We start from the raw sequence: 140,842 nt of genomic DNA on the forward strand, positions 1-140,842 counted from the left end.
CTCCGTGGACTCAGACTTAGGCCCACCACCTGATACTGCTATGGAGCATCATCTGTCATTGCGCCAACCTCACAGTGTGCACTCAGCCACTTCCTACTTCCTCTGGGCCTGTGATGATGACTTACCCTCCACTTTCCCGGAAATGTAATTGCTGCCTAACTTGTTCCTCCTGCCCTCTGGACTGCCCGCAAGGACAGGAGCCAGATCGTTCTTATCTTTCACTGTTTTCTAGTTTTATTTTGTTTTAGTTTGTGTGCGCGCTCAGTCGTGTCTGACTCTTTGTGACACCATGGACTCTAGCCCACCAGGCTCCTCTGTCCATGGGATTCTCCAGGTGGGAAAACGGGAGTGGGTGTCATGCCCTCCTCCAAGGGATCTTCCCCACCTGGGGATCAAACCCGCATCTCTTATGTCCCCTGCATTGGCAGGTGGATTCTCTACCCACTGAGCCACCTGGGAGGCCCTTGTTTTAGTTTGGAACTTGACATATAGTAAGTGCTTCGTAAATACTAATTGAATACATGAAATGAGTGAATGAATGAGTGAGAGCTTCAGCCCAGTCTCCCAGACATTCTTGGTTTTGCTTGGAGAGGCTGGGTGATTAGAAGGTGGGACCTTTAGCTGGGAGTCGGGACACCTGGCTTCTAATATCTAAGTGACAGAGTGACCTTGGGCAAGTCACTTCCCCTCGCTCGGCCTGGTACCCTCCTCTGTGATGTGGAGGAGAGCTGATGGCCAGGTGCTTCCTCACGTCTTTCCAGCTCTGCCACCAATTGTGGGCCATGCTGTCTGGGTGGCCTGGCTCTTGTTTTCTGGGAGGGGCAGGGACATGAGAGGAGAATCTGAATATCCTTTACTCTAAAGAATAAACTCTGACCCTGGATTAGCATTCAAGGCCTTCCACCATCCAGTCTCAGTCCCAACTTCTTCCTTATTTCATTCCCTTCCCTCACCCGATACAACACTCACTGTCTCTCTCTATCTCTCATGGACATTGGGCAAAACAACACACTCACAAGAAAAAGGAGCTTGGGCCTGTACCTGCTGTCAGCATCTCAGTGTGATGGAGGAAGTACCGGCCATCAAGTCAGATGATTTGAGTTCAGATCCAGGCTTGAGCACTCATGGGCAGAGCACTTAGCCTTTCTGTGCCTCAGTATCCTCATCAGAAAGTTGTAAACAGTAATATCTTCCCTGTGGGGACGCTTCTGATCCAAAGAAGCTAGTGTCTGTGAAGCATGCTGAATGTCGTGTGACCCTGAAGAAGGAATTATTAGAAATCTGCCTTGTGCTCAGTCCCCTGACAAAGAGCTGAGAGATTTGGGAAAGTTGTTGCCAATTTTGGGGGACTCATGATCTAACCAGAAGGATGGATGCATGGCCAGGAATCCCACGGGAAAAAATAATGTAATTGGAAGTAAAGGGCAAATGACAGGCTGGGGGAAATAGTTGCAATGGATATGACAAGCAAATAATGAATATTCTTGCCATCTATCAATCTCATACAACCTAAGGGGGAAACTCCCTACAGAGACCTCAATAGATTAACGGGATACGGATACAAAATTCACAGGACAGAATATAATACTGTATATCAACTATTACTCGATAAAATTTTTTTTAACTCACAGGAGAGAAATTGTAAATGTTTAGTGGTAGACATTTGTAAAATATATTCCGTCCATGTCAGTCATCAAAGAAATGCAAATTAAAGCAATGGTAACACTTCTGCCGATCAAATTAGCAAAGTTTTTTTTTTTTTTTTCCTTTAAAGAGAATACCCAGTGGAGGTAAAATCATAATGAGGAGAGCCTCAAACACAACCACCTTTCCTCTACTCATCATTCAACACTTCTCAGGCACACGTGGCATGCCGGGCACGGTTCTGGGTGCTGGAAAGCAGGCTGACAATATAAATGAAGGTCCTTCAAAGCAGGCGCACCAGCCGCGTGGTTAGAACTCGTGTGCACAGCACTGACTGACAGTTGAGCTGGGTGGCGAGTCACAGAGAGGTGGATGCAAATCTGGGTGTCTTTAGTGGCACCTGAGCAGAGCTGCCTGAGTGGCCAAGCCCTGTCCTTGTCTGTACAATGAAGATGGGCTTCCCTGGTGGCTCATTGGTAAAGAATCCACTTGCCAAGGCAGGAGACGTGGGTTCGATCCCTGGGTCAGGAAAATGCCCTGGAGAAGAAAATGACAACCCACTGCAGTATTCTTGCCTGGGAAATCCTACGGACAGAGGAGCCTCATGGACCATAGTCCACGGGGTCACAAAAGAGTTTGACGTGACTTAGTGACTAAACAACAACGAGGATGACCATATCCAGCCCACAGCATTGTTGAGCACTAAGAAAGCCAAGAGATCTATGACATCAGACCTCAAGTGCCTTCCCCACGGCTGGCAGAGCCTATGGACGTGTGATGTCCACTGTGCATCATTTATCTTGGGGGGAAATACCCACCCAAGTGTCTAAAAATGGAAGAGGGGCACATATATGTTGTTCCATTGACTACATCACCTATAGAAGCCATTCAAAATGGTGCAGCAAAAGATCTCTAATGACACAGCGCAATACTTGCAAAATGTAATTGATGGCACGTGACAAGTGACATAATTGCTGCAAAACAGCATCCCCAGAAGGTATGAGTTCTATCACAGTGAGGTGATTAGGGATGAGTCTACTCCTGCTTTGTTTTCTAAATGATCATAATTGCTCTTATAACCAGGAGCTAGTTATACATAATTAGTGTTACATACTATAATTCACAGTTGGTGTATTGCCAGAAGGACCTTGTCAGGCAGGGAGTCAAAAGGCCATCACAATGAGTAACGCCGAGCCATGGAGAAACTTCAGGCTTACTTAAAACAGGGATCATTTCCTGCTTATCTGTGTTTTCCTAGCACACTGCTGATCCTAATCAATCAGTCATTGAGAAACTGTGTATTTGCCTGCTTTACAAGCATCCTGTCATTTCTCCCAGCAACCCTGTGAGGGGGAAGCTATCATTACTTCCATTCTACACATGAGGAAACAGGAGTTGTCAACCTCCAGAGACTTGCCAAGGTCACAAAATTAACCAGGCAGAGTTGGGATTCGAACCCAGTTCAGTCTGGCTCCAAAGCTCTGGGTTTAGCCACTTTGCCCCGCCATGCTGTGAGAGAACAAACACTCATTAACTCTCTGGTGCTGGAGACCAGAGGTGCAGAGATGACGAACCACAGCAGGGAAAGTGCAGGAAGGCACACACTTCTTCCATAGGCCCAAGACACGGGAAAGGAGGCGCGGGGGTTCGGAGTCGGGCTTCCTGCAAGAGGGCGGCGGGTCAGAGACAGGGGCACTAGGGACATGAGCTTGTTTCTAGGGGAGGAGTGATCTGACTCTTTGTAGGTTGGATTTGAAGAGACGGTGGGTAGCTGGATGTATTGACTGATGTGAGGATAGGAGGACCAAGCTGGAGAGAGATATGTGGAGGAGACACAGGGCTCTGGGTTAGGAGGCCGGCAGGGCAGTTGGGGAAGGGAGAGTGTTTGTTGAGGATGTGCTATGTACTCTGTTTTATGTCAGCTGTGTTTTGGGGTGCTGGGTTGCCTGTCCAGTCACACCCCTTTAAGAATTGTCTTTTATTCACAATCCCTCCTGAAGCCACATGTGCCCCATAACCTCATCATCCAGCCCACAGGTGTTTGTACCAGGGGTCAATAATAGAGTCAACTGAGGGCCAGTGAACACCTATCCCTGGAATGGGTTGGGACCCTGGGAGATGGGAGTACAAACTGGGCAGCCACGCTATCAAGTCACAGAGTGGGAAATTGTACATATTTAGCCGTAGGCATTTGCAAAATATATTCCGTCCTATCAGTCATCAAAGAAAGACAAGTTGGCAAAGTTTGGAGAAGTCCCTGGTGGTCCAGTGGTTAGGGCTCAGTGCTTTCATTGCAGGAGAGTGGGTTCTGCCCCTGGTATCCTGCAAGCCAGATGGTTCAGCCAAAAGAAAATATTGAGGGTGGGTTGGGCCATGAGTGGCATTGTGCAAGCCAGTCTTCAGAAAGAAGACACAGCTGCCCAGACAGAAGTGGTAATAAGGGACCACGTGACCTCATAGAGGGACAGATGCAGAGTGATGACTGCCACCCTTCTGGTTCCCAGGAGTCATCCTGTCTCTCCTGCATTTTATTCCTCTCCTTGTATCCTCACGAGGTTATGGGAGGTAGCATTCCGATCAGCCTCCTTTCCCTTGTGCTGGCTTTAGAAGGTTTCTGTTCCTTGCCACCAAATGACATTGAACTAACACAAGAACATTCTGTCTTAAGTGCCTAGTGTAGTGCTTGGCTCATTATTGGCAACAACAAAAAATATAGTTATTATTATCTCATTTACTCCTCAAAGTAAACTGATGAAACAGAAGGTATTATTTTACCCATTGAAAAGGTGAGGAAGTTGAGGCTCACTAACGCTTACTCCTTGGAAGGAAAGTTATGACCAACCTAGACAGCATATTCAAAAGCAGAGACATTACTTTGTCAACAAAGGTCCATCTAGTCAAGGCTATGGTTTTTCCAGTGGTAATGTCTGGATGTGAGAGTTGGACTACAAAGAGGGCTGAGCACAGAAGAATTGATACTTTTGAACTGTGGTGTTGGAGAAGACTCTTGAGAGTCCCTTGGACTGCAAGGGGATCCAACCAGTCCATCCTAAAGGAGATCAATCCTGGGTGTTCATTGAAAGGACTGATGCTGAAGCTGAAACTCCTATACTTTGGCCACCTGATGCAAAGAGCTGACTCATTTGAAAAGACCCTGATGCTGGGAAAGATTAAGGGCAGGAGGAGAAGGGGACGGCAGAGGATGATATGGCTGGATGGCATGACGAACTCAATGGACATGGGTTTGGGTAGACTCTGGCAGTTGGTGATGGAAAGGGAGGCCTGGTGTGCTGCGGTTCATGGGGTCGCAAAGAGTCGGACGTGACTGAGCAACTGGACTGAACTGAACTGAATGCGTTCTACAAATACTAGTTGAGTTCCACTGCTGGGGATACTGGAGAGACAAAAGCTTGGCTTTGAAGATGCCTATATTCCCATGGGGGAGACAAACAACAAATAAATAAATGATAGATAGGAAACCATCAGGCAGAAATAAAATGCTATGCATCTGAGGTCCTAATTGTCTCAGAGCAATGTATGCATGGTAGATTGAGGCCATACCAGAAACTGGATGTCACAGACAGGTCACTGGGATCGTGAAGGGTTCACTGGGCAGTGCTGAGGACCCAGGAGAGGTTGGAGACCAGGAATACCCAGTGGCACCTGTCTCCAGGCTGGGTGACTTCCCCTGGTAATGCTCATCAACTTGGGTTTGGAGCAAACAAGGTTAACATCTGGACTGATGTGGGTTGTGATTTTGCTGAGCTGGTGCAGCAGAATGTCCAAGGGGTAAGGATGCTGAGAGCATAGGCAAGAGGTTGGGTGAAGTGATGTATCTGGGGATTCTAGCTGGTGGGCGGAAGGGAAGATAAGAGTTCTCTGGGGTCTGGGAGGGACTGGGTGGGAGAAAACGAAGCCTTAAAGGTCCTGGAAGGAGATCAAGCCAGTCAATCCTAAAGGAAATCAACTCTGAATAATCATTGGAAGGACTGATGCTGAAGCTGAAGCTCCAGTATCTTGGCCATCTGATGTGAAGAGCTGACTCATTGGAAGAGGAAAAAAGAGATATAGAGAGAGAGAAAATAAAGAAATAAACTGCTAAGAAAATGATACAAAATGGCCTTTCAGAGCTCCTTTAGGCAGGAGAAAGCCTCTCCAAGGAGGTGACATTTGAGCCGAGATAAATGACGAGAAGGGTCGGCCACGTGTGGACCTGCAAGAAGAACGTTCAAGGAAGAAGCAAAAGGAAGAGAAAGACTGTCCAGCAGGATCAGGCTTGGGGCTCTCAGAGGACAGCAAGAGGTCATCACGGGCAGAGTCAGCAAGCAGGGGCAGGCCACAAGGATTTTGGTGGAAATGTTTGACCTTAATTCTAAGTGCAGTGGGAAGATTTAAGAGTGCCATGGTACACAGCCCTCCCAGAGACGCTGACTTGCTAATCTCCCAAAACTGTGAATGTGTTACCTGACCTGGAAAAAGGGATTTCACAGCTATGATTAACATGGAGAGATAATCTCAAATCATCCAGGTGGGCCCTGTATAATCACAGGGATCCTTATAAAAGGAAAGCAGGAGGCTCAGAGCACAAAATGCGATGACAGCAACCAGAGGTCAAAGTGATGCAAGGAAGGGGCCATGAGCCAAGGAATGTGGGTGGCCTCTAGAAGATGAAAAGGCAAGGAAACAGAGCCTCCAGAAGGAAGGAAGCCCTAACCACTTATACTGGGCTTCTGATTCCTAGAACCGGAAGATACTGCATTCATGTTACTTTAAGCCACGAAGTTGTGCTACTTTGTTACAGCAGCAAGAGGAGACTCATACAAGGGCTATGATTTGATTTTTAAAAGGAAACATTTATATATTTGGCTGCACCAGGTCTTGGTTGCAGCACCCAGGATCTTCAGTCTTTGTTCTGGCATGAGAACTCTTTGCTACAGCATGTGGGATCCAGGTTCCTGACCAGGGATCGACCTCAGGACCCCTACACTGGGGGCGTGGAGTGTTAGCCAATGGACCACTAGGGAAGTCCCTGATTTGATTTGCATTTTTTTTAAAAAGTCACCCTCGCTGCTGTGGATTGTGGGGACAAAAGGGAAGCCGGGAGACCAGCATCACCAGGCAGGAGATGACAGTGCCTGGGCCAGGGTGATGGGAGGAGAGATAGAGCCCAGTGCCTGGATCCAGACACCCTCTGGAGGCGGAAGTGCAACAGCTTGTTGATGGATCAGATGGAGGGTGTAGGAGATGGCAGCCCAGGATGCCTTGGGTTTTAACTTTAACATTTGGGTGCTGGAGGTGCTGTTTATTGATATGGGAAAGGTCGTGGGAGAAATAAGTTTAGAAGTGTCAAGGGACTTGGATAAGGTCACCCAGCCAGCAAATGGGAGACCCGGAACTAGAACCTGGGTGCCCTGACCCTCAGGCCCAACATATTTGGACCTGTGAGGATGGTCTCACTAAGGAAAAGAGTTTGGGAGATGTTTTAGTTAACATTTCAGTTCAGTCAGTTCAGTCAGTCAGTCGTGTCCAACTCTTTGCAACTCCATGAATTGCAGCATGCCAGGCCTCCCTGTCCATCACCATCTCCCGGAGTTCACCCAAACTCATGTCCATTGAGTCAGTGATGCCATCCAGCCATCTCATCCTCTGTCCTCCCCTTCTCCTCCTGCCCCCAATCCCTCCCAGCATCAGAGTCTTTTCCAATGAGTCAACTCTTCGCATGAGGTGGCCAAAGTATTGGAGTTTCAGCTTTAGCATCATTCCTTCCAAAGAATACCCAGGTCTGATCTCCTTTAGAATGGACTGGTTGGATCTCCTTGCAGTCCAAGGGACTCTCAAGAGTCTTCTCCAACACCACAGTTCAAAAGCATCAATTCTTCGGTGCTCAGCTTTCTTCACAGTCCAACTCTCACATCCATACATGATCACTGGAAAAACCATAGCCTTGACTAGACAGACCTTTGTTGGCAAAGTAATGTCTCTGCTTTTGAATATGCTATCTAGGTTGGTCATAACTTTCCTTCCAAGGAGTATCTTTTAATTTCATGGCTGCAATCACCATCTGTAGTGATTTTGAAGTCCAAAAAAATAAAGTCAGCCACTCTTTCCACTGTTTCCACATCTATTTCCCATGAATTGATGGGACCGGATGCCATGATCTTAGTTTTCTGAATGTTGAGCTTTAAGCCAACTTTTTCACTCTCCTCTTTCACTTTCATCAAGAGGCTTTTTAGTTCCTCTTCACTTTCTGCCATAAGGGTGGTGTCATCTGGATATCTGAGGTTATTGATATTTCTCCCAGCAATCTTGATTCCAGCTTGTGCTTCTTCCAGCCCAGCGTTTCTCATGATGTACATTTAGTTAACACCATTAGTGGAGCTCTCCAGGGAAGCAGAACCAGTGTATTCTCTCTGTGTATAACGAACTGGCTCACATGATTGCAGAGACATGGCAAATCTAAAATCTTCAGGGTAAGCTGGAGGCAGACCTAGGAAAGAGCTGCTGTTGTAGTTCAATTCCAAAGGCTAGCAGAATTTCTTCTTGCTCAGTGGAGGTCAGTTTTTATTTTATTAAGTCCTTCAACTGATTGAATGAGACCCACCCACATTATGGCGGTAATCTGCTTTCCTCAAAGTCTTAAATGTTTATCTCATCTTAAAAATACCTTCATAAAAACCATTAGAATAATGTTTGCACCACGGCCTTCCCAAGTTAATGCACAAAATTAACCCTCACACTTACTTTTCTAACTATCACACACTGTGCTTTTTATCTATATGAGTTCCTAGTCAAAGAGAAGAACATAGGGCCAGGAATTACTTTTAAGGGCTGGGAAGAAAGGTTGGCAAAGGACAAAGAACAGGAACCAGGACCCTGGAGAGAAACCTTCTAAGAAAGAGGGGTAATGAGAGTAGCAGAAAGGGAAGTCCAGTGGGTGGGACTTTGAGCTCCCACTGCTGGGGGTACAGGTTTGATCCCTGGTCAGGAAACTAAGAGCCCACAAGCCACATGGTGAGGCCAAAAATAAATACATACATAAAGCTGCAGCAAGATAGAAAAGGAAGACAAAGGACTTACAGAATTGGGCAATTAGGAGGTTGCTGGTGACCTTAGCAATGGGTCATGCGGGGAAAGCAAGGACTACATAAGGAAGAAGGCTCTTCACATGTGAGCAATGGGAACTTGGGTCCCACAGGGGAGGCAGCGAGTGAATGATTACAAAATACAACGTCCACTAGAGATTGTCATACTGAGTGAAGTCAGTCAGAGAAAGACCAATATCATATGATACTGCTTACATGTGGAATCTAAAAACATGGCACAAATAAACTTACTTACAAAGCAGAAATAGTCACAGATGTAGAAAGACTTATGGTTACTAGGAGGGAAGGGTCAGTTCAGTTCAGTCGCTCAGTCGTGTCCGACTCTGTGACCCCATGAACTGCAGCACGCCAGGCCTCCCTGTCCATCACCAACTCCCAGAGTCAACCCAAACCCATGTCCATCGAGTCGGTGATGCCATCCAGCCATCTCATCCTCTGTCATCCCCTTCTCCTCCCGCCTACAATCTTTCCCAGCATCAGGATCTTTTCCAATGAGTCAACTCTTCTCATCAGGTGGCCAAAGTATTGAAGTTTCAGCTTCAACATCAGTCCTTCCAATGAGCACCCAGGAGGGAAGGGTAGGGAGGGATAAATTGGGAGATTGGGATTGACATACACACACTACTATATAAAATAGGTAACAAATAAGGACCTATTATATAGCACCGGGAAATCTTCTCAATACTCTGTAATGACCTAAAGGGGAATAGAATCTAAAAAAAGACTGGATGTATAACTGATCTACTTTACTGTATAGCAGAAATGAACACAGCATTGTAAATCAACTGTACTTCAATAAAAATGTTTTTAATTTATAATTTAAAATTTTTTTAATTAAAAAAATATACAGCGTCCACTAAAACAGAAAGAAAACTGTGATAGGGCATACCATTAAGGGAACCACTTGAATGGAGAGGTCAGGAAAGGCCCTTTGAACAAAACCATGTTTAAGTTGAGACTGGGAGGCAGAAAAGAAGCTGCCCACTTGAAGGGCTGTGGGAAGTGTGAGCTGACAAGGGATCTGTGCAAAGGCCCTGAGACAAGAAAGAGTTTGGAGTGATCAGAGAGCTGAAAGAAGCTTGGTAAGACTGAAGCCAAGAGAGAGGCGATAGATGAAGCTGGAGGGATGTGGCCTTATAAGGGATGGTGTTTGGATTTGATTCTAAGTGTGATGGAAAATCACTGGGAGGTTTAAGCAGGGTAGTGAGTGATGGAATCTGCTTTACAAATTTTAAAGTTTATTCTGGCTACTGTGTGAAGGCTGTGTTGGGGGGTGGGGACAGAGGGGAAGTTGTCAGAGATACTTACGGGTGGGCCAGGTAAGCTGCAAAGATTGCATAAAGGGTAGAGAGAGGTAAGCAGTGGATGGGTTTGGGAAATGGTCTGGAGGTAGAACCGACATAGTTTGCTGATGGAGTGAATGTGGGAGGTGAGAGAAGGAGAAGAATGAAAAACAACTCCCAGTTTCCTGTTTATCAGGTTCACTGCTATTTACCAAAGAGAAATCTACAGAGAAAGAGGTTCTAGGTAGGGGGTCACGAGTTTAGTTTTTTATGTGTGTGCTTTTAAAAAATATTTATTTTATTTGGCTGTGCTGGGTCTTAGTTGCGGCATGCAGGATCTTTCAGCTGCAGCATGCAAACTCTTAGTTGCAGTATATGGGATCTAATTCTCCGAACAGGGATCAAACCTGGGCCCCCTGCATTGGGAGCATGAAGTCTTAGCCACTGGACCACCAGGGAAGTCCCACGAGTTTAGTTTTAGGGACAGGAAATTAAAGGAATCACTCTTGGCTGTCTCAGATGTCTTGATGAGGCTGGGTGGCTTGAGGGGTGGATACCCATGGCTGTGAGCCCAGTGGAAGCTGGCAGGTTAGCTGGGAAGATTCTCCTCCAGAACTCAGTGGGAAGGGGTGGAGGGTTTGCAGGGCAGGGGAGATGTTGAGGCAAGGACAGGGCAGAAATCATGATCAAGTAGTTGAAATGTCAAGAATTTGAATTAGGGGGAAGGGGGTCTCATGGGGGCCTGATGGGGGCATCTAGGATCTCAGAGATGAAGCAGTTTGGGTGAGGCCAAGAAGGAGTGGTCCTGTGGACAGGAGGCTGAAGGGACTATTGACATTGGGAGGTCTGGGAGCGTTGAAAGTGGCATTGACATGGAGCATGAGGTCCCCAAGATGATGGTTATGCCTGTGATGGAAAAGAGCACCTTGAGATAGACATCAAAGTCCTGGGTAACCAAAGACATCACTGGAGGGCGGGAAACCCCAGTGAGGAGAGGAGGGAGGCAGAACAGCAAGAATGGAGAAGAACAGGAAGTTCCCAGGATGGTAGAGGGAGCACCACAAAGGGCGGGCAAGGGGAAGAAAGGAAGGAGTGGGTTTTCTAGACCCCAAGGGGTGAGAGCTGCGGCATCCCAAGGGGTTTGTTAGGGGAGCCCAAGCTCCCTACAAATCAGAGACTCTGGGAGGGTGGGCTTGTGGTGGGAGATGGCTTCCAGAGGACACACCGGCCCTCAGGCAGGGAGGACTGAGCAAGGGAAGAGGAGGAGTAGAGCCGTGTTCTTGGGAATTTCCCTCCTTACCGTCTCTCACTGGGGCTGCTAGCCCCCTCCAGGCTCTCTGCTTCAAATCCAGCCTTCACCAGAGCTGCCAGGGACTTCCCTGGTGATCCAGTGGCTAAGACTCCGTGCTTCCTATACAAGGGGCTCAGGTTCAATTCCTGGTCAGGAACTAGATCCCACACACTTCAATGAGGAATTTGAAAGTCACAACTATGGATCCTGTGCGCTGCAACTAAGACCCATGCAGCCAAAAAATAATTAAAAAATAAATATTTTTTTACAAAAGAGCTGCCAGGCACTTCTTCTAAAGCACAACTCCATCCTGCCTCTTATCCATGTCATAAGCCCCACTGCCCTTGAGGTGAAGTCCCTGCTCTTTAGGCTGGTACCCAAAGCCCTTCTGGAAGGATTTCACCTGCTGCCCTACTTCTCACCTCTCTCATCCTAAATCCCAACAAAGGAGGATAAGTTATGCCTCTAAGGGCACCATGATTCATCAGGCCTCTGGGCCTTTCCACACACCATTCTCTCTGCCTAGAACACCTTTTTAATCTCCCATTCTCACATGATTAGAAAATGCCAAGTCTTTTAAGCAAGACTTTCCTCTTTGGAGACGCTTCTCTGATGCCCTCAAGGAGTCACGATTGCCCCTTTCATTGTGCCATCATTCTTCCTCATCTACCTGGTCTTATAAATCTATCCCCCACTAGACCAGAAGCACCTGAGAAAGATAGTATAATATCCATTTCCCTCTCTCTTTTTGGTTGCACCATGCAGCTTGTGGGATCCTAGTTTTCTGACCAGGGATTGAACCCGGGGCCACTGTAGTGAAAGTGCTGAGTCCTAATCTCTGGACCACCAGGGAATTCCTTGATATCCATTTATCTATCCTCCATTCCAAGCCCAATGCCTGGGAAACAATAGCAGTTAATATTTATCAATGACAGGACAAAATTACAGCTAATTATAAAAACTAGCATTACTAAGTAGTCAGTATGATTCCTAGCCCTGCGTGAGTTTTGTATTTTATATATTTGGCTGCAGTCATGAAATTAAAAGACGCTTACTCCTTGGAAGGAAAGTTATGACCAACCTAGACAGCATATTAAAAAGCAGAGACATTACTTTGCCAACAAAGGTCCGTCTAGTCAAGTCTATGGTTTTTCCAGTGGTCATGTATGGATGTGAGAGTCGGACCATAAAGAAAGCTGAGTGCCGAAGAATTGATGCTTTTGAACTGTGATGTTGGAGAAGACTCTTGACAGTCCCTTGGACTGCAAGGGGATCCAACCAGTCCATCCTAAAGGAGATTAGTTCTGGGTGTTCATTGGAAGGAGTGATGTTGAAGCTGAAACTCCAATACTTTGGCCACCTGATGCGAAGAGCTGACTCATTTGAATGATGCTGGGAAAGATTGAGGGCAGGAGGAGAAGGGGACAACGGAGAATGAGATGGTTGGATGCCATCACCAACTCAACGGACGTGGGCTTGAGTGGACTCCGGGAGTTGGTGATGGACAGGGAGGCCTGGCGTGTTGCGGTCCGTGGGGTTGCAAAGAGTCGGACATGGCTGAGCGACTGAACTGAACTGAACTGATTTATTTATTTGGCTGTGCCATGTCTTAGTTGGGAGTGCAGAGTCTTAGCCACTGGGCCACCTGGGAAGTCCTGCCGTGAGCTCTTTATTTAAATGCATCACCTTATGTTAGGCCCGAAAGAGCTGTGGTGGGGCATAGTGTTTCTATACCCATTTTACAGATGAGGACATTGAGGGTCAGAGAGGTGAAGTGAGGCCCAAGGACATTGGGCTAGTTGGTGGTAGAGATAGGCTTTGAACTCCAATAAGGCTAATTCCAGTGTCTATGCACTTAAGCACTATCCTATATTGCCTCCATGAAAGAGAGACAGAAGACACGATCTCAGAGGACAATGGGATCACAGAGACTAAGGTTTGCAAGAAAGTCTACAATAAATTGACAATAACAAAGCCGTCTTTGCTTTGAGTCACAGTGTGATCACAAGCACTGTTGGTTGCCTACCCAGAAGCCTGTCTCCCCTTCTTCAGAGCTGTCAGTTTTTGCTTCTGTCTGTGAGCACTCTTCCCCTCATAGTTCAAGTAAATCCTGACTGGTCTAGGCTAATTTTAGTAGCAGCAACCCTCTTGTCTGTGGTTGGTTCAGTGGTGGGCATGTGATCCAGTTAGCTCCTTTAAAATGTTTTAAATTGGGATAAAACAACTCAAATGTTACCCTTTAAACCATTTTCAAATGCCACATAACTCTTTAAGTGATTGCTGGACTTGGTTGAAGATGCAGTGTCTGGAGCTGCTGCAGCCATCTTGGGATCATGAGGATAGTAGCCAAGATACTGAGGGTGGTGGAATGAGACTAGAGGACAGAATCTGATGTGTGTGGCTCCTCAACTGCTGGATCATTCCTACCTCAGCTCTTCCTGATACGTGAGATAACACACCACCCTGCTGCCTAACATTGTGAGTTGGTCTTCTGTTACTCGTAATAGAAGTATATTGACAATGACCCTGCAGGTGGTAGAACAGTTCTTGCCTGGCAGAGGATGACATGAATTATGAAGGACTTCACTGATCTCTAGGAGCCGCTGCCCTGACCTGAGCCCACTGACCTTAGGTCTTCTAATAAGAATGACGATCTTGGCCTGGGTTAATAGAAATAGTGACCTGGGACATCACCTGAATAAGCTTATAGGAACTACAAAAGATGCAGTCATGGCCATACCAAACATTAGTTAAGTATGCTTGTGGTGCTGGGATCATAAGGCTGAATCAGATGCAGCATCTGTCCTTAAGGGGCTCACACTGCAGTGGGAGAGATAATTGCAGGCCAATGACGAGTGACGAATAGCTCTGCATGAGGTCCAGAGGTGGACGTGCAAGGTGGCTGGGTGAAACTTCACGAAGGCATTTTGAAGGCTGGTAAGAGAAAGGTCAGAGACCAGCATACACAAACTCAGGGCAATATGACACTTTCAGGGAAATTACAAGTCATTTAACATAATGAAAACTGGACTGGCCACTTACAGGCTGTTTGAGCAAATTACTTGATGTCTCTGAGGCTTCGAATTCACATTTGTGAGAAAAAGAAAAAAGAAAGAAAGTAAAATGGTTGCAAAATTAGGTAACAGAATTTAGATGCAAAGCACAGTGCTTGGCATATATTAGGTGCACAAGAAATGGTCTTTATTATTCATCCATTTTTGTCACATGGTTCTAATTCATTATCTTCTCTGACCCAGGTGGCTTTCTTCCCTTTCTTGCTCATTCCTGAGCCTAGTAGCGAGCCACCCCCCCTCACCCAACTCCCACAGACTTTTCCTCAGGCAGGAAACCCGACCCACTGCCTGGCCTGGGACAGCTTCTAGGGCTGGGTGGTTTGTGTTATTCATTCTCTCTCTCTCTCTCTTTTTTTCCCCCTAAATGCAACAAAATAAAACCAAACAAAAAGCCCAACGCCTGGCGTGGCTTGTCAGGGAGTTATGCAAGTGTGTAAAAAAATAAAATAAAATAAACATTGAGTTTTCAGCATTTGGGGCTGTTTGATTAGGCACAGTGCAGAGCCAAGGGCCGGCGAGATGGAGGAGAGGCTGAGGGTAGAGGGGAGGGGATGAGGCTTGGGGTGGTGGTGGATGGGACCCAGGACCAAACTCAGAAATGGCTGTTTGCCCCCTGCAAACTTGGCAAGGATCTGATCAAATGATCCCAGACCCTGGTATTTAGGACCCAACTGCTCTGCTTTCTCTGGCCATCCATCCACCATCTCTGCTGCCTGCCCATCAAAATACACCAGAGGTCATTCCATCCATCCCCCTGTCACTGTAAATGACCCTATGCCCTTGTCTTCATAGTCAGTGCTCCCCCTTCCTCTCCGGAGAAGGAAAGTCCACAGCCTGTCTTGATTACTCACCACCCCTACCCGCCCCCAACATCGGTATAGCTTTTCTGCTCTAACTTAACTCCTGCTAACTACAGTTTTAGCCCAGTTCCCTTTACCCAATCTGAAGTGACGCTGAAGAACATCTGTTTGCCACCCCAAGAAGAGAGTCTCTCTCCTTTCCTTCAGGCTTGACTTCAACAGCATCTGGTCACTACAGGTGTCAGCAGCCCTTCAAGACCCATTCCACAAACATTAGCAGGGTCCCTACCATTCTACCCGGCATTTGCATCCTTCATTTCACTGCCTCTCAAAACAGATGAGAGCTCTGAAGCTCAGAGAGGTTAAGTAATTTAGGAATGGCCACATAGCTGGTAAGTGTTGGAGCAGGGATTTGGTATCTAGGCTTTGCTTCAAGATCTACCTGGCTATCCTGCACCAGCCGAGGGGCCTCACCTGGGTTCCCTGGAGGTTATAGCCAGTTCTCTGAACTGGGAAGATGGTCTGAAGAGTTGACTGCTGAGAAGAGGAGAGTGTGGGCGGGACCCCAGACTCCCTCGGAGCCTGTTCCTTGTCACTTTCCAGGTTCCTGATGGGAAAACTGAGATTTTGGTAGGCTCACGGGCCTGTTCTGACCCCAGGATGCCTGCAGCTGCGCCGGTGCTCTGGCTGCTTGGAATCGCCGGGGATGCAGGGTAGGGGAAGGAGAGGAAGCAGCACAGAGGTTCTGCGCCAGAGTCCAGACCAAGGGTGCAGTTGCCAGCCCTGCGCTCCGAGCGCAGCGCCCCAGCTGAGGGCAAGGGCGTGCGGGAGGGGGGCGACGAACTCCCAGGCCTGGCGCTCCAGTCCGTTTTTTGCTGCGGATCCCGGGAAGGGGGGCCGGCTCGGGGGTGGGACTGAAAAGGGGGGGATTCCCTCCCTCGTGCGCGCCGAGGACTAGCCCCTCTCCCGGCTGGGAGCTCCGGCGGAGCCGAAGCGCAACGGAGAGCCCCAGCGCGGGCGGAGAGCCCGGCGCGGATCGCCCGAGTGGGGACTGTGGAGAGGAGGGCCGAACCGGGCTGCCCCGGAGGACCGATGCGCCGGGTGGGGCGCTGGCCCCGGAGGGCGTGAGCCGCCCGCAGATTGAGCAACTTGGAAACCGGCGGGCGGAGCGCGGGCGCGCTGGGCGCCCAGGACAGTTCCGCGGCGGGCGGGTGAGCCGGCCGCGCCCTCACCCCTCCCGGGCCTGCGCCCGCCGTGGCTGGCAGCGCGGAGGTGAGTCCCCCCGGGAGCTGCCCCGTCCTCTTCCTTAGCGCCCCCTTCTCCAGGGACCGGGGGCTCCGTGGGCCCTCTCATCGGGGCTTGGCCGAGATGAGTGCCGGGGCGAGGGGAGACCGTGAGAGACAGGGGACTTCTGACTGCTCTCGAATCAGCGAGGGCGGAAGAGGGCACCTTTGGGGGCGCCTTCTGCAAGTCCTGCCGCCCCCACGCTTAGCATCCCTCAAGCCTGTAGGCAGCCTCCTGGCGATGCCGCCACCGGTTTGCCCTCAACCCCGCAACCCTCTTGGATCTTCCTAGCTCGGAGTTCCAAACTCCCTAAATCCACCAGACCTATTCCCCATCGCCCCCCAACCCAAGCCCCCGAAGCAGAAGCTCTTGATTCCTGGTGTCTTCGCCTTGGATTCCCCCGAATCCCACGGCTCCCGGTTACCATCCCCAGACCCCCAGTGCCGGAGCACGGGCCCGGGTCCGACGTGGCAGACGGTGTGTGCTGCGCCCCTCGGGGCGCTACGAGGCGGCGCGGTTCACTGCCCCGAGGGTTCGGGCGCCGAGGGACCGTCTTGCTTGGTTGGGGAGAGGTGGCCGCTGTGTGTTAAGCCAGGGCTCCCAGGAGGGCCAGGTCTTGCGCTTGGGGCAAGGGTTTTCTTGTGAAGCCCGCCTTTCAGACTTGGAGAGTTCTCTTGGATTTGGGGCGGGGGTGGGGGTGTCAGTCGGGGGACTTCAGGTCCACCTCCCCTCCCCCTGCACCTGCTGGACCTCTCTAGATGATAGGGAGGAAGACTTTGAGCGCTCAGAGTCGTGATGGAGGGACGTGAAGGAACCTTTCCGCGCTGCCTCTTGGTGTCGGGGGGCGGGGGTTGGGTCGACCCCCACACCTGGCCTGGCTCTGGCGGACACACGAATCCCGACAGGTCGGGCGGGCACGTACTTGGTCCCGCCCCCAGCCCAGCAATTCTGCCCCGCCGGCCAGTCCTCTCCACCAGTAGCTGGTCCGGGGGAAAGCTAATGAGAAATTATCGGAACGGTTTACATTTTTGGGTCTGTATCCGGCCCCGACCGAGTACCAATTTATCCAAATAGTGTTGCAGGGAAGAAGGTGAAAGTTATTGCAAACTTCTGGGGGCGCTGAGTCTCCGCCCTGCGCCCCACCCCTCGGCTGTGTCCCCCTCCCCAGCGTGTCCTCCCCTCCTGGACCACCTAGTGGGCGGGCCTCTCTCCCTGGCCCCAGCTCTGCCCCTGCCTCCCACTCCTGCCTCAAGCTGGGTCATGCTCTACACTTCTCAGCTCCCTGCCTCTTGCTCTGTCCTCCGGAGTCCCCGTCCTGAGCAGCAAACCCTGAGCAGCTCACTGACTGTGTTTGTCACCCCGAGACCCTAACCTCTCCCTGCCCATTAAGTGGGAATAACTACTTTCCTCCTAGCGTTGTGGTGAGGAGTCAGTGAGAACCTCCTGTGGCAGGTGGTGCAGGCATGCCATGCATGTGGATCCCTCACCCCAACCCTGGCAGAGACAAAGTGCCCTTCCTCACCCCCACGGATGCCTGAGACCGTGATCACTGCCAGCAGTTCCCATTGCTGGCTCTGCCCGTGTAGAGTGACGGGCTTCCCAAAAGAACCTGCCTGTGCCTTGTAGCCCAGGGGGGCAAAGGAAATCAGCCAGAGGAACCAATAGAAATGAGGCAGGCTGCTTAAAAGAAAGTCATTAGCTCCTATCCCCTCTCTCAGCTGTGGCCCCGCTGTGGGTGTCTATGAGTGCACTACTGCATGAGTGTGGGTGGGGGTGAAGAGGGCAGGAACCTCTTCTCTGGAGGGAAGTGGAGTCAGAGACCTGGGATCTTCTGAGGCTTGCTACTGTGATGTTTCTAGTCTGAGACCTGTCCTGCTTTTAAAATCAGATATCACATGCAATCCAGAGTTTTCAACTTAAAAAAAAAAAAACAAACAGAAGATGTAGTAATGTGGAGCCAGTCTTGGGGCCCATCAACAATCAGCTGGAATGGAATAGCAGATGCTCCCTTTAGATGGGGCATTTGTCTTCCAGTTCACCCCCTCCGCACTCTGCGTCCTTCCCATCTGTTGCTTGTATCCCTGACAGAGTGAACACAACTCCTTTGGAGGGTTGATTTTGTACTGAAACTCATCCCGTCCCATGATGGTCGAGGAAGGCCAGAGCCACCTTTCTAGCGGAATTCAGGTCTGGAGCCTCCTCCCCGCTTCCCTGCTGAGATTGGTGGGGATACAGGTGGGAGTGGGTCTGAAGATCCTCCCTGGCAAGGGTTGGGGTGAGCCTGGCAGGGGCCAGACTGAAAGCTAAGACCGGGGAGGACTGAGGGGGAATTCAGAGGGAAGTAGAGGGTAGGGGAGGAAGGCTGCTAGCCTTTGCTGAGCCCTGAAGCCTGGCGTGCTGCAGTCCATGGGGTTGCAAAGAGTCGGACATGACTGAGCGACTGAACTGAACTCGGAAGCGCTAGGCGCCTTGCCCTGCAGGCACATGGAGTGCAGAGATGCATAGATCTGTTCTGCCCCAGGACCCCAGGCATACAGTGAGACCAAAGCCTCACAGACCCAGGACTTAACACCAGCTTTGTCCGATGTGGTCTTCTTCAGTATTTGTCAGGTGGGAAGACTCAGGGCACCCTGAGAATGTATCTGCCAGGGGTCCTCAGACCTTAGTGTGAGAAAGGCCAGCACTAGAGGTTAACTGTATCACTCTGAGTGATCCCTGGGGCCAAGGCAATCAACCATAAAGATAAATGCAAATATGGACATTGCATCATAGTGCTCAGTGTTACGATTGGTATCCAGATGGTATGAAAACTGTCTTATTGCTTTTTAGATGACCACTGGAATGTAGACACAAAATATAGTCTTGGTCGAAGAAATTGCAACATTTATTGAGTCCTAGTGTGCCAGGCACCATTCTAAGCAGTTTCATATATTAACTCATTTAAGCTATAAAAACAACCACCACTCTCCTGTAGATAAAGAAACTGAGGCTCAAACCAGCTAAGCAAGTAGGATAAGGTAACAGCTAATAAGTAGCAGAGGCAACATTCAAAGCCAGGCAGCCTGACTCTGAAGTTTATGCCCTTAACCATCAAGGTCGATGGCCAGCCTCTGGGACTGGAGGCTGAAGACCCCAGTTTGATACACTCAGCCGGAGGTCTGTAATCTGTGGGTGATGGAAGAGTGTGGTGGGGGCTGGGGTAGATGGGAAAGTTCTGGCAGGTCACACAGGGAGTACTGGAGGGGCAGGTGGGGGCTGGCAGCTGACGGGGCACTTGGGGGTGGCTGGGGGCATCTCCACAGGCTCCGGCCACGGCTCCAGGTGGGATCCATCAGTTTCGTGTAAACACTTCTCACAGGCAGCTTAACCACTTGAGTGTGTCTGGCCTTCAAAGCCAGTGGGAGAGACCAAGGAGGGGTTGCTGAACTCCCTCGTGGGATAATGATTTATCTCCCATGCAGGTGGGCTCCCCTGGGGCCTCCCTGGAGGCGAAGGGGGAAAGACTGGGGCAGGGTTGGGAAGGGCACTTTCACTCAAGTGTTTCAACTCTCTCATTAGTTAGGCCGAAACGCAGACAACTCTCAGAGCAAACCTGTGAAGCAGGCGTATTTATCCCCATTTCATAGATGGGGAAACAGAGACTCTAAGGGATTCTTTCAAGGCATCTTAACCAGCCAGTGGGAGAGTGATGTTTCCCTGGCGTCTCCAAAGCTTCCTGAAGACTCACTGTTTCCTCCTGTCCCTGCCTGAGTACGGGTGTGTGTGCAGCAAGCGTGTGGGCCAGGGCGTGTGCAGGCCTCGTTGTGAAAGTGTGAAGCAAAGTGGGAGTGGGAAGGGGGCTTTCATCTCTTGACTCCCAGGTTGGGCTCCAACTTCCCTGACACATTTCACTGGGGAGGGCCGGTTCCCCCTGCCCCCATCACCCGGGCCAGCGGGCCCAGAGACCTGGCTCTCTCTGGGCTGGGGGATTATCCCCATTCTCTGTGTCTCTGGCCAGGGCGGGCATCGCTGCCTCTTTTATCCTCTCACAAAGGCCAGGCCCGCCGGGCCTGCTGTGTCAGAGTTTCTGTGGCTGGGGGAAGCCTTACTTCCTTTTCTCGCGCCAAGCCCGGAGGGCCACGCTGGGTCTGCCAGCTTGTCAGGGGCCACTGCTCTAGCTCCAGACAGGTGAAAGGCACAGGGGTGACTCAGCACCAGGGAGAGAAGGCTGAGGGGTCACTTGCCGAAGGACAGAGAGAGCTGCTTGTTAAGAGTCATGATATTACTGCAGCATGAAGTCTGTAGGCTAGACCTAATGAAGGACTTCCAGCTACAGCTGGCTCACTTTGGGCAGGGCAAAAGCCAGGCAGCTGGTTTCCAGTGATCCACAAGTTTGATTTGAGTGTCCACCATATTCCAACTACTTGGGTAGCCAACTCCCATCCCATGTCAGCGACTTTTGCAAGATAGGAAAAGGAGCCCATCTCTTCTACAGGGGTGCCAGGTGGGTAACTTGTAATGTTCAAACATTCTGAGTTGTCTCCTGGGTAATGCACCACATGGGTAGGGCAAGAGGCCCAGGTTGGGGGAGCCGGTGCTACCCCAGAATTAACCGTTCTCTCTCCTCCCCCGACAGGTTGGTGTTTGGAGGTGTCCTGACTGAAGTGACAAAGAGCTCTCCCCATGTGACACCCTGAGGCACCTTTGAGGAAAGCTCTCTGGGTCTCTTTATGGGCTGATGGAGAAGTAGGCTCCCCACACCCTCTCTGTCCCCAGCTGAGATTATGGTGGATTTGGAATACAGGGCAGATTTGGGATACAGTCCAGGCCTGGACATCCTGCTGCTGACCCAGCCCCGGAGGCGTTAGCAAGAGCCCTGCGCCATCCACCCCCGCAGAGACCACCCCTCCTACCAGGGGCCTGGAGCTGGCGAGTGACTATGCGGCTTGGACTGTGTGTGGTGGCCTTGGTTCTGAGCTGGATGCATCTGGCCGCTGGCAGCCGGGGGATCAAGGGGAAGAGACAGAGGCGGAGTGAGTAACGGATGGGGCTGGACCCTGGTGGTCCTTGGGAGTGGTGGTGGGGAGGGCACTGTCTGGGGACTGCGACCTTCGGCTGTTTCATTCTGTGATGACCATTGCAGATTTCTGCTTTGTCCATTACAGCTTTGTACGTCACTCAGTAGATTATCCAGTTTGTGGATTAATTTATTGAGATTACCCATCCTGTAGATAACTCACTTTGTCTGTTTTCCCCTTTGTAGATGCTCTTTTCTAGATTAACCCCTCTCCTGTGAGGATCCAGTTTGTGGATTATGCCCTTTGATATCACACAGGCTTTGTGTGGTATCCATGGAGATGCTTCCCAGCCCGGTCCCCCTGGGTGCTCAGTGTCCCCGCTTCACAGACAGAGGATTCAGGGTTCCTTTCATTTAGTGGTCTGAAATACAGCCCTCAACTCCTCAGGGGCCAGGAAACCCACAGGGACAGGGAATGGGCAACAGACTTCCCTGCCCAGGTCATGGGGAAGGGACAGTGGAGCAGGGTGTTCGTGGGACTGTCCACCACTGTGGTTTTTAACCCTGCCCAGTGGGATTCAGGAAGCTGCACTGAGGGGTGATGGGGAGGCAGTGGGCAGAAGGCTGGCCCCTCCACCCTTCAAACCAGAGCAGCTTCACTCTTCCTTGCTTTCGGGAAGGTTCCACATCAGGTGTCATTGGAAGAAAAGGGTTCTCACAGCCTAAAAAAAAAAAAATCCCATCATTGTACAAATAGGAAAACTGAAGCTAAGAAAAGGGAAGAGACGACAGTCTAAAAGACACACAGTCGGTGTTGGAACCCTGGTCTCCCGGTTCCTGTGAGCCCAGCCTTCTTGAAAACAGAGCCTGATGGAGTATTTAACTGTCCTCACCATTCTCGCCGTCTCTCCCAGGATCCTATCCTAGGCCGTCCTGGGAGCAGGTCCCCTATGCTTCCCTCGATGCCTTCAGGGATGGAGGTTCAGGACGTGCCATCATGTCATGGGAGTGGCCCCTGGGTATGTGGTGGAGGCCCGACCCAAGTCTGTCTGTCTCTCAGCATCCCCCGGAAGAGACGTCCTGCCCCCGGACGGGCAGCTCCTCTCAAGTCTAACCCCACCACCTCTTGCTTCACTTCCGAGGCCTTCAGACCAAGGCCCACCAGGAAGGGTTGAAAGGCAATGGAGTTCTGTCAGGTCTCCACGGGAGTGGCCAAGGCCAGAATCCAACCCAGAGAGAGAAGCTCAGAGAACTGGTGAAGCTGAAAATCCCTGGCTTAACAAACAATTAGAGACGGTTAGGTTTAATCAGCAGCGAGGCCTTGATTTTCCTCCCTTCTCATCTGTTGCGGCCAGTATTTTGGTCTCCACCGGCCAGATGCAGTTTAGCGATTTATAATCAGTCTCCTCTATTTCCGAGAGGAGAGAGAAAACGAGAGAGGCCACTCACCATCATGTGATGTGCGTTAATGGTCACACTTCCGCTGCTGAGCCACACACTCACCTACACCAGAGGGTCAGGAGACCTGGGTTCATCATCTTTTGTACTTAGGGAAAAAAAAAGTACTGGCCTGGCCAGCAGAATGGGCCGGTCCCAGCAGCAGCCAATCAAATGCAGCCATTTCGATGTTTCCACTTTTGATACAGCCACATCCCACAGCCTTGGTAGCACGTAGCCCAGTGTTTATCACCAAGTGGTGTGAGTGACAGACATCCTTAATGGTGAGATGCGAGGACAGGGAGAGAGGTGGGTAAGACTCAGGGTGCAATGAGGGTCCAAAATGGACAGAGGCTCAGAGAGAGGTGACTCTTCTCCCTTTTCTTTAAATTAACTTTTACTGGGGCATAGTCGATCTACAACGCTGTAAGCTTCCACTGCACAGCGAAGGGCACCAGCCACATGTATACACAGATCCACTCTCTTCCAGATTCTGTTCCATACGGGCCACTGCAGAGCACTGAGTGGAGTTCCCTGTGCCATAGAGTAGGTCATCATCAGTTATCTAGGCTATACATAGTAGTGTGTATATGTCAGTCCCAGTCTCCCAGTTTATCCCCCTCCCCACTGTCCCTCTTGGTAATCATATGTTTGTTTTCTACATCTGTGACTCTGTTTCTGTTTTGTAAATAAGTTCATCTGTACCATGTTTTTAGCTTCCACATATAAGCGATATCACATGATACTTGCCTTTCTCTGGACTCGCCTTTTTTGGCTCCTTCTCACTGCCCCGTCCTCCATCTGAAGCCTTCACGTCCTCCCCCAGAAAAGGGTCTGTAGAGTCTCTCTTCCTTGGCTGAAGCCTCATCCACTCCTCTCTTCATTAATTTCTATTGGATATAGTTGCTTTACAATGTTGTGTTAGTCTCTGCTACACAGCAAAGTGAATCGGTTATGTGAATACACGTATCCCCTCCTTTTTAGACTTCCTTCCCATCTGGGTCACCACAGAGCACCAAGTAGAGTTTCCTGTGGTATAAAGTAGGTTCTCATTAGTTATGCATTTTGTATGTAGTCACGTATGTGTCTTGGGCCCATCCTCATGCGTCCGTTTCGAACCCACAGACCCTGGTCCTGGGTGCAGAGATGGATCTTGAAGCACCCACAGGTGGTGGGAAGGAGACAATTTCAACCTAGTTTAGGGAATGCCGAGGGGAACCAGGAGGGCTTTGGGAGCCCCAAGAGTGACTCTTGAGATGTAATTTTAAAGATGAGATAGTAAGGAATCCGCCTGCAATGTGGGAGACCTGGGTTTGATCCCTGGGTTGGGAAGATCCCCTGAAGGAGGGCCTGCCAACCCACTCCAGTATTCTTGCCTGGAGAATCCCATGGACAGAGGAGCCCAGTGGGCTACAGTCCATAGGGTCGCAAAGAGCTGGACACGACCGAGTGACTAAGCACAGCACAGCCCAGCACAGGTGATCTGCAGGCCGGGGGGTGGGGGGAACCCAGGCAGGGGACCAGCATGTCCAAAGATGAGGAGCTAGGATGAGGTGCAGACTGTGCAGGAAATGGGGTGCAGCTGTGGGAGAGCTGGAGAAGTGGTTTCTGGGTGCAGTTCTCGGGAGCCCTGGGGTTTTCACTGGAACTGCTCTGCTCGTTTTGCTTTATACATGGAGGCTCTTTTCCATGGAAAAGAAGGGTTGTGCTCTTAAAACAAAAAGCCGAACACCCATGAGAGTAGAGCAATGAAAGCTTCCAGGAGCTGAGGGAGCGCTGGGGGCGATGCTGCATAAATGGGCAGAGGTCAGAGGTTGGAGCTCTTGGTACCTGCTAGGCTGGGAGTTGGCCCTTGACCCTGACTTGAGCTGCGGGTGATGAGGACATCCCCTTAGAGGTTTGAATCAGAGGAGTAGTGCTTGATCCAGCTGTAGTGGGGCATGAGGGGAGGGAGCTTGAGGTGGGAGACCAACAGAACAGTTAAAGGCTATCTGGACCCAGGTGAGAAAAAAGTGCAGGGAAACAGCTCACAGTTAAGTTGAAAAATGCCAATCTTCCCAGGGGGGTGTGCCCAGGGCACCAGGGCACCAGGAATGGAGAGCATGCTCTGCCTGCTCAGTGAGGCCCTGGGTCCTGTCAACCCTGACTTCACTTCACCTCCACCCACTTAACTCAAGGGTCTCTCAAGGAAACTAATTCCAGGTCAGGCCTCCTCTGTGTCATGGAGCCTTCCCCTCCCCTGCCATTGATCCTCACCCAACCCCCAACCACTCATTTCCTATCCCACTCCCCATACTCTCTTCATATAGCCCCTTCCCTGAGCCTCTGTGTCACTCACCACATCCTCAGCCCTACATTCTGGGAGAATCCTATCCTTTTGTGGAGCCTCACTCCTTACTGGGCTCCCATTTAGAAACAAGGCAGGCTCCGCTCTGCAAAAGCTCTTTCCAATGGGAGAAAAAGACATATTAGCTGATAATAATGATGCAAGGCAGTGTCTACTGTGATGGATTCAAATACTGGGGGCAGAGAACACATAGAAATACTCTATATCCAGATTTTACCAGAAGGCAAGATCAAGGGAAACTTCCTGGAGGAGGTGACTTTAGTTCTGAGGCTTGAAAGAGTTAGGCTTAGGAAGAGGCAGAGTGTGTTCCTGACAGAAGAACCAACTTGAGCAAGACACAGAGATGTGAAGTAGTGGGATGTATGCAGAGAAATAAAAATAGTTCCCTATTGCCTAGAGGTAGTTTTAAGAGATGAAGTGAGTGGGATCAGCTCATGGAAGTTTTTAGGCCAGGTGGAAGAGCTGAGTCTTAATTCTGCAGTAGATAGGGAGCTATTGATGGGTTGTGGGCTTCCCTTGTAGCTCTGTTGGTAGAGAATCTGCCTGCAATTCAGGAGACCCGGGTTTGATCCCTGGGTCAGGAAGATCTCCTGGAGAAGGAAATGGCAACCCACTCCAGTATTCTTGCCTGGAGAACCCCATGGAGAGAGGAGCCTAGCAGGCTACAGTCCATGAGCTCACAAAGAGCTGGACACGACTTAGCGACTAAACCACCAACCACCAAGAGGCAGGGGCATGACACCATGAATCTGAGTTTTGGAAAGATTCCAGGATGAGAAATCTGGGGACTTGGAACAAGTGAAGTCCATAGAGAAGAGGCACTGTGGCCAGAAGCCGCTCTTCAGGGGGCGGGGCTGAGGCACCCTGGGGCAATGCCTGACTACAGAAAGATCAGCTTCAGAGGGGTTTGCACAAGGATGAAGGAGGCAAGAAGCAGCAGGGAATGGAGGAGACACAGCCCTGACTTCCTGGCTCAGTGCAGTGGGCTCCACGGTGTGCTTCGGAGGCAGAGGGCAGGGTTGGGTAGTGAGGAGTGGAGAGTACAGTGCGGGTAGGAAGAGCAGAACCTTAATGAGGGAGTTTTGTGAAGAAGTTGGAAGAAGGCCCCATGAGCTCTTTGAGCACTGTCCCCATCACTGAGCCCACCCATCCTCAACCAGGCTCCAGCCCTACAAGGCAAGCCCTTTCCCATCATAGGCACAGAAGCCAGAGGGATTGTGTCAAATTGTGAACCAACCTTGCCCTTCTGAGGTCCTTTCCTTGCCAGTTAGAATAAAGCTCTATTTTCCATTTCACGGATGCACTACGATGGTCGGGGCCTCACAGCCTTTGCCCAGGCTGTTTCTTTGGTCTGCGCACCCTCTTCACCTAGCCTGCTTGGTAAGGGCGTGTCCTCCAGTGTTCTTCCATTCCCCAAAATGTGCAGCCAGACCTAGGTGGGCATCTATTGCTGTTCCTCCACGTCCCCAGCTCCTAGCAGTTCTGGACACACGTTAGGTGTGCAGTGAACGTCTGTGGAATGAACGAGCCTCGGTTTCTCCCTTTGAATCATTATGTAACCTCTGCCCACACCCAGCATCTCCTTGGACACCCCCTCTCTCCCAGCACACACAGCCCCCTGCCCTCTGGCTCTCCATCCCCTCACTGCTCATCTTTTTGCCTTGCTAAGCTGAGAACACTCTTTGATTCCCATCCCCCTGGATAAGTGTCCCTTTCCTCATTGAACTGCCCCTGCCCATCCTTGAGCCCCTCTCCTCCTTGCTCAGCACCCTTCTCCTTCCTGAACCCCCAAACCTCATGGAGCTCAGCTTCTAGACCCCTGTCCCTGACCCCAGTCTCAAGCCTCAAGGCTGGTCTTACCGGCTGAGTTCTGTCCTGACTCTCTCATATCCTTGGGTCTTCACTCCATCACTCCCTGCCTCTGTCCTGTGCTTATAGTCCCCGCTCCCAGCTGGTCTCTCCTTTCGGGCTCTTTCTGTGTTCTCTGATCTTCTCCTCACTTTATTCCTCACCTCCATCCCCTCCACTAACTGTTCAGCCCCCCGTGGTTGGGCCTGCATCCCACCACTCCACCAGAAATGCCCTTCTTGAGGTCACCCAATCACCTCTTGGTGCACGTGTTGTAGGTTTTCCCAGAGGTCCCAGCCCTGGTCCCTAAGATCTCACCCTCTCCCACTCGGTTTCCATCTCCCATCCCAATGTCCTCCCATCTCCCCAGCAATTCCTTCTCAGCTTCTTTCCAGGCCCTTCCTCTGCTTGTGTATTGAATGTGAGTATTGCCCAGGCCTCAGCTCTTGGTCCTCTTCTCAAGCTGCACCCCTTCTTCCCCAGGATGCTTTCCCCTCCCACGGATTTAATCCCAAACGACAGCTCCCAGCATAGATCCCTGAGTTCTCTCCCCCTTTCCACAGCCTGCCTCTTAAATGAGATGGTTCTCCATCTTCACCTTCCTTTACTCCTTAACCACTGACATCCACTCTCCACCTCAACCAGGGATGCCAACAGCCTGTTTGTGGCTGGGTCCTTACATGACATCTCAGTAGCACCTGGCATTGGGCTCCCCTCTCCTCCCTTGAGTGTCCTCTTCTCTTGACTTCCATGATGCAACAGGCTTCTGAGTGTCCCTACCTGTCTGAGTGCTCCTTCTTGGTCTCGTAGCTGACCCTTCTTCTTCTCTCCTTTTCTTCAGTGTCTAATGCCTCTCCTCGCTGTCTGCTCCCAGTTCCCTAGCCATCTCATAGACCTCCAGGCTTTTGATGACTGTTTGTATTAAGGACTCCACGTGTCAATCTCCAGCCAAAATATTTCTCTTGAATTCCAGAGCCACAGGTTCCGGTGCCTACAAGACACCTTCCCAGGGGTGTGCCACAAGAACCACAAACTCAACCCAACTCGTCATTTCCTCCACTCGAATCTGCTCCTCCTCCTGTGGGCCCTCTCATGGCGAAGGGCCAGGGGCTATCCCATCACCCAAGCCCGACGCCTGGGCATCATCCTTGACCTGTGCTCGCCCCGGCCCTCACCCCCATGTCCAGCCCGTCACCTAGACTCCTTGATTCTACCGCCTGAATATCTTACGTGCGTCTGTACCTTTCCACCTTTCCATCCTCCTGGTTCCACCTCCTCCGTCTCTTGGAACCTGGAAGTCCCCCTCCCTCCAGGTTTGCCATCTGTGCAATGCATTCTCCACACTGCAGAGGGATCTTTCTAAAATGGAGCCCTGGCCATGTCTCCTGTTTTAAGGCCCCCCGGGACTCCTTGTGGCCTTTGGAATAATGTCTGTGCTCCTTTTTTACGGGCTCAGGCCTTTCCTCCTCTGCCCCCTGTTTTCCTCTCCACTCACTCCATGCACCAGCCATGCTGAATGAATTTCAGATGCCCCATGGGCCGCACTTTCTCTTACTTGTCATTGAAGCCTCTGCAGAGAAATGCACACAGAGATTTGCTGTTGGTTAAGTGAGAGGCAGACAGCAGGACGCTTAGAAGGCCCTTTGCAAATGTGCCCTTCACTAAAGTGATAAGGAAGGAATATATGAGTTATGGGAATGGAACCATAGACGCCTACAAACGGGACACCTGGATGGCTTTGGTTCTTGCTGCTGTTGTTCACTTTCTCATTTGTGTCTGACTCTGTGACCCCGTGGACTGCAGCACGCCAGGCCTCCCTGTCCTCACCAACTCCTGGAGCTTGCTCAAACTCATGTCCACTGAGTTGGAGATGCCATCCAACCATCTCATCCTCTCTCGTCCCCTTCACCTCCTTCAATCTTTCCCAGGATCAGGGCAAGCCAAAAACCTAGAGGGAGCCTTCACTTCAGCCATGAATTGAATCAAATCCTTGAGTCATAAACAACATCGTTGGAGTGGAAGTGGTACCTAAATCTACAGTGACTTATTCATTTGGAATATAGCTGAATAACAGCCCAAAGTAGAAAGCCAGTGCCAAGCAGGCTCCCTCATAACTCTGATACCACAGTTGGAGTCCTTTCCTCTTACAATGACCCAACCAACAAGATTGATACTAAGTTTTAAATTTGTCGATTGGCTAAATGGTAACTTTGACTCTATATAAGTAAGTTCTCTATTTGAAAAACCAGTCTGGCCATATCTTCAGTTTCCCTGTCGCCCCTGGTTTTCATAAACTTTTCCCTCACTGCCTGGAACACATATTGGCTGGGAAGCCTTCTTCGAGTAATTCAACCTCTCTTATTTCTTCATTTGTGAAAAAGAGAGGGGAAAAAAAGAGTAGTATCACCCACTGCATGGGTTTTAAGGATCAAATGAGCTGATACTTGTAAAGCACTGAGAGCAGTGCCTGCCACATAAGTGTTCAGCCTTTAGGAGTAAGCTACGGAGGTTATGATTAAGATTTTGTTGTTGTTTATCATTATTGTGTTTGCTATTTCCCCCTTCTCCTCTGCTCACCTTTCTCTTACGCATTCTCCTGTTAGGAAATCAAGGATCATTCCTGAAGCCAGAGCTCTCCCCCACAGCCCTCCAGAGCGAGCATCCTCATCTCCCTTTTTAGGTGGGAAGGGAGGCCCACAGGATGCAGAGTTTCACCCAGGGTCACAGGCCAGGCATTTGACTTGAGGTCCAACCAGCGAAGTCTAAGCCATGAGTCCTGCACTGCTGCAAGATCTTCTGCGATCTCTGCTCTGATTTCCCAGGCTCTCTGCCTCCAGCCTGTACACAGCTCCTCACTGCCTTGTTCTGTTAATGACTGGTCCCACCCATCCCCTAAGCCAGAACCCTGGGAAGTAACCCAGCCTCTGATTGGTCACAATGGCCATACTGATTGTATTTCCTGAGTATCTCTCAAATCATTTTCTCTCCATCTCCACTGAACAAAACTTTGTTTAAGACTCTTCCATCTTTCTCACCTGGATGATCATGTCAGCTTCCTCCCAAATGGTCCTCCAGTCTCTGGTCTCTCCCCAGGCTGCAGAGGGTACTTCCCAACTTGTAAGTCAGACCAGACCTTGCTTCTGCTTAAAACTTGCTGAAGACTTTTTTATTTCATCAGTTCTGAGAAAGGTCCCCCTGAAACATTGTGAAACAAGGGTTCTGTGGCCAAAATGTCTTGGAAGTGCAGCTCACGCTGTCTCCCTCTTAGAAAGTTACTTAAAGTCACAGAAGCTCAATGAAATGAAATGAAACGTTAATCACTCCCAGTCATATTCGACTCTTTGTGATCCCATAGACCATAGACAGCCAGTGTCCTCTGATGGGATTCTCCAGGCAAGAATACTGGAGTGAGTTGCCATTCCCTTCTCCAGGGGATCCACAAAGACTGCAAAAAGCCCTGGAGTAGAAAATCCAGTTTAGACTTGTTGGACACGGTGGTTCTCAGATATATCTAACACAATGGCCTTTTCTCCACATCTTCCTATGAACATTTAGGGGAATCCTGTTCCAAGGAATATTCTTTGGAAAATGCTGCAAGATAGAATTCAAGTCCATCATCATGACATAAAAGGTGCTGAAAGATAGGACTACTTATCTTGCGCCACTCCCCTCCCCACCTCGCCTGTAACCCCAGTCTTCCTCAACTTCCTTCAGGTCGCTTTACACCTCTGTGGTCTTGCCCCTAGAGGGCCCTAGTCTCTATTTCCCAATGGACAAATCGTTATTCGTTCTTGAAGAGTTGACCCGAATGGCCCCTGTCTGTGACTCCTTCCCTCTTTCTGGATTCTCTTGATCCTCGTGGCTGCCAGCATGTGCCTGTTTGGAGGCACTGTCTGTACCCTGGAGAGCAGTTCAGGACAGCCAGGGGTCTTTGCTTCCGTGTCCCTGGCACTTGCACTGCTTGTGGTACCTGGGCAGGGCCAGGTGAGTGTTGGTTGAACAAGTGAAGGAGGAAACGAGATCGTAGGTCTGAAACTCAACCCTGGGGTTGGGGACCTCACTGGCTCAAAGGATGCTTCCAACCTCAGCACCTTTGACATCTTGGACCAGATTGCTGTTGTGGAGGCTGCCCCACACATTGTAGGGTGTTTAGCAGCATCCCTGCCTCTGTCCCCCAGAGGCCACAACCCCCTCCCCAGCGTGAGCATCAAAATGCCTCCAGACTTTGCCAAAAAGTCTGCTCCCCTGAGGAGCAGACTCATCTCTGGTTGAGACCACTGTTCTAGACATAGGTTATTCCAGTTGTCTCTCTGTCTCTGAGTAGGTGGCCTTTTTCTTATTATCCCTCTTGTCCTTAAAATTTTCTCAGGGCTGTGTAAATTCCAGGCTTCAGCACCTTCTCTGACGATGGTGGAGCGAGTCTGGGGGGTGAGCCTGCATTGCCCCTGGAGCTAAGGGGGCATTTAGGGTGGACGGCAGCTCTTGCTGTGCTAGTTCCCTTGAAAGCAGATGCTGGGAAGGTTTATAAAGGAGCCTTGCAGAGAGCTGCCAGCCTGGCCTGCACTTTCTGAGAAGCACATTCGTTCTGTAGGCTGAAACTCCTATCTACTCACTTTCCATCCTTGTGGGAGCCTGGGAAAGACGGAGGCCTCTCCCACAGCTGCCTCTCACCCTTGCTCCATCCTTGCAGTCAGCGCCGACGGAGGCCAGGCCTGTGCCAAAGGCTGTGAGCTCTGCTCGGAGGTCAACGGTTGCCTAAAGTGCTCGCCCAAGCTGTTCATCCTGCTGGAGAGGAACGACATCCGCCAAGTGGGCGTCTGCTTGCCGTCCTGCCCACCTGGATACTTTGATGCGCGCAACCCTGACATGAACAAGTGCATCAGTGAGTGTGGGCAGGGCTGGGGAAGGGTGCTGGAAACTCTGGATATGGGGCGGGCGTGCTTTGAACTGTTGATGGGCTGCAAGAGGGGTGGAGGAGATATTGAGGAGGGGAGCTCCTGATTCCAATATCCAACTGCTGGCCAGACATCTCCCCAGACATCCCACCCACATTTCCAGCCTGTAATGTAGCCACATCTCCTCCCTCCAAACCTGCACTGACTTGTGTTCCCACGGGTGACTCTCAGTGTCCCAACCCATCACCCAAGGCACAGACCTAAGAGCCAGCCTCTCATCTATGCCCCCACCTTAGCCATTCAATAACCAAACTGTGCCTCCTCCACCTCTTTTCCATCTTCACTGCCGTTGTCTCATCCAGGTTCCCATCCCCTCTCTCCTGGACCACTGCAATAACCTCCATCTGTCCCCCAACCCTCATCTGGTTCCCTTCGACCCTCCCTCTGCCCTGCAGCCAGAAAGATGCTTCTGAGACATATAACCTAAAAAAAAATCGCTGCTGGCTCCACTAACGGCAGGGAAATTCAAGCCCTGGTCAGCCCTCTCTCCCCATCCTCCCCACCTCCCGCACTGCTCTGCTCTCACCTACGTTCACGTGCTCTGCTCTCTCACACCAGCTACAGTTTCACGTGCTCCGAAGCACGTGCTGTCACACCTCCCTCTCAGCTGGGAGCCACGCGGTGAACCCTTTCCCGTAAACAATGCCAGTGACCCTCTGATTTTGTTTAGAGCCTTGGAGTTTAGCATGCATTTCCAGACCTTCTATCGGTTCAGCCACACAGGCACCTTGGGAGGGAGACAGACCTAAGTGATGGTACCCTTTTCATAGCTGATAACATCAAGGTCCCAGGGAAATGCCTGAGGGGAGTTCAGCCGACTTGGGTTCTAAATCCCAACTCTGCTGCTTATTCATTGTGTGACCTTGGGCAAGTCGCAGCCTCTCCAAACCTCATCTTCAAAATGTGGGTGTTCGTTTTTACCCCCAGGATTGTTGTGAGAGGCATATGTCAGCCCTCAGTGTCTGGCGCAAAACAAACGGAGCGGCTTTTCTTCTTATTTTTGTTTGTGTTTTGCCTGCCACCAAACCCAGGACTCAGAGGCCAGGAGGCACAGAGGAGGGTGGGGTGGGGTGGGGTGGGGAGCTTATGAGGATGGAGGTGGGACCCCAGGACTGCCCTCTCGCTCCGCTCCTCGGGGATCTGGGTAGGGCATTCCTCGCCATGCCTGCTCCTGGGAAACTGGCAGCCCGGACTTCAGGGGCGGGGACTGGTAGGAAGTCAGCTCCGCCCACAGTCCGGGAGGGGCGAGATTGTGAAAGACCCCTCTGGCTTCCAGCCTAGCCCAGCCGCCCTCTCCCCCTACCTCCCCGCAGGAGGATGAGCTGGCAGGAGGGCATCAGGGAGGGACCCAGGAGTCTGACCAAGGTGGTTCCTGGAACTCGACCTTGCAGAGGCAGAGGAATTTGCCCTGGGATGGCTCCCCATCCTCCAGGCAGATTCTTGCTTCCCTGGGCAGGAGGAGAACCAGGCTTTGGGGTGCTGTTAGTGCCCAGCAGTAGGGGAAGAGGAAACCACACAGCCACTCTCAGGGCGTCATTGTATCCCTCAGTTTGGCTCTGATTAGGTGGTCCTTGGGGTGCCCTGAGATGCTGGGACCCTCTTCTTGCCCCACCAATCTCCTGTGCTCTGAATCCAGCTCTCTTGGGCGTCCCCTTGGGTTCCCGGGCCTGGAGCGGGTGCTGGATTGGGCAGATGGTGGGTGGGGAGAGTCCCAGCGGGCTCTCAGGAGGGGCTTTGTTGGCCTCCTCTCTCCCCGCCCCTTGCTTTCATTTATTTCTCTTCCTCCCAAGACTCCACTGAGGTAGTGGCAGCTCCAGCCCACTGTCCTCCCCTGTGTGGGTGGGTTGGCACGGGAAGAGGGGAGGGGTCCGTCTGGGGCTGAGACAGAGCCCCCACCCCCGGTCTGGCCCTCCCCTCAGAATGCAAGATTGAGCACTGCGAGGCCTGCTTCAGCCACAACTTCTGCACCAAGTGTCAGGAGAGCCTGTACCTGCACAAAGGCCGCTGCTACCCCGCCTGTCCTGAGGGCTCTGCGCCTGCAGACGGCACCATGGAGTGCAGCAGCCCGGGTAAGCCGGCAGGGTCCGGGCGAGACAGGGCGGGACCCCTACGGAGAGCGTGGGCTGGGCTCCGTGCAGGGAAAGCTCATGACGACCACCCCCTGAGTTTCTCTGGGGACTTTTATGCTCTCTGGACTTTAAGGATGCCTCTGGCCTGGGGCTGAGGCCGAGACCAGGTGGGAGAGGCTCCCGGGGGCGCACGTGGGGCCAGGTGAGGAGCCGTGACCCCTTCCTCCCCTTGCTTCCCTCCCCTCCCGCCAGCACAATGTGAAATGAGTGAGTGGTCTCTGTGGGGGCCTTGCTCCAAGAAGAAGAAGCTCTGTGGCTTCCGGAGGGGCTTGGAGGAGCGGACGCGGAGGGTGCTCCATGCCCCCGGGGGAGACCACGCAGTCTGCTCAGACACCAAGGAGACGCGGAAGTGCACGGTGCGGAGGACGCCCTGCCCCGAGGGTGAGCTGCGGGGTCAGGGGTCAGCACGGCTGCGGGAGGTCTGATCACCTGTTTCCTACCTGTGACCCAGAAGAGGGGTCAGGCCAGGGCCAGATGGGGCATCCTCAACTCAGGACCCCATGCTGTGCAAACCCGTGCCAGGTAGACAGTGATCCACGCAGCTGCATGGGATGGCGGGAAGCCTCTGTGGTCCTATCCCTCCCCATTGCTTCTGATTCAGGGGATGCTGGCACTGGACGGGCCATTAGAAGGGGAGCTTGGAAGAGGAGTGCGAAGGCCCAGAGAGGGGCAGTGATTTGGCCAAGGTCACATAGCCCGCAGGGGGCAATGATGTGGCAGTGGTGTGGGATGGAGGAGTGGGGAGCCGTCCTGCCTGTCCCCAGAGCTGCAGTGCCCTGCTGGGAGATGCCCTCGGGCCACTGGGATCCAAGGTCTGAGGAAACGTGAGGAAAGAGGAGGCGGTTTGGTTCAGGTGGAGAGTGAAAAGGCTCATGGGACCCCCTCTCAGTACCCATGTTGCAGAGCCCTGACTGGAGGGCACCCCGACCACCTCTGGGCCTCCTCCCCACCCCCCTGCCCAGCTTCCTGACCACATCCCTCCTCCTGCTCTTGGCCATGCCCAGGGCCTCCTGCTGTGTCAGGACGCCCTTTGTTGACTCTTCCTGCTGTTGGGGTTCCAGGGCAGAAGAGGAGGAAGGGCAGCCAGGGCAGGCGGGAGAACGCCAACAGGAACCCCGGCCGCAAGGAGAGCAAGGAGGCGGGCACCGGCGCTCGAAGACGCAAGGGCCAGCAGCAGCAACAGCAAGGGACAGAGGGGCCGGTCACCTCCCTGGGGCCCACCTAGAGACCCTATTCAGCCTCCCGGTCCATGCGAAGGAGTCCAGTGCTGCTCTGTGTGATGAGAGCTTTACTGAACTTGAGCACTGGGGGCAATGCGTACACACCCTCTCCATACATACAGGAACACACAGACACATGCACACAGACCCCATGTCCAAACAAGTAACTGACATACGTGCAAACGTGTGCATGCATGCGCGCACGCACACACACACATCGAGGCTACTGGAAGACGCTTCTGTCCCTTGGACATCACTGTGTGAGCGGGGTGGGGAGGCAGAGGGGTTGTCTCTGCCCCTCAGAGGGCCAAGAGGTACACACTTGGTTTGTGATGCAACCAGTGGACGCATCAGAGAGAATGTTGACCAGCGTCCAAGCCCAGACTCTGCAGAGTGGAACCTTCTGGAGGAGTTCATAGGACCAGACTGCGTGGCAGACAGCAGCCAAAGCTTGAGAACTGTTCAGCATCTCCAGCTGTGTGACTTTATCCTTGGAGAGAACTGTTACACATTCATATCAGGGCTTTCCTGACTCTGAAAACTGCTTAAAGGTTTATTTCAAATTAAAAACAAAAACCAACTGACAAGAGTAGCCACAGGTACTATGCTTCTTTTCAGGGTACAGGGTTTGGTGGAGTATGTAGGAGAGCAAGAAGAGACAGGGCTGAATTTTAGGAGACCCCTGCTGGCCTCCTCCACGGGCCGGGGTGGGAGGGTGATATGTGGGGCGGGAACCAGATTCTCTACATGTCTGTTACTCAGAGGGTGGCCTGTGGACCAGCGTCAACATTATAAGCAGGCAGCTTGTTAGAAATGAGAATTTACAGGTCCCATCCCAGACCTGAGAACCAGAGGCTGCATTTTAACAAAGTTCCAGGTGACTGGCATGTACATTCAAACCTGAGAAGCACTGCTCTCATTCCCTCGAGGGATGGAATAGAGGTCTTGGCCAGCTTGCAGCGGGAAGGATCCTGGTCAGCTCTAAAGGAAGACTTCCCATCTGGGAGAGGTAGAATCTATATACTGAAGGGTTATCATGGCACTTTAGGGGGAGGGAGTGTCCAGGACCCTGAGATGGCTGGGGACCACTGGACCCCAGTGGTGGGGTAGATGGCAGAAGAGTGGATGGAATCCTTTCTTGTCATTCTGAAGTGTCCACTGGCAGCCATCTGGCCACCAAGCTCTGGAAGGATGTTTGGTTTCCAGCGGGGAGCCAGACAGGGGCCTTGCTCTCATGGAGCTTTGGGGATGGTGGGGGGACAGGCGTGAATCAAGTAATCCTTCCAATAAATGTGTAATTATCGATGGGTGTAGTTAAAGGCAGAAACCACTGAAACACACACATAGCTATGAAAGTAAATAAAACTAAATAAAAATAAAAGCTATCTCAGGGAAGTTTTTCAGAGGAGGTGACATTTGAACTAAGTTCTGAAGGATGAAGAGTTAACACAAAGACAAGGAAGGGCGTTTAGACCAGTGATGTCTAACAGAAATACAACGTGAGCCACTTACCTAATTTAATACTTTTTAGTAGCCACATTTAAAGAGTAAAAAGAAACAGGTGCAGTTCATTTTATCTTATAGTTAACCAAATGTATGCAAGCTGTTGTCTTTTTAACATGTAATCAATATAAACAAAATTATTAGTGAGCTTTTACGTTCTTTTTTTAAACTGTCTTCAACATTCTATGTATATATTTACCCTTTACAGCATATAAATTCAGACACTAAATTTTCACCAGAAATACTTGATATGTATTTAGGTTTAATAAAAATTCAAATTAAAGAGTAGATTCAGGACTTCCCTGGTTGTCCAGTGGTTGAGAAACTGCCTGCCAAAGCAGGGAATATGGTTTCAATCTCTGCTCCGGGAAGATCCCACGTGCCATGGAGCAACTGAGCCCATGCAGTGCAACTCCTGAAGCCCTCGCAACCTAGAGCCTGTGCTCCAAATTTTTTAATTTAACTAGTTGAATGTACATAAACAATTCCATTCTTCAGTTATGCTGGCCGTGTTTCAAGTGCTCACTAGCCGTATGTTACTGGTGGCTACTGTATTGGACAGCATAGTCCTATATTGAGGACCCAGAACATGCAAATGTCCTGTGGCAGAAAGGAGCTTGGTGTTCAATGAAATGAAAGAAAACCAATACAGCTGGGAGGCCTGGAGGGCAAGGGAAGTGCATTGTTTCCAGAAAGGTCCACCTAGAGTTGGGACTTTATTTTCAGAGCCAAAGGAGGCTGCTGAAGAGTTAAGCAGCAAGCCAGCATGATCAGATGTGAAGCTTTGCAAATTTTGAAAGACAGCATGTTGGCTGTGGTATAGAAGACAGATTATCAGGAAGCTGTTTAGGAGTCTGTCGTTGTCATCCAGGTGACACGTGTTGGTGGAGGTGACAGTGGTAATGGAGAGAGGAGGACAAAGTCACAGGTATTTGGAGAACAAAGTTGGCAGAGTTTGGTGATAAACTGGACATGGACGAGGGGAGAAAGAGGAAGGTGTCAAGGACAAAGTCCCCATTTCTGGCTCGAACATCCAGAGGATGATGCTGTGTTCTGAGATGGGGAATCCACGAGGAAGACCAGTTCGGGAAGAGAAAAAAGACTTTGGTTTTGATCAAGTTGAATTTGAGAAACCAATGAGATGTCCTGGTGACGGTGGTGGGTAGAGACTCAGTTCAGTTCAGTCACTCAGTCGTGTCAGACTCTTTGCAACACCATGGACTGCAGCACGCCAGGCCTCCCTATTCATCACCAATTCCCAGAGTTTACTCAAACTCATGTCCATTGAGTCGGTGATGCCATCCAGCCATCTCATCCTCTGTCGTCTCCTTCTCCTCCCACCTTCAATCTTTCCCAGCAAGGAAATTTCAAGGTAGACATTGCCTTGACACAAATGCAGGCCTAGAGCACACAGGGGACATCTGAGCTGGAATGCCAGCTGGTGGAGAGAAGATCCTTGGGGCTGTGGGTTGGGAAGCACCCTGGGTAAAGAGAAGTCTCAGGACCCAGCTCTGCAGCCCTCCGAGGATAAAGCTCAGATGACAGAAGATCAGTAGGCCAAGGAGTCAGAGAAGGAGCAGGCAAAGGGAAAACCAGGGGAGTGGCATATCCCAAAAGCCAGCAAGCAGGAGGAGAGATCAAGAGGACCAAAAGCTGCTAGAGACAGACGAACAGGCCCTGGAAGCTGACCCCTGGATTTGCAACACACACACCAACTGTGGCCTCCTCCAGAGCTTTTTGCAGAGGGTGATGGAGGCAGAATTCAGCACAAATACTTTCTGGAAGTTTAGCTCAGAAACAGAGAGAAATAAGACAGGGGCTAGAAAGAGATATGGTGTCAAGAAAGAGTGTTTTGTTTTGTTTTGTTTTAGATGGGGAAGACTTGACAATGTTTCAAACCTGCTGGGAAGGGTGTAGTTAAAAGGTAGAGGTTGAACACACAGGAGAGAGAAGGGGGAAATCAGTAGTGGAAGGCTCTGAGGGGGATAGTTCTACAGGGGCAAGGAGATGGCAGTGCCGGCGTGGGAAGGCTGGAAGGTTTGGAATATGGGGGTCTCAAATCTGTGCCCCTGACTCACTGTGGGGTTTGACCCACTCATGTCTCTTGAGTCCCTTCACTGCTTGTCAGGAGCCTGGGTGACCATGGCTGGCTGCAGCCTCTACCCAGTCCCATTACTCTGCCTTTCTCTCTGCCCCAACTCTGTCAGTCTCTCCGGCCCTCTGCCTCACCCATCTCTCATTTGGTTTCTCTCTTTTGCCCTTCCCTGTTTCTCTGACTCTGTCCTTTCTCTGTCCTACTTTTTGTCGCGTGTCTTTCTCTGTTCCCAGCCTCTAGGTCTACATGTGTGTACCATCATTTCCCTGTTTTTCTGTCTCTGGGCATCAGGCTCGTCTTGGCCATCTTTGGCACTGATTTGTCCTCATCTCCTAGAACCTAGGTCCTCGCTACTCAAAGGGTGGCCATGTATCAACAACGTCAGCCTCATCTGGGAGCTTGCTAAAAATGCAGACTCTCAAGCCCCTCCCAGACATAGAAATCAGAATCTGGCTCAAAACAGGTCCCCCAGGTAATTCACACACATGTTAAACACTTCAGAAGCATTGCCTTCAACTTTCCTCTAAAACATCAAAACCAAAACCTAAATCAAAGAAGGAGCTGGATCCTCCCATATCTCTGCATCACCTGGGTGATGCTGAGGCATTCTGCTCCCCTTCATCTCTTCTCAAGCCACTCCTGGTGCTCTGGGCAGTTAAAGGAGGGAACTTAATAGGGGCTCCAGGTGGTTCTGAGCTGCCACATCTATAGAATTACCCATAGGAGCAAATTCTGAGGCTGATAGGCTGGTGTGTCCAGGTGCAATTCCAGTGCGTCCTTACCCTGGTCTGTCTCTGTCCTTTCAAGACTAACAATGTGTTTTTGAGCTGGAGATAAAGTATGGGTTTCAAGGTGGAGAGTGGTTACCTGCGTGCAGCCTTGGAAGCAGCCCACCTGAGGCTGGAGACCGTTAGATGGATGGGAAGTCACACTTTGTGATTTTCAGAAGGATGGGGTGCTGAAGAGAGGAGTCAGGTCAAGATTGCAGACCCTACTCCCAGGTTTAGGTAACAACAGCATGGGATGTGTATACAGCTGTCATCTGGCTATGGTGTCATTTGGGAAATGTTAGCTCCTTCCTCTACAGGGTCCCAGAATCTCTCAGACTAACACATTTCTGTCCACCTTACCCAATGCCAGCTCTGGTATGTTTCAGACTGATTCTCCATGGAAAGCATTTGTCTTCCATTTCAATATTTTGGGTGATGGGATTGTGCATGCTGAATTTGTTGTTGTTTTTTAAGTAGGTTTCCCCCCCACCCCCTTCCCTGGTTTGTTTGGTTTGGTTCAGAAGGACAGAGAGAATTTAGGGAAAGGGTCAGCTTCCTGGGCCCTGATTCAAGTCCCTGACACAGGGCCAGGAATCCAGGTGCGGGCTTTTTTTGCTCCTGACTCCCCTCCAGCTGTGGTCCAGATTAGATTGAAACAGACAACAGGTGGAAAGCCTGGTGAAGGGTGGTAAGAAAGGAGAAAAACCACCAGAGAGAACAGATTCCATTTTGAAGGATTAGATGGATTTATTGCAATGGGGCTGGAGTGCTGCCTGGCTAGTAAAAGTGAGCCGGAACAAAAGTCTCATTACAGGGGAGTAGGGAAGATCTGGAGATTAGGTGCCCCAGGGTTGCTGAGACCAGCATACCTGAGCTGGGTGCACCTGCTTTGGTGTGGCGTCCCTCCTGGCTCTCCCGAGGGAAAGAGCCGACACAGGGGGAGGAATAAACAGGTTTTGTCTGAAGCCTCGCTTGGCTTCAGCATCAAATAGACCATGGATCAGCAGCCCTGATGGGGGAGGGTGGAAAGGTTGCTCAACATGGATCCACACCTGTCTCTCCTACCTCTAGCCTACAACGTTGGTGGTGAGAAGGAGGAGAGACCCTGCCAGTGGCTGGAGAAGGTGGCTTGGGTCCTACCCTAGAGCCTTCCAGAACTTAAGTAGGAAATTGCGAAACAGGGCTACATTTTGAAAGAGAAAGTATGTGAAATATGGTTCCTCCCTCGCCTGTTTGCTCTCCCGGAGCTTGGTGCAGGGTGGTGGGTGAGATGAATTCCTGGCTGGACTCAGTCCTGTGCAGGGAAGAGGGCAGAGCCAAGCCCACAAGGGCCCCTCAAGCCGGGCCACAGCAGCTGCCAGACTTTGGTTATTGATTATTGTTATTGGGAGGCACTTTTTCCATCTGCGGAGCATCAGCCTGGCCCATGGAGAAGGCCGGCTCCTTCCTCTGGCTGAGTTTCACCTCCTGAAAGGGCTGGCTTCTGAGGGCTCCCTCTGCAACCCAATATATACCATGGGCTGCTGATTAAATACTTGGAATGTCTTCAGGTCGATCCAGGCCCGTCCATAAAAATGGGAGGCATTTTGGCAGTTCCAAGGCCCCTGGCACCCCGTCTTGGCACTGGCCCTGCTATCTTCTTCTAGGAGCTGGGGTGGGCCTCCAGCCAGCATGCTTCCCTGGGAAACATCGAAGTGAGTTAAAGTCAACAATGAGTTCATCTCCAAAAGGAATAAGCCGGCAGCCTTCAGGGCAGGGGAACAGGAGGAGGGGGAACAGGGATTCAGGGGCAGTGGAGGGGGTTAAGTGATGCTGGAACAGCCAGACCAGATCCAAGCCTGTCAAACAAGCTGGCAGCTCAAGGAACAAAGAAAAGTGCTTTCCCAGGCCAGCCCTAGATGGCTTCCTTGGCAATGGTGGTGACAATGAGGGTGTCACAATCTCAGGGATCATGAGAAGAGTCCTCTCAAGGGAGCTGGAGCAAGACACTGACTTTGAAAGAGGCTGGGGCAGTTGAGATGGTGGCCCCAAGAGCTCTGGCTCTGCTGGCCCCAGGACTGCCAGGAGGGCACGTGCAGATGGCCATGTAGGTTGTCGAACCCACTGTCTCATCTCAGAGGATTCCAAAGGGGAGGACTCAGGTGTCAAGGCCCCGAGAAGAGCAGGCTCATCATTGTGGGACTCAGCATTGTCACCTGAACATCACTATCATTAGAGTCATCTTTGAGGGCTTTACATTTGGATAAAGTTCTGGTTTGGGCCAGCGTCCCTCTTCTGTGCTCTTCACCGCCTGGGGCATGAGGAAACCACATTCTGTAGGGCACAGACTGCTCTCCACTCATTCGATCTGATGCGCCATGGGGCTGGGGCGTCGAAGGCAGAGTAAAGTCCAAAGTAAGCCTTACTCTGGGACAGGCCTGAAGCTGGAACCACCTGTCTTTGGCCACCAAGTGGAATCCTGGCCTCTCGGGCCACCTCCCAAGGGCCGAGCTCCACAGAGAAAGAGGGGAGCAGACAGAAAAGCCTCACGGTGGCCCATCAGCTGCTTGTGCCAGTTGAGATTCACAGAAAACGCATCTGGTTCAGACTTGGGATCTGCCCCAGGGGCTGGGAGACTGACAGCAACTGCCTTCAATGTATACTTGGCCTGTCTCCCAAGGGCAGAGCCACGGCTGAAGACTGTGTTTGATTTCTCTCCTGCCTCACATCCATTCTTACAAGGTATTTTGTTGTATGAGGTATTTGCCGACCATGCATATTTACAATTCTTTTCCTGCCCCCAAACCAACAAAATGTCCACAGACATTGCATCTCAGTTTCTCACAAACACATTCTCTTTGCATTCCCATGGTTTCCCCCTCCCTACTTCCCTCGTTTTCTAAAAAACCTTCTTCCCTCTTTTGGTCCTTCTGATTCCTCTCCATTGACCAACTGTGACATTTCTGTTCCCCCCGCAGCTCTTCCAGCCCCCTCCCACCCCCATCCTGCATGCTTTCCCTTCCATGTGCTGCCCCACATTCTTCACACCCAGCCCTTGCTCAGCCCATATGTCCCCTGTATTTTCCACCAATAGCATGCGTCTTTTGTTATTGCATGCTAGATGTTTGTCGAAAGAATGAAAAAAAAAAAAGTGAATGAACCGAAAGGTCTCATTTGAATGCCTTTAGTCTCATGATATTCCTGGAGATGGTAGTTATCAATAGGGCTTTCTCCTTTTTCCTTCTGGGAGGAAAAATAAGACCAGCATCAAAGTTCATTAGGGCACTGGACCAGAGCAACCAGACCTTGATCTCTTTGTCATTGGCCACCACTGGTGTGACAACCCAGTTTTCCAGAGTCACTTCCCTTCACTCCCCTCCCCCCTCCCATCTTCTGTTCTACCCAGAACTATTCAGTGGTACCTAGTTCAAATGAATTTTCCAAAATGTAAGTGCCTTTGTCTGTGCTGTTCCCTCCCCCTAAAATGTGATCCCTGTGCTGTCCTCTGTGGGTCTACTCATATGTCATCTTTAGATTTAATTTGCATGTGAAGGTGCTCCCCATCCTCTGTGTTTCCTATGGACTGTCTATAAACCTTTATGACATCTAAGTGTCCCCAGCCCAATGTCAGCTCTGAGAGCAGAGATTGTGGGATTCGTTCTTGCATTTCCCAAGTCTCACAAAGCTGTGGGTACAGTTGGAAGACATACTCAAAATAACAATGGCTAACATTTATATAGCACATAGACTATCTTAAGTCCTTTGCTTGCATTGCCTTACTTCATCCTCAGCACAGCCCTGTGGCTTGGGTACCTTTATTATGCCCATTTTACAGATGAGAAAACTGAGCATGAAGAGGTCAAGGGAAGTGAGCAGGGGCACACAGCTAATAGTGGAGCCAAGACTTGAACTCAAGGAGTTTGACTGCACTGCTGCTGAGCCGTATGAAAACTCACGTTTTGCATTTTTGCGCTCACATTCGCACTTTTCCCCACCCAGCCTGTTCAGGTCTCACTTGTTTATCGAGGAGGGGGATCCAGGGCACAGATCCTATGTGACCACAAGCAATACCACAGGGTCCTCACAGGCATCCACCAGGCCCTGCCTCTCCCAGCCACACCCTCATCAGTCATTGCTGTGAAGCTGCTCAGGGCAGCCTTAAACCGCATGACTGCCAGCATGTGCACCAGCCTTGGGCCCCAGGGGGGCTTCCTCGGAATGCTCCTGAAACTGCCCACCCTAGCTGCAGACCTTGAAGACCCCAGAGTACCTAAATCTCGCTGGACAAAGCAGAGATTCTCTCTTCTCTACCTGTGTGGTAGTTGCCTCAAGATTGCTGAAACCAATCTCATAAAGACTCTGGACAAAGGGGCTGTTCATATTTGTGCCTGAAGCTGCTTCTCCTTTAGAGTGACAGAGACAGGCCAGCATCGCTCTTCCCAGACTCTGGTTTCACCTCCATGCAGGCTCCCTCTGCCCCCTCCCCTTGAAATATAAACCTCTGCAGAGAGCCCCCTGCTGGCCCACCAAAGCATCAGCTACACTCAGATGTGCAGGGAACCCCATCGTTTGAATTCCCAGGGCAGAAAAAAAATAACTATCTCCATGTTGAGACAGGCAACTTTCACTCTCGGAGGGTAATGGAAACTGTCAGCTCTAGTCAGCTGCATGCCTGTTCAATGCACAGAACACACACCAGAGACCAGGACAGAGTCGTGGGCAAGCTTTTTCTGTAAAGACCCAGGTGGTAAATATTTTAGGCTTTGCAGGACGGCTCTTCATCTCTGCTGATGTAGAGCAAAAGCAGTTGTAGACTGTTTAAAAAAAATTTTTTTTTTTTTGCCATACCGTGTAGCACCCAAGGTCCCTGACCAGGGATCAAACCTGCAGCCCCTGCAGTGGAAGCACAGAATCCCAACCACTGGGCCACCAGGAAAGTCCCCAGACCATTTTTTAAACAAACGGGGTGGCTGTGTTCCAATAAAACCTTATTAATGAACTCTGAAATTTGCATTTCTTAACAGCTTCATGTGTCACAACATATTATTCTTATTTTTTTTTTTTTTTGATCACTGCAAAATGTAAAGACCATTCTTAGCTTGTGAGCCCTATAAAAACAGGCACCTGGTGGATATGACAGGAGATCCCTGCCCTCAGAAATAAGCTACTTGGTTTATGCCTAGTGCACTGGGAGGCGAGGGACGGCGCAGCACAGTAGAAATCTGAGTCCCCAGGTGCTGGACACAGTAGCCAGGCATCTGGGGGATTTGTCCATCCCTGGCTGGAAGTGCAACTCACAGTTCTAAATTCTCTCTAATAGACATGGAAAGCATCTAGAAGATTCCTCCAACCTTGATACAGTGAGTTGGAAGGATCGATTTTTCCTGAAATGAGGAAGTTGGCAGATCTGTCTTTTTCTAATCAAGGTTCTAAAAAATTACATAAATCAAGGTTTTGACCACTTCTTCCTTCGCTGCTTGAGAAAGTATTTGTCCTAACTTTCTTCCATATCTCAGTCTGTGTCTCTCCTTTGGAAGTCAGATTTTGTTCCCAGTCTAGACTAGACTAGACAAAGGAGCAAGAGGGATGCAGGAGGCCAAGGAAAACCTCAGTATCTTGCTGAGCAGAAGCTTCCCCCAGGGCAAGGCTGACCTTCTGACAGACAGAGGTTCCCCTGACACATCTGCTTCAGAAGTAGAGTTCAGATGCTTCAATGTGACACTATTCTTCAGGAAACAATCTAAGGTACCTGGTTAACATTTTTAAAACGTGTTTTTCTAAGGAAAAGGAGGGAGGTGGGCAGGAGCAGGAGGAGAATTACACAAAGATTTAGTCTAACAGCTTAAAAATCAAAAGGATCATTGGACAGATAGATATCAAGTGTAATAGGAAACACACTGATCCTGGGGAGATGACTTAATATGGGCCCTCCAGCCTCCTTGGAGCTTAAACAACTATCTACGATTTGGAATTATCCTTCAGATTCCCACATCAGTGTGTGTTCTGAATCCACTTCTCAGGATGCAGCCAGCAATCTTGAGTTATCTAAACCCGGCTGCAAACTAGAGGCCATTAATAGCATCTCAAAAAATTGCTTCTCGGATTTTCTTCAGTGGAATATGCCGAGAACCACAGGGACTCACTGATAGGAAGGGGCAAAATGCTGCTAGTTATTTTTCCAAAGCTTAATCTAAGGATCTTTTTGAAGAGCTCCTTACCGAGTAATGAGATGAATGCCAAGAACAATATAGACTCTGTTTTTCCCACTTAGAAGTGGTGACCAGATACATCATCCATGAAGAGAATTTTCTTGGGGTTCCCAGGGGTGAATCTCTCAGCTTTTAATAGCTTTCCATAGCCACCCAGCTCATCAGCTGGCTATATGCTTGTCTAAAATCTCCCTGGAACTCGAAACTGAAAGTGGGGTTGGGGGACAGTTTGGTCCATAAAGCTCCAGTTGAACACACTTTATTTTTCTTATATTCCCTTGTAAACTGTTGAGGGTGTCTGAAGACTCTCTCTTTTTGCTTTCAGCAAATGTAACAAAACCCTAAACATTTATTTAGAGTGCTTCTCTATTCTTCCAGGGCCCCAGAGCCTCTCCGTGGGGTGGGGAGCTGGTAACTCTTTCAGAGTGAGGAGCAGCCACTTCAAGAGCCCAACTCTTGGCCCCACGTAGCAGGAGTCACTTCATCAGGACTTGCCAGAGAGACACGGGAGGCTGAGTAGAGAAGCCTCTGCTCTTAGTTCAGCTGGGAAGCCTACACCAACAAGCTGGCACTAATTAAGAGCTAATGGCCTTAAAATGGAGCATTGCCAAAGGATACCGACCCTCTGGCTGCAGCATAAATATCAAGGCATTTGGGGCAGAGCCAAGACATATATTTTCAGAGTGCAGGAGACACTGCTGCAGCCTTTCTCACCCTGCTCTGCTGAGAAAAAAGACAGGATTTAAGATAGGTGGGAAAGGAACTAGGTCTTACTTGGACTGGTCTTACCAGTTCCGGTCAGTTCATCAGAAAACCCCAGGGGGACTTTGGGGAAAGACTTTGCTTTTCAGATCTCAAACTTTTACGTACACAGGGATCATTACAGAAGTTTTTTAAGATATATGTTTCCTGGACCCCACCTCCAGAGGGTCTGGTTTCAGTAGTTCTTGGGTGAAACTCGAGAGTCTGCATATTTTAGAGTTGCCATATGATTCAGCAATTCCACTCCTGGGCTTCTATCTGGAGAAAACTATCATTCAAGAAGATATTTGTACTTCTGTGTTCATAGCACCACTATTCACAATAGCCAAGACATGAAAACAACTTAAATGTCCATCAGCAAGTGAATGGATAAAAGAAATGTGGTGTATATATATCTACACAATGGAATATTACTGAGCCTTAAAAAGAATGAAATAACGGCATTTGCAGCAACATGGAGGGGCCTAGAGAAGTGAAGTAAATCAGAGAGAGAAAGACAAATGCCATATGATATCAGTTATATGTGGAATCTGAAATATGACAGAAATGAACTTACACATGAAACAGAAACGGACTCAAAGACATAGAGAACAGATGTGCTGTTACCAAGGGGCTGGTCGGGGGAGGAGTGGGAGTTTGGGGTGAGCAGATGCAGCCTATGACATGTAGGATGGATAAACAACAAGGCCCCACTGTACAGCGCAGGGAACTATATTCAATATCCTGTGATAAGCCGTAATGGGCTTCCAGGCGGCTCGGTGGTAGAGAATCCGCATCCCAGTGCAGGAGGATCCCTGGAGGAGGAAATGGCAACCCCTCCACCATTCTTGCCTGGATAATCCCATGGACAAAGGAGCCTGGCGGACTGTAGTCCGTGGGGTCCCAAAGAGTCAGACATGCCTGAGCGACTGGCATATGCACACATGATAAACTATAATGGAAAAGAATATTTAAAAAGAATATGTGTGTGTGTGTGTGTATAAGCAAATCAGTTTGCTGTAGAGCAAAAACTAACACGACATTGTAAATCAACTGTACCTCAATTTAAAAAAAAGAGTCTGGGGACTGCCCTGGTCGTCCAGTGGCCAAAACTCCATGCTCTCAGTGCAGGGGGCCTGGGTTCGATCCCTGATCAGGGAACTAGACCCAACATGCCACAACTAAGAGTGTTCTTGCCTTAGCTAAAGATCCCTCCTGCCACAACTAAGACCCAGCACAGCCAAATAAATAAGCAAATAAATAAATACAATTTTTAAAAGTCTGCATTTTTCATCGACTCCCCCAAGTGTTTCTGATGCTGGTGGTCCTCAGATCACGCTTTGAAAAAAACACCTCTTGAAAAAGCTGCAGCTACTTGTCCATTAGATCCCAATGAAAAGGTTTTTACAGAATGAAGAAGGAAGTGAGATCGAGATTCTCTGCTTCCCGTAGCTTCCCCAGGGAGCTAAGGTCAGTGCTCTTTGATGACTGAGATGGGGTGGTATGAGGGGAAGGCTCAAGAGGGAGGGGAATTTGTATACGTATGCTGATCCATGTTGTTGTACAGCAGAAACTAACACAAAATTCTAAAGCAATTAAATGCCAATAAAAAAATTAAATGACAACAACCAAAAAAGATTCTCTGGTTCCCATGAAAACACTAGTCCATTTTTTCCTGTCAGCACTTGGCACAAAGCTTTATTTTGAACCACCTTCCTACTGTATTCCTGTTGGGATCTTCCCATTCACATAAACCTGTGCTTATTCGGAGCAAGACTCCAGGGAGTGAAGTGCTAACCCTGGGTCCGGAGGGAAAGAGAAAGCTTCCATCTACATGGCATGTGCTGGGTATACAATGCTTTCACGTATTACAATTCATATGATCACACTGCAGTCTTGCTGGGTAGTTAAATGAACATGTCAGTTTTAAAGCTGAGAAATTATAGGCCTGGAGGTATGCCTTGCCTCTTCTGGTCACCATGACATCAGGAAGGATGTATGTGAAAAATGTATTATACATGCAGTGAGCAAAGCAGGCACACCAAACCCATAACTTTAGCTTGACCTTCCTTGATGAGGCTTTTTATCTGCTGGTAGAACTGCAGTCGGTTGTCAGGATCAGCAAATACTGCTGTAAAAGAATTGATGGATCACATGATAAAAATAGATGGAAAGTTCATATGTTAAACGCAAGCAGAGTATGAGAACAGGAGAGAAACAACCCACCATATCATCTGGGAAAATGAAACTCCTTGGCAAGACTTCACAACAGCCTGATTCAAAATTTCATAATGAAATTATGTCTCTGATCAAAGCCTGAATGAGCTCATGGGCTGATTTTTGCCATTCGTGTTTATTCTGGTTTGAACCAAATTGAGGCATCAGAAACACATTATCCTAGTCTCGTCTCCGGAAGTGGGCTCTTGCCTCTCTGTTTGAGGGACCAAAGGGACAGGGTGAGGCAGATGGGGACACCTTTGGGTCTTCACTGGGTGTCAAGTTGCTTCTGACCCGCTTTGAGAGACTTTCCTCAAACACCATGGCAGATGTAGGAATGTTCTAGCAAAGTTGTGTTTAAGCTCATGATACTTGCCCTGGGGGCAATAAAAGTGAGTCTCAAGGGAGGAGGTATTTCCCACTCTTGTCTAGGACATGGCCTGGTTTTCCTCTAGAAAGAATAGTTTGGGGTTTGTTTGTTCAGACTCAGAGAAATAAGGACTCAATCATCCATCCCACAATGAGAGAACCTTGCTTTATACCAAGTTGTTTTTACAGAATGAGCTACCCCACAGCCCAGGATCCACTTTCTTCCTGCCTAACCACCTCTTCACAGGTAATCCTCCTGTAAAGGCAGAGTGATGGACACTTCCGGACAACTTGTGGTGCCAAAAAAAGAGGGAGGCTTCTTGGTCACTGCACAGACATCTAGAGACTTTATTTTGACTAGTATGGGTCTTACTACCCTCATACCCCCTTAGGAATGAAGAGACATTTCCATCTGCTATTGACTAAATGTTTGTGTCCTCCTAAAACTCATGTCATTGAGATTCTAATCCCCAATGTGATGGTATTTGGAGGAGGAGGGGATGATTATGTCTAGATGACGTCATGAGGATGGAGCCCCCATGATGGAATTAGTGCCCTTATAAGAAGAGAAAGATGGGGGTCCAGTGGCTAAGACTCCACACTCCCAATGCAGGGGGCCCCAGGTTTCATCCCTGGTCAGCGAACTAGATCCCACATGCCGCAACTAAGGGTTTGCAAGCCACAACTAAGAGTTCGCATGCAGCAGCTGAAGAATGAAGATCCTGCATGCCTCAATTAAGACTTCATACAGTCAGATAAATAAATAAATGTTTTTCAAAAAATAAGAAGAGAAAGACACCAGAGTCCTCCTCCTTTCCCCAGCATGTGAGGTCACAGTGAGAAGACAGCTGTCTATAAGCCAGGAAGAGATTCTCACTAGGAAGGCAACCATATTGGCACTCTGACCTTAGACTTCCCAGCTGCCAGAATTGTGAGAAATGAATGTTTGTGGTTTAAGTCACTTAGTCTATGGTATTTTGCTACAGCAGCCCCAGCTAAGATGCCATTTATTCATTCCTTACTTCAGTGAATATTTATTTAGTCCTTGCTATGTTTCAAATGCCTTTCGAAGTCTTGAAGATACAGTGGTGAACAAATTTTCAAAGTCCCTGCTCTCAAGATGCATACATTCTAGTTTTGGGGAAGCAACTGATAAACTTGTAAATAAAATAATTTCAGCTAGTAATAAATGCCATGAAATAAACAAAACAGAATGCCACCCCAGAATAACTGCAGAAGAGTGAGAGATTGTGATTTAGACAGATTAGACCGGAAACTTACCCTAGGAGGAAGAGTTGCTGGATAAAATACAGGATACCCAATCATTCGCCATCACCTCATGGCAAATAGATGGGGAAACAATGGAAACAGTGACAGACTTTATTTTCTTGGGCTCCAGAATCACTGCAGATGGTGACTGCAGCCATGAAATTAAAAGATGCTTTCTCTTTGGAAGAAAAGCTATGACAAACCCAGACAGCATATTAAAAAGCAGAGACATTACTTTGCCGAAAAAGGTCTGTCTAGTCAAAGCTCTGGTTTTTCCAGTAGTCATGTATGGATGTGAGAGTTGGACCACAAAGAAAGCTAAACAGCTTCGATGCTTTTGAAGTGTGGTGTTGGAGAAGACTCTTGAGAGTCCCTTGGACTGCAAGGAGATCAAACCAATCAATCCGAAAGAAAGTCAATCCTGAATATTCACTGGGGGGACTGATGTTGAAGCTAAAGCTCCAATACTTTGGCCACCTGATGCAAAAAGCCAACTCATTGAAAAAGACCCTGATGCTGGGAAAGATTGAAGGCAGGAGGAGAAAGGGACAACAGAGGATGAGTTGGTTGGATGGCATCACTGACTCAATGAACACGAATTTGAGCAAGCTCTGGAAGATGGTGAAAGACAGGGAAGCCTGGTGTGCTGTAGTCCATGGGATCACAAAGAGTCAGACATGACTGAGCGACTGAACAACAACAACCCTATCATATTTTAAATTAAATCATGTAATGATTTTTTAAATTTAATTAATTAATTTATTTTTGGTTGCCCTGGGTCTTCATTCGGAGAAGGCAATGGCACCCCCACTCCAGCACTCTTGCCTGGAAAATCCCAAGGACGGAGGAGCCTGGTGGGCTGCAGTCCATGGGGTCGCTAAGAGTTGGACAAGACTCAGCGACTTCACTTTCACTTTTCATTTTCATGCATTGGAGAAGGAAATGGCAACTCACTCCAGTGTTCTTGCCTGCAGAATCCCAGGGACGGGGGAGCCTGGTGGGCCGCTGTCTATGGGGTCGAACAGAGTCGGACACGACTGAAGCGACTTAGCAGCAGCAGCAGCAGGGTCTTCATTGCTGCATGTGGGCTTTCTCTAGTTGCTGAGAGCAGGCTTCTCATTGCAGTGGCTTTTTTGGAGCATGGACTGTAGAGTGCAGGCTCAGTAGTTGTGGTATATGGGCTTAGTTGCCCCATAGCATGTGGAATCTTCCCAGACCAGGGCTTGAACCTGTGTCCCCTACGTTGGCAGGCGAATTCTTAACCACTGGGACCACCAAGGAAGTCTTCCCAATCACATCTGAATTTCACATAAAGAATGAATTTTTTTAGTACAGTTCAGTTCAGTCCAGTCGCTCAGTCGTGTCCGACTCTTTGAGACCCCATGAATTGCAGCACGCCAGGCCTCCCTGTCCATCACCAACTCCTGGAGTTCACTCAGACCCACGTCCATCGAGTCGGTGATGCCATCCAGCCATCTTATCCTCTGTCGTCCCCTTCTCCTCCTGCCCCCAATCCCTCCCAGCATCAGAGTCTTTTCCAATGAGTCAACTCTTTGCATGAGGTGGCCAAAGTACTGGAGTTTCAGCTTTAGCATCATTCCTTCCAAAGAAATCCCAGGGCTGATCTCCTTCGGAATGGACTGGTTGGATCTCCTTGCTGCTGCTGCTGCTAAGTCGCTTCAGTCGTGTCCGACTCTGTGCGACCTCATAGACGACAGCCCACCAGGCTCCCCCGTCCCTGCGATTCTCCTGGCAAGAACACTGGAATGGGTTGCCATTTCCTTCTCCAATGCATGAAAGTGAAAAGTGAAAGTGAAGTCGCTCAGTCCTGTCCGACTCTTAGCTACCCCATGGACTGCAGCCCACCAGGCTCCTCCATCCATGGGATTTTCCAGGCAAGAGTACTGGAGTGGGGTGCCATTGCCTTCTCTGGGATCTCCTTGCAGTATGTCCCAAATATTACATGGGACATATTTACACTAAAATGTATTATTGCATTGCTTGTCTGAAATTCAAATTTAATTAAGCATCCTGTATTTTTATTTGCTAAATCTTGCAACCTTACTTGTAGGTGACATTTGAGCTGAGACCTGAATGACCAGAAGGAAGTAGCCATGCAAAGGTTTAGGGAAATAATGATTCAGGCAGAAGGAACATTCAGCGAAAATGACCAGAGGGAGGAAGGTACAAATGAGGTAAAATAAATAGGCAGGGACCAGATCACTCAAAATTCTGTAGGGATAGCAAAGAGTTTGAGTTTCTCTTTCTCTCCTCTAACCCTGAGAGTGATGATACATAGTGGAGTTTTCTGAGGGATGACAAGTTCTGATTGGTATTTGGCTATTGGGTAGTCGGCCACTTTTGGAAGGGCTTAGAGGACAAATCCAGAAGATAATTAAACTTAAGCTTGCGTCATTGGCTTAGGAAGCGGCATCTACGTTTGCGGGCAGGACTCCTAAATCTAGGAGTTCTAGGCCGCAAGTCTAGGGTAACTGGGTGGTTGCTACGGAGGGCAGCTTGACGGTTGCTAGGGAGTGAGAAGGGCGGGGCTCGACGCTGGGAAATGTCTAAGCGGCGGGGTGGGGGCGGAGCTAAGAGTGCGGCGGCGCGCTCCTCGCGATCGCAGGAAGTCGCGCGGGGAAAGAAGGGTGCGAGCGGAAGTGACGTCGTCCCGCACACGCGGTCCAGCGTGGTTCGCGCGAGTTTCCACGGTCCGGTTCGGGAAGTTACGAGCTTTTGTACCCCACGCAGGCCGGGCCCAGCGGTCTGGTACCAGTCCTGTCGGCAAGATGGTGAAGCCCAAGTACAAAGGACGGAGCACTATCAACCCCTCTAATGCCAGCACAAATCCCGGTACGGGCGGCTGGGCTTGCGGAGGGTGGGGCTTTGAGGAAGCTTGGGGTTAGGGACTCCGAGTGGCCTTGCTTGGAGTGACTTCAAGCACTGTGGCCTTTGGGTATGAGAAGGGAGAAGGTGATTTCTTGTTCAGAGGCACTGAGGAGGGCTGAGTCTGGCGCGCCTGTTAAGGGTAGATGCCGGGCACCAGGTTTAAAGCCGGGAAAGGGAACTCTCAGGCCTGGCAGCCTTGGGGAGTCTCCAAGGTGAGACTGGGAAGCTCAGAGTTGGAAGGGGCACTTAAATTTGACCTTTTCTTGTTTTCCTGTGTGTCGGGTGTTGAAGCCCCTCCCCCAGTATAGGTCAGTCTTGAATGAGTACAGCTCAAGGAATTGCTAGAAGTAAGTTAGATAAAGTCAGATAAAAGTGATGTAGACCCGTCCAACTGGCCTTTTATACTTGGCCACACTTGCCTGCCACCTTACCTTTGGCGGTTTAAATGAGAAAAGGACTGTAGATTTAGCTTTTGGGGTCGTCCAAGTGCATAGAAAACGTTACAGATAAGTAAATATGGTTGTGTCAGGAAAGATGTTTTTGGAGATGTGTATGAATTTTGAGGTTCCACCACGGAGTGAACAAGATAGCCCTTGTGAGAGTCCTTGCCATTTGGGTTTAGTTAATCAAACATATTAAAATATGGCTTAAAGGTTTTGGTTTTAATTCATGTTTAATATTTTCCCTGGACTGCTGCTAAATTATTCAGTTTGTGTAGACTGGCATCTTACAGTATTAAGCCTGAAAAGGCCCTTAGAGATCATGATGTTATAGGTGAAGAGACTGAGCCAAAATAGGGGAAGTGGCTTCTCACAGTTGACACCTTAGTGAGCAGCAGAGCCGCCAGTCCTGTGGTTTCAGCCTGTTTTCTACCGCATGACTTAAGGAGTAGACAGGCGACTTGATGCTCAGTTGATAGTCACGTCTGACTCTGCAACCCTGTGGACTGTAGCCCACCAGGGAAGGCATCCCCAAATGTGAAGCTAGTATTACTATGCTAGTTTGTCTTTCTCTTTCTCTCTGAGGTGTAAGGCAAAAATTACTGTCTATTTTTCTGTTGAGTAAACTAAGATCAAGCATTAAGAAATTAAGAACCTGGTACATTGGGAACACTTAGGTATCAGAATCGTACAGAACCTTCACGGTGCTTTTCCTGGAGCAGGTACTCAGTATTTGTTCAACTGAGACCCAGACGTAGGCATCTTAGTGGTTAAGAGCAGAGATGGTGATCCAGTGCTTTTGTTCAAATTCTGTCTGTGCCATCTTTGTCTTTGTACAGGATGGCTGCCCACTGTGCCTCAGTTTCTTAACCTGCACAGTGGGGATAATGTGTCCCTCCTTATAGGATTATTGTATGGATTATAAGACGATGCCTCTAACATGGATAGCACAGTGCCATAATAGTGCTCAGAAACATTACCTGTTATCATTTTCAAAACAGTCCTATGGAGGATTCAAGATCAGGTCAGCTTTGTCATACCGTGTAGCTTCCAGGAATGATTCTGTTGGAGCAACACATGGAGAAAGTGGAGATTTTGCACTGAGTTGGCAGCTTGCCTACTTGCAATGAACTGGTTGGTGTGCTTAAAGCAATGGCTATAGTTAGACTTGTTGGTTATCAAACAGTGTGCAGACTACTCTTGTGTTTCCTAGATCGAGTGCAGGGAGCAGGAGGTCACAACATGAGGGACCGGGCCACAATTCGACGCCTGAATATGTACAGACAGAAGGAGCGCAGGTGAGCCTGGACACTATTGTCCCCTCCCTCTTCCCTTCCTGCCCTGGACTTGTAGCTGCACCTGTGAAGCCCTTGATAGTCCCACCCCCACTTTCCCCAAATAGGCATCCCCAAATGTGATACCAAGCCAGCATTGCTATCCTAATTTGTCTTTCTCTTTCTCTCTGAGATGTAAAGCAAGAATTACTGTCTATTTTGCTGTTGATTAAACTAAGATCAAACATTAAGAAATTAAGAAACTGGTACATTAGGAACAGTTATGTGTCAGAATCATACAGAATCTTCCTGATGCTTTGCCTGGAGCAGGCACTCAACATTTGTTCAGCTGAGCGTGTTTTCAAATACTGTTTTATATGATCAACTGTGAATTTTGAGTTAGAGACATGGGTAGTGAGTGGTGAAATAGTGATCATGTCATAGTCCTTACCCTACAATAGCCCTGTTCCTCACAGCTTTGGCCTCCACAAATCGTGTGTTACATCTCAGGGTAAATGTCCATCAGATAGAAACCTGCTTTTCTTGAACAAAGCATATAGGGCAGTGTCATGAAAGCAGCCAAAAAAGTTGTTTTTTAAGGCCAGACTTTAGATTACCACACTGTGGCACTTGAACACTCATCACAACTCTGACTTCTGCTGAGGCAGCCTCGACCACAGGGACTTGCTGACTCTGACATTTTGTGAGCTGGTCTTAATTTGTTTGGTGATTGGATTCTTCATCCGTTCTACAAGATGTGTCTAAAACACAAACGTCAATGAACTCAATCTGCTTTAGTCACCTACTCTGCAGTTTGTTTTAGAATTTTGAGTTCCAGCATAAATCACCCTCTACTCAAAATTCATTTAAACCAGCCTTTAAATGATTATCCTAAAAAGGCTCAAGTATGTGACTTTTTATTTAAAAGCAAACAGTAAACAGATTTTTAAACACGGGCATTAGTTGTTATTCATCGAGCAAAAACCATTACGTGCTCTGTTGCAAGAGGTTAAATGGCTTGGGGCAATCTGTTTTAAATGTCGAAGGACTTTTTGTTTACCAAAATCTGTATTTCATGATCACTTCAAACCAGGAAAGCGGGGCGGGGGGACGTCCTTTTGTTGGAAAGGGTATTCTGTAAACCGAAATTTGCCCTTGTCTGTCTTCTGTCCTCAACCCAAATCTTTTGTTTCCTTCATTTAGGAACAGCCGTGGTAAAGTGATTAAGCCTCTGCAGTATCAGTCAACGGTGGCTTCTGGCACAGTGGCAAGAGTGGAGCCAAACATTAAGTGGTTTGGTGAGTGTGACCCTCTGCTACTTTTGCCCTAGAAGATGTGCACTGTGTGGGAAAGGGTAGAATGTTCAGATGTCTAAAAGGTGTTGGGGTTTTGGGAAACTGTCAAGGACAGTGTGAGAAAGCAATGAGATAAGAAGCCCCTGCCATGGGAAAAATGCAGAGAAAAGTGGTACCGGTGGCTTTCATAAATGGCTTCCTCTTTTGAAAAGAGCTCATCATTGTTCACTGAGAGTGAACCTCTTAGACAGACGAGATCGTCCTTAATGACTAGCATTCACAGACCTCGGAGCGCTCCTGTGTTCCTCTTCTAATTTCTGATCGCCTGGAGACATGACTGTTTGAGAGGTGCCTTGAGGTGTGTTTGTGCCTTTAGCCTGGAGTTCCTCTGAAACCCTTTATCTCAGTGCAGTTGTATTTGGACTGAGTGACAATGAAAGGACCTCTCGTTAGTCCTTCCCGGGAGCGAGTGGCTGTCTCCAGAGGCAGTGGGGAGGCAGGATTTCTTCCTTTGGAAACCCCACGTTCATCTCCGTTGGGGCTCTCAGCCTTTCCCTCAGATCTGCCAGCTGTGTGGACATGTCAGGTGGCCAGGCCCCATTGTTTGCCTGCTGTTTGAACTATCCTTGACCATCTCATAACATCTCTGGGTGGGACGGGTATCCTCTAGAAAACTGCAGCACAGGGAAGTGTCCCAGAGAAGAGGCCTTTAGCACGGTGGCAAGGTCCTGTGACTCTAGATCCAGACCTCCTGGTGCAAGTCCTCGTTCTACCCTGTCTGGGGCCGTGAGCAAGTTCTTAAGGGTGCTTGTCAGTTTTCCATCTGCAAAATGAAGACAGAAATAGCTCCTGTTTTGTAGGTCTGCTGTGGTAATTGAGTGAGTTAACAGGTGATGTATAAGTGTCTAGAATAGTGCCCAGTAAGTCGTACAGTAGAAGCATTAACTGCTGTCACTGCCGCCACCCCTGCCGGCGTGGTCTTCCCCTGGAGTTTGGCATGTGTGCCGCAATGTGCCTTTTAGTCTCACATTTCCAAGTCTCTCACTTCCAAGGTGTGCTCCGGGAGGTGTTACATAGTTTTATTTTGTTTCCTTGCAGGGCTTGGTTGGTTATTGTAACAGTTCCTTCAAGCTTTCTTAATCAAAACAGGAGCGATGACTCTTAGGAGGTGCTGTGCTGGGATTCTCTGTGTATACTACCTGATCAGCTGTGATTGGCTCCAAATTTCTTTGCCACGTCTAGCCGGAAGTGGGGTATCTGTCAAATCTCAGTTCCATTCAGTGATGTTAATTTTTCAGTTTTGTCCAGTCTGGAAATTGGACTTGGAAAACCACTGAAACCCTTTGTGTGTCTGGGTTGGTGATTTAGTTCGTTGTGTATGAGTGCAAGAGAGGCAGTTTTTGTGTTTTTTGGTTTTTTCCTTTTAAGTTTGAAAATGGCTTTAGGGTAGATGTGTCAGGCGTTTGGGTAAGTGAGGGCAATTTAAAAATCTTGCCTTTCACTGTGTCATTGGGAAGATGGAGGCAAAAGCAATAAGGAGCAATTTATTAAACAGCAACATTCTTTTGTAAAACAGGAAATACACGTGTGATTAAGCAGTCATCATTACAAAAATTTCAAGAGGAAATGGACACAGTCTTGAAGGATCCATACAAAGTTGTCATGAAGCAAAGCAAGTTACCCATGTCTCTTCTCCATGATCGAATCCGGCCTCATGTAAGACAGAGGGTGTCCCTGGCAGATGACACAGATCCCTCTCTACCATATTTAGCTCTTGCTTTTTCTATAGAGAATAGTGCCTGATGCAGTACTGATGCGCTTTCTGAGACTTCTGCTTTCGCTGTTATTAAAGGTCTCACCTTCAGCATGAACCGAATTCTGTCAGAGAGGTTCGATAGCATGGTGGACCAGAGTACAGGCCTGACTTTTAACCTTTTTACTGTGGCCCTTTCTGTGGCCTTGGGTGTCTCTGTGAGCTTTCACTTCCCTAGGTGATTGGATGCAGATGAAAAATCCATTAAGGCTCTTGGCACAAAGCAAGTACTTAGGCCGCCACTTAATTAGAGCTAAATAGATCATGGCTCGGAGAAGGCAATGGCACCCCACTCCAGTACTCTTGCCGGGAAAATCCCATGGATGGAGGAGCCTGGTAAGCTGCAGTCCATGGGGTTGCGAAGAGTCGGACACGACTGAAGTGACTTAGTAGCAGCAGCAGCAGCAGATCATGGCTATCACCAATACCATTTTTAAAAGTTTTTGCAGGCAAACTAGTTTAAGTGGTAATTGCATCAAACTTTGGGGAAATGTAGAATTAGGACTGGGTTGGTAGGAAAGGAGACTTTGGTGTTGAGTACTTTCAGCTTCAGTGAGTTCCTTGAAGAGTCTCGTCCCCGGAAGGAAAGGGTACTTGTCAGATTGGTTGTTAAAATCGATGAAGTTCAAAGTGCAGTAAGGACTGAATCTGGCTCGAGTGGAGTGAGTTTCACAGGGAACCAGAGAAGTGGCCTAAAGCTTGCCTGCACGTTTTTACATGAACTGAATAGTAATTTCCCCAAATATCCATCAGTTACAGCACAGAGCTTCGGTTCCAGCATCAGGAGGGGAAGAAAACATTGACATACATACAAGAATTAAACAGTTCAAAGAGAAGTGTTTACTTGCAGAACAGAATAAAACCCAGGGCCTGGTTATTGCCTCGGGTTTTGTCAATTACGCTTTGTTCTGTGACGGACTAGAAGAATGGCACCTATTAGCGGAGTGACTGTTTTCTGTCAGGGAAACACATGGGTGTAATTCGTGAAACACAGACGAGTTGCCATTTCTCTTGTTCTCTCCGTCTGTTCTCCCTAAAGCCATCTTTTAACAAACTGTTGAGTCCTGCTCATGAGAAGAACAGAGAAGCTCTATTGTGGATTTACTGCTTTGTTGCACATGCCAGTTGTTCGGTGTTTTTAAAATGCAGTGTGTAAAGATCTGATGGTGTAGATCGGAGGGCCCGTGGCTGCAGCGGCCAGCTTGCATTTTGGTGCAGGTACTCAGAGTAACTGGCGAGTTTCCTGCTCTGGCCTTGACAAACCTTGCGTGTGTTTGTGTGTGCTCAGTCGCTCAGTCATGTCTGACTCTGAGACCCCGTGGACTACAGCCCTCCAGGCTCCTCTGTCCATGGGATTTCCCAGGCAAGAATACTGGAGTGGGTTACCATTTCCTTCTACAGGGGATCTTCCCAGCCCAGGGATCAAACTCAAGTCTGTTGCATCTCCTGCATTGGCAAGTGGCTTCTTTGCCCCTGCGCCACCACAGTGTCCACTGCTCAGTATAGAATCTGATTCTGAGATGTGCTGCACAGTGCGGTCAAGGTCCGTGGACAGGGGAGCCTGGCGGACTGGAGTCCATGGAATTGCACAGAGTTGAGCGTGACTGAGCTCACACCCGCACGCACATACGTAGTCAAATCAGATGTACTTTTAACTTTTGCACGTTCACCTGTATGTGCATAATAATTACTGTGTTTCTATAGCACTACTACAGTCAAAATACTGCAGCGTACTTTGTGTATTTTCTTGTACCCTGCATATCACTACATTGTACTTCCTGAGGTATAGGTTTACAGACACAGATCCAGGTATACTGTATTTTATAGGCTAAGAGATTTTCAAGGATAATTTTGGTCATAATTTTCCCAGTGACTTTAGAACCTAGTTTTCATGTGAAATGTGACTGTTTTGTGTGGGGATGTTCCCTTGTTGGAGTGTAGTGAGTAAAAGTAAACTAAGAGATGGGTTAGAGACTCTGAGAAAATGATAATATCTGAAGGATCTTTAGGAGTTGGAGGGGATTCTGTTTAGAAGCCATGGGGTTGTTCTGTCTTCTGAATTTCGTAGCTGGTGCTTACAGAGGAGCCTATACTGAGGACAGAAGGTGATTTTGTTTTTTTAAACTTAGAATATTCTCTGCTGGCTATTAACAACATACTGTTATGTGATAGATCCTAACTCGGACTGTGACTTTCATCCTGCTTCAAAAATTCCTCTGCTCGTAGCTCCTTTATAGGCACATCAAATTCTAGTTAGGATCAGGTTCCTCTTATCGCATCTAAACTATTATTTTGGAGTTTTGCTAGATTTTTTCATCTGAAGACTTTCCATGTGCATTTAATAAAAACGTTACCTAAATTAGGGAAAATGTTATCTGAAACTAAAACGCATCTTACAAAACAAGCAGTTCCTTTTAGCCATGAAAGAAATTAACTTCCAGGAAAAAGTTGGCATTTACAGTTGGTTTAAAAAAAAAACACAAATTTGAGTATGATTGTCCTTGACAAAATCTGTGAATTTGGCGAATTTTATGCACTTGTTTGAAAACTTTAAGAGGAAAAGGGGGTTAGAAAAGAGAAGCTAATTTTCAGTATTGTAGCCTTAATTACATTTGACTAAAAGTTTATGATAAATGAAATAAAGCTGAGTTTTGGCAAGTCTTACACACAGCTATTCATATTTGCTTTGATTATTTGTATTTTGTATTTCTCCAAGGAAGCTTACAGAACTTGAAGAAGAGGGGAACAAGTGTGTTTGCTATTTAAGCATTTCTGATGAGAAGTCAGGCTGTATTCATGTTACATATTTTGGTATGGGTTGAGCTTTGTGAAAATGAGAGCAGAAAGCCTTTCCTGGGTAGGTTTTGAACTTTTTGCTTTTTCTCTGTGCTTTGTTTAGCATTACCTATAATTCTCCTTTCTCTTTAGAATGCAAAGGTGCACATCCTTGATACTGAAAGCTTCGAAACAACATTTGGCCCCAAAGCGCAGAGGAAGCGGCCAAATTTATTTGCAAGTGATATGCAGTCACTTATAGAAAATGCAGAAACATCCACTGAGAGCTATGACCAGGGCAAGGATCGTGACTTGGTAGCTGAAGACACTGGTGTGAGGTACTGTTTTGAAGTTGGTGCACATGTCAGCATTTGCTCTTTTGTAAAACAGACATCTTCTATACAGTTATTTACCTGCAAGAAGCTCAGTGACTTATCTCATAGATGGAGTTAGCCTCTTCCCTTATACTAGAAAAATTAGTGAACTTGGTTGGGGCCAGATGGAAGATAATTTAAGGTAGATGATTTACTATTGGCCTCTTAATCCCCCCAAATAAAAATAAGTGACACTTTCTTCGTAATAATAGCAGTATATTCTGTCACAGCCAATTTTTAAAAATATAGTTAAATTGGAAATGCAGTAGAAAGAAAAGAAGAACTCCTAATTCCACCACCTCTGTTGTTATTAATATTTTGGTGACTATCAGGATTTCCTTAATCAGAGTCTCTGGGTCACTGAGCGGGGTTCATGGATGGCCTTTGAGGTTTCTGTGACCCTCTGAAGATAATATGGAGAACTTTTATGCATACATAAAAGTAGTGAGGTTTTGTTGTTTTTAGGGAAGAGGAGGGAGAGGAAAAGGATCCATAACTTTCATCATACTTTCATTGGGGTTCATACCCAAAAGGAGATCAAGAATCATTCAAGGATATGTGTGTGTGTGTGTGTGTGTGTGTGTATGTGTATGTATGCGTGCATGCTAAGTTGTGTCTCTGTCCACGGGGATTCTCCAGGCAAGAATACTGGAGTGGGTTGCCATGCCCTTCTCCAGGGGTTCTTCCCAACTCAGGAATTGAACCCACGTCTCTTATGTCTCCAGCACTGGCAGTCAGGTTCTTTACCAGCAGTGCCACCTGGGAAGCATATAAATATATATATATTTATATATATATATACACACACATATATACATATATATACACATACACACACACACATTAGACGTTTCTAATGTGGAGTTTTTACTTATAAATGCAATACTTTAAGACTGTATTTTAACTTGCTTTTAATGTATTTTTCTCAATTAAGAATATATTTCCATGTCAGTACTTAGTCAACAGCAGTATAATGTTTCACGTCAGAGCAGGTTTTTGTTGTGGCCAGTTCCACATTTGGAGATTTATACTATTCAAAGTTTTCCCCTGTGGTAGATGATTGTAGGGTAAAATGTCAGTGTGACTAATTCTCTCTCATCCTGAATTGCCCCCCAAGGATAAATTCTTAGGGGAAAGGACAGTGTCCAAGAGTAGGCAGGGTTTTGATCAGTGGCTGCCCCATTGCCCTCCGGAAAGGGTCTTCCAGTCTGGTGCTCCCGGTGCCCCCTCCCACGTCCCTCAGGCACACTGGTGGAAACGTGCTGTCCCTGCATCAGCGCCACCGCCTCGGTGCTGTCCTCCGCCCATCGCTAACCCTGGACTCCTGGAGGTAAAGTCGAGCCACTTGAGACCAAGCAGGAAGACGCAACGAGTTCATTTTTTCCTAGAGCTTTTTGAACTTCGTATGTTTCTGCTGATTTGAATTTTTTCCACCTCAAAAAGGTACAGTCAGCAATAATGTTAGTTCTCAATCATATCCGACTCTTTGCAACCCCATGGACTGTAGCCCACCAGGCTCCTCTGTCCATGGAATTCTCTAGGCAAAAATACTGGAGTGGATGGCCATTCCCTTCTCCAGGGGGGTCTTCCCCACTCAGGAATTGAACCTGGGTCTCCAGCATTGCAGGCAGATTCTTTACTATCTGAGCCACCAGGGAAGCCCTCAGTCAGCAGTAGGGGAAACATAAAACTATTTTTTTGTGTCAGAGACACTGGGTAAATATCTTTGAGGCTAGTAAACAGATTCTCAACCTTACCAGCAAAGTTTCACTCTCTTTTGGAGCTGTGGCATGTGAATTACATTTCACGTACTGCTGATTTCCTTTTCATAATTCTCTGTGACAGACTGCCTAAATTGTAGCTGCCTCTTTAAATTTATATATATATATATATTTATCATTTATGTTTGCTGCACGGGGTCTTTGTTGCTGCACTTGGCCTTTCTCTGGTGTGGCGAGCGGAGGTGTCTCTGGCTGCGGTGTGCAGGCTTCTCACTGGGGGCTTCTCTCACTGTGGAGAATGGACTAGGGCACGCAGGCTTCAGTAGCTACAGCTCGTGGGCTCAGTAACTGTCACCTGGGCTTAGTTGCCCACAGCATATGGGATCTTAGTTCCCCGATCAGGGGTTAAACTCACACCCCGTGCTTTGCAGGGCCGATTTGTAACCACTGGACCCCGGGAAGCCCCACCACAGAGCTTTGAGTAGAGCCCCTGTGCTGTACGGAGGAGGTCCTCGTGCAGCTATCTGTCTTATACATAGTAGTGCACACACGTCTCTCCCAATCCCCCAGTTCATCCCACCCCCCTTTCCCCACTTGGTAACCATAAGTTTGTTTTCTGCATCTGTGACTCTGTTTCTGCTTTGCAAATAAATTCATGTGTACCATTTTTCTAGATTCTACACACAAGCAATACTACACAATATTTATCTCTTTCTATCTTACTTCATTCAGTCTGTATGACAGTCTCTGGGTACATCCACATCTCTGCATATGGCACTATTGTGTTCCTTTTTATGGCTGAGTAGTAGTCCATTGTATATATGTACTACATCTTCTTTATCTGTTTCTCTGTCAGTGGACATGGAGGTTGCTTCCACATCCTGGCTATTGTGGATAGTGCTGCATTGAATACTGAGGTTCATCCCTCCTTTTGAATTACGATTTTCTCTAGACATATATTTTCTCTGTTTTTAGTTTTTTACGGAACCCACATACTGTTCTCCATAGTGGCTGTATCAATTTACATTTCCATGAACAGTGTCGGAGAGGTCCTTTTTCTCAAACCCTCTCCAGCATTTATTTTTTGTAAACTTGATGATGGCCATTCTGACTGGTGTGAGATATACCTCATTGTAGTTAGGATTTGCATTTCTCTAGTCATTACCAATGTTGATAACAACTAGTCTTGATACCCTATTGCCTGAGCACATGATTGATTTTTCCTTAAAATATCCTTTTAATCGTTATAGTGCATCAGTTGCTCACTTTGGTTGCTTTCTTATTTAGAAATGAAGCCCAAGAAGAGATATTTAAAAAGGGACAGTCTAAAAGAATATGGGGTGAGCTCTACAAGGTAAGACTTTAAATTTTCTCTCATTGAGTGGTTCCTTTGGCCTTCATGATCTTATGTGAGAAAACAGACTTGGCCCTACTGATGCTCTGTCCATCCATCCATCCTCTCACCATGGAGAAACCAGGATGGATATGGCTTTGCACATACTACTGTTGTTCTAGATAACTGCGTTTTTCTTTATTACTAACATAATAGTAACAGCCCAAATTACATGGATTCATATATTCTCTGTTCATATTGATATTTCTTTGGATTGCCTGCTAAAATGATATTCCTACTGAGATTTATTATACATGTTAGAGCTGCATGAAAATTTTTAAATTCCTTAGTCCAGCCCTCTTGTTTTGCAGACGAGAACGCAGGTCTGGAAAGCTTGAGTACCTTCCCCAGCTCACCCGGGTAGTTAGTGCAGGGGGCTTTGTGTCTCCTGAGTCCTGGTCCAGTGCTGTTCAACTAGCTGAGCTGAATTTGAATAATGTTCTCAGTAAAAAAATCTTTCAAGTAGAGTCACGTAATTAAACGGTAACATAATGAAACTAGTACCATGAAGGCAAAGGCAATTTTTTAGTTTTTTGGTAAAATACGTAACACTTATAACATGGAAACTTAGAGGTTTAAGAAGTAAATGATTCTACTCACTGTTGCATAGCAGTCGTGAAATAGACTGGTTTCATCCAAGCCAGTTCTGCTTGAAATTTTGACAAGTTTCAGATACCCACAGGATGAAAAACACTTTTTAGAATACTGACTACTGGGTTTTGCGATTGGCTACAACCTGCCCTCCTCGTAAGACTGTTGAGAGGTTATCCGTGTTGTTGCTTAATTTTTCCCAGGCTCCCTTAAATGCCTTCTGGCTTTCATTGTGCCTTTGTACTACTGTAGCAAATCACTTTTGCTTCTTTGAATTTGCAGGTGATAGATTCATCAGATGTTGTGGTTCAAGTTCTTGATGCTAGAGATCCAATGGGTACACGTTCCCCTCACATTGAGACTTACCTGAAAAAAGAGAAACCCTGGAAACATCTCATTTTTGTTCTTAACAAATGTGACCTTGTTCCAACCTGGGCAACGGTAAGTACAGCTGCTAATGCGGAACAGATAACCAAGGCCACGTGGCTCGTTATCCATGAATAAGTAGGCAGCGTGATCAGTAGGATTTGGGGCAGCAGATAAAGTGTTGCACTGTTGAGGTGGTAGTCACTGAGGTGTCTTCACTGAGAGCAAAGCTCAAATGGGCTTCATTGATGATGGGCAGTTACCTTTGATCCCTGATGGTTGGCAGTGGCACAGCTGCAGTGCCCACAGGAGGACTGGTGTGGGCCCTTTAGAAGGTGCGGCAGCTGCAGCCCCTGGCCCGTTTCACATTATGTTAGGTTAATTGCATTTAGTAACAGTGAAGGCATTTTGGGAATACTGTTTTGTGTTTATAAGGCAAAAAACAGCATCAACTGTCATACTTGAAAAAATATTTCAAAGAAGTACAGCTAGCATTTTCCTTGGACAGCTGTGTATGTGAAGCACCGTCCTGCCATTCGCTCTCTGGTTCTTCCTGTGCTGTAAATAAACAACTTCCAATTTACCAGCTTCTTTTCTTGTCTCCCTTTAGAAACGATGGGTTGCCGTCCTCTCCCAGGATTACCCGACGCTTGCTTTCCACGCGAGTCTTACTAACCCCTTTGGCAAAGGAGCGTTTATTCAGCTTCTGCGGCAGTTTGGAAAGGTATCGAAACCTGGCCTGCCCCTCCTGGAGTTGGAAGGCTGTGGGTTAGTGTGAGAATTTCTCTTCCCAGAGTGCATCTCACCTCCCACATCTTCTCGGTAGTGAGAATGGTGTGTTCTGGAGATGTAAACACTCACAGAGCCTCAGGGGATCCTCAGATGCTCTCTAGCTCAGCCTGTACCCCCTTCCCCGACGAACATCGCTTTGCTTTCTGCCATGTCCCTGGAGTCGAATGGTCCACCCTCTGCTCGGGTTGATGACCTGCCCCCTCCTAACACTCTCTCCACTCTGGGCTCCTGGGCCATGCATTCTCTCCCCTCTGCCTAGAAGGGACCCTGCTGGACTCCAGCCTCTGATCCCTGGTCAGATACTAGTTCCTCAGGGAGGCCCTGAAAGCAGACCTTCTCGAAATTTCCTGTTCTGCACCTGTGACTCTGTATTCATGAGTTCAGTTCATCTTATCTGGCTTCTAACAAGGATACATGACCTCTGTCCTACCCTTCCCTGCTTCCCAGAAGAAATTCATGGCTGTTACTTCTGGCATTTTCTTCCATGTTTTTGTACACGCTTATGAGTTTGTTTCTTCATTCCCCACCCTGCTCAGTTTTACGAGTTTGTTAAGCTCCTGCTATGGAAAGTGAGAGTAAGGTTTCTTACCCCGTCCTCTCTCCCCACTTCCTGTGTCCTTGTACGGCATTTGGTTAAACTACTATTTGCTCAGTGTTTACAGTATTATGACCGAAGTGTCAGTCCCTGCTGATCCACAATGCTATGATTATAATTCCTTTCTAATAGGACCTTCAGTTTTATCTGGTGTTAAGTAGCTCCGCTTTCTCACTGACGTGTCACCAAATCCTTGATAGCGTGGGAACTTTCAGAGTGTCCAGCACCTCCCGTCCAGGTGGGGCCACATCCCAAACTGCTGCCGGGTCTTCCTGGGGTCTTTCACCATCATCAGAATTCATATGGCTGTTTCCTGTGTTGACTCCCTTGTTCATTGAATCTCTTTTCTTTCTTGGTTTACTCCTTCCTTTTGATGGAATGTGTTTTCCAAAAGCTTTCTGAGGAAGAGTACTTCGGGGAACATTTTTTTGAGACCTTGCCTTCTGCAAATTTCTTCATTCTACCCTCACACCATTTGTTCTTAGAATGTTGAAGGTACCACATTGAATCTTCTTTGTTTTTTTTTTTTTGGCCTTGCCACGTGGCTTGTGGGGTTTTAGTTCCCCGACCAGGGAGCGAACCCATGCCCCCTGCAGTGGACGTGCAGAGTTATAACCACTGCACTGCCAGGGAAGTCCCAATTGTTGAATTTTCTTTGCTTCAGTACATTTATGACATTTTGTCCAATTTTCTGGGCAGTTACCTTGATTCGGTCATTTAGCTGTTCTATCATGAAATGTTTTGCCTCTCACTTTTAATGTTTAACTTCCGAAAGCTCTTATTTAACTCCGAGTTGCCCTCCCCACTTTAACAGCCTGTTTTTGTTTCACGGGTTCACTGGCTTCTCTGTCTGAGGACGATGAGTATAGTGGTGTTGGGGAATTGTCCTCCACATTTTCCTACATTGATGCTGTCTCTTCCAGGTTGCTGTTTTCCTGTCTTTTCTACTAGAGTCACACGTGCAGTGTCTGCTTATTCTTGGTTCTCCATTCATGTTTAAGAGTGAGCCACCAAAAAAAAAAGGCTATAGAAGCTTTATGCAGGGGGTAGGCTTGTTGAGAGGCTTTACCGTAGGGTGACTGGGAAGAAACCGGAATTTCGTTGGAGGACACTCTAGATGTTGCTCTCTGTAGGTCTATTCTTATTATTTTAGCTGCCCCATGCAGCATGCAGAATCTTAGATCCCTGACCAGGGATCAGACCTGTGCCCCTTGCAGTGGAAGTGCTGAGCCCTAACCACTGACTCATCAGGGAAGTCCCCGTCTGTAGATCTTACTCCTGGACCTGTGAGTTTCCCTAGAAGGGAGTCTTCCTGTCTCCAGCTCGGGGGTGTGTGGACTTGGTTGCCAGGATTCTAGGAGTGCAGTGGGAGTAGGGGCCTGGAGTTGCCCTATTCAGTATTTAGACGTTGAACACTTGCTTTCAGCAACTGTCATGTCTAAATCTAGGGTCCTTGTCAGGCCTGGAAATTAGGAATATTTTCAGACATACAGGGTTCCAAAACAGTTATTGTCTCCTAAGCCTCCGGGGCAGAGAAGTTGGGACGCCTGTGCTGGGCAGGGGAAGGAGAGGTGTGACTATCTGTACAGACAGTCCACTGGTCAGTCCTCTGGATTTGAGTCCCAGCCTTAGAGAGGACTGTACTGCCCGTTCCCAAGGCCTGTATTCCTGCATTTTGCAGTGTATTTGATGCATTTTTAGTTTTTCTACCTTTGCAGCCACGTAGCTTTCGTATTTTGTAGTGGGTCAAGTTAGATACTGCTTTTTAACTGGTAATATTCTGTTAACATCACACATTAGTTTGTTTTGTCTCATCTCTAGCTCATGCTTCCGTTTTATGTGTTTGGCTCTCTGGGGACCAGGCGTAGGGGTGGAGGGGATGTGAATTCACACTGCTGTTGGCTCTGTGGGTGTGAGGGTGTGTGTGTGAATTCTCACTGCTGTGGTTCCAGGGGGTTTGTGGAGGGAGTGAGGCAATCATGGATGTTCAGTCCTCTGTCTCTAGTCAGAAGCCCCCATTGATTTGTAGACTCTACTTGAGCTCTGCCTCCTTGAGGCTCTCACCCAGCTATCTAGCTTTTGAGACTGCCTTTCTTTTCTTTTGCCGTTTGTCTTTGGCAGTGAAAATGCAAAATGTGGTGTGCAGAGAAGAGGAGGGGTGGGTCGTGGGATTGGTACATCCGCTGAGGTTCTCCTCCCTTAAGACATGTATCAGTGGACAGCATTCTTCTACACTGATGGCTGACGAGCTGTTTCTTTCTTTGTTTCTCAGCCTACATACTTTCAACCTTAGAACATTCAAGAATGGTCTCACGTGAGTGACTGAGGCGCTGACTCACCTCTGATTTATTAATGAGGATGTGTATGCAGCCCACTCAGAATAGGCTGGTGGTGCATGTCTGGGCTTTAAATCAAGTCGCATCGGTAGTTTTGTACTGTATTCTTCATGGCAGCAAAGTAACACAACCTGTTTGTCTCAAGACACTCACACCAGGTGTGTGTGGTGTGTATTCTTTTCTTTGAACAGTTGCACACTGACAAGAAGCAGATCAGCGTGGGGTTCATTGGCTATCCAAACGTTGGCAAGAGCTCTGTGATAAACACACTGCGCTCCAAGAAGGTCTGCAACGTGGCCCCCATCGCAGGTGAAACAAAGGTACATCTGGCTCGAGGGGCCTTATTTACTCTGACTTATTTCCCACGGAGGGTGCTAATTCAGGACACGGAGATGTCTGTCTGCCTCTCTCGGATGAAGATTTCCCCTGGGAGTTTGGTCTCCTTGTCGCAGGTGGCGATGTCCTGGAGCTGTTTCTGCCCTTTTGAGAAGACTGAGGGTGCTCTGTGTGCCACTGCCTGCTTTGGGCATGGTTTGCTGTGTGCCACTTGAGTCCTGTTTTCTTGTCACTCCAACCTTTTGCTTTGATAAAGAAAACTAGAGAAAATTTGGTGTCTGGCTTAAGAAAGAAAATTCAAGTTTAAGATAGACTGTGTTGGGTAGGGGGCCTACCCTGGAACACGGAGTGTGGGGTGCAGCATGGTTCTGCTGAAAGGAACTGGGGCCAAGCAGCATGAAGCTTCCAGAAGCACTTTTAAGAGACGTCAGAGAAAGCTTTACTGGACGTCATTGCACAATCCTAGATGGAGAGCCTGCCTCTGCATTATTGTTAGACACTTAGCTGATGGAAACTATAGTTTATGCCTTGTGGAAGTGCCTCGTGCATGGCATACAGAGGAGGGGCTTTGGAGCTTCATTACCTAGTAGGCTGCTCCGCTATGACCGCCTCCATACCCGACCCCCAGCCCCAGCCCCAGCCCCCTCTCTCACTAGGTGAGCATCAGGGCTTCGTGAAACCCCTCCGGGACTGACCCGGAGCAGTCAGAAATGGAAGTCTCTGCTTTTAGGTCTGGCAGTACATTACCTTGATGCGTCGGATCTTCCTCATCGACTGTCCGGGTGTGGTTTACCCCTCCGAGGACTCAGAGACGGACATTGTGCTGAAGGGAGTCGTGAGTATTTTGGTCCCGGGAGGCTCTTTGTTTGCCTTCGAGGGGAGCGTGCTGTGGGGAGCTCTGGAGACCCCTGCTTTTTACTCATTCAGCAGGCAGCTTGGGGTCAGCCTGTCTGGCCAGACTGGAGGAACATGACACTGAACAGGGCGGCCTCTCTGTTCCACTTCAGCCTGTTTGAGGAGGCTGAAGGGCATATCTGGTCAACGTCATCCCACAAGAGCGTTTGTCGTTTACACACGGGATCCAGAGGGAAGCAGGGCCTGTTTATGTTTAGCAATAATTCATCTTCGTGGGTTTATGGATTGAGTCATTTTGGAACTCGGTCATTTCCTCACTTGTTCCTGAAGACAACCGAGAGCTTTAAATGATTCCACTTAACCTTTGCCAGTGTTTCTGGCTATACACATCCTGGACGGTTCCTCCCTCCTTCCTTAAACTATTTATCCCCTTCTCTTTGTGTCCTGGAATCGGCAGACTTTTAACCATTTCTGCAAGTCAGTAGCACAAAGCATTCTGAGTTTAAGGTGCTTGCGGGAGCCATGCCATCCGTTTGTGGTGAGCCGAATTAGAGCCAGATTAGAGCGGGGTTCTGGGTTCCCGGCTGCGGTTGGCTCTCCATGGTGCTCCTTCCAGCCGACCATGTCTCATCACCTCCGGGCTCGCTTGCTTTGAGGCATTGAAATCTATTTTCAGACACGATTACAAAGAACACTCGGAGCTTCACTCTCTCCATAGTCAAGTTTGTAAGCAGGAGCTTTCTTATCAACATTTAGGTTCAAGTTGAAAAAATTAAGACTCCTGAAGACCACATTGGTGCTGTACTTGAACGAGCAAAACCAGAGTATATCAGCAAGACGTACAAGATTAATTCTTGGGAGAACGCTGAGGACTTTCTGGAGAAGCTAGCTTTCCGGACAGGGAAGTTATTAAAGGTGAGCCAAGGTTTGTGAGAATTCAGACTGGGACCTGCTTCAGGCCTGTGTGCACAATGTGTGGTGTGGACCTTTTTTTTTTTTTTGGTACATGTGTGTGAGCAGTGTGAAGTATGAACCTTGGCAAGGTGGTGACGGACAGCTGGGACAGCGATGTGCCACCAAAGCGGGAGGCGGCTTGGTTGTTTGAATCGGGCATCTTTCTGCAATGTTTCAGGGTGGAGAGCCCAACCTGCGGACTGTGGGGAAGATGGTCCTCAATGACTGGCAGAGGGGCCGGATTCCTTTCTTTGTCAAGCCGCCCAATGCAGAACCCCCAGCAGCCCCCGAGGTAAGACAAGGGTGGACCCACCTCTCTGGAAGTGGGGTTACTGACCCGCATGTCTTTGGACTGCAGCCATCTTCCTTTGGGGTATAACTTTGAACTGTGGTGTCTCCCCAGGTGCCACTGGCTGTGACCTTGTGGGGGGTTACCTGGAAGTAGAGGTGTGATAGGAGACTGCGTGTAAATGCCAGTCTTCAGGGCTTTGAAAGAGGAGAGCTCATTACATGCGAGTGCTCGCTTACAGCTTCAGTGTCTCGTCTTCTGCTGGAAGAACAGAGACATTTCCAAGGTTTGTTTTGTTTCACAAGCCCAGCCAGGTGCTGGGCACTGGGAGCACGGGATTAGATAGCATGGTCCTTGCCCTCAGGAAGCTCGTGATCAGGCAGGAAAGGAGAGTGGTACAGTGGATGCTCAGGGAAAGTCTTAGGTCTGGGGGCTCTGAGCTACCCTGAGAAGCTTCCCAACCGTTCTGTGTCTCTCTCCTGGCAGTGGGCTGCACAAGACTCCAACTTGGGCACTTTGCTTTTCTATTTCTAGGGTCTTCTTCAGAGCTCAGCCAAGTCTCTTGAAGAGACGGCTTTAAGTTTTGCTTCATGCCAGTCTTTGGGGTCCATATTTCTCTGATATCCTCTCACCTGGCTCCAGTCCCAGAGTTTCCATTGTCAGCTAGAAATTTCCAGTTGAATATTTTCTCCAGCATTTCAAAATCAACATACCTGAAACTGATGTTACTCAACCTTTTCTCCTCTCCCCCTAAAACCACCAGACAACCAGTACTGCAGGACAAGGCCCTGCCCTCCTGTACACGCACGCACACACATGTCCATGTCCATGTGCCAGTGGAGGAGTACCTGGTGTTTTCTGATCCCAGATAGGCTTCATCTTTCTGTACCTGTTATGCAAGCTCCGGACACCAGCTGGGTAACTGCCAGAGTTAGTGCAGACCCCACAGGTTAAGGACTGAAATCCCACAAGACTGCCCCCACTTCACGTGCCAGGATAGATGGCATTCTAAGGCTACCCACACATCTGCCCAGCTCACTATGAATTCAGGGCTTCCCATGTGTGATCATATGCCGAAAGGACTTACAGAACTCAGGAAAGTGATTTGCTTGTGATTACTGGTTTGTTGTAAAAGATATAAGACAGGAATAGCCAAATGTCAGGTGCATAGGGCACCTATGGGGTGGAGGGTGGCATGGAGTGTCCACACCCTCTCCAGGCAGGCCACACTCTCAGCACGTCAGGGTGCTCACCAGCCTGGAGGCTTCCTTACACAGGTGCGGTTGACAGGCTCATTAGCCGTCAGTGATTGAACTCAATTTCCAGCCTTGTCAGCAGTTGCTTGGGCTCTTGGTGGCCAGCTCCTAGTCTGAAGCTGGGTCCTAGCACAGTCGTCTCACTAGCATTAACTGATTTGGGGCAGAGGGACTTACTAAGAATAACAAGAGACACCAAAGGTTTTAGGAGCTCTTGTGCCAGGAACTGGGGGTCAAAGGCCAAATGCATATTTTTATTACACTATTGGAAGACACGTAGTACACAGATAAATACGTGATGTCAGGATGTACCGATTGCCGTGAGGGAAACTAAAGCAGGTTGAGGGTTTGTGGGAGACAGGAGTGCTTTGTAAGTGAGGTGGTTAGGGATGGCCTCTGGGGAAGGGGCCTTTTAGGGGAGACCTTGGTAACCTGAAGCAGGAGCTCCATGGATGTCACAGGAGAGGTTCCAGGTGTCGGGAGCGGTACCCCCTAACACCTGAGGCAAGGGGAGCCCCATGTGCCCTGGTTCTGGAGGGCGGCCACGGGGTGGGCAGCACTATGGCTGGTGGGGCCGAGGCCTCTGGCCCAAGGAGACCATCTTTGCCCCCGTGTGACCCTGTGTGGAAACGGTGGGGTTTTCTGTAACTCTTCCTCCATGTCTAGCTGTTAAGTTGAGACAGTCAGTTTTCCCCACTCTGTGACTTGCCCTTCTCTCCTTTTGGTGGTGGCAGAAACTCCCTTGAGAATCCCAAAACTAAAAATCTACCTCAACAGAAAAACATATGAAAACATATGTAGGAATTTTGTATACTGTTTCCTGAATTTTATGGATTCCTGATGTATTTAGTGCTTTGTGCAGCCACCTCGCCTTTGGAAAATTGCACGGGTTCTTCCAGCCTCAGCTCTGAGTGCCCAGTGGCACTACATGAGGCCTCACACTGCCAGCCCACATTTCCCTCTGCCCCTTCCCCAGAACATGCCTGGCACCTGAGTGTCCACCACCTCAGGGCTGGTTCTGAACATTCCGTTTCCTCCCGCTCTTCTCGCGCAGCACTTCCTCGGTGCCTCTCCTCCACCTCAGCACTTTCTGAACCAGCGCCTCCTTGGCCCTCTGCATTCTGCTGGGCCTCCATTCTTCCCCCGGGTGTGTGCTCCCTGGGGACGTGCTTCCTCAGCAGCCCCTGATCCTTCAGTCCTCAGGGATGGTGTAGGCAGCCTCCTGTGTCTACAGTGTCTAGTGGTTTTGGTTTTGATGGCTGAGTACTCTGAGTTGGCGCGTAGCTGTATTCCTCTCATCCTCCATGCTGGGTTCAGGGCTTAGTGCATATTGACTAAACGCTACATTAACAACATGACTGAGACGTGCGTGTTTTTGACACTTTCCCTTGGTCCTGAGAAGAGGCCTGCCTTGTTTAAGAGCATGATATGTAAGTTCAGAAATTCAGCAGGGATTTCTGTGCAGTATTATAAATTGGGAAATTTTTTTTGAAAAAGAAGAGATACAAGTATATGTGTAACTGAATCACTCGGTTTTATACCTGAAACTAACACAACACCATTAATCAACTATACTCCAATGTAACAAAATAAAGAAATTGAGTTTTCATTTTCTGATTCCATTTCTCTTCCACCCCCACCCTTCTGTCCTGATTAGCTTCCATCCTCCTCATCTTTGGAAGTTGCCGCAGAAACAACCCAGAACAACCCAGGAGAGAAAGTCACGGAAACAGTAGGTGAGGAGTCGGAATCCATCCTCGAGAAGGAAAAAGAGGAGCCCCGGCACTGTGGCATCGATTCAGAAATGCAGCAGATTCTGGCGCGGGTCCGGCAGAACTTTGGCAAGATCAACGTTGCACCTCAGTTTTCTGGGGATGACCTGGTTCCTCTGGAGATGTCCGATATCGATGACGAGCTGGAGAGCCTTTCTGCGGAGAATGAGGAGGAGGAGGAACAGGAGTACCCAGGAGACGATGAGGACGAGTCTTATGCAGAGTCCCAGGAGGAACATGCGGGACGCACCACTAAGGCCGTTATTCAAGCCCTGGATGAAAAGATCGCCAAGTACCAGAGGTTTTTAAACAAAGCCAAAGCTAAGAAGTTTTCAGCAATCAGGTAGTGTCCTCTTGATCTCACAGATTGCTGTGTGCTTATTCATTTTCCCAGAAACTTGCCATAAGGAGTTTTTTATAGGGTAGGGGAAGGTGTTGCTATACATTTTTAAAATGTACAGCTGCCTGAACCTTGAGAAGCGTAGTGGTTGGGTCTTTTACAAATGTCCAGGGGCTGCAGAAATGGTGTTGGCTTCTACCAGTGGCATTAACCACATAAAGAGGAGCAGGTTTCTTTCATCTGGGAGCTTGTCACCATCCTCACGTTTGTGTGGGCTGTGGGCAGTGGAGGGGAATGTCAGATGGTTTCATTATCTGACTCTTCCCTTTTAGGATATCCAAGGGACTGAGTGAAATGGTTTTTGCAAAATCCGAAGGACGAAAAAAAGGAAAAGCTGAAGAAGATGTAGATGATACAGGTACAGTTAAATTACTGAAATCAGGTAGATGCGATATGCATTTTCAAAACTTTGGGAAATTTAAGTTTCATCTCGGGAATTATCTCTTGTACTGTCATCCTGATATTTATCATATTTGGCAAATTACCTTGGTTCCACTTACTATTTATCACACAAATTGTCTTTATCTTCTTTTAAAAACATCTTTTATGGCTGCCCTGGGTCTTCGTTGCTGCTCTTGGGCTCTCTCTAGTTGTGGCGAGTGGTGGCTCCTCACGTCGCAATGCGCAGGTTCTCATTTTGCTGGTTTCTGTTGTTGCGGAGCTCCAGCTCAGTAGTTGTGGGGCAAGGCTTAATTGCCGCGTGGCCGGTGGGATCCTCCCAGATCAGGGATTGAACCCTTCAACCCAGTCGTGTCCAACTCTGTGAACCCATGGACTATACCGTCCATGGAATTCTCCAGGACAGAATACTGGAGAGGGTAGCCTTTCCCTTCTCCAGGTGATCTTCCCAACCCAGGGATCATACTCAGGTCTCCCGCATTGCAGGCAGATTCTTTACCAGCTGAACCACAAGGGAAGCCCAACAGTACTGGAGTGGGTAGCTTATCCCTTCTCCAGTGGATCTTCCTGACCTAGGAATCCAACGGGTCTTGTCATTGCAGGCGGATTCTTTACCAACTGAGCTCTCAGGGGAGTCCTTATCGTGTTTTTTTTTGTTTTTTTTTTTCCTTATCGTGTTTTTATTCTGCACATTTCTTGGGGTTAAATTGGTAATTCAAGAAACTTTCTCTAAAAAGAATACATTATTAAACTTGGAATCTAAGGGTGGATCCAAAGACAGATTTTCTTCGGGCGGGCAGATGGTTCATATATTTATTCTTTATGCAGTCATTCTAATAACTTCTACATCGGGTATGTTTTCAAGATAAACTGGAGGCCTGGGAGCACACCCCCACCCCTGCCCCCGATCTGGCAGCCTCCTGGCCTCGTCCTGATTTTATCTGTGTTTCACACCACTCTGTGTTCACACCGGCCTTCTGCCTTCCTCCTCCAGCATATCAAGCTCATTCCCACCTTAGGATTCACGGGCACATTTTAAATTAAAAATTCCCATTTCTTTTCTGTGTGTGTTCGTGTTTCGTTTCCAGCACCTCCCAAAAAGGGAAAGAAGAGGAAGGCCCAGAGGGAAGAGGAGCAGCCAGACAAAACCCGCAGGACGCTTACGTCTAAGGAGGCATGTGTTCTGGTCCTCAGCATCACCCAGTTTAGAGTAGGGCGGGGAAGTCCATTTCTTACAACTCACACTTGATGAAATTAATGCTCTAGAGTTAAAGTCAAGGAACCCCAGTCCTAAGTGACCTGGTTGGGGTCAGTGAAATAGGATCAAGAGTTGACCTTGACTGCATGAAGGTCAGCTGAATGTATGTCTTGTTTCAAGAATGCCAATCGCTGTCCTCAAACTTGAGGACTGCTATTGGAAAGAATGCTGGGTTTATGTGGCCTCAGGGAAATGACACATGACGAGCTGAGTTGTGTAGGCAGACAGATTGCTGCTGTCTGTGAAGCTCAGCTCTGTAACCAGGCTCTCGAGAGCTAGAGGGTCCCCTTTGGGAGGTGGCGAGCTTGTAATGAGTGTCCAGCCTTAGAGCAGAGGACCACTTGGCAGGAGTGCAGAGAAAAGATTCGGGCATTGGCTGAGGGTTGGGCCACATCACAGCCTGTCACTCGGAGTGTCACAAGCTACAGAGGAGGTACACACTTGAGTCTGAGAGGTGAAGCCTCCCTCGTCAGTTCTGCCGCCAGTACTCATGGGAGCCGCGTGGGAATGGAGCACAGAGAAACAGGGGCCTCTTTATGACTTCCAGCGTTTGATTGGTTTTTTCCCCTCTTGGTGTGTGTGCCATTTTTTACAGAGGAGGCGAGAAGCACGGCAGCAGCGATCTAGAAAAGTCGGCATACGCTACTATGAAACACACAATGTGAAGAATAGGAACAGGAACAAAAAGAAGACCACCGACTCAGAAGGGCAGAAACACAGACACAAGAAAGCCAAACATAAGCAGTAATGTGTTAAAAGTTGTCTATTAAATTATACAAAAATATGCAACTAGAAACTGTTCATTTTCTTCATGACCAGTTGGCATTTCAAAGGCCATGATGCATCTGTTCTGAGATTGGACAGTTGAAACCACCCACCAGTACTAGTGAAAGTAAAGAGAACTCCTCACCCCCAAGGATTTCAGTGATGGAGTCCCCTCGAACTCCTGACAAATGAGTTAGTCCTCTGAGTTCCTAAGAGTATAACCCTGGCATGAAAGTGTCTGACAGAAACAGGGCCGAGGTCTAGAAAATACGGAGTGTGGTATTTATTTTGTACTAGCAATGAGCAGTTTAGTTTGGAATAGAACTGTTTTTGTTTTAATATTATGGATGTTGTGTCAGAGCCTAGACTTTAAAATACGAAGCAAAAGCCTCAGCAGTTCGCAGTGCTCCTCACTGGGTCTGTTAGGAGAACCCGTTTCCTCACTGGGTCTGTTAGGAGAACCCGTTAGGACATGGCTGCTTTACAGTCACGGAGTTGTGGGTCTGGAACATCTCTGTGACCACAGCTCTTCCCATGAAGATGACGGAGCACAGACAGGCTGTTTCAGTGGAATCTGGGGGCTGGTGCCTCAGGACACCTGGATGAGGGCAAAAGCTGTGACTTCAGATTTGAGATGAAAGTATAGGGGGCTTGTTGGACTCAGTGGAACACAGCTCTTCTTGTTGGCCTGCCGTTCTCTGAGGGAGCCTGGAAGCCCTCGCCAGACAGGCGTCAGGTCCGAGCACCTCTTCATGGGAGCACTGAGCACCTAGCACCTTCCAGCGAGGGGAGATGTTAGTGCCTTCTTAGTTATGCTACTTGGGAAGTTTGAATGATGGAACTTAGTCATTTTGCTAGTCTACCCTGAATCAGATTTATGTTGCTAATTTAGTCTTCGGGGTCTGTAAAACGAGAAGAGTTCTGAGCCTCCAAACTTTGAGTCTAGCTTATGAGGAAGAGTAAAATGCAGTTGTCTCCTCGCCATGGCCTGGTCACTAATAATAATGAGAACTGCATGTGAGGTGTGGGCTAGTCAGAGTTGTAGGGCTGAAGTTTGATTTTCTGCAGAGTAAGGTGAAAAGATCCAATCAGTGGGGGAGGAGCAAGGTCCACGCAGCTCACAGTGGACACCTCGACCTGTATTTCTTTCCAGCAGACACTCACTTTTTTGAAACTCGTGGGTGTGACTCCCTGCCATTGCCTCTTACCCAGCAGTACGCAGTGGCAGGGAGGAAAGGGCCCAGTGACTTGGTGAGCAGGGATAAGATGAAACGGTATCAACGGAAAACTCCAAAATGAGGTGTTAGAACTTCACTGGAGTATGGACGATGAAAAGACTTCAAATAAGGACAAGGTTAAGGGACAAGGTGAGCTGTGGACCAGAAACAGAGAAGCAGCTTCCTGTGACCGGAAATCAGTGATGGAGTGGAGAGACGACGAGAAAGCCGCCGCTCCACCTGAGACGGGTACGGCCAAGAGGGCTGAGTTCTAAGTCTCACTGTCGGAGTAGGCAAGTGCCAAGGTTGGCCACGTGCAGAGGCCACCTGGGCTGTACTGCCTTCATTGTCCAGCCTGGAGCCTGGCTGTCAGACCTGAGGTGCTGCACAACACGGGGGCAGTGGTGTGACTTCTGACAGATAAGTAGGTGGTGCTAAGGGGCGGGGGTGTGGCTTCCTTCACTCAGGAAACTAGCTTTTTATTACAAAGGGCTTATGATGGGGTCGTTAGTGCTTGCCGAGACCCACGTGGAAATTATCACTTCTTTGGCGCAATAATGCCTTCCAGTTGGGCCTGAAAACCAGAAACAAACTCCATTAATATTTGAAACATGCAGCCTAACACAAACAGCTGAGAGGTGACAAAAGTCTCCTGGAAGAATGATCCAGATGCTGCCACTCCAATGATTTTTTCCCTTCATTCCCAACTCCATGTTTTCTAGATTAGCTGGTTTCTGGCTTGGCATTCAGTCTTGCTGCATTAGGAGAAATCAGAGCTGGCCTGCTTTCCATACAATAGCTGCTCAGTGTATAAGGCATTGAAAAGGAAATTGAATAAAAGTTGTTGAAATAGTGGTTTTTTCACGGCTCACATTTCAGGCCTGAATACTTCTGCTAAGTTAAACATTTGGCTCTCTCATTTGGGAGCCTGGGAGCTCTGTGCTGGGACAAGAGGTTTGGGAAACAGCAAATTTTCAGCCACTGAGACAACTTGACACCCAATTAGAGAAAATTGCTACTGGTGAGTAGGGAGCTGTCCATCTTGTATGTAAAGCGTCAGACACTTGGGAGTTACTTACTCTGCTCCTGTGGCAGCCGGTAAAATAATTCACTATCATGGTGTGTGGACAGACCTTTAAGTAGGTCTGTCCTGGGGACTGCAAACAATGCTTTATTTGGAGTGCAGCTTTGAGCCAATAAAAATAACTCACTTCTAAAGAGTCCTTCGCCCGAGGGATAACAAGGTTGCTTGTAAATGTTAGAAAGATGCCAAGGTATGCTGCTTTGCTCTTGCCGCCAATACCATAGGAGGCACTGGGGAACTTGGGCTTATGATGAAAGAATATGGCAGATAAGGGAGGCAGCCCCAGAGACTGCTAAGTAAACAGATTCACATCTGGCTGCGAAAGTTTGTTTTGTTCAACTTGCCAAGGAGAAAATCTGTCATCCTCCACTAGCAATTAACACAAGCCCTTCTTTATCTCAAAGGCTTGGCCTTCTTGGCTTGTAGCACCCACAAGCCTGCCAATCATAAGAATGTAAGCTTCTGTGAAACTAGGGAGGAGAGGGAGATACATCCAGGGGCCCCTCCGAGCCAGGGCCATGGGAGACGGACACTGTACACCAATAGGCCGTATGTCTAGAGCAGTGGTTCTCAAACTTGAGCGAGGATCAGAATCGCCTGGAGACCCGGTTAGACTGGCTTGCTGGCCCCCAACCCCAAAGTTTCTGATTGGGCAGCTCTGGACCGGGCCCAGCGATTTGTATTTCTAAAAGCTGTGGTGATGAGGATGATGCTGTCTGGAGCCCAACTTCTGAGAACCTCTGGACCAGACAGACGGCCTGGAGTTTGAGAGGCCTGGCCCCCTGCCCAGCCCTTTTTACTAAGTCCCCCTCCCTCCCTTCAGCTCAGTCGGACTAAAGTATACTGTCAGCAAAAGGGCTTTGATGAAAAACACCTACAGCTGAGTTCCTCTGATCATGCACCAGAAGAAGTTTCCTCATTTGAATTGGTTCTTCCCTCTTAAAGGGCCTTCCCTTACCCCCCGCCCCCACAAATGCAGTGCCTCTTTCTAGGCAACTGCAATAGGAAAGCACACCCCGAAAGCCCACTGGAGAGACCTGGACCCCTCTGAGGAGGCTCCGAAATGCCAGCTGCCACAGAACAGAAGTCCCACCTTTGACGCACCAACCTCTCCCAGAAGATAGGCAACTTTTACCCAAAGGGAAACAAAAATCCACTGGAGAGCCAGGCTGAGGAGTCATGGGGGTTCAGAGTTGAGAACAGAACCTGTCTCCAAAACCAGGACAGAGAATCTGATCCCTCACCTCCCCCCGAAAGAGTCAGCTTCCTTGACTCCTTAGCAGTACTGAAAGTCAGTGTAGGACAAAATGCTTGGGCTGCTCTGCTTGGCTGGCAGGGCCTGGGCTGGGGCTGGGGCTGGGGGTGCCCACCTGGGCCGGCGCAGCGATTACCTTGAGCTGCTGATTCGTCCGCTTCAGGAACTGTATCTCCTCGTTGTGCTTCTTCTCCTCCACCTGTCTCCTCTCGCTCTCCCGCTTCTCAACGGCCTCACATTTTGCCTTCTGCTCGTTCACTTGCCTCTCCAGATCTCGCTTTTCCGTTTCTAACTCTGCAATCTGCGGACAGAAACCCCAGTCATCCTGCGACGTCGCCAAGCGGATGGGGCGGTGTGAGTCCCTGGGTGGAGGGGACTTGGGACTCAGCTGCCCGACCCAAGGCATTGCCAGGGTATGTACTGCCACCCAGTGGGAGGCCAGTGACTGGCAGGGCTTGTCCAAGGAGAGACAGTTCCGTCACCCCAGGACCGGCCATGACACTGAACTAAACAGTCCTCGCTGAGGTGATGGGAGAGCACCCTCGAAGGCCACAGTTGGGTGCTGGCGTGACAGGCTGTGGCCCTGAGGTGGACAGAAGACTCGCAGAGGCTTGGAGGCTCCTGGTGAACCCACTCACTTTCCTCTCCATGTCTGACTTCCCCTGCTCGGCCTGCAGTGCCTTCCTCATGCCGAACGCCACGCTGCTCTCATACAGGGTCTGGTAGGCGGCGATGGTCATGCGGATCTCGTCCCGCACCCGCAGCAGCAGCAGCCCCCGCTCTGCACAGTTGATGGTGACCTCGCGGATCAGCTCATCTGCCAAGGTGCACACAGCGAGGTCGAGGTCAGAGAAAGCAGGCGGGAGGGAAACCGCTTTCCTACCAGGAAGGGCAGTAGGGTGTGTCCTCCTCACTTGAAGGCAGGCAGGTCTCAGGGGCCCTGTCAGGACTTCTCTGAACTCGGCACTTGGGAGTACAGGCCATCAGCAAGCCTGGCTTAGCCAGGGCAAATGGAGACAAGAGCTTGGTGTGTCTACAGCCTGGGGGCCCTTCTGGTCCACTGTTAGGCAGAAACTGGGTGCTATTCAAAGCAATCTGACTTTTTCAATATAAAGATGGTGGCTGTTTTAAAGCAGCTGGGAAATCCTCTGTGCCCCCTTGGCTGGACTGGTTTGGGGCTGGAAACATCTCCTCCATAAATGCTGACAGGGAGCACAAGCCAGAATCACCCTCAAACTGAAGGGAACCTGCCAGCCCCTGGGCAGCAGCCAGTGGGCCCACTCACGTGGGCCAGTGAGACTGGACTGAGGGCCAGTCATCTGACACCAGCATCCAAGGAGGGAGATCTCAAATCCCTGGGTCTGGGGACTTCCCTGGTGGTCCAGTGGTTAAGACTCCATGCTCCCAATGCAGAGAGCCTGGGTTCGATCCTTGGTTGGGGAACTAAGATCCCACATGCCACAGGTATGGGCTATAAAAACAAAAAGGCCCTGTGTCTGTTGAGTCACAACAAATCACCCTGAAATACTTTTCTGGACCAAGGCCTGATGTTGATAGATGGATATAAATATAGAACATGAAGTTTTTCAGATTGAAAAATTAATCTATATTTATTATAGAAACCTTTGAAAAAAACCAAATGGAAGGGGTCCCATGGAGGTGGGAAGTTCTCATCTTACTCTAAGCAGCTGCTGAGGGGTGAGGAACCAAGTCATCAGGAACACGGTGACTGACAAGGTGGGGACTGGTAGGAGAGACGGGCGGAGGGGAAGACACAGTTAGCAGTTCCTGGGTGGGGTAGGTGGGGGGAGACAGGCGTTCCAGGATGGGATGGGCTCAGCTCAGGGGGACTCAGGGCCTGGGTTCTACTGAAGGGAAGGGGAAGGAGGCAGTAGAGGAGGCAGTAGCCTCCCTCTCTGACCACTCACCGAAACACTGCGAGTACAGCTCCCGGCGCACTGGGCAGATGCCGGTCTCCCGGGCCTGCCGCTGCTGCAGCTTCAGGTCCAGCTGCTCCTGGAGGTGCACCACGTCCATCCTGGTGCTGGGCGTGCTGGACACCTGCTGGATCCATAGCTGCGTGTCCTCCACCCACTCCCTGTGGGACGGACACAGCCAGGCTGAGCCAGCCCCATCCACCACACAAGGTCCTCAGGACCTGAGCAGAGGTGGCCCTTGGCACTCTCTGCCTGAGAGGAGGGAGGAGCAGCTCTGTCCCCGACCCACCAGAATCCCCCATCTCTCTCTTCCTTGAAGAGTGTGTGGCTGCAAAGCCACACCCACGGTGCCACCTCCATAGGGCCCCTACCTTGGGGCTGGGCAGTCTTCATTCTCCCACGATCCTCTGTGAAGTCATCACCCACATTCCAGATCACCCACTCCTAACATGCTGAGCACAGATTTATGGTGGATGTTGCTTGATCTGAATGGGAGGCCCAGCGGCAATACCCACTGACTTGGAGGGTAGGAGACACAGGAGACCATAAGCCTTGTGTCAACAGAAAGAGGTGAAGATATGTATTGGCGGCGGGGGAGTGTACCTATATGGATGCCCATAGTGAACCTTGTTTCAGAGACACAACGAGGTTCTGGAATCACAAGGGGCAGTCTGAGGGCAGAGCCACCTTGACGGAGAGGATTCCATGCGTTGTTGAGAGGGAAGCAAGTGAAAATCACCCTCAAAACTTCTATCACCTTATTACATAAAAATAGTTGAAAAGGATGTTAGTGATCAATGTGGCTGTGGAAGAAAGCATCAGGGTAAGAAGAAGGGAGCTCTCCTTTTCTAAAGGAGTCTGCAGAAGTTTCCTTGAGGAGAGGACATTTGAGCAAGATTTGACTGTGGTGTTGGAGAAGATTCTTAAGAGTCCCTTGGACTGCAGGGAAATCCAACCAGTCCATCCTAAAGGAGATGAGTCCTGGGTGTTCACTGGAAGGTCTGATGTTGAAGCTGAAACTCCAATACTTTGGCCACCTCACAAGAAGAGTTGACTCACTGGAAAAGATGCTGATGCTGGGAGGGATTGGGGGCAGGAGGAGAAGGGGACGACAGAGGATGAGATGTCTGGATGGCATCACCGACTCGATGGACATGAGTTTGGGTGGGCTCCGGGAGTTGGTGATGGACAGGGAGGTCTGGCGTGCTGCAGCTCATGGGGTTGCAAAGAGTCAGACATGACTGAGTGATTGAACTGAACTGAGTGAAGGAACAAGGGAATCGGGAGGATATCAGGGGAAGAGGATCCCTGGTGGTGAGAAGGTCCTATGGTGGCAAAGTCACTGATGTGCTTCAGATACAGCAAGCAGAGGCCCTCGTGGCATTAGCCCCGTGAACTAGGAAGAGAATAACCAGAGAGAAGATCCCGGATACCTCAGGGGCCAGGTCCTGCCACGTCTTCTGGGTTGTTGTAAGGACTTTGAATTTTAGTCTGAGCGAGATGGGATGCCATTAGAGTTTCTGTAAGAAGACTCGCACAATCTGACTTTGATTTGGGGGTTGTGTGGGGAATAGATTGTAGGAGCAGAGAGCGGAAGCAGAGTTTTCAGCTGGGAGGCCATCACAGTAGTGCGGTGACAGTCACTAGGAATAAGACAGTGGGAGCAGAGTGAAAAGCGGTGAGATTTGGAAAGTAATTTGAAGGCTGAGGCAAAAGGAGAAAGGGGTGGCAGAAGATAAGATGGTTAGATGGCATCACTGACTCAATGGACATGAATCTGAGCAAACTCTGGGAGACAGTGGAGGACAGAGGAGCCTGGTGTGCTACAGTCCATGAGGTTACAAAGAATCAGATACGACTTAGTGACTGAAAACAAGAACAATGGAGACAAGAGAATGTGAGCATTCCCAGACATGTGATGGGAGAGATCAAAGGGAATGAAAAGTGGCCTGAGACCCTAGTGGAAAGAAGACTGAGAATGAGCTGGTTAGGGGAAGAAAGACATTGTGATTTAATTTGAACATGTTGAGTTTGAGATGTTTCTTGGACATCTTCATGAAGGTAATGAGTAAGTAGTAGAATATATACCTTTGGAGTTTAGGGGAGAGGACAGGGGTGCAAAAAGACCCATGGCAACCATTAGTATACAGATATTTAAAGCCACGAAGGAGCCTGGGTGAGAGAGCACTCAGGAAATGATGGCGAATAGAGAACAGGTCTCCCTGGACCCTCCCAGGATCTAGCCTCTGCAAGTTCTAGAGAAACTCTGGGATGCTGGGAAGAAATCTCAGTCAGAAACAGAGTCAGGGTGCCTCCTCTCACATTCCCAAGTTCCGGGAAGCAAAAGCCTGGGCCTCCTCCTAGCCACTGCTTGTTTACCTTGGGGGCAGGATGGCATTCAAGATTTCTTCTGCTTGCTTTGTAGGATCTGGGACACAGGAAGTTGAGGGGAGCTTGGTCTTGGGTGGCTGTGGGACGGGACCTGAGGGTCCAGGCTGCTGGGGGCTGACTTTCAGCGGCCGAGCCTGAGAGGGAGGGACAAGTTGGGGCAGGAGGCGACTCAGACACTCAGCTCCACACTCCCTGGGCCCCTGGATTGCTCCAGGTTTCCCGCACATCCCTCCCCTATCCCCAACTCACTTTTCCCCATCTGTCCCCTCAGCAGAAGTTATGTTTCAGAACTGAAGGAGGCCATGTAGCATCTCTGGTTCCACCCAACCCAATGCTTGCATCTCCTTGAACAGATGTTTCTGGCCCAGCTGCTCAGGCCTCTACTCTAGTGATGGGGCATCACTATCAGATCTATTCTGGGACCCTGGGACCCTAAAAAGACTTGTCACATCGCCCTGTGACTTTCTTCCCCATACTGATCTGCTCTTTGGGATCACCCAGCATTTGGTCTTCTCTCTCTCTCCTCAGGTCCCAGTCCTTTACTCCCAGTGACTTCAGCCTCTGCCCTTGGGGACTCCCGACCTTCAGGGCAGCCCCTGTCTTACCCCAGCGGAGCTTCGTGCTCCCCCACCCTCTGAGACTCGTCCTTACTTTGGGGCTCCGTTTCTCAGTGTTCCGGCTCACCAACACCGGGGTGTCATACTTAAGCAGAGAGTCCGCTGGGGGAATCATGGTGGCGGCGGGAGAGGCAACCCAGCAGACGCCCTCCAGTCAGGGCCTTGTTTGCCGTCGCCATGGAAACCTCCGCTCCGCCCTCATGGCCTGGGCGGGGCTTCGGGGTGAGGCCAGCAGCGCGCGAGTTCAAACTCAGCCTTCGCAGGAAGTTTTCCAGTGCTTATCAGACCACCGCTCAACAGGTCGCCTCGGTACTCTTGGAAGCAGGGAGAAAAACATCAGTTCTGAATCCCTGTGCTGCGTCTAGCTCGCAATTTGAATTAGATGCTTGCCATCTTCGTTGACCCTCCATTTTGTCATCTGCAAAATGGGGAGTCTTCTGACTCCTTAGCGAAGGGTTGGGAAAGATTCTCAGTGGAAGGCATCTGAAGTTCCCACGTTTTAAAAGGTATTTGTTTTTAATTAAATGGAGAAATGACAACGTATCAGATAGTGGAGGAACAGAGGGGAAATGCTAATGATTTGCCCACGGGCTGCCATCTGTGATTGCATTTTCTTCCTTTTTCCTTGGTGTCTCCAAACGTAAATGTAATCACAATCCGTGTACAATTTCGTTTAACAAGTCAGGTTTTTTTTCCATTTGTCATATAGTTTGTAAATAGCAAACTGTAATTCAAATGGGCTTCCCTGGTGGCGGTAAAGAATCTTCCTGCCATGTCGGACACTTTCACTTTTCTTATAAATAGCATTGCGAATGGCGACAGAACATCTTTCCTACCGCTGGGAGTGCAGGTTGTCTCTGTTTAGTAATTACTAGTTAAACATCCTTGAAAGTGAGTGAAGTGAAAGTTGCTGAGTCGTGTATCCGGGCCAGGCTCCTCTGTCCATGGAATTCTCCAGGATACTAACTGGAGTATCCAGAATACTGGAGTGGGTAGCCGATCCCTTCTCCAGAGGATCTTCCCAACCCAGGCCTTCCGCATTGCAGGTGGATTCTTTACCGTCTGAGCCACCAGGGAAGCCATCCTTGATAGGAGCTTTTCCCTAAGTTTGCTTTTGAAACTTGAATCTCCCGCCTCTCGAGTCGGGTCACTAAGGCCCCGCCCACTTCGGAATCTTGTCACGTTATCTCCGCTGCAAGGGCTTCTGGGAGAGCGCGCAGCCGGAAGCGGAAGTCCCGGAGGCAAGTCCGTCATTTCCTTTGGGACAGGAGGGCAACGGACCTATTTTCCTTGGCTCCGCAGACCTCTCGGCATGAAGGAGGTGAAGAGCGAGCGGGAGCGGGGGAGCCGGCGAAGGCACAGGGACGGGGACATGGTGGGGATAGCGCCGGCGGTAGTGGTGAAGCAGGAGCGACTCAGCCCGGAGTCCGCGCCTCCGGTCCACCGCCGTCCGGATTCCTCCGGCGGTAGCCCGTCCCCACCGGCCGGCGAGTCGGGCCGCCCAAGTCACCGCGGGAACCGAGCCCGAGGAGGTAGCCGGTAGGTGGGAAGCATCCCGGGGTGGGTCTTAGATAGGGCTCGTTGAGAAGGGAGGACAGGGCTAGCGCCAGAAACGCACCTTGAACGAGGAACGCGACAGCTTGGACTTAATCCTAAAGCGATGGAAGTGACCAGTTGTGCTTGTGTGGAAGAATGTTTACTCCGGTACCTAACACTTGGGTTGCAGCTGGATGTTAAGCGCTCAATGCCTGTTGCGCAGTCTCTCGCCCCTTCATTTCTGTGTACCCAGCATTTCACCGAATATAGTCCAGTTGATAGCAGTGATAATTTAAATTTAAGATTTTCCCCATCTGCCTGCAAATGGAGTGCAGGCGTTATCTTTTCAATTATCTGTCCCAAGAAGTTTACATATCGAGGGCCTAGGCAATCTACCTGATATTCTTGCGGGGAGAGAATGTCTCTTGATAGACACCTTCATTTATTCATTCATTCGACGTAGTTTTCAGTTCAGTTCAGTCGCTCAGTCTTGTCCGACTCTTTGCGACCCCATGAACCGCAGCATGCCAGGCCTCCCTGTCTGTCACCAACTCCTGGAGTCCACCCAAACCCATGTCCATCGAGTCGATGATGCCATCCAATCATCTCATCCTCTGTCGTCCCCTTCTCTTCCCGCGCTCAATCTTTCTCAGCATCAGGGTCTTTTCCAATGAGTCCGCTCTTCGCATCAGGTGGCCAAAGTATTGGAGTTTCAGACTAAACATCAGTCCTTTCAATGAACACCCAGGATTGATCTCCTTTAGGATGGACTGGTTGGATTTCCCTACAGTCCAAGGGACTCTCAACACCACAGTTCAAAAGCATCAATTCTTTGGTGCTCAGCTTTGTTTATAGTCCAACTCTCACATCCAATCATGACCGCTGGAAAAACCATAGCCTTGACTAGACAGGCCTTTGTTGGCAAAGTAATGTCTCTGCTTTTTAATATGCTATCTAGGTTGGTCATAATTTTACTTCCAAGGAGTAAGCGTCTTTTAATTTCATTGCTGCAATTGCCATCTGCAGTGATTTTGGACTGAGTACCTATTATGTGCTAAAGACCATTCTAGGTTATAAAATAATGTGGGAAAATATGAAACATTAAAAAAAAATACATACAAACGTGTAATATGTGGAATTTGACTTAAAATAGTGTAGAATTATACGCAGATAAAATTGAAAATAGTGAAGGGTTGGGGAAGAAGAACGTCCTAGGTTCTGGGGCTGCAAGGGTGAACTTAGATGGTCTGCCTCTAGATGGTGCTCCTAGATGGTGCTCTAGCCCTGAGACAAAGTAACAAGCAAATTTGGAAAAGTAGTCTCAGTTAGTAACAAGTATTTGAGGGTAGGTTAATGTGGTAGTGAGAGAGTGGAGGGAGGTGGTTTTCCCTGAGCTGCTGTCTGAAAAGTCTGCTATTTGACCTAAGACCTGAATGATAGGAATAATCTGCCTTGTTGAAGATCTAGGCAGAGGGAACAACCCATACACAGAACCTGAAGTGGAATTAATTGTGTTCTTCTAGAAATGGGGGTGGGAGGAGAAATCCAGTGTAGTAATCAAGGAGAGTGGTAGGAATGACTTTGGAGAGCCAGGAGATAGAGCCAGAGACTTTGCTGATAAATTGTGATTGTGTAGGGAAGGAGCATGGGGGGCTGTTTGTCCAGGGGAGAAAAAGAATCGGGGTGACTTCTAGGTTTTTTGCCTGAGGAACAAGGTGGATGGTGGCACTAATTACCCAGCTGGCAGAAAACAGGAAAAGTGTCTTGGGTGGTTGGGAATCCAGAGTTGTCAGATATCTAAGTGAGAAGTTCCAGTAGGCAGTTACGTATGTGGAAGACATAGGACCAGAAAAGTGAAGCTCCTGATTCTTTTAGCGTGATCAGCAAAGACATGGTGTTTGTGTTAGTTGGGTACGCCTGACACTTGGAGCTGTTTTGTATGAGGGAATGAAAGTTGAGATAAATGTGTGTACCATTTTCTGAACAGGTCCCCAGCCAAAAAGAAAAACAAATCCTCAGGGAGAAGAAGCAAGTCTCCCCGGAGTAAGAGAAGCCGAAGTCCTCACCACTCAGCAATCAAAGTAAAGCAGGTAAGTGGACTGAGATGTTTGCCACTGGCTCCAAACCTAGCGCCTCTCCATCCTAGCTCAAGTGCTGTGGATGTGTCCTGTACCTGCAGTGGGCTTCTCCAAAAACTGGGCTTTCTTTCTTTCTTTTTTCTTCTTTCTTTGTTAAACTTTTTATTTTGAGATAATTGTTGATTCACATGCAGTTGTAAAGCAACAGTTTGTCCCAATAGTAACATCTTACAGAATTATAGAACAGTATCCCACCCAAAATGTTGACATCAGTTCTGTCAAGATACAAAAACATTTCCATCACCACAGGATTCCTCAAGTAGTTCTTTTATATCACACCCAGTTCCCTCCCACCCTTACCCCTCCAACTCCTGGCAGCTTCTAATCACTTCTCCATTTCTGTAATTTTGTTTCTTCAAGAATGCTATATAAATAGAATCACACAGTATGTAGCCTTTCTGGATTAGCTTTTTCCACTTGGCTAAATTCTTTTGGAATTCATTTATATTGTTGCTTTTGTCTGTAGTTGCTTCCTTTTTATTGCTGAATGGTATTCAGTGGTATGGATTTAACCATTTGCCCATTAAAGTATATCTGGGTTGTTAGCAGTTTTTGGCTATTAGACATAAGACTGCTGTGTACACATTTCTGTACAGGTTTTTGTGTGAACATAAGTTTTCGTTTCTCTGGGATAGATGCCCAGGAGTGCAGTTTCTAGATGGTGTGGTAGTCGCGTGTTTTTTTTTTTTTTCCCCCTGCTGCTGCTAAGTCACTTCAGTCGTGTCCAACTCTTTGTGATCCCATAGACAGCAGCCCACTAGGCTCCGCCGTCCCTGGGATTCTCCAGGCAAGAACAATGGAGTAGGTTGCCATTTTCTTCTCCAATGCATGAAGGTGAAAAGTGAAAGTGAAGTCGCTCAGTCGTGTCGAACTCTTCACGACCCCATGGACTGCAGCCTACCAGGCTCCTCTGTTCATGGGATTTTCCAGGCAAGAGTACTGGAGTGGGGTGCCATTGCCTTCTCCGTTTTTTCCCCTAAGAAATCAGTTGTTTTCCAGAATGCTATGTTAGTTTGCCAGGTCTTCCATAACAAAATACCATAGACTGATTGCCTTAAACAATGGAAACTATTAATTTTCACACAGTTCTAGAGGCTAGAAGTCAGAGATCAAAGTTTCAGCAGTTTGGTTTCTCCTGAGGCCTTTCTCCTTGGCTTGCCTTCTCTGTTGGGTCCTCACAGTCTTTCCCTCTGTGCGCTCCCATCTCTGACTCACATCTTCTTTAACCACATCAGCCATATTGGATTGGGGCCTTACTCATTTTAACTCAATCAGTTCTTCAAAGACCTTACCTGCAAAAAATCTGGTTACAGTCTGAGGTGTGGGGGTTGAGACTTCAGTATATAAATTTGGAGGGGGCACAATTCAGTCCCTACAGTGGCTATCCCTTTTTATAATGTGAGTGATCCAGCATTTGGTATTGTGACCATTTTGACCATTCTGACAAGTGATAGTGATACTGTGATTTTTAATTTGCGTGTCCCTGGTGGCTAACAATGTTGAGCATGTTTTCATGTGTTTATTTGCCATCTGTATTTCCTTTTAGGTAAAATGTCTCTTCAGATCTTTGGCCTATTTTCTAGTTGGATTGTTTTGGGTTTTTTTACTATCGAATTTTAAGAGTTGTTTTTTTTTTTTTTTTTTGGTAATATATTCTTAGGTACCAGGCCTTTTTGGAGTGAGAGGTTTTCCAATATTTTCTTTCCGTCTGTATCTTGTCTGTTCATTCTCTTAAAAGAGTTTTCCTCAGAGCAAAAGTTTTTGATTTGTTTGGAGTTCAGCTTGTCTGTTTTTCCTTTTACAGATTATACTTTTGGTGTTATGTCTAAGAACTTCCCTGACCCTAGAACCTGAAGATATGTTTTTTCTTTAATGTTCATTTAAAGTCCATGATCTGTCTTGAGTTTGTTTGAATGTAAGGCAGGAGCCTTAAACCAAACTTCCTTTCCACCCATGGGTCTCCATTTACTCCAGCGCTAGGTGTTGAAAGGCGATTCCCCTCCCTTTAATGGCTTTTGCTTTGTCAAAAATCGAAAGTGTGTGTGTGCCTTTATCTCTGGGTCCTCTGTTCTGTGCCATTGGTCTGTCATTCTGCCAGTACCACAGTCTTGATTACTGTAGCTATATAAGAAGTCTTAAAATCGGACAGACTGATTCTTTCACTTTCTTCTTTTTAAAAATTGTTGGGGCTTCCCTGGTAGGCCAGTGGTTAAGACTCTGAGGCATAGGTTTGACCCCTGGCTGGGCAGAACTAAGACGGCACATGCCGCAGGACATGGCCAAATAAATAAATAATTGTTTAGGAATTCTCGTTCCTTTGTCTTTCCATATATACATTTTAGAACAATCTTGTTTATATCTATAAAGAAAACTTGCTAGGATTTTGATTGAAATTGTATTAAACTTGTACTTTTTGAGAATTTTTAAAAAATTATAGAGTCTTCCAGTCTTTGAATATAGATGTGTCTCTGTTTATTTAGATCTTTGATTTCTTTTATCAGTGTTTCAGTGTACAAGTCCTGTATGCGTTTTGTTAGATTTGCACTTAAGTAATTTTTTTAAGTTACCATTAAGTGATATTTTGAATTTCAGTATTTACTTGTTCATTGCTAACACATAGAAATATGATCAATTTTTGTATGTTTATCTTATATCCTGTGACCTTACTGAACTCATTTATTTTGCCTAAATAAATCCCAACCTAAAACTTGGGATTTTCTACATAGATAGTCATGTCTGCACAGGGGCAGTTCTGTCTGTCTTCCTTTACAAAGCATGTTCATTTTATTTCCCCTTGCTGCATGGCTGGGACTCTGGCACTGAGTTGAGCAAGAACAGTCAGAGCAGGCACTCCTGCCCTGTCCTTAGTCCCCAGGGACAGGCGTTCAGTCATGTCTTGTGCTCTTTCCTATAAGTTTTATTAAATTTTTGACAGTGCTGGGTCTTCATTGCTGTGGGTCTTCATTGCTGTGTGTGGACTTTCTCTAGTTGTAGTGAGCAGAGGCTACACTCTTGTTGTGGTATGCAGGCTTAGTTGCCCTGTGGCATGTGGAGTCTTCCCGGACCAGGGATCAAACCCATGTTCCCTGCATTGGCAGGCAGATTCTTAACCACTGGACCACCAGGGAAGTCCTCAGTCTTCTCTTTAAAGAACCTCTGGGTTACAAAGTGCAAATAGAGACACTGGCATTAACAAAATGGATTTGCCTGTGAATTTGAGCCAACTTCCTGCTACCTAAAAAGATTCAAAGCCAGTCCTGATGATCTGTTGTATGAGTTGGTCAGCCATCACCTTCATTATCTCAGAATTCAGCCACTGGAACCACAATACCCAGATCAAACCTCTCAAACCACTTGTAGCTTTGTGTGTGTGTTTGTACAACTTGCCACGGTTATGATTTAATAATTTTGGCCTGTTAACATTTGTAGATTTAAAAGGTACAGTACGTAGCCTGTTAGTTGGATACATTTATAAATTGTAATATGATTGCTATGGAAGCAGTATTTACCAAGTTACATCATTATAGAGTAGTGTTACTGTCTATATTCATTTTTCTGGGCATTAGATCTCTATCTATGGCTTATTTACTATTCGTTAGTTAGTATCCTTAAATACCATCAGTCTTGTCCTCCTACCTCCCATCTCCTAGTGACCACCATTTTACTCCCTGATTGTTTTATTTTTATATATATATATATATGTATATATACACACACATAAAGGAGCTTCCCTGGTGGCTCAGACAGCAAACATATGCCTGCAGTGTAGGCGACCTAGGTTTTATCCCTGGGTCAGGAAGATCCCCTGGAGAAAGGTGTGTGTGTTACACTTTTTTCAGCTTGTGGTTTTTTACCTCTGGTTTCTAAATCAGCAACTTATAGTAAATCCTGGGGCCTACCACATGGAACTGTTTTGTGATTAATGTTACTTTGGAGTGTCTTAGTTTGCTTATCTATGCTAACTCCCCTTCTGACCTCAAATAATCTCTTAAAAAGCTGACTTTGTTTGTATCAGCTAGAAACTTGGAAATGGTTCTCAACAGAGGGAATTGAGGACTTGATAGGCAGTTGAAAATCAGTGACTTTCACCTGGATTGTAAGAGCACATACGGCCTCTGACTTGTACTTAGAGATATTCTTTTCTGCACTACTCAGCCACCATTAAAAAAAAAAAAGTTCAACACAGAGTTATATTCAATATAATTTAATAACCTAATATGGAAAAGAATTTGAAAAAGAATGTGTCTATGTGTGTAACAGAATACTTTGCATATGCCTGAAATGAATACAACATTGTAAATCAACTGTATTTTTTTTTTTTTTTTAAAGGAGGTGGGGGACAGGATTGTGGAAACCTGAGGAAAAAATTTGTCAATTGCTTATTCATCATCATAACATGGAAGTCTGTAAAATAAAAAGTGAGAGTATGGTTTACATAGTATATGGTTACTTCTGTCATTAGCCCCAGAATCACACCCCTCCCCATGAACAAAAAAAACCTCCTCAATCCCCAGAGGTCACCATTTTAATAGTTTGGTATTTATACTTCAACGTTCTATAATGCTTATGTTCTCTTCTTTTCCTTTATATTTTGGTGTGTGTGTGTATTCTGTGCAAAGATGTTAATTAACAAAAAGAATCATATTGTATCTGTTATCCTACTTGATTTATCAATAGTTGAGAGTGTATGTTGAAATGTTAATTATTTTGTGTTGTCTGGTTATGTAATTTGTCGTATTCTCTCCAAAGTTTCTACTGATTTTGCCTAGTATACATACATGTACTAGAAATGAAGACAGAATCGCCCATTGGATTTAGCAACATGTAGGTCATTGGTGACCTTGACCAGCAATTTTAGTGGAGTAGTAAGGATGAAGCCTAATTGGAGAATTAAAAAAAGATGGAAAAAGAATTGGGGACTGATTAACACCAAACTCTTCTAAGGAATTTTACTCAGAGAGTGAAGAAATAGAGTGGAAGCCAACATGGGAAATGGGCTTTGGAAAAGAGCAGACGCCTGTGCTGACAGGAGTGGTTCAGTGCAGATCAGGGAAGTAGATTGTGTACAGGAGAGGCAGGAATCACTGCAGAGATATTCTGGATGAGAGGGAGACTCCCAGGTGTGGGAATCAGCTTTAGATAGAAGCACAGATAGTTTCCTTACAGGCACAGGAAGGGAAAACAGTAAATGGGTGTAGATACTGGTAGGTGGGCAGACATAGAAAAGCCCTTCTGAGTAAATAAGAGATGTAGAGGGCTATGCAGGGAGAGAGGGAAGGGCTGAAACAGTCATCTGGGAGGAGGAATAGTTGAAGAAAATGTAGGATGTTTGCTGGGCATCATTAAGGAGCCTTGGGTCATGCTTCTGAGGTAGGACCAAGGTGGGACCCGTCAAGATGGCTTGTGCTTTTCTCTTGCCACTTCAGTGTGCTTGATGCTGGCTGTGGTTTTGCCAGGACAGTGCAGCATGAATGGCATGGGACAGGGGATTGAGGGAGTGATCATACTGCTTGACCCTGGAATTTCAGTTAGAGGGGAAGGGAAGAGAGCGCATCAAGAGAGTGAGGGACTTTGCAGAGGCGAGAGTATCAAAGGCTGGGATGAGTCTTACTGGGATGATTGTTAGAGTTGGGTAAAATGTGAGCTGGGAAGATGGGCAGAAAGAGGACTGCTTGAAAGTGAAATAATGGAGGGGCTACAGTTATTAGAAGTGAAAAGGTCTGTGTAACAATGAGGTGAGTGGCTGAGGAGAAAGGAGGTGACAGGTAAGATAATGGGAAGAGAGAAACGCGAAGAATGGAGAGGTCAGCATGGTACTGATATCAGCAAGGGTAACGCTGGAGAGAATGACTTGAGCTAGAAGTAAAACTGGTATAAAGTGAAGGGACATGATTTAGGATTAGTAAATGACAGCAACAGTGAGAGTAATGGGTGACAGTAGTCTTACATGAGATTCGCTGCCGCATCTTTTTTTTTTTTTTTGCTGCCGCATCTTTTTAGGGAAAAAGAAAAAGGTGGGGAATGTTTTAGAATTGGCAGTGAGAAGAAAGGGCAATGCCTGCCATATGTCCAGGCCTGAAGATGGCGGGAGCTGAGGGGAGGTCAGAAGGAGAAAACCAGCTCCTTTGAGAGAGCTGTGGGGGAACAGTGCTCAGGCAGAGTGAACAGAGACAGGAACTGTCTGAGAAGACGTGGAGGATGTAGGTTGGTTTTGCCAAGCTTCCCATTTCCAGAAGAAATAGAAAGTACAGTGGCTTTAGGAGTTGAAAAAGGGTGGAATTTGGGGGCAGAATCCATCATATACAGAGCCTTATGGGAATTAGAGTACAAGGGAGATGGAAGTGATGGCCCGGAGTCTGTGACTTCTTACGGTGACTCATTTAATCAGGGATAAAAGGGGTAATTCCATGAATCAAGGCAAGTTGGAAGTCAGATGACCATTATATCTACTACTGTAGGCAGGAATCCCTCAGAAGAAATGGAGTAGCCATCATGGTCAACAAAAGAGTCTGAAACGCAGTACTTGGATGCAGTCTCAAAAACGACAGAATGATCTCTGTTCGTTTCCAAGGCAAACCATTCAATATCACGGTAATCCAAGCCTGTGCCCCAACCAGTAACACTGAAGAAGCTGAAGTTGAATGGTTCTATGAAGACCTACAAGACCTTTTAGAACTAACACCCAGAAAAGAAGTCCTTTTCATTATAGGGGACCGGAATGCAAAAGTAGGAAGTCAAGAAACACCTGGGGTAACAGGCAAATTTGGCCTTGGAATACGGAATGAAGCAGGGCAAAGGCTAACATGGTTTTGCCAAGAGAACGCACTGGTCATAGCAAACACCCTCTTCCAACAACACAAGAGAAGACTCTACACATGGACATCACCAGATGGTCAACACTGAAGTCAGATTGATTATATTCTTTGCAGCCAAAGGTGGAGAAGCTCTATACAGTCAGCAAAAACAAGACCAGGAGCCGACTGTGGCTCAGACCATGAACTCCTTATTGTCAAATTCAGACTTAAATTGAAGAAAGTAGGGAAAACCACTAGGCCATTCAGGTATGACCTAAATCAAATCCCTTATGATTAGACAGTGGAAGTGAGAAATAGATTTAAGGGACTAGATCTGATAGAGTGCCTGATGAACTATGGATGGAGGTTCATGACATTGTACAGGAGACAGGGATCAAGACCATCCCCATGGAAAAGAAATGCAAAAAAGCAAAATGGCTGTCTGAGGAGGCCTTACAAATAGCTGTGAAAAGAAGAGAAGCAAAAAGCAAAGGAGGACAGGAAAGATATTAGCATCTGAATGCAGAGTTCCAAAGAATAGCAAGGAGAGATAAGAAGGCCTTCCTCAGAGATCAGTGCAAAGAAGTGGAGGAAAACAACAGAATGGGGAAGACTAGAGATCTCTTCAAGAAAATTAGAGATACCAAGGGAACATTTCATGCAAAGATGGGCTCGATAAAGGACAGAAATGATATGGACCTAACAGAAGCAGAAGATATTAAGAAGAGGTGGCAAGAATACACAGAAGAACTGTACAAAAAAGATCTTCATGACCAAGATAATCACGATGGTGTGATTACTCACCCAGAGCCAGACATCCTGGAATGTGAAGTCAAGTGGGCCTTAGAAAGCATCACTATGAACAAAGCTAGTGGAGGTGATGGAATTCCAGTTGAGCTATTTCAAATCCTAAAAGATGATGCTGTGCAAGTGCTGCACTCAGTATGCCAGCAAATTTGGAAAACTCAGCAGTGGCCACAGGACTGGAAAAGATCAGCTTTCATTCCAGTCCCAAAGAAAGGCAATGCCAAAGAATGCTCAAACTACCGCACAATTGCACTCATCTCACACGCTAGTAAAGTAATGCTTAAAATTCTCCAAGCCAGGCTTCAGCAATACGTGAACTGTGTATATCCAGATGTTCAAGCTGATTTTAGAAAAGGCAGAGGAACCAGAGATCAAATTGCCAACATCCACTGGATCATCGAAAAAGCAAGAGAGTTCCAGAAAAACATCTATTTCTGTTTTATTGACTATGCCAAAGCCTTTGTGTGGATCACAATAAACTGTGGAAAATTCTTCAAGAGATGGGAATACCAGACCACCTGACCTGCCTCTTGAGAAACCTATATGCAGGTCAGGAAGCAACAGTTAGAAGTGGACATGGAACAACAGACTGGTTCCAAATAGGAAAAGGAGTATGTCAAGGCTGTATATTGTCACCCTGCTTATTTAACTTCTATGCAGAGTACATCATGAGAAACGCTGGGCTGGAAGAAGCACAAGCTGGAATCGAGATTGCCGGGAGAAACATCAATCACCTCAGATATGCCCTTATGGCAGAAAGTGAAGAGGAACTAAAAAGCCTCTTGATGAAAGTGAAAGTGGAGAGTGAAAAAGTTGGCCTAAAGCTCAACATTCAGAAAACGAAGATCATGGCATCTGGTCCCACCACTTCATGGGAAATAGATGGGGAAACAATGGAAACAGTGTCAGACTTTATTTTTCTGGGCTCCCAAATCACTGCAGATGGTGACTGCAGCCATGAAATTAAAACACGCTTACTCCTTAGAAGGAAAGTTATGACCAACCTAGATAGCGTATTAAAAAGCAGAGCCAAAAAATAAAAAAATAAATGAAAAGCAGAGCCATTATTTTGTCAACAAAGGTCCATCTAGTCAAGGCTATGGTTTTTCCAGTGGTCATGTATGGATGTGAAAGTTGGACTGTGAAGAAAGCTGAGCACCGAAGAATTGATGTTTTTGAACTGTTGGAGAAGACTCTTGAGAGTCTATTGGACTGCAAGAAGATCCAACCAGTCCATTCTAAAGGAGATCAGTCCTGGGTATTCATTGGAAGGACTGATGCTGAAGCTGAAACTCCAATACTTTGGCCACCTCATGCGAAGAGTTGACTCATTGGAAAAGACCCTGATGCTGGGGGGGATTGGGGGCAGGAGAAGACGATAACAGAGGATGAGATGGCTGGATGGCATCACCGACTCCATGGACATGAGTTTGAGTAAACTCCGGGAGTTGATGGACAAGGAGGCCTTTGTGATTCATGGGGTCGCAAAGAGTCGGACATGACTGAGGGACTGAACGGAACTGAACTGAAAGGGGATAATGAGATTAATTCTGGTGAACTCAAGGCAGACGGTGGTGGCAAGCTTGTGAATGTCTTGGGGTAGGAGGGATGGGTGTCTGAGGCTCCCTCCCCCTTGGTACTTGTCTTTGGAGGTTAGGAGGTCTAGGAAAACGGGGTCTGGCTCTGAGCAAACAGACCCCTACTTGACCTCTATGGATGGTAGGGAGAAGGCCTTGAGGCAAGGGCTAGGGATGAGGGTTGGCGAGGAATTCGGGGCAAGGTCCCAGTCCCGATGCTTGGGATTTCCTCTCTACCCCTTCCCAGGAGGGGAGCCTCACTTCATAGTGGCAGGTCCCCCTCTTGAACTCTGATACTTTAGCTATAAACCTATTTTCATGTGTTCATTAGGTATTTATTAATACTTCTTTTGAAAATTGCTTATTACTATCATTTGCCCATTATCCTACTAGGCTGATTTTCAGTACTTTTTTAAAGAAGCCTTGGTATGTTTCTTCATTTCTTCAAATCTTTAAAAAATATATCTGTTACAATTGACCCTTGGACAACATGGGTTTGAGTTGCACTGGTCCACGTATATGCAGATTGTTTTCAGTAGTGGAGGCTGCAGTACACCGTGTCCTGAGTTGGTTGAATTTGCAGGTGTAGACCCTCAAATACAGAGGGACCACGTATAGGGAAACCGTATATACAGAGGGCTGACTGCAGCTGCCTGGAGGATTGGTTCCCCTGTGCCCCAGCCCCCTCATTGTTCAAGGGTCAGCTGCAGTAAATTTTTACAGGTTTCTTCTTATATAATTTTTAATTTTATTCCTAGGTATTGAGTAATATTTGTTACTGTTGAAATAAGATCTTTCAAAATTACTATTAATACATTTTCATTTCTGGCATAAGAGAAAGGTAGCTTTTTTCTTTATGTAATTATCTTGGACTGCAAGGAGATCCAGCCGGTCCATCCTAAAGGAAATCAGTCCTGAATGTTCATTGGAAGGACTGATGTTGAAGCTGAAACTCCAATACTTTGGTCACCTGATGCAAAGAGCAGACTCATTTGAAAAGACCGTGATGCTGGGAAAGATTGAAGGCAAGAGAAGAAGGGGACAACAGAGGATGAGATGGTTGGATGGCATCACTGACTCAATGGACATGAGTTTGAGTAAACTCCGGGAGTTGGTGATGGACAGGGAGGCCTGGCGTGCTGCAGTCCAAGGGGTCGCAAAGAGTTGGACACGACTAAGTGACCGAACTGAACTGCATTATCTTGTATGTGACTACTTAATTCTCTCTGTGAGTTGTTTTTTCCCTAAGTTTGCCTGTAGGTATTCTTGTTTCTCAGGCTCTGAACCTGGGCGTGTGCTGTTAGAGCTATATTTGGGCAGCAGCCTGGGATACCTTGGAGAAGGAGATGGCAACCCACTCCAGTATTCTTGGCTGGGAAATCTCATGGACAGAGGAGCCTGGCAGGCTACAGTCTGTGGGGTCGCAAAGAGTCAAACACAACTGAGCGGCTAACACTTTCACTGGGTGGTAGCCTTGCAAGCGAACATGACCACCACTGGTAACCTTATTTCTGTGGGACATTTTGCTCTGAACGCCAAATCAGAAATGACTTCTCGAATGCAGCTCTGTTTAGAGACCATGAACTGGCTTTACTTTCCTGAATCTGTTTGAATTTCAGGAACGTGAGGACCATCCTCGGAGAGGCCGGGAAGATCGGCCACACCGAGAACCCTCAGGACAGGAACACAAGCGAGCTCGGAACAGTGACCGAGACAGGCACCGCGGCCATTCCCACCAGAGGAGAAGCTCAGGCGAGAGGCCTGGCAGCGGGCAGCCTCAGGGACGTGATCGAGATGCTCAGAACCTTCAGGCTCAGGAAGCCGAGCGGGAGTTCCACAACACCCGGCGCCGCGAGCACCGCCAGAAGAACGAAGTTAGCGCCGGCAGTAACGCGTCTCAGGACGCGCTGCCTCGGCCTGGACCTGGAGGCAACAACAAGGACAGAGAGGTGCCTGTTAAAGAGAAGCCCAGCTTCGAACTTTCTGGGGCACTTCTTGAGGACACTAACACCTTTCGGGGTGTAGTTATTAAATACAGCGAGCCCCCGGAAGCACGTATCCCCAAAAAACGGTGGCGTCTCTACCCCTTTAAAAACGATGAAGTGCTTCCAGTGATGTACATCCACCGGCAGAGCGCTTACCTCCTGGGCCGGCACCGCCGCATCGCAGACATTCCCATCGATCACCCCTCCTGTTCAAAGCAGCATGCCGTCTTTCAGTACCGGTAAGTGTCCATCTGCGGAGGAAACCACGGTGCCAGCAGAAGCCCGACGTCTCGGCCAGTTAGGATTACTGAGATCTGTGTATGTGTGTGTGCACAGGAAGCCCATATCCCTCATACCTAATAGTAATTTTTTTTAATTTTTATTTTTTTGGCTGAACCTGCATGGTTTATGGGATTTTAGTTCCCCATCCTGGGATCAAACCCAAGTCCTTGTCCGTGAGAGCGTGGAGTCCTAACTCCTGGACCGTCAGGGAATTCCTTCTAATTTAAGGAGTATTATTCCTCTAATGTATAATCACTTTATATGAATAATTGCCAACACTTGTGTAAGAGGATAGATGTTGGTGTCTGAAATCCAGATTTTGAATCCTGCCAATGCCACTTACCTGGGGCCAGCCGCTCTTCTGGGCCTCAGTTTCTACGTCCCTCGCAGGGCTGTTATGATAGGTAAATGGAAGTAAAGCCGAGAATGAAAATAAAGCTGAGAAAGCCTGGCATATGTTAGCCGAATCTGTATCTTGGCAATTTCTGTAGTACATCTGTTGTTGTTGGATGCTCACAACAATCCTGTGGGGAGGTGAGGACTAGTCTTAATACCCCATTTAACAGATGAGCCGATGAAGCTCAGCAAAGCCAGGTGGCCTGCCTAATAAATAATCACTGAGGTAGCATACTGCCTCAAATTGGTTTTGATTTGAATAATTTTGGTCATCTTATCTGTTCCCTTGACTCTGAAGTCCATATATACTGGTTTATTCTTATCGGGACAGCATCTAAAATATGTTGAAATATAGGTAAAAGAAGCATTATGTTGATTATTAACAATACAAAAAGTGTCAAATTTTTAAAAATACAAAAAAAAAAAAAAAAGTATTTCTTAACCATGGCAAGAGGCCTTGGATTCTGCATTTTAAGCTATGATCTACCATGAATTCCTCTTTCCCAGTGACCAGTTCTCACTGATTGAACTTGCTCCCAATTTCGAAATCCATGACTGTGCCTTCCCATTGAGTTCTACAGTTTGAACTTGAACTGAGTCTCAGCCAGGTATTTACATTGTCCAGACTGTTAGCAAAGAGCTGGAGGCTCTGAGGCTGGATCTCGCTCACAGCTTTCTCTCCTTTACTCCGCTAGGCTTGTGGAGTATACCCGCGCTGATGGGACAGTTGGCCGCAGGGTGAAGCCCTACATCATTGACCTTGGCTCCGGCAACGGGACATTCCTGAACAACAAGCGAATTGAGCCACAGAGATACTATGAACTGAAGGAAAAGGATGTCCTTAAGTTTGGGTTCAGCAGTAGAGAGTATGTTCTGCTCCATGAGTCCTCTGACACCTCTGAAGTAGACAGGAAAGAAGACGAGGACGACGAGGAAGAGGAAGAGGTGTCTGACAGCTAGCAAACTGAAAATAGCCCAGGCTCTCGAGAGACCTTTTCTTTGTGCGAAGGCTTTGGGACTGACTCATGGGGCACCACGGTGCTCTCTGTAATGCCTCCTACTGCCTTAAGTCTTTCTTCTGTTGCTGACCAGCTTATGTCCAGTGTAAAAAAAATGACTTACGTTTGGTTCAACTTCTTTCTGTGACACGTTGGCCACATGCCTGTGGGCATTTATTTTCCTAACAGTCTCACTGACACATCATGTTTTAGTGGAAGCATCATGGCTTGAGTTGGTGCTTTCAGAACTGCTGCCTAGGAAACTATAAACCCTTGGTTAACGGGGAGTTGTGGCTTGTTTTCTTTGTACAGTTACCCTATTTATATAGTTGTTAAGCTTTGTGGACCGGGTTTGTTTTTATCTCGGGGGGCAAACCCCTGAACAGAGAATCTTACTAAGCTTTGGTTATCACCAAAATAGCCTCCAGAATATACCAAAGCTTTGACCTGGTTGAGCTCTTGAGTCATAGAAATTGATTTTGCACTTGGTTGGTTTGGGTGGGTGGGTGGGATTTACCACATGACCTCATTATTGACTGTTGGACTCAAACAGATGCTTTTTGGAGCCTGCTTCAGCTCACGACTGTACAGGAGGACCATGGCCGCTGCCAGCGTGTGCTGACTGCATGTCACAGGAGGCCGACATGGGTCGTGGATCTGTTTCCTGGGAGAGAACTCTAATTTCTCCACGGAACATGAACAATTTTGATCATCGTAGCTGTTCTTCAACTTCACATTTTTATTTAGAGGTTTTCTCCATTCTTTCTTCCTTGAGAGAAACAGTCATTTATGTAGCAGGGTCTTTGCTTTATCCTAACAACATATACATGTCAGAAGACGGTTGTGTGGTTTACATGTTTCATCTTTTTAAAACAACGTTCAGAAAAGTTGTATTTACCTTCCCAAGGCTGAAAAGTATGGGAATTGCCCGATTTTCTAATTTTCCACCAGAGGATTATGTGGAAGTAGAAAAGTCACAACTGCTTACATCTGTTGTGTGTATGTATATATGTACATATTTAAAAAATTGTGTGTGAAAGAGCCGCATACTGAGTTTCCTATGAGAATGTTTTGTGACGTAAATGTAATACAATATCATAGGCAAAGGCCTCCCTGCATTTGAGGAGCAGGTTTTCATTTATATGTATTTTTGGAATAAAAAATAATAAAATTTGTAAATATAGCCCCCTTTCAAAATGTACTTCTTTGCTAGCACAGAAGACCTTGTGTTCACAGGTATATTTTGGTGCTAAGGAAATCTTTGAATCAGTATTGCGGGAGTAGAAGTCGACAGTTGTGGAGGGTGTCGAGGGAATGGGAGTGATAGGGCCCACACCTGCCCTGGAACCAGATCTTCACATCTCAGTGACTTGAGTGGTGGTCCTGATGAAGCAGCAGTGCTTTCTGAGTTGGCAGTGGGGGGGTTTTTCTTCCCAGAAGAGTCAGAGTTGGGGCAGGTTATCCGTCGTGGGCCTCATACCAGCTGACACCTGTCCCTGCCTCCTCACCCTCAGGTGGTGATGGGGTGTGAGATGGGAAGGAGAGATGATGCAAGTCAGTCAGTGCTGCCACTAGCTGGTCCCCTTGGGTGGAAACTAATGAGATTATTGGGCTTCTCTGGTGGCTCAGTGGTAAAAGAATCCAACTGCCAATGCAGGAAACTCAGATTCCATCCCTGGGTTGGGAAGATCACCTGTAGAAGGACATGGCAACCCACTCAAGTATTCTTGCCTAGAAAATCCCATGGATAGAGGAGCCTGGCAGGCTATCAAGTCCATGGGGTTGCAAAAGAGTCGGGACACAAGTGACTTAGTGACTAGACAACATTAACGTTAGCTGATCTTGCTTACCATTGTATTTCCATTGAGGTCTCATATCTGTATGTACTCGACATTAAATGTTGACTAGTACCTAGTGTGGGGAGGAGCAGCTGACTAATTTTATTCAAAAGAAATGAAAAGATCCCCTCTGGGGACTTCTCTGGCAGTCCAGTGGTTAGGACTCTCCTGTCCACTACAGGGAGTATGTGTTCTATCCCTGGTGGGGGAACTAAGATCCTGCATTGTTCAGTCACCAAGTCGTGTCCAATTATTTGCAACCCCATGGAGTGCAGCACTGCAGGCTTCCCTGTCCCTCAGCATCTCCCGGAGTTTGCCCAAGTTCATGCCCATTGAATTGGTGATGCCGTCCAATCATTTCATCCTGTGTCTCCCTCTTCTGCCTTCAGTCTTTCTCAGCATCAGGGTCTTTCCCAATGAGTCGGCTCTTCACATCAGGTGGACAAAGTATTGGAGCTTCAGCCTCTGCCATCAGTCCCTCCTATTAATATTCAGAATTGATTTTCTTTCAGATTGGTTTGATCTCCTTGTAGCCCAAGGGACTCTCGAGAGTCTTCTCCAGCACCACAGTTCAAAAGCCTCAATTCTTTGGCACACTGCCTTCTTTATGGTCCAACTTTCACATCCATACATGACTACTGGAAAGACCATAGCCTTGACTATATGGACCTTTGTCAGCAAAGTGATGTCTTTGCTTTTTAAATATGCTGTCTAGGTTTGTCATAACTTTTCTTCTGAGAACCAATCATCTTCTAATTTCATGGCTGCAGTCACCATCGGCAGTGATTTTAGAGCTCAAGAAAATAAAATCTGTCACTGCTTCCACCTTTTCCCCTTTTAATTGCCATGAAGTCATGGGATTGAATGCTGTGATCTTAGTTTTTTTAATATTGAGTTTTAAGCCCGCTTTTTCACTCTTCTCTTTCACCCTCGTCAAGAGACTCTTTAGTTCCTCTTCACTTTCTGCCCTTAAAGTGTATCTGCATATCAGGTGGTTGATATTTCTCCCAGAAACCTTGATTCTAGCTTGTAACTCATCCAGCCTGGCATTTTGCATGACGCAGTCTGCATATAAGTTAAATAAACAGGGTGACAAATAAACCTTGTTCTTCTTTCTCAATTTTGAAACAGTCGGTTGTTCCGTATAAGGTTCTAACTGTTGCTTCTTGACCCGCATACAGGTTTCTCAGGAGACAGGTAAGATGATCTGGTATTCCCATCTCTTTAAGAGTTTTCCACAGTTTGTTATGATCCACACAGTCAAAGACTTTAGCGTAGTCAATGAAACAGATGTTTTTCTGGAATTCCCTTGCTTTCCGTATGATCCAGTGAATGTTGGCAATTTGATCTCTGGTTTCTCTGCCTTTTCTAAACCCAGCTTGGACGTCTAGAAGTTCTCGGTTCACATACTGCTAAAACCTAGCTTAAGGATTTTGAGCATCACCTTACTAGAATGGGAAGTGACTGCAACTGTCCAGTAGTTTGAACATTCTTTAGTACTGCCCTTCCTGGGAATTGGGATGAAGATTGACCTTTTCCTGTGGCCACTGCAGTCTCCAAATTTCCAGTCTAAATTTGCTGACCTTGAGTGCAGCACTTTAACAGAATCATCTTTGAGGATTTTAAATAGCTCTGCTAGAATTTCATTGCCTCCATTAGCTTTATTGGCAGCAGTACTTCCTAAGGCCACTTGACTTCACACTCCTGGATGTCTGACTCTAGGTGAGTGACCACACCACTGTCGTTATCAGGGTCATTAAGATCTTTTTTGTACAGTTCCTCTGTGTATTCTTGCTATCTCTTCTTGATCTCTTCTGCTTCTATTAGATTTTCACCATTTCTGTCCTTTATAAGTGCCCATCTTTGCATGAAATCTAGAGATCTCCAAGAAAATTGGAGATCTCAAAGCAACATTTCATGCAAAGATGGGCACAATAAAGATCTCACATGCCTTGGGGCAAAAACTAGAAAAAAAAAAATCCCCTTTGAAGAGTGAATACTTAAGGGTTAATTAGGTAGAAGCTTACCTGAGGGAAGAAACAATGTAAGCAATTAGCATCCTCACGCAAAGTGCTCTAATTTGGCCCGTGGATGTGCATATTATATACGTGCATGTCTAAAAGGTTATGTTTGGATGAGTTTTTCTCTTGATCCAGACACATGGTTTTCTCTTCCTGGAATTAGATACTTACCTGGCATCTCATTCCAGGGCCTCCTTGTTGAGTTTATGCAGCTACTCCTGCTTCCTGGCAGCTTTTGGCTTGACTTCATGCACCATTGTGGTGGACACTGATAGATGACCACTTTTCCTATATTTTTCAATTAGAGGTGCCAGTTACATAGTTAACTTTTGCTTCCTGGATTAAGAGATTTTTCATGCCAAATGTATGGGACAGTGTTTCCCGCCCACACTCACGTTTTTTTAAGAGAGTCAAAGACAAAAACTACTCATCTCTGAGGCCAGGCCAGGTATCACCAAGTAGACTTATCTGAAGTTGATGAGTTAATCCTAAAGGTTTCTTTAAAAAAAGAAAAAAACAGACAACTTGGTCTTGGCTGGGTCTTAGTTTTGGCACATGGGATTTTCACTGCAGTGCCAGGTTTCTAGTGTGAGCTCAGTAACTGAGGTGTAGCATTGTGGGATCTTAGTTCCCCGACCAGGGATGGACCGTCACCCCCACACTGGAGGATGGACCACCAGGGAGGTCCCAATTCTGAAGCTTTCGTCTTGAATTAATTCATTGCTTAGAGACTCATGTTCATTTTAGCTGTTTACAATTGCTTTACTCCCCACCCTTTCTCGACCCTGGCTGACTTGTCTGCAAGTCATAGCTGTCAAAATCGAGCCATCTGCAGAACAGCTCTGTGCTTCTGAGCCCCTCCCTCAAATCCTCTGTGGTTCATAGTTCTGTCAAGGTACGGGACAGAATCTTCAGATTTCCCCCATAAGCCCCATTCCAGTCATCTTCTAGTTTCCTCTTTCTGACCGCCGATAAAGGATAGCTCATTAAGTGTAACCAGTAATAGAACTTTTTCCCCCCACCGTGCAGCACAGCATGGGGGATCTTAGTTCCCTGACCAGAGATAGAACCTGTGCCCCCTACATTGGAAGGGCAGAGTCCTAACCACTGGACTGCCAGGGAATTCTCATATTGTATTTTTAGATACTTTTTTACTTATTTAAAAGTTTAAAAGTATTTAAATTTTAAATACTCTTATTGTATCCTGATGATAAGGGAAAACAGAGTAATCAATTCAGATAACTGGGAAACATTTTTTTAACTTTTTACTTTATTTTGGAGTATAGATGATTAATAATGTTGTGATCATTTCAGATGTACAGCAAAATGATTCAGTGACACATTGCGTGTATCTAAAAAAATTAAAAAAATTTTTTTTGTATTATTGTACTGAGGTGCCACAGTATAGCTTGGTTTTTAAAGGCTTAGAAGTTATATATATGTTCTTATATATAATTATGATTTTATATGGTACACACATGGTTATTTTTTTTAGTATTTTATTTACTTATTTTTAATTAATTTATTTTATTTGGAGGCTAATTACTTTACAATATTATAGTGGTTTTTGCCATACTTTGACATGAATCAGTCATGGGTGTACATGTGTCCCCCATCCTGAACCCCTCTCCCACCTCCCTCCGCATCCCATCCCTCAGGGTCATCCCAGTGCACCAGCCCTGAGCACCCTGTCTCATGCATCAAACCTGGACTGGCGATCTGTTTCACATATGATAATATACATGTCATGCTATTCTCTCAAATCATCCCACCCTTGCCTTCTCCCACGGAGTCCAAAAGTCTGTTCTTTACATCTGTGTCTCTTTTGCTGTCTTGCATATAGGGTCATCATTACCATCTTTCTAAATTCCATATGTATGGATGAATATACTGTATTGGTGCTTTTCTTTCTGACTTACCTCACTCTGTAGGCTCCAGTTTCATCCACCTCATTAGCACTGATTCAAATGTATTCTTTTTAATGGCCGAGTAATATTCCATTGTGTATATGTACCACAGCTTTCTTATCCATTCATCTGCCGATGGACATCTAGGTTGCTTCCATGTCCTGGCTATTGTAAACAGTGCTGTGATGAACATTGGGGTACACGTCTCTCTTTTAATTCTGGTTTCCTTGGTGTGTATGCCCAGCAGTGGGATTGGTGGGTCATATGGCAGTTCTATTTCCAGTTTTTTAAGGAATCTCCACACTGTTCTCCATAGTGGCTGTACTAGTTTGCATTCCCACCAACAGTGTAAGAGGGTTCCCTTTTCTCTGCACCCTCTCCAGCATTTATTGCTTGTAGACTTTTGGATAGTAGCCATTCTGACTGACGTGAAATGGTACCTCATTGTGGTTTTGATTTGCATTTCTCTGATAATGAGTGATGTTGAGCATCTTCTCATGTGTTTGTTAGCCATCTGTATGTCTTCTTTGGAGAAATGTCTGTTTAGTTCTTTGGCCCATTTTTTGATTGGGTTGTTTATTTTTCTGGAATTGAACTGCAGGAGCTGCTTGTATATTTTTGAGATTAGTTCTTTGTCAGTTGCTTCATTTGCTATTATTTTCTCCCACTCTGAAGGCTGTCTTTTTACTTTGCTTAGAGTTTCCTTTGTTGCGCAAAAGCTTTTAAGTTTAATTAGGTCCCATTTGTTTATTTTTGCTTTTATTTCCATTACTCTGGGAGGTGGGTCATAGAGGATCCTGCTGTGATTTGTGTTGGAGAGTGTTTTGCCTATGTTTTCCTCTAGGAGTTTTATAGTTTCTGGTCTTATGTTTAGATCTTTAATCCATTTTGAGTTTATTTTAGTATAACACACATGGTTATATTTGTTAATACCCTTCCATTTGTGGAAATTAGTAGTTGATGAAAGGAATAAAATGATGCTACATTAATCAGAATCTAAGTGTGACATGCACATAACACACCAGTAATGCCTACTTGTGAGAGAATGTTCTGGACCCTCAAGTTTCCTGGATGTGTGAGTTTATATCAGGTAAAAGGGCTACTTGATTTAAATCAAAGGTTTGGAATTTAAAGCTTCATTCAGTCTCCTGGGTCAACTTTCTAGTATATTTATCAAGTGGGAGACAATTTTAAAAGACAGTTGATTTGTTTATATTACTCTAAAGTTGGGGCTTCCCTGGCGGCTGCAGTGCAGGAAACGTGGGTTTGATTCCTGGACTGGGAAAATCCCATGGAGAAGGCAATGGCTACCCACTATAGTATTCTTGCCTGGAGAATTCCATGCATAGAGGAGCCTGGTGGGCTACAGTCTATGGGGTCAAAAAGAGTTGGACACTACTAAGTGACTAACACTTTCACACTTACACATTAAAGTGAATTAATCCAATCAATGATTGCATAAAATTACTATGCTAGTAATTGGTGTACAGCTGAATTAGAAATGGAGCAGTAATTTGGAGGTGCCCTGCACCTTGTACAAGAGATGGTATTTGTTTTTAGTTTTTATTTGGTTGAAGTGTATTTGATTTACAATGTTAGTTTCAGGTGTACAGCACAGTGATTCAATTGTACACACACATATAAAATAGGTAACCAACAGGGACCTACTGTATAGCACAGGGAACTATACTCCAATATTTTGTAATACCTTATAAGAGAAAATAATCTGAAAAAGATTATGTATATACTTGTGTGTGTGTATATATATATATTTGTGTGTGTGTTGTTGCTGTTCAGTCTCTCAGTTGTGTCCAACTCTTTGCTACCCCATGGACTACAACATGCCAAGCATCCCTGTCCTTCACAATCTCCTGGAGTTTGTCCAAATTCAGGTCCATTGAGCCGATGATGCCATCCAACCACCTTATCCTCTGTTGCTGCCTTCTCCTGCCTTCAATCTTTCCCAGCATCAGGGTCTTTTCCAATGAGTTGGCTCTTTGCATCAGGTGGCCAAAGTATTGAAGCTTCAGCTCTAGCATCAGTCCCTCCAGTGAATATTCAGGGTTGATTTCCTTTCGGATTGACTGGTTTGATCTCCTTGCTGTCCAAGGGACTCTCAAAAATCTTCTCCAACACCACAGTTCAAAATCATTAGTTCTTCAGTGCTCAGCCTTCTTTATAGTCCAGTTCTCACATCTATACATGACTACTGGAAAAACCAGAGCGTTGACTAGATGGAGCATTTAACATGTGCACAACAAGCACATACATTAACTCATTTCATCCACATAACCTTATGAGTGGGGCTTCTATTATCATTACATTTTGCAGACGCCAAAACAGGAAAATAATTTCTAGACTTGATGTGAAGAGCTGACTCACTGGAAAAGACTCTTATGGGAAAGACTGAAGGCAGGAGGCGAAGGGGGCAACAGAGGATGAGATGGTTGGATGGCATCATTGACTCAATGGGCATGAGTTTGAGCAAACTCTGGGAGATAGTGAAGGACAGGGAAGCCTGGCATACTTCAGTCCATGGGGATGCAAAGTGCCGGACATGACTGAACAACACCAACAATTTCTAGACAGAGACTAGCACTCAGAAATGCCTAAGGTGTTCAATGAGGCTTTGGAAGCACTTGAAGTTCAGTAGGGGAAAGAAGGTGATTGAGACTTCTGGCTTCTATTAATGACTGCCAAAGAATTGATGCTTTTGAACTGTGGTGTTGGAGAAGACTCTTGAGAGTCCCTTGGACTGCAAGGAGATCCAACCGGTCCATCCTAAAGGAGATCAGTCCTGGGTGTTCATTGGAAGGACTGATGTTGAAGCTGAAACTCCAATATTTTGGCCACCTGATGAGAAGAGCTGACTCATTTGAAGAGACCCTGATGCTGGGAAAGATTGAGGGCAGGAGGAAAAGGGGACAATAGAGGATGAGATGGTTGGATGGCATCACCGACTCAATGGACATGGGTTGGGGTGGACTCTGGGAGTTGGTGATGGACAGGGAGGCCTGGCGTGCTGCTGCGGTTCATGGGGTTGCAAAGAGTTGGACATGACTGAGCGACTGAACTGAACTGAAGTTATTTTTATGAATCCTCCTGCTGAAAACAGCTAAAATTTCTGAATAAAAGATAAATTTAAAAAATCTCTTGGGCTTCCCTTGTAGTCTAGCAGTTAGGAATCCGCCAGCCAATGCAGGGGACATAGGTTCAACCCCTGGTCTGGGAAGATCCAACGTACCAAGGTGTGACTACGCCCGAGGACATAACTACTGAGTCAGCGCTCTAGAGCCTGTGCTCTGTGACAAGAGAAGCCACCACAATTAGAAGCCCATGAACTGCAGGTAGAGCGTATGCCCTACTCACAACTAGAGGAATCCTGTGCACAGCCAAAGACCCAGTGCAGCCAAAAATTAAAAAAAAAAACAAAAAAAAAAACAATAAAAATTTAAAAAATGAATAAATAACAATAAAACTTAAAAAAAATTTCTTAAGGCATCCAGGAACTGACAAGTAGAGTTATCAAGCCCAAACTGAAGATAATCCAGAGAGAAATGGAGCACAGATACCTGGAAACCACTTCCAATATAAAGGCAAACCATATTTGGTTCTAGCATATCAAATATACTGGATTGAATGGGACAAAAATCAAAACCCAAAGCACACATACAATGAGTCTAACAGAACATCTTTCCAACAAAAAGCTTGGCACACCAAGGGCTATATCTTTCAGAATAAAAGAGTGGGTCAGAAATTGAATCCTCCCAGGGATTTGCAGGCTGGGAGCTCAGAAAACCTCAAGTCTTGAACTTGGTTTAAGATGACGCTGTACTAAATACAAAGGAAAAAAAGAAGAAAAGAAAACAACCCTGTACTATTCGTGCCTCCAGACGTCTGATACAAATAAATAAATGAAATTAGTCTTTGGAGGAAGAAACATTTTATCTCCCCTCCAGTATTTCCACATCTTATTCTGCAAAGAACCAATTATTTTTTAAAGTATACAAGTAAAGATTATTGCCAACAGAAATAATGGATAAAATAAACTGATTGTCAAAGGCTTCAGATACTTGAACTCAAGGTAATATATATAAAATGTTCATGGTTGCTGTTTTCCAAGAAATACATGACAAACTTAAAAATAGCCACAGAGAACAAGAAATGGCAATGAGTGAAATGAGAGTTATTCAAAAGACCAACCAGAACCTTTTTAGAAATGAAAAATATAGTAACTAAATCCATCAATGAACTCCTTTAACAGAAGCTTCAGGGAGAATTAGTGAACTGGAAGATAGGTCAAAAGAAATTATTTAACAATTATTTATTAACACATAAATTTAACACCTTAGAGAAAATGTATCAATTCCTCAAAACCCATAAAATACCAAAATTCACCTGATATGAAATAGATCATCTGAATAATCCTGTAACTATTTTTAAAATTGAATTTGTAATTAAAAACTTTAAAAAAATAATATCCAGGCCCAGTTGGTGATAGTTTCATTGAAGTATTCTACCAGTCATTACAAGAGGAATTAGCACCATTCTGTACAATCTCCAGAAATTAGAAAAGTAGGGAATACCTCTCAGCTCACTTTATAATGCCACTACTGTTTTCACTTTATAATGCCATTATTATTTTGATATGAAAACCAGACTGGACAGTACAAAACAAAAAGCTACAGCCAATATCCCATGAACTTAGCTACTAAAATCTTCAGTAAAATATTAGCCAATTGAATCTAGCAGTACATAATAAGAATTATGCAAGATGGCCACAGGGTTTATTCCAATATGTAAGGCTGGTTCAACATGTGGAAGTGAATTGATTTAACATTTGAAAATATATTGATGTAGTAATCCACTGTATCAAGAAGCTAAAGATAAATAAAAATCATATAATCATGTCAATTATTTTTGAGTAACAAAATTCAACATCCATTCTTTGGCTGCCCTGGGTTTTCATTGCTGTGCATGGGCTGTTTTGTTGTGGAACAAGGGTTTCTCTTGTGTGTGGCATGGGTTCTAGAGTATGCAGGCTCAGTAGTTGTGGGGCATGGGCTTAGTTCAGTTCAGTTCAGTTCAGTCGCTCAGTCATGTCCGACTCTTTGCGACCCCCTGAATCGCAGCACGCCAGGCCTCCCTGTCCATCACCAACTCCTGGAGTTCACTTAGACTCATGTCCATCGAGTCAGTGATGCCATCCAGCCATCTCATCCTCTGTCATCCCCTTCTCCTCCTGCCCCCAATCCCTCCCAGCATCAGAGTCTTTTCCAATGAGTCAACTCTTCGCATGAGTTGGCCAAAGTACTGGAGTTTCAGCTTTAGCATCATTCCTTCCAAAGAAATCCCAGGGCTGATCTCCTTCAGAATGGACTGGTTGGATCTCCTTGCAGCAGTCCAGGGGACTCTCAAGAGTCTTCTTGGAATCATCCCGGACCAGAGATCAAACCTGTGTTCCCTGCATTGGTAGGTGGATTCTTAGCTACTGGACCACCAGAAAAGTACCTCAACACCCATTTATGATAAAAAACTATCAGTAAACCAGAAATACAGGGGAACTTCCTCAACTTGATAAGACTGAATACCTTCCTCTTAAGGAAAAAGTCAAGGATATCTGCTCTGGCCATTCTTATTCAACAGAGTACTGAAAATCTAGCCAACGCAGTAAGACAAGAAAAGGAAATAGAAAGCACATAGATTGGAAAGGGAAAAAAGAAAACAAACTTCCCTATTTGCAGATAAAATGATTGTCTATTTAAAAAAGTCCCAATGAAGGATTTGAACACTGCTGCAGAGCAACTAAGCCCGTGTGCCACAACTACTGAGCCCGTGCTCTACAGCCTGTGAGCCCAAACTATGAAGCCCGTGCTCGGCAACAAAGAGAAGCCACTGCAATGAGAAGTCTGTGTACTGCGAGAGTAGCTCCCACTCACTGCAACTAGAGAAAACCCTCTGCAGCAACAAAAGACCCAGTGCAACCAAAAAGAAATAAATAGAGGCTTCCCTGGTGGCTCAGTGATAAAGAACCTGCCTGCCAATGCAGTGTTGAGTCCTGCCCACAAGGCCACATTAGCGGAGCGCAGAACCAAGGTCACCTCTGAAGCAGACTGAGCCCCTTTGTAACTGAGCCCCTTTTGTTTCCAAAAGCCCCCCTGACTTCGTGACTCCCAATCAGGCAAAGATGCCCACTTCAGCAAACACCCTATAGCACCCCAACCAATCACCTAACACCAACCTTCCAGCAGGCATTTTCTTTGGCTTGAGGCTATAAAAATTGGCCATTAACCCACAAAAACTGTCAACTCTCTCTGGTCTGTCAGGAGGTTGGCCCACTGCGCTCTCGGTGCCTACTTTATCTCTGCTCTTTGTTCTTAATATACTCGCTCCCTGCTGGAATGCTGTGTGTCTGGAAATTCTTTACCAACCTATGCTCAAACTGCTCAACATGCAGGAGATATGGGTTCGATCCCTGGTCCATGAAGATTTCACATGCTGCAGGACAACTAAGTCCGTGTTCTGCTGAGCCTGTGTTCTAGAGCGCAGCAGCCACAGCTTCTGAGCCCACGTGCAATAACTACTGAAACTTGAACTCTCTAGAGCCTGTGCTCCGCAGCAAGAGGAGCCACCACAAGGAGAAGCCTTAGCACCGCAGTTAGAGAGCAGTTTTGAATTATTGTTATAAAACCCTTCATCACATCCTCCCAGGGTGGAACACATAGTTTTTTGAGACAGAAGCCCAGTTTGTCTCCCTTTGGCTGGCAAAGTGATAGAGCTGTCCTTTTCTACTTCCCTCAAAACTCTGTCTCCAAGATTGGATTTGGCATTAGTGTACGGAGAGGCCAAGCTTTCCATAACATTAGACTTACAGCCATTGTGTTAGGTATGCACTGTTACCTCCATTATACAGATGAGGAAATTGAGACAAGTGAAATTTAGCTACCTGCTCAAGGTGGCACAGCCTCATCAATGGTAGAGGTAGGATTTTTTAAATTTTAATTTTTTATTGAAGTATTGTTGATTCACAATGTTGTATTACTTTCAAGTGTACAGAAAAGCGATTCACATATAGAGAATCTTTTTTCAGATTCTTTTCCTTTATAAGTTATTACAATATAATGAGTATAGTTTCCTGTGCTATAGAGTAGGTTCCTCATTGGTTATTTATATTATATATAGTAGTGCCTGTATATTAATCCTAGACTCCTAGTTTATTCCTTGCCCTCTGCTCCCTTTGGTAATCGTAAATTTGTTTTCTGTGTCTGAAAACACAGAATAATCATCTTCCAGACCTCAGCTTTGTTCCTCCTCCTCCGTTTCTACCGCCAGCCAGGTGTCTGTTCTGGCTCGTTTGTGCCCTTAATGCTTATCTGTCTAAAGGGCAATAGGGAGCCACTGAAAGGTTTTTACCCAGAAGGTGACACATTTGTTTTCTAAAAACAAATCATCCTGGCACCACCTTGGATAATGGATTAAATGGAGCTAAGGATAGAAACAGGAGGCTGTTGGAATGTCTCCAAAAATGAGAGCCTGGATGAATGAGGGAGGTGGCAGACAAAAGAAAACAGATTTGAGAGCTCTGCTTGAGTCAAGTCCACAGGACTTGGTTTTGGATCGGATTAAGGGGGTGAAGAAGGGTGAGGCCGGTACAAAGGTTTCTGACTCGAGTAATTCCGCGGACACTAAAAGTCATTCACTGATAAGACTTCTGAGAAGTCTTATTTTGGACACGGTGAATCTGCAGTGCAGAAATGCGGCCGGCACCTAGGGCAGAGGCCAGCCCTCGGGTCCTGCTGGCAGGGGCGCGCTGAGCCTGCTGGCAGGGGCGCGCTGAGCCCACTGGCGGGAGCTCTAGGGGTTGCCCAGCGCGCCTCCGGAAGCCGCGCGCGCAGGCGCAGTGTGGCGGCGGGCGCCCCCTGGCGGGCGGTGGCGCGAAGGGACCGCCCCCAGCCTAGCGCTGCTGCCGCCGCCGACCGCCTCAGCCCAACATGGCGATGCACAACAAGGCGGCGCCGCCACAGATCCCCGACACCCGGCGGGAGCTGGCGGAGCTTGTGAAGCGGAAGCAGGAGCTGGCGGTGAGGGCCGGCACAGGGGGTGCCGGGGTGGGGGCCCCCGCTCTTGCCCCCGTCTCCGGGTCCGGCCCAGCCGCTTCGGGCCGTTCGTTACTCCCCGGGCGCAGCGCGGCGGCTGGGAGTCCGCCGGCCTGAGGACGGCTGCGCGTTGCGCGGCCCGCCGGCGCCTCGGCTTCCCGGTCGGGCGGATCTGGAGCCGGGAGCCGGGGGCGGGGCGCGGAGCGGGGGAGGGGGAGGGAGGCTAGGCCGGCGGAGGCGTGGAGGGAGGGTGGCGCCGCGGGTGGGGGCTTCCGTGTGGGAGCCCTGCGGCGGCGAGGGTCCGCGAGCTCTGCGGGCTGGATGAGGGCCGGCGGCTCCGGGCTTTCGGAGCGATTGGGCAGCAAGCGTGCCGGCAGGGTGGAGGAGATCGGCTCGGGCTTGGCTGTGGGCTCTGGGGAGGTTGGGTAGGAGACGGATGTGGGAGGGGAGACCCACACATCCATTCTGACCTTTCGAGGATGGAGGGGCGTTAATGTCTTTGCGGGGAATAGGAGTAGATCAGTTGGATGGGGCTTTTGATAGGCAGGCGTGGGATGTATTCGGGGACTTCTTAGATGACAGGTGAGGGGGAGCAGACTCAGTCTAGGAAATTAGGAATTGTGACACGCGCCTGGGGCCCCTTGCTTTCTGGTGGCTAAGCCCTCCCTCCCCTTGCGTTTTTGGCTTGAGCACCGGGAGGCGCATCTTACCTGAAGCTGCCCTTCCAGGTTTCCATAGCAACCGGCAGCCCAGTGCAGGCAGCCTTTCGGAGCTTACAGGGAGGGGAAGCTGGAAGGCTGCTCACCCTTCCCTCTCCCGTAGCGGTATCTTCTATGCGTGGGAGTGGCGACTGCTTACCCTCTTTCTCCGCGGAGTTTCTTGACAGCTGGGTTTCCACGAAGCCTCTGAGTATATGCAGACTTTTGCCTGGGTGTACATTTTTCTGGGGACAGAGTCTATTTCATTTTATTCTTAAAGGCACCCAGCAAGACAGGTCTAGACCGTCTTGTCTGAAACAGCCTGCCCCTGCTCATGTCATCCCTCTCTCCAGAAGGCTGACGTGGTGTCGTTTAACTTGAATTTCTAAGCCTGTTACCAGGATGTCAGGTTGGTCCGACTTAATGCTTGCATGTAAAAGGCATCAACTGCTTCCTTGTCTTTCACCCCAGGAAACACTGGCAAACTTGGAGAGACAGATCTATGCTTTTGAAGGAAGCTACCTAGAAGACACGCAGATGTATGGCAACATTATTCGTGGCTGGGATCGGTATCTGACCAACCAAAAGTGAGTGACAGAGGCCTGTAGTGTTGCTTTGTGCCCTAGTAATGTTTGCATATGGGGCTTCCCTGGTGGCTCAATGGTAAAGACCCTGCCTGCCAGTGCAGGAGATGTGGGTTTCTTCCCTGGGTCAGGAGGATTCCCTGCAGGAGGATTCCCTGCAGAAGGAAATGCCAACCCACTCTAGTATTCTTGCCTGGAAAATCCCATGGACAGAGGAGCCTGGTGGGCTGCAGTCCATGGGGTCTCAAAGTATCTGACACGACTTGCGACTAAACAACAACAACTATATTTGTGATTGGGACTATGATGTCCTTGGTAGTAGCTTTGGAGGGAAGCAGTAGTAAGGTGGCGGGGGACAGAGGTCTGCATTTGAGCTTGGTCTCTGGTTCAGCCCCTGCCTCACTGAGTAACCCTGGACAAATCCTACACAGTAGGGGAAGTCTGGCCGATGGTACAGGGTTGTGTGAGGCTTAAATGGAATACAGCATATAATATTTTATATACCAGCATGCCTCTTGCTATTTTGTATATTTTAATCAGTCAAGAGTTCCACCTTCACAGGATTTGCCCTACCTATATGCCAACTGTGCCATGGTTTATTTAGTAATGTTATTCTTAAAAATGTTCTAATTTTTTTTGAAAATTTTCAAATTTAGAGAAAAATTGAAAGACTAGTTCATGATCTCTTGATACCCTTCACCGATCACCAGTTGTTAGCTTGCTGCCACATTTGCTTTCTCTCCTCTTTCTGTAATTTATAAGCACACACCTCTATGCAGGCATGCCTGTTAGTCGCTCAGTGGTGTCCAACTCTTTGTGACCCCATGGACTATAGCCTGCCAGACTCCTCTGTCCACGGGATTCTTCAGGCAAGAATACTAGAATAGGTAGTCATTACCTTCTCCAGGGGATCTTCCTGACCCAGGGATCAAACCCGGGTCTCCTGAATTGCAGGCAGATTCTTTACCATCTGAGCCAAAAGGGAAGCCCATACATCCCCATATCTATACTTAAAATTAAAAAAAAAATTTTTTTTTTGAAACAATTATAGATACATAGGCAAAAAACAATACACAGAGGTTCCATATAGCCTTCACTCAGTTTTCCCCAGTGGTTGGGTTTTATGTAACCATATAGTACGATGGTAAAGCCAGGAAACTGACATTGGTACAATGTGTATGTTTAGTTCTGTCGTTTTATCACGTGGGTCGCTTCCTGTAACCACCACTGCAGTCAAGATACAGAACTGTTCTGTCACCACAAAGATCTCCCTCACGCCACCCCTCTGTAATTGTATCTCCCCTTTCTTCCACATAGGTGTATATATACTTTTTGCTAAACCATTCAAAAGTTAAAAGCAGATCTTGGACACTTTGTCCCTAATTGTGTCAGCAGATACCTCCTAAGAATAAGAACATCTTTCTTAACCACAATTAGGCCTAGAAAATTAGCGCTATGTTAATAGTATTATCTAATATACAGTCTTTACTCATACTTCCCCTAATGGCCCCCAAAATGCACTGCTAGCTTGTTTTCAACCAGGTGGTGCTTGTGCATTGCATTTGGCTGTTATGTGTCTTTAGTCTCTTAATTTAAGATCTTCCCAACCTTTTCACGGAGAAGGCGATGGCACCCCACTCCAGTACTCGTGCCTGGAAAATCCCGTGGACGGAGGAGCCTGGTGGGCTGCAGCCATGGGGTCGCTGAGGGTCAGACACGACTGAGCGACTTCACTTTCACTTTTCACTTTCATGCATTGGAGAAGGAAATGGCAACCCACTCCAGTGTTCTTGCCTGGAGAATCCCAGGGATGGGGGAGCCTGGTGGGCTGCCATCTGTGGGGTCGCACAGAGTTGGACACGACTGAAGCGACTTAACAGCACCAGCAGCAACATTTTCATTGGTGAGCTTGTTTATGACATTATCTTGTAGAACGTACAAATTCTAGGTTTTTCTTGTTGTGCCTTCATGAGGGATCCTTTAAATATTTTTGGCAAAAGTGTTGCATTACTGATTGTGTACCTCTTGTTTACCTCCAAGTTGTTTTTTCTTTTTTTGACTGCCCCATGGCATATGTCGGATCTTAGTTCCCTGACCAGGGATCGAACCTGGGCCCCTGCAGTGGAAGCGTGGAGTTTTAACCACTGGACCACCAAGGGAGTCCTTGCTTACCTTTGTGTTATCAGACAGCTCAAAACGACAGATTGCCCCATTGTTGGTGCTGCTAAGTTTGATTCTGTAATTTCACAATTGCAGTAATTTTTTTCTCCTCATAATTAACAATTTCAGAGGTTGTACTTTTTTAGAAGTGTGAATATGCTACTCCCCCGATTTTTGTCACTGGTTTTAATGTCCATTGTTGATTCTTATCTAACCAGTTATTATAATGGAGATTGCAAAATGATGATTCTAATTTTACTGTTCCTTTTACATTTGTTGCTAGCATTCCGAAAGAAGAGTTGTCCCTTTTTATCTTCTTTCCCTTTCATTCTGTCTCTCTCTGTTTAGAATCCTTGTAGATGCATGGATTTAAAAACAAAACAAAACCCAAAAAACCCCCAGTGTATTGGGGTCTAGTAACTGTCACTTTTTTACGCCAGAGGTTTATTTTGTTATTTAGTATAAATTCATTTATTGAAATCTATACAAAGAAGTACATAAATCATGAATTTACAACCCACTGACCTCACACCCCAGCACACCCATCATCGTTGTTTTTGATGCTTGTTAGTCACTCAGTGGTGTTCAACTCTGCGACTCTATGGACTGTCGCCTGCCAGGCGCCTCTGTCCATGGGATTCTCCAGGCAGCAGTGCTAGAGTGGGTGGCCATTCCCTTCTCCAGGGGATCTTCCCGACCCAGGGATCGAACCCCGGTCTCCCACATTGCAGGTAGATTCTTTACCAGCCGAGCCACCAGGAAAGCTTAAATTGTCCCAGAAGTGGCCGGAGGGAGCCCCCCAGCTGATTGCTTTGACATGACCCTGCGTTCTGAGCACTTGGTTGTTTGCTGTCCCTTTGTACTCTTCTTGTCCCAGGCCTGGCATCAGTCATTTCTCTGAGGACCCCTGGTTCTTTCCTTAAATTTTTTAAATTCAGGTTATTAAACAGAGATACTTCATAGCACTAGTCTGTGCTAGATGTTTTTAATAATAGGCATTAAAATAAATACATATTAAATACGTGAAAATGACTCTGAACCTAAAGCTAAAGTAATCCCATGTGTCACAGTGGATCACATATCATACATTGGAAAACACTGCTATGTATGTAGGCATTCAGAATGAATGTCATTTTGGTCAATCCAAGTGGTGTGGAGGTGTTTCCGTAATGAACTCCATAATTAAAACAAAAAAAGACTTCCTTGTATTTGTCCTGGGGCGTCCTCAGCTTGAGCCATAGGAGTAGCTTGGTGCTTACAATGAGTTTCTTGTGTGTGTTTTAGAAACTCCAATAGCAAGAACGATAGAAGGAACCGGAAGTTTAAGGAAGCAGAGCGGCTCTTCAGTAAATCCTCAGTTACTTCAGCAGCTGTAAGTGAGGTGGGGTAGGGGGAAGGATCTTTCTGTGGCCCATTGTTAAGGGAGCCCTCAGTTAAATTTCTGTGAGTTTTCCCTTTCCCGTCCGTCTGTGAGTAGGGTGTCTCTTTCCTTTCTGTCTGTGAGTGCTCTCCTGAGACCTGTAATAATTTTTTTGGTAACTGGTAGTTTTTTCTTTTAGGCAGTGAGTGCTTTGGCAGGAGTTCAGGACCAGCTCATTGAAAAGAGTAAGTTTATTTATTTATTTATTTTTTTACTTTTTCATCAATTTATATTTGAGCCTCCATCACTCCTATATTTAACTTCTGTCCAACTGTGTATCTGAAGACTGCATGTCTTTCTCTTGCCTCTTTCTGGAAGTTAGGAGCCCTTTTGGATATCCTTAATCATGTCTTTCTCTGGTGGAAGAAACTACCGTATCCTTCCTGCCTTTTCAGTCACATGAAGATTGACTTTAGCTGCTCAAAGACACAGAAATGTGTTTTCACTCCTGTTAAGTTTTAGGAAATTTTTTTTCTTAGTTAAAAATAACCCTTTTATCATCCAACATTTCAGACATATCTAATAAATCCCCATGTACCCAATTTAATCATTCTTAGGAAATTCTGATACTATGACAGGAATGTACCTGTGTGTTCTTAAATTTAAAATGGAGAGCAGATTGTATTTACTTTGTAGAGAAATGTATCGTTCTGTGTACTTAAGCCATACAGTCTGACCCCTTTCTAATTTCTCGTAATGAGACTAGGAGCTGCAGGTTTGCCTTTCTGCACCAGACTCTAGGTAGCTGGACTGGATGCTCTCCCTGTGGGTCGGGTCACTCTGAAACTCACCCTGCTTTCTGTACTGGGGCTGGGTACTTTGCCATGGCATGTCTTGTTGTGGGATCCAGTTGTTTTGTTTGCATTAGGGCAGTGGTTTGAGGAAAATGGATTTTGGTAGTTTGGGAATTAGAACTACTCAGTGACTTCTGTTATTATTTCTGTATACAGATTTCTGAGTTTTTAGCCTCGTCCCTAACTCATTTCCCTGAGCTTTAGTCTTGCATTTCTAGAAAATTCTAGAAAATGTCTTCTAGATATTTCCACACAGTCAGATTCATTTTGTCTAAAACTGAGCTGTGCCGTTTTCTTCAAAGTGTGTCTGCCCAATTATTTTGTTAGAGTATTCTGTTCTCCCGCCTTCAAAACTTGGTATGTGGCTTTGACTCCTTTCTACCAACGTCATCAGTTGGACTAAGTCCTTTTTTTTCTTTTCCCTTTACTATGACTGTCAGAATGGTTTGCTTTGCCCTTCAGTCTTTTTTTCCATGGTATAAAATCTCTCCCTTGTCCCCAAATTTTTGTATAACAGATTCTGTGGAATGACTCCTGTGTTCTTGATCTTTGGTCAATGGAGGAAACAACCTTTTCTCTTAGAATTTGTACTTTTATGTCTTCATATCTCAAGGATTTTGGAGTTTTATATTTTGGGCATTTGTTTTTAAACTGTTTTGAAATTTTTCCTCAAGCATGCATTGCTTTTGTTTCCTTTGGCTTCTTATGTACCTGCACTAGGAAGAGAATGGATTAGCATAGTCCCAAAGGGGAATTGTGTCCTAATTAGTGAAGCATTGTATATTTTTGTTAAAAGAATAAAGTAAAACAATAATGAAAAACAAAACAGGCAGATTTTATCTAGTTCTCCTGTAAAAGGATCAGCAGTCTCCCTTGTCTGTTTTCCTGGGCTTCTCTGAAGCTTTCATCACAGCAAACCCCTCCGGCATCCACGTCATTGCGCAGGTAAGTGATGCTTGAGCACGGTTCTCCGTGTCTTCCTTTCTGCCTTTTAACGTTTCATGTTGTTCTGAAGCCACTGCCTCAGACTGTTCAATAGCTAGTCCGTTAAGTAGAGTGTCTCATTTGTAGATTTATTAAACTTAAAGTCTGATGTTACTTGCTCTAAGAATGAGTTGCTCAGTTTTATGTCAGTGAGAGGCAAACGCGTGTGTCTTTTCATGGTGGCAGCATTAGTCGACTGACGCCTTACTGTTGTGCCCTGAGATATTGTAACCCAGTTCTCTTGCTGTCCCTTGCCTTCTGCTTCCATGAGCTGAGGAAGAAAACGATTATTACTTTGTGGTCTCATTTTGTACTTTCAGATCAGATCAGATCAGTCGCTCAGTCGTGTCCGATTCTTTGCGACCCCATGAATCGCAGCACGCCAGGCCTCCCTGTCCATCACCAACTCCCGGAGTTCACTCAGACTCACGGCCATCGAGTCAGTGATGCCATCCAGCCATCTCATCCTCTGTCATCCCCTTCTCCTCCTGCCCCCAATCCCTCCCAGCATCAGAGTCTTTTCCAATGAGTCAACTCTTCGCATGAGGTGGCCAAAGTACTGGAGTTTCAGCTTTAGCATCATTCCTTCCAAAGAAATCCCAGGGCTGATCTCCTTCAGAATGGACTGGTTGGATCTCCTTGCAGTCCAAGGGACTCTCAAGAGTCTTCTCCAACATCACAGTTCAAAAGCATCAATTCTTCGGCGCTCAGCCTTCTTCACAGTCCAACTCTCACATCCATACATGACCACAGGAAAAACCATAGCCTTGACTAGACGAACCTTTGTTGGCAAAGTAACGTCTCTGCTTTTGAATATGCTATCTAGGTTGGTCATAACTTTTCCTTCCAAGGAGTAAGCGTCTTTTAATTTCATGGCTGCAGTCACCATCTGTAGTGATTTTGGAGCCCAGAAAAATAAAGTCTGACACCGTTTCCACTGTTTCCCCATCTATTTCCCATGAAGTGGTGGGACCGGATGCCATGATCTTCATTTTCTGAATGTTGAGCTTTAAGCCAACTTTTTCACTCTCCACTTTCACTTTCATCAAGAGGCTTTTTAGTTCCTCTTCACTTTCTGCCATAAGGGTGGAACCGTGATTAATCTAGTCTCCCTAGCTCCCGTCCCTCTTATAAGCTGCTTCTAGCCTAAAAATCCTAAGACATAGGTTGGCACAGAGAATGCAGTGCATATTAGTTGTTTGGTGTTACTTCCCTGTTGTAAAATTCAGGATGACTTCCTCTCTTATCTCCTTCTAGCAGCTCTTTTACTGCACATAACCTTGACTGATTGTTTGGAGTTTGACTTGTGTGTTTGTAGATCTCAAACATGTTGAGATTTGAACACTTACTTGTGTTGACGAAGGAAACGAAACACTTTACTTTGCATTATCTCATTTAATCTAAAGCTACTCCTTGAGGATACGCATAGATTATCAGTTCCTTGAAAGTAGGGAACATGGCTGTAGCCCCCAGTGTCTAGCTCAATATCTTAATCATAAGAGATACTCAACGCATGAGAGATAGAATTCCTGTTTTACAGACGAGAAAACAGGTTCAGAAAGGTTAAGCAACAAATCAGTTCTCTTAACATCAGCTTGTATCGTCCCCTTAGATTAGATCTCCCAGTCTGATAGTTATGACTTCTCTCGTCACTTCCCAGGCTCTCGGTTTAAGAGGTGGTGTTTGATTTATTTGTTTCGAGTACACCTTGTGTCTTCTCACCTCTGTGCTTTGGCTTGTGCTCTGTTTCGTACTTATTTTGGCCTCTCATTTCTATCAAGGTCCAGTGTCAATCCCATACCTGCAGTGAAGCTTTTCCAGAATAATCCACTCTTTCTTCTCTGACTCCCATAATACTTAGTATCCATATCAACCATTTAGAACATCACTTAGTGCCTGGGTTCTCAGTTCTTAGGGCTTTGATTTGATGAAGGCAGCTCTGTATGTGTTTGCACGTGTGTGGGGGTACATGTGTACCGGCTTTATAGAATATGACCAACTCATGCATCCATTGACTCAGAACTCCCATAGCAACTGCTATACTATGCTATACTCCCAAATGAGTCAGCAGTTGATTTTGCTCCCGAATGCATTTGAATAGAACTGCAACATAGATAAAATTTGCCATATCTAATTTGCCTTTTTCTTACTTGTCTCCCACCTTTTTAGTTAAACTTTCTCTCCCCTATGCCCAGCCCCTCCTCCACTAATCCCTTATCCCTTCTTTCATACTGGGATCCCAAGTTTTCTTTTTTTTTTTTAATTTTATTTTTAATTGGAGGATAATTATTTTACACTGTTGCGATGGTTTCTGCCATACATCACCGTGCATCAGCCGTAGGTGCACCACATCCTCTCCCACTCAGCTCCCTCCCCATCCCTCCCCTCTAGGTTATCGCAGGGCACTGGATCCAAAGTGTTTCTGCGACCGCATGGCCTGTCAGCCTGTCGTCTCCGCAGCCAGCCCTCTACCACGTGCGTGTTCTGTGATGATGGTTTTGCTGTTCCTACTTGTGGCTGTGCTGGGTCTTTGCTGTGGTGCACAGGCTGTCTCTCGCTTTGGAGAGTGGGCTTCTCTCGTTCTGGCACTCAGGCTCTCGAGGGCGTGGGCTCAGTAGTTGTGGTGTGCGGGCTTTTCTAGTTGCGGCGTGCTGGCTTAGTTGACCCACTGCATAGACAAGTGTGGATTCTTAACCACTAGACCTCCAGGGAAGTCCCGGGAGATGATAAATTTTTACTTGGATAAATAGAATTGGGTAATGGAGAGAAAGACTGTCCTGACCACACTTCTCCATCTTACACTCATCTTTTTATATTTCATTAGATTTTTTTTTGGACCTCCCTGGTGGCTCAGACGGTAAGGAATCTGCCTACAAAGCACAAGACCTGGGTTTGATCCCTGGGTCGGGAAGATCCCCTGAAGAAGGGAATGGCCACCCACTCCAGTATTCTTGCCTGGAGAATTCTGTGGACAGAGGAGTCTGGCGGGTTACAGTGGGGTCGCAAAGAGTCAGATGCAACTGAGCTGGAAAAATAACACGTTCTCATTATAAGTCAGGCTGTTCAGAGGTGAATGTGAAAAAGGTTATTTATTTCCTGAGGTAGCCAGCATTAACAGCTTGGTTTTAATCTAACATATATTTCTGGACATGATCACACACACACAGAGCTGGAGGTTGTTTTTTTTTTTTTAATAGAGATAGTGGATTGGTGCATACTGTCTGCTTTTTACTGTTTTGTCACACATGGCCCTGCCAGTTCAATGCACACACTGAGAACAGTGTTGAGTTGTGATTAAAGAGTGTGATTTGGACTCAAGCCATCTGGTTTGAATCCCAGCTCTACAGCTTCTGAGCTGTGTGACTCTGGGCAGATTCCTTGCCCTCTCCAGCCTTCCATCCCTCTCTCTGTAAAATGGACATCGTAACCATAGAGCTTTTGCGAGGGTTCCGTGTGTTAATATATTTAAAGTGTGTGCAACAGGACCTGGCTTACAGTACGGACCGTCATGTCAGCTGTTGTTCGTGTCTTATATTGTCTTTTTTTTTTTTTGGCCATGCCATGTGGCATGTGGGATCTAGGGAAGTCCCATAAGATTTCTTTTTTTTGGCTGTACTGCTCGACATGTGGAACTTACCCAACCAGAGATGGAACCCATGCCCTCTGCAGTGTAAGCATGGAGTCTTAACCACTGGACCACCAGGGAGGTCCTAGCATCTTGCATTCTTTTTAAAAGCTGAAAAATACCTGCTAGTCTGGTGGTGCCTCCTCTGTTGATGAATATTCCCATCATCTCTGTTTTCCCCACTGTGAATGGTGTCACAGTAAACATCCTTGTACCCATATACTTTTTTATAATGCAGTTTTAATTTCTGTCTGACAGTATCCCAGAAGTGGCATTACTGTGTCAGAGTGATATTCATAAATATAGTACAGTTACTGTCCGTGGCATAAGGGGCAAGGTGTATGTGGTCTTTGTCCCCTTTCCTGGCACCGAGCTCCTAAAACTCTTGGATGCTCCAGAATATAAAGAATGACTAGTATGCAAAAGAGCAGTCAGAGAGCTTCAGATGGGGCTGATTCCCTGAAAGACCAATCCTTGATCAGAAGCTTGGAACTTTGAACCTTATCCCTGAAACCTCCAGGGAGGGCTGAGTTTGAGACTGGAGATTGAGTTAATTAATCATACCTGCATAGTGAATGGAAAAGGAAATGGCAACCCACTCCAGTATTCTAGCCTAGAAAATCCCATGAACAGAGGAGGCTGATGGGCTGCAGTCTATGGGGTCACAAAGAATTGGACATGGCTGAGCGACTGACCATGCATAGTGAAACCTTTGTGAAAACCCCTAAACAATGGAGTTACCGTTGGTGAACACGATGCGACACTGGACAGGTTCCCAACCCAGACAAGGCAAGGAACTCTGCGCCCCTTCCCATGCCTGGTCCTGTGTGCCTCGTCCTTTGGCCTGTTTCTGACTTGTATCCTTTATAATTAACCAGTGACAGGAAGTAGTGTTCCTGAGTTTTGTGAGCTATTCTAGTGAATCATTGACCTCGGATTTATAGCTGGTCTGTTGGAGGAATGGGAGGCCCAGGACTTGTGTCCAAAGTAGGGAGCACTCTTATGGGACTGAACCCTTAAACTGTCGGGTCTGCCCTGACTTCAGTAGTTAGGGTCAGAATTAAGTTGAATTGTTGGTATCTAGGGAATCAAAGAGTTGGTTGTTGGTGTTGGGAAACAACCCTGGACTTACCAAAAAGAATCTTGTCATTCCCATTCTTAAAGGCATACCTTGGGAGAAATCACTGGGATAAAATAAAAGAGAAAAAGATCATTTTATTATTACTCTTTATTAGAGTAAATTTTCAATCTACACAAATAGAGACAAAATAATGAATGCCTGTGTACCTGTCACACTGCCTCCCGACCATCACACCATGGCTCGTCCTGTCTCATCCACACCCTGCCTGCCCTCAGCTCCACCCCCTGTATCATGCTGAAAGTCTCAGAAATCTACGCCTGTTTCTTGTGTACCCTTCACCATGTATCTCCTAATGATCATTTTTAAATTGTGGTGAGAACACTAAACATAAGATCCACAGATGTTTTAAGTGCACAGCGTGGTGTCGTTAACTGTGCAGGGTCGCACTGCCGATCTCTCATCAAAGAAGGACACCCCACTCACCGCCTCCCCCAGCCACCAGTGCCCACCGTTCTGCTCTCTGCCTCTGTGGGTTTGACTGTTTTGGATTCCTCATAAAAGTGAATCATGCAGTATTCGCTTTCCTGTGACTGGCTTATTTCATTTAGCGTGATTCCTCCAGGTTCATCCATGTTGTGGCATATGACAGGATTCCTTCTTTTTAAGGCTGAATACTGTATTCCATTGTTTTGACTTTACCCAGTCATCTGTTGATGGACATTTAAGTTGTATCCACGTCTGGGCTATTGAATGATGCTGCAGTGAACACAATGAGAGTGAAAAAGCTGTAAAACTCAACATTCAGAAAACTAAGATCATGGCACCTGGTTCCATTACTTCATGGCAAATAGATGGGGAAACAATGGAAACAGTGACAGACTTTATTTTTGGGGGCTCCAAAATCACTGCAGATGGTGACTACAGCCATGAAATTAAAAGACACTTGCTCCTTGGAAGAAAAGCTATGACCAACCTAGATGGCATATTAAAAAGCAAAGATATTACTTTGCCAACAAAGGCCTATCGTTTTTCCACTAGTCATGTATGGATGTGAGAGTTGGACTATGAAGAAAGCTGAGCACCAAAGAATTGATGCTTTTGAACGGTGGTGTTGGAGAAGACTCTTGAGAGTCGCTTGGACTGCAAGGAGATCCAACCAGTCAATCCTAAAGGAAATCAGTCCTGAATATTCATTGGAAGGACTGATGCTGAAGCTGAAACTCCAGTACTTTTTCTACCTGATGTGAAGAACTGACTCATTGGAAAAGACCCTGATGCTGGGAAAGATTGAAGGTGGGAGAAGAAGGGGACAACAGAGGAAGAGATGGTTGGATGGCATCACGGACTCGATGGACATGAGTATGAGCAAGCTCCAGGAGTTGGTGATAGACAGGGAAGCCTGGTGTGCTGCAGTCCATGGTGTCGCAAAGAGTCGGACACAACTGAGTGACTGAACTGAACCACAGTGAACACGGGAGCACAGATACCTCTTCAAGATCCTGATTCAGTTCTTTTGGATAAATACTCATAAGTAGGATTACTGGATCATATGGTACTTATATAAACGGTAGACCGTTTCTACTGTAATTACACTTTAAAACCCCTAAACACAGCATGTATTCAGTTCAGTTCAGTCCAGTCGCTCAGTCGTGTCTGACTCTTTGCGACTCATGAATCACAGCATGCCAGGCCTCCCTGTCCATCACCAACTCTTGGAGTTCACTCAAACTCATGTCCATCGAGTCGGTGATGCCATCCAGCCATCTCACCCTCTGTCATCCCCTTCTCCTCCTGCTCCCAATCCCTCCAAGCATCAGGGTCTTTTCCAGTGAGTCAACTCTTCGCATGAGGTGGCCAAAGTACTGGAGTTTCAGCTTCAGCATCAGTCCTTCCAATGAACACCCAGGACTGATATGCTTTAGACTAGACTGGTTGGATCTCCTTGCAGTCCAAGGGACTCTCAACAGTCTTCTCCAACACCACAGTTCAAAAGCATCAATTCTTCAGCGTTCAGCTTTCTTCACAGTCCAACTCTCACATCCATATATGACCACAGGAAAAACCATAGCCTTGATTAGATGGACCTTTGTTGGCAAAGTAATATCTCTGCTTTTCAGTATGCTGTCTAGGTTGGTCATAACTTTGCTCGTACTGCATTTGTTTATTTGTTTAGTTTGGGCTGCATTGGGTCTTTGTTGTTTGCACGCGCTTCCTCTAGTTGCAGTGAGCAGGGGCTACTCTTCATTGCTGTGCACAGGTTTCTCACTGGGGTGTCTTCTCTTGTTGCGGAACGCTGGCTCTAGATTCTCGGGTTCAGTAGTTTGGTACCGGCATGGGCTTAGTTGTCCTATGGCATGTGGAATCTTCCCGGACCAGGGGTCCAACCTGTGCCCCCCTGCATTGGCAGGTGGATTCTTAATCAACCAGAGAAGTCCTGCATCTCTTTAATGCTGAATAGTACAGGCATACTTTGTTTTATTGCACTTTGCAGATACTGCACTTTTTACACGTTGAACATTTGTGGCCACCCTGTGTGGTCAGATGATGGTTTAACATTGTTTAGTAGTAAAATATCAAATTGGCAACATCTGCTGGATCATGGAAAAAGCAAGAGAGTTCCAGAAAAACATCTACTTTTGCTTTATTGACTACGCCAAAGCCTTGGACTGTGTGGATCACAGCAAACTGTGGAAAATTCTTCAAGAGTTGGAAATACCAGACCACCTGACCTGCCTCCTGAGAAATCTTTATGCAGGTCAGGAAGCAACAGCTAGAACTGGACATGGAAAAACAGACTGGTTCCAAATCAGGAAAGGAGTATGTCAAGGCTGTGTACTGTCACCCTGCTTATTTAACTTATATGCAGAGTACATCATGAGAAATGCTGGGCTGGATGAAGCACAAGCTGGAATCAGGATTGCTGGGAGAAATATCAATAACCTCAGATACACAAATGACACCACCCTTACGGCAGAAAGCGAAGAAGAACTAAAGAGCCTCTTGTTGAAAGTGAAAGAGGAGAGTGAAAAAGTTGGCTTAAAGCTCAACGTTCAGAAAACTAAGATCATGGCATCTGGTCCCATCACTTCATGGCAAATAGATGGGGAAACAGTGACAGACTAGTTTTCTGGGCTCCAAAATCCCTACAGATGGTGACTGCAGCCATGAAATTAAAAGACGCTTGCTCCTTGGAAGAAAAGGTATGACCAACCTAGACAGCATATTAAAAAGTAGAGACATTACTTTGTCAACAGAGGTCCGTCTAGTCAAAGCTATGGTTCTTCCAGTAGTCATGTGTGGAGTTGGACTATACAGTGAGGGCTGGACTATAAAGAAAGCTGAGCAACGAAGAATTGATGGTTTTGAACTGTGCTGTTGGAGAAGACTCTTGAGAGTCCCATGAACTGCAAGGAGATCCAGCCAGTCAATCCTAAAGGAAATCAGTCCTGAATATTCATTGGAAGGACTGATGCTGAAGCTGAAGCTCCAATACTTTGGCCACCTGATGTGAAGAACTGACTCATTGGAAAAGACCCTAATGCTGGGAAAGATTGAAGGTGGGAGGAGAAGGGGACCACAGAGGATGAGATGGTTGGATGGCATCACCACCTCGATGGACATGAGTTTGAGCAAGCTCTGGGAGTTGGTGATGGACAGGGAAGCCTGGCATGCTGCAGTTCATGGGGTTGCAAAGAGTTGGACACGACTGAGCCACTGAACTGGACTAATTTTTAAATTAAGACATGTACATTTCTTTAGACATAATGCTGTTGCACACTTAATAGACTACAGTATAGTATAAATATAACTTACATGTACTGGGAAACCAAGAAATTTGTGTAACTCTCATTATTTTGATGCTTGCTGTGTTGTGGTGGTCTGGAACCAAATCCACAAGGTATGCCTGTATTCCATTGTATGGATATCAGATCAGATCAGATCAGATCACATCAGTCGCTCAGTCGTGTCCGACTCTTTACGACCCCATGAATCGCAGCACGCCAGGCCTCCCTGTCCATCACCAACTCCCAGAGTTCACTCAGACTCAAGGCCATCGAGTCAGTGATGCCATCCAGCCATCTCATCCTCTGTCGTCCCCTTCTCCTCCTGCCCCCAATCCCTCCCAGCATCAGAGTCTTTTCCAATGAGTCAACTCTTCGCATGAGATGGCCAAAGTACTGGAGTTTCAGCTTTAGCATCATTCCTTCCAAAGAAATCCCATGGCTGATCTCCTTCAGAATGGACTGGTTGGATCTCCTTGCAGTCCAAGGAACTCTCAAGAGTCTTCTCTAACACCACAGTTCAAAAGCATCAATTCTTCGGCGCTCGGCCTTCTTCACAGTCCAACTCTCACATCCATACATGACCACAGGAAAAACCATAGTCTTGACTAGATGAACCTTTGTTGGCAAAGTAATGTCTCTGCTTTTGAATATGCTGTCTAGGTTGGTCATAACTTTCCTTCCACGGAGTAAGCGTCTTTTAATTTCATGGGTGCAATCACCATCTGTAGTGATTTTGGAGCCCAGAAAAATAAGTCTGACACTGTTTCCACTGTTTCCCCATCTATTTCCCATGAAGTGATGGGACTGGATGCCATGGTCTTCATTTTCTGAATGTTGAGCTTTAAGCCAACTTTTTCACTCTCCACTTTCACTTTCATCAAGAGGCTTTTTAGTTCCTCTTCACTTTCTGCCATAAGCGTGGTGTCATCTGCATATCTGAGGTTATTGATATTTCTCCTGGCAATCTTGATTCCATCTTGTGTTTCTTCCAGCCCAGCGTTTCTCATGATGTACTCTGCATATAAATTAAATAAACAGGGTGACATATACAGCCTTGACGAACTCCTTTTCCTATTTGGAACCAGTCTGTTGTTCCATGTCCAATTCTAACTGTTGCTTCCTGACCTGCATACAAATTTCTCAAGAGGCAGATCAGGTGGTCTGGTATTCCCATCTCTTTCAGAATTTTCCACAGTTTCTTGTGGTCCACACAGTCAAAGGCTTTGGCATAGTCAATAAAGCAGAAATAGATGCTTTTCTGGAACTCTCTTGCTTTTTCCATGATCCAGCGGATGTTGGCAATTTGATCTCTGGTTTTCTGCCTTTTCTAAAACCAGCTTGAACATCAGGAAGTTCACGGTTCACATATTGCTGAAGCCTGGCTTGGAGAATTTTGAGCATTACTTTACTAGTGTGTGAGATGAGTGCAATTGTGCAGTAGTTTGAGCATTCTTTGGCATTGCCTTTCTTTGGGATTGGAATGAAAACTGACCTTTTCCAGTCCTGTGACCACTGCTGAGTTTTCCAAATTTGCTGGAAATGTATGGATATACCATTTTTATTTATTTATGCATTTATCAGTTGACGGACTTTTGCATGCTTAGTTGCTCGGTCGTGTCCATCATCCCACTGACTGTAGCCCACCAGGCTCCTCTGTCCATGGAATTTCCCAGGCAAGAATACTGGAGTGGGTTGCCATTTCCTTCTCCAGAGGATCTTCCCAACCCAGGGATTGAACCCATGTCTCCTGTGTCTCCTGCACTGCAGGTGGGTTCTTTACCCACTGAGCCATCAGGGACGCCCACGGTGAATCGTGCTTCTGCGAACATTTATGACCAGTTTTGTGTGAACGTGTTACCATCTCTGTTGAATGTGTTCTCAGGTGTAAAGTTGCTGGTGGTTTGTTAACTCAGTGTTTAACCTTTTGAGGTGTTTTCCAAGGTGAGGGTGCAAGTTTACATTCCCATCAGCCCCATTGGAAGGTTCCAGTTTCTCCACATGCTCACCAGCACCTGTTACTGTTTTCTGCTATAGCCACCCTAGTGTTCGGAAGGGTTACCTCCTTGTAGTTTAGTTTTGCATTTCCCTAATGACTGATGATGTTGAGCGTCCTTTCCTGTGCACCTTGGCCATTTGTATATCTTCTTTTGAGAACTATCCAAATCCATTGCTGATGTTTAAAATTTTGTTTGTCTTCCTGAGTTCTAAGAATTCTTTAATATATATTCTAGATACAAGTCTTTATCAGATATATGATTTGCAAATACATTTTCTCCTGTTCTGTGGGTTGTGTGTGTGTGTGTTTAGGTGGCACTGGTTTATAAGCATGGTATGAACACACCATATTCTGACGTGTGTGTGCACTGCAGCGTGCTCACTACCAGTTTCGTTTCCATGTGTGACCATGTGCTTGGCCCCGTGTGCCCACTTTGCCCCTGCCCCACTGCTGTGGGCTGTGTTTTTACTTTTGGGGTGTGATTTTCAGTTCAAGAGTTGTATATAAATGATATAGTTCACTTTACTTATTTTTTCTTTTGTTATGCTTGGTTTTGTGGTCTTATCTAAGAAACCATTGCCTAATCCAGTGAGTTCTAAGAGTTTTACAGCTTCTACATTTGAGTCTCTGGTCCAGTCTGAGTTAATTTTTATATATGGTGTGAGATACTGTTCCAACATCATTCTTTTGTGTGTGGATATCCAGTTATCTCAACACCATTTGTCAGAAAGACTGTTCTTTTTTCATTGAATTGTCTTGTCATTCGTTGAAAATCAGTTGACCACAAATGTAAGGATTTATATCTGGACTCTGAATTCTGTTCTCTTGACCTGTATGTCTGGTCTTAGGCCAATACCACACAGTCTTGGTTACTGTAGCTTTGTGTAGTAAGTTTTGAAGTTCTTGTGCTGATTTTTTATAAATTCCACTTTGATTTCAGGACAGGATTGGTTAGTATACTTTTTCTAGCTTAATGGTGTTAGAGCTCCCTCTTCTGTTTTCATAAAGTGTTCAAAGGCAGGGATTCGTCACTGCTGAGATCTGCTTCGATTTCTCCCTTCTGCTTTTTGGGGACTACCTCTTTGTTTTAGCTCTAATATCCTTGTGCTACTCAATTTGAAATCTCTTCCTAGAAGTTTATATTACAAAGACGTAACAAGAAGAAAGCTAATCCTTCGTTCTGCTGTTCACCTAACTCCTTTTGAAAATTTTTAAAAACAGGTAATGTACACATATTTGGGATTCTTCCTCAGTTCAGTGAAGTGATAGTCTTCTCCTCCTCTGTCCTTTTATATTAAGTTTCAAGGAGTTCCTTTCAGGAAGAAAAAGTGTACCTTTACCAAAGTATGTGTAGTTTTTCTTAAAAACATGTATTTATACAAATTGTTCTTGATTTGCTTATTTAATGTATCTGAGGGATATTTTAAAATTGGGAATATGTGTCAACTGAAGGGTATTATTACCACTTTTAAAATAATATTCTTAAGGCGTCTCAGAGTAACTTCGGTGGTGGAGCTCTTCTCCTCCTTGACCCTTTTTCTTCACGGAAAGTCAAGATTCCTGTGTAGTTTGGCAAGGAACCAGGGCCAGCTGTAGGATCTTTTCCCAAGGTCATCTCTCACCTCCTGAAGACTTATATACTGTTTTTGATAATGCTTCTTGTGTAATTATTACTCCCATTAGTGTATTCTGTGTTTCAGTAACTGCTATGTAGCGAGGTTATCTTGTGTGGTACAGTCTCTCAGCTGTCCTTAAATCTGCTGCCTCTGGTTACACTGTTTCAGATTACAAGTTTTTCAGCACTCTGGTAACTTTGATGCTTTGACTGTATGTATCTTTTGCCACCTCATGTGAAGAGTTGACTCATTGGAAAAGACTCTGATGCTGGGAGGGATTGGGGGCAGGAGGAAAAGGGGCCCAAAAGAGGATGAGATGGCTGGATGGCATCACCGACTCGATGGACGTGAGTTTGGATGAACTCCGGGAGTTTGTGATGGACAGGGTGGCCTGGCGTGCTGCGATTCATGGGGTCGCAAAGAGTTGGACACAACTGAGTGACTGAACTGAACTGAACTGAACTGATCTTCCTGTCAGTTGGAATATATGGTCCTTGAGGGTAGTACTATATATTTTAGTGCTCGAAAATTCTTTTCTGGACTGATGGACAAACTGCCTGTCCATCAGTCCATCAGTACTGATGATGCTTTGGGGGCCTTGTGTTTCTTCCCTCCAGGGGAGCCAGGAAGTGGGACGGAAAGTGACACTTCTCCAGACTTCCACAATCAGGAAAACGAGCCCAACCAGGAGGACCCTGAGGATCTGGATGGATCTGTGCAGGGAGTGAAACCACAGAAGGCTGCTTCTTCCACCTCCACAGGGAGTCATCACAGCAGCCATAAAAAGCGAAAGAATAAAAACCGGCACAGGTCAGTGGCAGGGACCACCCTTCCCCAACCCCTGCACTTCTGCCCTGTCCCCAGCCACTTAGAGCTTCCACTGACCATTGCCGTGAAGGGTCTTTACTGGAATAAACGTTCTTCAGGATTGGTGTGGTCTTTCTGTTGCTGATGGGAAGAAACTCATTTGGTCTTAATGAAGCAGGCTAATTTTTCTCTAAGGAAGGAGTTGGTGGGCATTAGAGTAACTGTGAAGGGAGACATCCTGCTTACTGCTTCTAGTGTGAAAAGTGAAAGTTGCTCAGTTGTATCTGACTCTTTGCAACTCCATGGACTGTAGCCTGCCAGGCTGCTCTGTCCATGGAATTCTCCAGGCAAGAATACTGGAGTGGGTTGCCATTCCCTTCTCTAGGGGATCTTCCAGACCATAAAACTTTTGTTTAGTCAGATGAATTTGAAATCCTTTCAGAGGAGGTAAAGGGAACTAGAAGCGGAATCTGTGTACTGGCAAAGTGCCACTCGCTTGTGGCAAGCTGTGTGCACGCGTGCTCAGTCGCTTCAGTCATGTCCAACTCTTTGGGACCCTGTGGACTGCAGCCCCCCAGGCTCCTCTGTCCGTGGAATTCTCTAGGCAAGAATACTGGAGTGGGTTGCCATGCCCTCCTCCAGGGCGTCTTCCTGGCCCAGGGATTGAACCTGTGTCTCTTGTGTCTCCTGCATCGGTAGACGGGTTCTTTACCGCTGCCGCCACCTGGGAAGCCTGTGGGGAGCTGCAGGATGAGCTAAGTCTTTTGCCTCCTAGTCCTGATCCTGCCTACCCTTATTCCCTGGAGGATGGAGAGAATGAGCTGATGTGCCTTTTTACTTTTTAAATACAAGGTTTGTGATTGCTTATCTTCACAAATTGCTGATTTGAGTGCCAGAGAACAATATAAAGGCTGTAATTCACAAGAGCGCCTTCCTAGATAATGTTTGTTCACCGTGCTTTTTTGTAGTGCCTAATGAGCTAGGAATCACACCAGTGGACAGAGAGGTCAGGTGTTACCCAGAGAGGATTTCAGCGTTCACTCTGCTTGGGGTTGTATGATAGTGCCGGGGTCTCTTAGCTCAGGTAATCTGAAGCCGTCCAGTTGCAGTCAGGGAAATTCTTAGTTTTTCCAGGAAGGAATCTTGTCCTGGCCTCAAACCTTCTTCTGGGAGGTATGAAAACCAGACATCCAACAGGCTGGCTTTTGTCCTGCTCCTCTTAGGAGCCTGCATGCTGAGGAGATGCGAGGGGATGTGCAAGGAATGGGTGGGGTCCCCTGCCTTTCAGCTTGCCTCTGGTCTGAGCTCTCCTGTAGAACATGCCCTCACGCACCCAGGGCATTACAGTCGTTAGCTCAATGGATGTGGCAAGCAGGGATGATACAGAATTAACTCTTACCAGGTTTAAGCCTCCTTGGCATCAGCTGAGGCTTTAATTCTTTGAAGAGTCTTTCTTGTCATTGGTGGTGGTTTTAGATGCAGGAGTATCCAGATAGTGACTGAGGACTGCAACTGAGCATTTTTATGCAAACCAAACATCACCAGGCCAGTCTTGTAAGCATAGTAAGAGAGAGCAAAAATTGCATCGTGTTGTCTCCCCCTTTTTTTTCTTAAGTAAGGCTACAGGTTATTTGATTACTATGACAGGACCGATGCCAGTTTATCATGAATAGCAGAGAGCCATACTCTTTAAAGTATTTTTTTTTTAATTGTCAAGATAAAAAGGTTATGCTCTGTGTTGCTTTCGCTAAGTTTACTTCAGTGTCATTTTAAATGTAACAATTTATTTTCCTATTTCAGAGTATCTAGAGGAGGGGATAAATTCCTTGAAAGTTTCTGGGACATTTCTTTTTCCATTCCTGGTATATGATAAGACTCTCTATAGCTGTTGTGTATTTCAGGTTATACCTTATTTTCCTTAATGATACAAACAGCTGATAAAAAGGAATTAGACATCGAACTTAACTTTCTCCTTGTGGATTGCTAGTAGATTTCCATAGGAATAGCTTTTCCTGCCTTTCTTCTCCTGGCCTTAGGAGCTAACTCCTTCCAGAAAAATACTAGGATTTAAAAAGATCTTCGGTGGTAGTTATTGCCTTCACAGTGGGGCTTTTTGTTTCGAAAGCAGAATCCTTTTGTCATCCCCCTGGTTTAGTATCTGGCTGGATTTCTCTGTGGGCCTTAGGGACGACTCACCTGCCCCAAGGGAAGAGAATGGAATTGATTTCCCTTCTTTCTGGAGAAAACACATTTAGCACACCTTCTCAGATTCCTGCCATCTTTAGTGTGGAATTGTGTCTGGCCCAACCCCCTCACCCCTGACCAGTGTCTTCGCTGGTCCCACAGATGGGGGTGGGGGTGGGGAGCGCTTTGTCTACACGTTTGTGATTCTGCTCCCAGTGCAGTATTGTTTCTCCTCCAGTGTTCCACGCTCCATATTGTCCGATAAAAGTCAATGGTAAATTACTTCAATAAAGGTATGAATACCCGCCATGTGCAAGGCTTTATTTAGTGATGAGTAAACAAAGTGGAAATAAATAGGTACCTTAGCAAAAGAAATAACTTTTATTCGACCTTTTCAAGAATATGAAAATCTATCGAATAATCTTTAGCATTCATAAATTGATCACAGGATTCTAAATTCTTATGCTTTACATGATATCGGAACAGTAAATCCCAGTGTGTTTAAAGAAGAAAGTTGAAATTACAACCTCTAGCTGCTCTGACAGGTTTTTACTACTGTACCAAGCTCTAGAATTCTAGTAGTTTATGAAGTTTTCATTAAGTAGGTACAGTCTACTTCTTTAGTTTCTGATCAAAGTTAGACTGAAAGTTAAATTTCTGACAGTTCCTGGTGTGTACACTTACTGTATACTTTTCCCAAATGTCTTAAGTGAAACTGTTGCATAAAGGATGTTGAAGTTAAGCTTTATTCTAGCTTTGTTCCTGCAAACATTAGCTAGGAGGAAATAACAGCCGTTTTGCATATTGCTTTACCATCTGTCTACAGCCTGCAAGGTTCTGGAGCCAGCTAAGGACGGGTGTCGTGCCCCTGATTAATGTCTTCTTTGGAGGTCTGCCCCAGCCCATGGTCCTGTAGCAGAGATGGCCCAGAGTGGCTCCTGTGGGCTTCTCCCAGCTAGACTCCTGTGGCCTGGGTGCTTGTAGATGGCGGCTTCCCTGCAGACTTTGGTGTTCCGTAATAGTAGTGCTGATGTAAACAGTTCACTTGCCTTCCACCGTTTCAGGGGCAGGGTAATGTGGCTCTATGATTTACGGAATAAGACTCTGATTCGACCCTTGGCTTCTAGCATGAATGCTGGGAAAAGTAATACTGTGTTTGGACACAAATATAAAACCTGAGTTAGAAATTACAAAATGTTTTTTATCTCCAGAAATTTATGATGTTTTAATCTTTCATTTTAGCGAAAGTACATTATACTGAGTTGTTGGTACTGTCTTCAAAGCACCTTTCATTATGTGACTAAACCCTTCTTTCTCTGTTTCTTCTAATCCCCTGTTTATTTTTCATTACAATTAAATATTTAAAAATTTCTAACTCTCAATCTAGCAGCTAATAGAAGGCCTGTAGGTATCTATAGTTTTCTAATGAAATAACTTTTCTTATTATAGTCTTTTCTTCTGATATGAAATCCACTGAAGGAAGGGAGTCTCCCAACCCCAGAATCTTTGGTGCTTTGATGTTTTAAACTTTGTGGCTTAAGATTCTTAAAACTGATATTGTTTCTACAAACTTGCTAGGGTGGCTAATCAACTAATTTATTCAGTTAGTACATTATTAACGTCTATTGCTTTCTTCCTTTCAAATGCTGCCCTCAGCCCGTCTGGCATGTTTGATTATGACTTTGAGTAAGTTTGATTTGAACTAGTCTTTGTGCTGTGTGTCTAGTGTGTAGAGACCAGTATGCCTTTTTGAGACCTTTCTAACCCCTAGTTTATCTGTTTGATTATAGGTATGTATATTAGGTTAGGCTGGGAAGTTTTTTTAAAAACAAAAACGTGATGGAGGTAACATTTTTTAATAAGTTAAGCAAAGTTAAGTAAACTTCACTTTTATGCATTTCGATTTCTTGAAAAATAAGATAACCTTTACTTTAATCATATTTAAATTGATGTCCCGGCTTTGCTTCATAAGGAGGTTAATAGTTTAAGATCTTGATATTTTGCTGTGGGAAGATTTAAAAATTGAAATGTGTTTAATTGCTTTTGTGTTTCACATCCAGAAATACAAACTCCTAGTCTCTTTTCTGTTCTGAATTACTCTGTGTCTCAGACAGCGATGTAGTTGCAGAACTAGTATATTAACGTAGAGCATGTCCTCTTAATCCAAGCCCTTTAACGTGTCATTTTGGAATAATTTCTAAAAATTGTATGGCTTTCATAATGGCTGTTGTCTGTTTCTTTTTGAGTCATCTAAGTTTACCTTGTGGCAAGAGTATCTGCTCATGTTTTTAATCAATACTTGCTCAGTAATATCTGGGTAAACAACTAAATGTGACTTAGTCTAATGAAGAATGTGGGTTTTACTTAACCAAATAGTCTTTGTTATAGCTTGTGCCCTATGCAGTAGCTGGTTCTTGGACCCTTTTTCTGTAAATTAAAATGCAAATATCTCTTTTATCTTTCCCATCACAGGATTGATCTGAAGTTAAACAAAAAACCACGAGCTGTAAGTATCAGCCAGACCATTTCATAGAGGCTGGTAAATTTTGAAAATGGTTAGAAAGATGTATTTGCCTTCTTGAATGTTCCTAATCTGGGGTCACAGTTCTTGTTTTAAAGTCTGGGGTGTCCATCTGGACACAGTTCAACTTTTAGATTGATGTTCTTCTGTTATGTTTTGGAGAGAGAAAGGGTCACATATTTTTAAGTGAAGAAAAACTACATTTGATTA

The 140,842-nt window shown here is 46.8% G+C and overlaps 5 protein-coding genes across 11 annotated transcripts in view; 4 read left to right on the forward strand and 1 right to left on the reverse strand.

The window, feature by feature from the left end:
- The first annotated feature begins 16,144 nt into the window (after positions 1-16,144).
- On the forward strand, positions 16,145-37,061 carry RSPO1 (R-spondin 1). 2 transcript variants are annotated; one of them, XM_027537788.1, is made up of 6 exons: positions 16,145-16,467; positions 21,095-21,491; positions 31,798-31,989; positions 33,982-34,131; positions 34,384-34,572; positions 35,253-37,061. In XM_027537788.1, exons 2-6 carry the CDS (start codon positions 21,398-21,400, stop codon positions 35,414-35,416), a joined length of 789 nt encoding a protein of 262 aa, XP_027393589.1. In that variant the 5' UTR covers positions 16,145-16,467; positions 21,095-21,397; the 3' UTR covers positions 35,417-37,061. The 2 variants fall into 2 exon arrangements, with proteins under 2 accessions (XP_027393589.1, XP_027393590.1); XM_027537789.1 differs by lacking the exon at positions 16,145-16,467 and adding an exon at positions 18,615-18,666.
- A 16,159-nt stretch (positions 37,062-53,220) lies between these two features.
- On the forward strand, positions 53,221-77,525 carry GNL2 (G protein nucleolar 2). Of its 2 annotated transcripts, XM_027537790.1 has the most exons (16): positions 53,221-53,416; positions 55,106-55,190; positions 56,370-56,464; positions 58,038-58,177; positions 61,203-61,387; positions 64,432-64,498; positions 65,411-65,569; positions 66,105-66,218; positions 69,409-69,537; positions 70,284-70,388; positions 71,165-71,323; positions 71,541-71,654; positions 74,565-75,022; positions 75,352-75,437; positions 76,567-76,652; positions 77,332-77,525. In XM_027537790.1, exons 1-16 carry the CDS (start codon positions 53,353-53,355, stop codon positions 77,482-77,484), a joined length of 2,199 nt encoding a protein of 732 aa, XP_027393591.1. In that variant the 5' UTR covers positions 53,221-53,352; the 3' UTR covers positions 77,485-77,525. The 2 variants fall into 2 exon arrangements, with proteins under 2 accessions (XP_027393591.1, XP_027393592.1); XM_027537791.1 differs by lacking the exon at positions 58,038-58,177 and having other exon boundaries at positions 53,224-53,416.
- Positions 77,485-86,184, reverse strand: DNALI1 (dynein axonemal light intermediate chain 1). Its single transcript, XM_027537796.1, has 6 exons — positions 86,037-86,184; positions 85,374-85,519; positions 82,986-83,155; positions 81,696-81,874; positions 81,194-81,358; positions 77,485-79,292 (listed from the first exon to the last, which is right to left on the reverse strand). The coding sequence occupies exons 1-6, from the start codon at positions 86,115-86,117 to the stop codon at positions 79,257-79,259; spliced, it is 777 nt and encodes a 258-aa protein (XP_027393597.1). The 5' UTR covers positions 86,118-86,184; the 3' UTR covers positions 77,485-79,256.
- A 122-nt stretch (positions 86,185-86,306) lies between these two features.
- Positions 86,307-102,800, forward strand: SNIP1 (Smad nuclear interacting protein 1). 2 transcript variants are annotated; one of them, XM_027537795.1, is made up of 5 exons: positions 86,307-86,508; positions 87,305-87,541; positions 89,526-89,628; positions 100,474-101,078; positions 102,213-102,800. In XM_027537795.1, exons 2-5 carry the CDS (start codon positions 87,315-87,317, stop codon positions 102,475-102,477), a joined length of 1,200 nt encoding a protein of 399 aa, XP_027393596.1. In that variant the 5' UTR covers positions 86,307-86,508; positions 87,305-87,314; the 3' UTR covers positions 102,478-102,800. The 2 variants fall into 2 exon arrangements, with proteins under 2 accessions (XP_027393596.1, XP_027393595.1); XM_027537794.1 differs by lacking the exon at positions 86,307-86,508 and having other exon boundaries at positions 87,243-87,541.
- Positions 102,801-116,227: 13,427 nt separating this feature from the next.
- MEAF6 (MYST/Esa1 associated factor 6) overlaps positions 116,228-140,842 on the forward strand; it is a 26,507-nt gene continuing 1,892 nt past the window's right edge. Inside the window, exons 1-7 of one of the 4 annotated variants that reach the window (XM_027537797.1) lie at positions 116,228-116,362; positions 117,547-117,662; positions 121,104-121,191; positions 121,379-121,424; positions 135,738-135,930; positions 139,768-139,797; positions 140,584-140,617. In XM_027537797.1, coding sequence (XP_027393598.1) covers positions 116,273-116,362; positions 117,547-117,662; positions 121,104-121,191; positions 121,379-121,424; positions 135,738-135,930; positions 139,768-139,797; positions 140,584-140,617 — 597 coding nt within the window. In that variant the 5' untranslated portion in view covers positions 116,228-116,272. Of the gene's footprint in view, positions 116,363-116,690; positions 116,803-117,546; positions 117,663-121,103; positions 121,192-121,378; positions 121,425-135,737; positions 135,931-138,839; positions 138,843-139,767; positions 139,798-140,583; positions 140,618-140,842 lie in introns of those variants that run through there. The other 3 variants (XM_027537799.1, XM_027537800.1, XM_027537798.1) reach the window with 3 other exon arrangements.

This window comes from Bos indicus x Bos taurus, chromosome 3, assembly GCF_003369695.1.
Source record: "Bos indicus x Bos taurus breed Angus x Brahman F1 hybrid chromosome 3, Bos_hybrid_MaternalHap_v2.0, whole genome shotgun sequence".
Lineage (NCBI taxonomy): Eukaryota > Metazoa > Chordata > Mammalia > Artiodactyla > Bovidae > Bos > Bos indicus x Bos taurus.

Coding starts and splice junctions, on each gene's coding strand:
- RSPO1 (XM_027537788.1), top strand. CDS start 21,398: ATGCGGCTTGGACTGTGTGTGGTGGCCTTGGTTCTGAGCTGGATGCAT. Junction 21,492..31,797: donor GGGGAAGAGACAGAGGCGGA/GTGAGTAACGGA, acceptor CCATCCTTGCAG/TCAGCGCCGACGGAGGCCAG. Junction 34,132..34,383: donor CATGGAGTGCAGCAGCCCGG/GTAAGCCGGCAG, acceptor CCCTCCCGCCAG/CACAATGTGAAATGAGTGAG.
- DNALI1 (XM_027537796.1), bottom strand. CDS start 86,117: ATGATTCCCCCAGCGGACTCTCTGCTTAAGTATGACACCCCGGTGTTG. Junction 81,875..82,985: donor GCTGTACTCGCAGTGTTTCG/GTGAGTGGTCAG, acceptor GCACCTTGGCAG/ATGAGCTGATCCGCGAGGTC. Junction 81,359..81,695: donor AGTCAGACATGGAGAGGAAA/GTGAGTGGGTTC, acceptor TTCTGTCCGCAG/ATTGCAGAGTTAGAAACGGA.
- GNL2 (XM_027537790.1), top strand. CDS start 53,353: ATGGTGAAGCCCAAGTACAAAGGACGGAGCACTATCAACCCCTCTAAT. Junction 65,570..66,104: donor TTGTTCCAACCTGGGCAACG/GTAAGTACAGCT, acceptor GTCTCCCTTTAG/AAACGATGGGTTGCCGTCCT. Junction 75,438..76,566: donor AGAAGATGTAGATGATACAG/GTACAGTTAAAT, acceptor TTTCGTTTCCAG/CACCTCCCAAAAAGGGAAAG.
- SNIP1 (XM_027537795.1), top strand. CDS start 87,315: ATGAAGGAGGTGAAGAGCGAGCGGGAGCGGGGGAGCCGGCGAAGGCAC. Junction 87,542..89,525: donor CGAGCCCGAGGAGGTAGCCG/GTAGGTGGGAAG, acceptor TTTTCTGAACAG/GTCCCCAGCCAAAAAGAAAA. Junction 101,079..102,212: donor CATGCCGTCTTTCAGTACCG/GTAAGTGTCCAT, acceptor TTACTCCGCTAG/GCTTGTGGAGTATACCCGCG.